The sequence below is a fragment of the Gossypium arboreum genome, chromosome 10 (assembly GCF_025698485.1).
Source record: "Gossypium arboreum isolate Shixiya-1 chromosome 10, ASM2569848v2, whole genome shotgun sequence".
NCBI classification, from domain to species: Eukaryota; Viridiplantae; Streptophyta; class Magnoliopsida; order Malvales; family Malvaceae; genus Gossypium; species Gossypium arboreum.
In genome coordinates this window covers 107932264-108076442 of record NC_069079.1, presented here as the reverse complement: position 1 = coordinate 108076442, position 144179 = coordinate 107932264, and the positions used below count along the sequence as shown (strand labels likewise).

At 34.2% G+C, this 144179-nt stretch overlaps 8 protein-coding genes across 11 annotated transcripts; 4 read left to right on the top strand and 4 right to left on the bottom strand.

Moving 5' to 3' along the window:
* Positions 1–68153: 68153 nt before the first annotated feature.
* LOC108488883 (major allergen Pru ar 1-like) lies at positions 68154–69075 on the bottom strand. The gene is made up of 2 exons (XM_017793161.2): positions 68759–69075; positions 68154–68672 (listed from the first exon to the last, which is right to left on the bottom strand). The coding sequence occupies exons 1-2, from the start codon at positions 68937–68939 to the stop codon at positions 68374–68376; spliced, it is 480 nt and encodes a 159-aa protein (XP_017648650.1). The 5' UTR covers positions 68940–69075; the 3' UTR covers positions 68154–68373.
* A 1239-nt stretch (positions 69076–70314) lies between these two features.
* On the bottom strand, positions 70315–72352 carry LOC108488877 (protein trichome birefringence-like 4). Its single transcript, XM_017793156.2, has 5 exons — positions 71738–72352; positions 71454–71646; positions 71152–71339; positions 70914–71072; positions 70315–70797 (listed from the first exon to the last, which is right to left on the bottom strand). Exons 1-5 carry the CDS (start codon positions 72316–72318, stop codon positions 70464–70466), a joined length of 1455 nt encoding a protein of 484 aa, XP_017648645.2. The 5' UTR covers positions 72319–72352; the 3' UTR covers positions 70315–70463.
* Positions 72353–72788: 436 nt separating this feature from the next.
* Positions 72789–74596, bottom strand: LOC108488981 (uncharacterized). Its single transcript, XM_017793228.2, has 3 exons — positions 74315–74596; positions 73149–73374; positions 72789–73061 (listed from the first exon to the last, which is right to left on the bottom strand). The coding sequence occupies exons 1-3, from the start codon at positions 74489–74491 to the stop codon at positions 72946–72948; spliced, it is 519 nt and encodes a 172-aa protein (XP_017648717.1). The 5' UTR covers positions 74492–74596; the 3' UTR covers positions 72789–72945.
* A 15339-nt stretch (positions 74597–89935) lies between these two features.
* Positions 89936–94688, top strand: LOC108487203 (uncharacterized). Its single transcript, XM_017791479.2, has 7 exons — positions 89936–90054; positions 90154–90198; positions 90833–90954; positions 92513–92649; positions 92928–93075; positions 93160–93316; positions 94230–94688. The coding sequence occupies exons 2-7, from the start codon at positions 90186–90188 to the stop codon at positions 94319–94321; spliced, it is 669 nt and encodes a 222-aa protein (XP_017646968.1). The 5' UTR covers positions 89936–90054; positions 90154–90185; the 3' UTR covers positions 94322–94688.
* Positions 94689–97413: 2725 nt separating this feature from the next.
* LOC108489467 (uncharacterized) lies at positions 97414–101664 on the top strand. Of its 2 annotated transcripts, none has more exons than XR_001871966.2 (3): positions 97414–98746; positions 98917–98994; positions 100419–101664. XR_001871966.2 is itself a non-coding variant. In XM_053020534.1 (3 exons), the coding sequence occupies exons 1-2, from the start codon at positions 98165–98167 to the stop codon at positions 98949–98951; spliced, it is 471 nt and encodes a 156-aa protein (XP_052876494.1). In that variant the 5' UTR covers positions 97414–98164; the 3' UTR covers positions 98952–98994; positions 100419–101664. The 2 variants fall into 2 exon arrangements, 1 of the variants encoding a protein (XP_052876494.1); XM_053020534.1 differs by having other exon boundaries at positions 97414–98600.
* Positions 101665–102017: 353 nt separating this feature from the next.
* LOC128279215 (major allergen Pru ar 1-like) lies at positions 102018–102858 on the top strand. Its single transcript, XM_017794029.2, has 2 exons — positions 102018–102257; positions 102344–102858. Exons 1-2 carry the CDS (start codon positions 102179–102181, stop codon positions 102640–102642), a joined length of 378 nt encoding a protein of 125 aa, XP_017649518.1. The 5' UTR covers positions 102018–102178; the 3' UTR covers positions 102643–102858.
* A 4600-nt stretch (positions 102859–107458) lies between these two features.
* Positions 107459–108724, top strand: LOC108488977 (heavy metal-associated isoprenylated plant protein 7-like). Its single transcript, XM_017793226.2, has 3 exons — positions 107459–107566; positions 107660–107744; positions 107843–108724. The coding sequence occupies exons 1-3, from the start codon at positions 107549–107551 to the stop codon at positions 108448–108450; spliced, it is 711 nt and encodes a 236-aa protein (XP_017648715.1). The 5' UTR covers positions 107459–107548; the 3' UTR covers positions 108451–108724.
* A 1186-nt stretch (positions 108725–109910) lies between these two features.
* Positions 109911–113650, bottom strand: LOC108487084 (probable polygalacturonase). Of its 3 annotated transcripts, none has more exons than XM_017791314.2 (6): positions 113448–113650; positions 111952–112269; positions 111747–111867; positions 111495–111669; positions 111329–111399; positions 109911–110978 (listed from the first exon to the last, which is right to left on the bottom strand). In XM_017791314.2, exons 1-6 carry the CDS (start codon positions 113520–113522, stop codon positions 110311–110313), a joined length of 1428 nt encoding a protein of 475 aa, XP_017646803.1. In that variant the 5' UTR covers positions 113523–113650; the 3' UTR covers positions 109911–110310. The 3 variants fall into 3 exon arrangements, with proteins under 3 accessions (XP_017646803.1, XP_017646804.1, XP_052876681.1); XM_017791315.2 differs by lacking the exon at positions 113448–113650 and adding an exon at positions 113103–113408; XM_053020721.1 differs by lacking the exon at positions 113448–113650 and adding an exon at positions 112974–113100.
* Positions 113651–144179: the final 30529 nt, after the last annotated feature.

The following is a 144179-nucleotide window of genomic DNA, read 5'->3' as shown; positions in this document are numbered from 1 at the left end:
CTATTTTTGAAAGATTTCAAGTCCAATGCGATGCAAAGCATGTGAAAAATCATTTGAGGATTGTAAAAAACCAGTGGCAGATTATATGTACAATTTGGGCTGAAAGTGGTTTTGGATGGGATGATAACATGAAAATGGTCACATGTGATAAAGCGACATATGATGCAGCAGTGTGGTAATATATGTATATATATGTTAAGTATTTTTCAATTGTTTTTTACTTGTTGTTCTAATTGTGTATAATATCCAACAAGCACATAAGAAGTATGAACCATTTTTGAATAAAAGCATTGATCATTATAATGAAATGGCTTTGATTGTTGGCAAAGATATGGCAACAGGGAGTTTTGCCAAAACATTTGCTGAAATAAATTTGGATGATGATAACCAAGATTCAATGCCTATAGACTGGGACAATGAAGAGATTGAGGAGGTAAGAACAAAAGTATCTTCATCTGGCACATCTAAACGTAAAAGAAAAATGCTCAAGAAAGTGTCATTGATAAACAAATTAAATTTGTGGGTGAACAACTTGACAAAATTGCTAATGCTTTGGAACAATTTGCTACGGATAAGACACCACATCTTTATGAAGAAGTGATGTCGATGGAGGTAGAATGATTTGATGATGACTTCCTTTGTAGTGTATTTGATTATTTTATGGGTCATGAATTCGAGGCCAAAGCTTTTTTAGTTAAAAGTAAAAAGCATAGAAAAATTCGGTTTAAATTTTTTTTTCAAGGTTGAAGATATTGATACTTTAATGTGGTGTAATATTAGTTATGCACTTGGACAATGTTGTTGTTATCATGTGGTATACTATTAATTATACATTTGGATAATATTATTAATTTCTAGTATTTATTGTGGTTTGGAAGCTAATTTAAAATTATTCAATCTTTTTTAATTTTTTAACACAATTAGAAATAATTTATTTGCTTTGGTTGTTTTCAATTTATGACGGTTAATATTCTAGCTTAATAATTGAGTATTATTATATATTTAACTTGATTTATTTATTTATAAATAAATCATCGCAATATATATATAAAAAATTTTAAAATATAAATTTATTAATATATATAATAAACTCAATTAAACAATGAAAAGATGATAAATTCTTAAATATATATTTGTTACATTTAAAACAGCTTTTATGAAATATTTTCGGAAATTTGCCAAACAATATAAAATAATTTACAGATTCATCCAAACACTAGAAAAGTAAATCATATCCAGAAAAATAAATCGTTTTCCAAAATTATTTTTCGGAAAATATTTTCTTGGCAAACACCTAAATATTTTCTATTTTCAATTCAATTTTTAAGTAATGTTATTTTTATTTCACTTAAAGAAAATCAAATTTTAGAATTTATTTTGTGAAACTTTATATATAAGATGTTTAAAAATCAAATAAATTGATTAAAATAAATTTAATTAGAAATAAAAATAAATCAATTATAAAAGTCAAATCACGCAATGCGAGGTAATATTCTTAATATATTATAAAATCAACTCCTAAAGGCACCCATTAGAAGAAAATAGGGATATTGTAGTAATTTGCAGTCATTAGGAATAAATTATCAACACTCTTTTATTATGAATAAGGGCGTTATGGGAATTTAGGGATTTTTACTATAATAATATTAAAAAAAAATCAAAATAGGCTGCCTTCAAAATTATATACGAAAATGGGCTATTCCAAGTGATGGAGGGTGGTGCATAGGCAATACCACCCTCAATTTTCTAACATGTACAGGTAAAAAAAAACAATAGGTCGAAAAAAATAATAAAATAAGGGTTGAGGGCATCCCATAGGCGGCACCAGTGGTTGGGCTGCCAGGGGCGGCACCCTGCACCGATGGGACACATCAATGCTCCCATGTTTTGTTTTCTTATGTCTTTAGGGACCTTATAATGGTCCCAAATTTGTTTCTGTGTGTCAGTAAAGGAGAAGAAAGGGGGAAGGAGAAGAGAAGAAGAAGAAGGAGAAGAAGGAGGAGGCGGCATCAGTGATGGAAGAAAAAAAAAGAGAAGGAGAAAAAGAGGGAGGGAAGGAAAAAAAAAGGTAATTTTTTTTAAGGAAATAATTTTTAGTTGTTAATTCAAGAAAATAAATTATTTATTTTAATGGGCAAATTACCAATAAAAGCCCCGTTTTTTTTAAATTTACCGAAATGGGCCAGGTCAAAAATTATTAACCGGAATGGGCCAGTTTTTACAAAACGCGTCCACGTCAGCGCGTTATCAGGGGAAAAAGCAGGAAAACGCTTCCTTAAGGAAGCACTTTGCATACGTGGACAGAAAATGCTTCCTTGAGGGCGCGCTTTCTGTCCACGTAGGCAAAGCGCTTCCTTGAGGAAGCGTTTTCCCCGTGTTTGAACAGTAGCAACGGCTACTTTTTTGACCGTTGGTAACCCCCCCAACGGTCCAAAAAAAACTATAAAACCCCCCACCCCTTTCATTTTTTTCACACTTAAATCCTTTTAATCTTCAATCTTTCAATATTCTCTCAATTTCCTCTCAAATCTCTCAAATTTCTCTTAAATTCCTCTCAAAACTCTCGTTAATTTTTTTCAAAAAGCTCTAATTTTATTTTTCTAGATTTATTTTTAAAATAAAAAAATTTGATCGTGTTAGCAATGGCGGGAGAATTAATTAACCGATGATAAACACATATCCGTTGAACAAATGCAAATGGTAAGTGTTAAATTTAATATTTAAATATTATTTAAGATTTCAGTCATTTATGCAAATTTAAACAATTTTTATTTTATTATTTCTTATAAAAGTCTATAGATCGGATATTGCAATGCTATATCCGTAACATGACCGATCCTCCATCACCGTTGATAGAGGATTACCTACGGAAGCGTGTTTTTGGCATGTGGCGATGATAGGTAGGGGTGAAAGTTGGACCCAAACTTATTAGTGCGTTGATAGAAAGGTGGAGACCGAGACGCACACATTTCATCTTCCATATGGAGAGTGCACTATCACTTTGGAAGATGTGCATTTGCAATTAGGATTGCTTGGTGGGCGGGGACGCAGATCCTTTGGGTCCGTTCATTCTGCTGATTGGGGAGCGGTATGCTACGAGCTTTTGGGTGCTATTCCGGACAATATTAACGAAGGTCGGATCGAGATGGGCTGGTTATGAGACACATTTCTGGAGCCGGATGATGATTCTACCGAACTAGAAAAAATTCGATATGCTCGAGCATACATTCTTCAAATAATTGGAGGTTATTTGATGCGAGACTTGTCACGAAACCTTCTACATCTGAGATGGTTGCTGAAACTCGTTGATTTTAGAGCACCGGTGAATTTAGTTGGGGTCTGCGTGTTGGCAACACTGCATCGGGAGATGTCTTGAGACTACGTGACCGAATAAAGTGAAAATCGAGGTTGCCTATCACTACCGCAATCATGGGCACGGTTTCGCTTTCCATTTTTACGTCCTCGAGTGGACCACCCTTATACATTCCCACTCATAACGAGGTAAATTTTATATTAGATTTTACAATTATTACGTAGATTTAAAATATAATCGTATGCTAAAAATTTATTTAATTTGGAATCATTCGGCAAGTTATGCTCGATTACCTACCTGTCTTGAAGATATACGACTTCTATTAGATCAACGATCGGAAGCACAAGTAAGTATTAAAAATATATATATACATACATAATAAAATAGTGGATTCGTATTTAGTATTTAGTATTTAGTAATTTTTATTTAACTAATATTTCCATCATTTTTATATAGTTTCAATGGACACCATACGAGGATCCGACAATTCGGGCAGTAATTCCTGATGAATACTTGCAAAATCCGAACGCTTGGCACGTGAAGGTCCCATTGGTCAACTTTGCTATTCTGGAGATGCACCAATCAGACAGAGTATTACGACAATTTGGATTCCGACAACCGATTCCTGTGACACCTGAGGTGTTGGATGATCATCACAAAATCGACTTACGGCAATTGCATACAGATTGGCCGAGATTCTGGTCACACTATATCCAAATGTGGAAAGATCGGTATGATTATATACCTACTCAGGAACCGATTATCGTTCCAGAGTTGGCGTACGTACCGGAATACATGCCATAGTTTAGGATCCATGGCAAGCCATATTTACTGTCAGAAGAGGAGAGGCAGCGGCAATTGCGTGTCCAAAGGGAACGACGTGGCCCTTTAAATCCTAGAAGAAGGGACGACGACGCAGGCCCATCAACAGCGCTCACACAATCACCCGACCCAGCAACAGGACTACACAGTCACCGGGCCCAACAGTTCAACCTTCGACACCCACAGCACAGCCTCTTCAGATGATGCCAGGTACGTATCCTAGCCCTTTTATGTATCCTAGCCCTTATATGTTTCCTTTTTCTAATCCTATGGCAGGTTAGAGTGCATGGTCCGGTTCATCTCCATTTCTGATCTATATCGAGTGGACCGCTGATCTATAGGCAGCTGTCGTACAAGGGATCGCAGGAGGGGCCGTCGGGGAGCTCTTCTTTTTACCAATCCCTATCACTTTATGGGTTTTAAACACCTCCGCCATTAATGATACAAACACCTCCACAGTCACTATTCTATTAAGGCGGGTCATCCTCCCAACACCCACAACCGAATCCTCATGAGCAAGCACAACCCCGCCAGAAATTTGGACAAAGGAGGAATCCAACGTGTAACCGTCGAGGACCTCCATGTGGCACTGAATCCGACCGGCACGGACATTGATTTTTTATTTTAATATATTTGTACAAACATTTTGAATCTTTTTATATTTTTCATGTAATTAGATAAAAGGTTGTTTTAAATAAAGTAATTGTAATTTACTTTTTATTTTTAATAAAATGGAAATTATTTTAAATAAGGCAACATTTTGAATATTTTTATATTATTTCATGTAATTAGATAAAAGACTGTTTTAAATAAAGTAATTGTAATTTACTTTTATATTGTTAATAAAATGGAAATTATTTTAAATAAGGCAACATTTTGAATATTTTTATATTATTTCATGTGATAATATAAAAGGTTGTTTTAAATAAAGTAATTATAATTTACTTTTATATTTTTAATAAAATGAAAATTATTTTAAATAAAGCAATATTTTGAATATTATTATTTCATGTAATAAAATATAAATAATACAATATATTGACAATTACAATAACTATCAACTATTGCGATTTGGACATGATCTACTTGTATGGCCTGGGTTCCTACACCATCCACATAACTTTTGTTGATTGGTTGTTTCTCAGATATCCATATTGTTGCGTATTCTAGTCAAGCAAGGTCGACCCTTTAGTTTACGCCGCAACTCTCTATCCGGTAACAGCTTAAACGGAGCAAACAATACAAAGGGCCACTTACGCTCATCTGGAACCGGTGGGAATATGTGTCTCCACACGTTGTACATGTATTCCAATTTGTACACATCGTCGACATAGCTCATGGGATCCAGACGAAGACTTTGACAAGCTGCAATTACATGAGCGCATGGATAACGAAGTGCGTCAAACCTCCCACAATTGCAAGTCTTATTTCTTAAGTGTACACGATATTGCCCGCCAGTAATACCTTGGTGCAGTTTGTCAAACTCTGTCACACGAAACCATAAGTTGTCTCGATCGTGACACACTGTGTGCATAGTGTTCGCCCGTGCCTTCGCCTTGTTAATTTCTTGCAATACCTTTGCGCACCATACATGGTCTCCCTGCATTTGGCCTGTATAACTCGCTGCTCGTTTCGGAAATAGTGCAGCTAAATGAAAATATGTCTCTCGCACAACTGATGTTATCGGTGAATGACGTGTTCCTTTCAGAATAGAATTTATACATTCGGCCAGGTTTGAGGTCATGTGACCATATCGTAAGCCGCCGTCGTATGCTTGTGTCTACTGTTCGAAAGGTATATTACATAGGTAGTCATGGCCCTCTTCGTTAACTAAATGGAAAACTGCCAACATTTCATGAAAACGGTCCTTACTTATCTCATAGCCTGCCAATATAAGTTGATAGCGAAAATTACATACCACTTTTTCATTTAAAATAAATTCAATATTCCAAACGAATTATATTAATAGAGATAAAGTTAAATACCCATGTTGGCCACTTGCTGTCGTTCACCTTTAGATGGATATTGCCTGTAGTAGTTGGAAGCAATGTGCCTTAGGCAGTACCGATGGTGTGTGCGATGTCATAGGCTTTCCTATCGCTCAATTGCAGCTAGTATCCCGGTGTCTCGATCCAATATAACGCATATATCAGGTTGGGGGAAAACATGCATCCTTAACCTAGAAAGAAAGAAATCCCAGTCATCAGCTGACTCCCCCGGTGTTATTGCAAACGCAATTGGAAGGATTCTTCCACTACCATCCTGTGCAACTGCTAGCAATAGCCGATGGGTATATCTACCGTACATAAAGGTATCGTCAATTTGTACCAATGGCTTACAATATGCAAATGCGTCTCGGCATTGCTTAAAGCTCCAGAAGAGACGCTTAAATACTTGGTATTCACGGAGCAATCGATCGTTGTAGTATGCAGGTTCTGTTTGAAGGTCTGTTATGCAACCTGGGATGTATCTCTCTAGCACTTGACACCACTGCCATATTTCATTATATGAAGCGTCCCACCCACTATGCATCTTCTCCAAAGCCTTCTGCTTAGCTATCCAAGCCTTGCGGTAAGAGGGCGTGTACCCCATTTGGTTACGAATATTGGCAATTAAGACTACCACTGAAGTTCTAGGATTTGCCTTCACCGTGGGTAGTATTAAGCTAGCTAACATAGATGAATCCATCTTGGGATGATCTTGTGAAATATCTGTCAACAAAGTACGTTAAATAATGTAACATTACATAATAACAGTATTATTCAAAAACCTTAAATACTGTACCTGCAGCACATGTATGTGGACCTTTATACTTTTTTATCTCCCATAACTCTGTCATTTTCCTCAACGAGGCATAGATTTTCCATGAACAACTTCCTTCTTGCACTGCACACTTCACCTCAAACTTATCGGATTTAGATTTAACCATGTGGTAGTAACACTGTTATTGATGCTATGTTGTTTCAATGCACCAAGAAAACTATCCTTATTGGAAAACTCCTTACCAACTTCAAATTCACTCAAATCCAATAACGAACTTGTATGATCACGGGTTCTGTGTGGTAGATCTGGAAACTCCAATGTATCATCTGCAGATAGATCAACATTATGCATGTGGGCTGGAGGCGAGTATGCCCTGAATCGTGGATCTTCTTCTTCATCTGAACCCCCTTCAACATCTTCAGGTTCAGTTGGAATAGGCTCCGGTTCAGAAAATAATCCAACTTCTGTACCATCGCGACCGGGCTCTCGAGGTGGATCCACATCGGACTCATCATCTAACTCACCATCATCTGTGACATATGAGGTCCCCTCACTAGTGGACGTCATGGGGAGTACGTCATCCCTTCTTCTAGGCATTTCATAACGTCCCCAATTGGATGTAGATTGCCAAGCACTATAAGTTGATGTCGTTCCCCAGTACGTATTTCCAGCATCAAACATCGACCCACCTAGGTGAATGTCCCATCCACTAACAGAGTGTCTTGCAGGGGTTGTGTATTCCATACCGCTACCAAAAACTGGCAGTTCCGTGTTATGTAACCCACTAACGGAGTGTCGGGCAGGGGTCATGTATTCCTCTCGAACAGCAGCCGTAAATGTATCATTTGTCGATGCAAATTGTACATATAACTCAATATATGGTGCTCCACTAGCAAGATGAGTCTGCACCATTGCCTCCAAGCTACGAGCACCTTTGATGTCGAACGAGTCATATGTTACTAGATCAATAGAAGCACAAAATCGATACCTAATAGACAACACTTTCATTGGCGTCGTTCCTACTATTTTATGCCTAATCCTTTTATGAAGTTCTGTCAAATCTATGTTCTGGTTAAAAACCAGTCGTATTGTATTCTCCGAAAAAAACAACACCGTTCTCGGTGTGACGAACCTCACCATCATAGTAAATAACAGCACTAATGCGTTCACTCATCTTTAATTTTTATCCTTCTTAGCCTCTCTATTTTTTTTTTTTGTAAGTTATGCAACCCGAGAACAAAATTTGGCTCATTTATAGCCCAAGTTATTTCGAAACCATCGTAGCAAAAGAGCGTCCCACGTGGGAGCTTCTTTCAAGACTTTTCTTGAAAATGCATCCTGCTTGAAGCGTTTTGACACTATTTATGCGAACCGTCTTCTCAAAATTATTTTTTCGAGACCATCAGTAGCAAAAGAGCATCCACGGGAGCTTCTTCTAGTAATTTTGCTGAAAATGTATCCTGCTTGAAACGTTTTTACCACTATTTGCACAGACACGTCTTCTCAAAATTATTTTTTCAGAGACTACTGTAGCAAAAGAGCGTCCATGTGGAAGCTTCTTTCAGTACTTTTGCTAACAATGCATCCTGCTTGAAGCGTTTTTTACACTATTTGCACAGACACTTTCTCAAAATTATTTTTTCAGATACTACTGTAGCAAAAGAACGTCCACGTGGGAGCTTCTTTCAGTACTTTTGCTGACAATGCATCCTGCTTGAAGCGTTTTTGACACTATTTGCGCAGACACGTCTTCTCAAATTTATTTTTTCAGAGACTACTGTAGCAAAAGAGCGTCCACGTAAAAGCTTTTTTAGATTAACAAATAATTTAATTAAGTTACCGTAAACCCCAAACCCTAATTTATTTGATTTTTTTCTTAAATACCCTAAAACCCTAAACCCTAAAGTCCTAATATAATTTTTTTTTAAATTTATAATTAATTTACTCAAGTAACCCTAAACCCTAATTTATTTGATTTTTCCTTAAAAACCATAAACACTAAACCATAATCTAATTTTTTAAAATTAGTAATTAATTTAATTAACAAACACTAAACCTTAATTTATTTAATTTTTTTCCTTAAAACCCTAAAATTTAAAAATCCAAAATTCTCAAAACCCTAACCCTAATTGCAGAAAACCCTAATAAAAACACGGGGAAAACGCTTCCTCAAGGAAGCGCTTTGCCTACATGGATAGAAAGCGCGCCCTCAAGGAAGCATTTGCTGTCCACGTAGGCAAAGCGCTTCCTTGAGGAAGCGTTTTCCTGCTTTTTCCCCTGACAACGCGTTGACGTGGACGCGTTTTCTAAAAACTGGCCCATTCCGATTAATAATTTCTGACCTGGCCCATTTCGGTAAATTTAAAAAAAAACAGGGCTTTTATTGGTAATTTGCCCTATTATAATTGTTATTATTGTTATTGTTGTTGAATGATTTTGATTTAATTTTTAAATTTATTTTTTGGCAAGGTATAATTTGGTTAGAAAGAGATATTAATGTATGTTTGTATTTCTTTTATTTTATATATATATATATATATATATATATATATATATATATATATATTCATAATTTATTTTTAATTTTATTGAAGTAAAAATCCTATCTATGTTATGTACAAAAATATTTTATTATTATTTTATTTAATTTATTTGTTAAGTGTGTTTTAGGTTAATTAGATATATTTTTATTAAATTTATTTGGCATGTTATATTTTTATTATATATTTTTTAATTTTTATGTGATGAGGTTTTTTACAAAAATAGTATAAAAATATTAAAAGAATATCTTAATGAAAAAATAAAATACGGAAAGAAATAAAACATGAAAATAATAACTTTTTTGGGAAAAGTGGTGTCAAGGATTTTTTACTTAAATAATATAAAAATAAAATACTTAAAATAGTTTATTTTAAAAATAAAATACTGAAAATAAAAAAATAAGAACAAAGGGCCAAAACCGAGTTTTTACTAAATTAATATAAAAACACTAAAATAATATATTTGAAACATTATATACTAAAATAATATAAAAATAAAATACGAAAATAGGATATTTTAAAAAATAAAATCCAAAAATAGAATAAATAATAAAAACAAAGGGCCAAAATCGAGTTTTTTACTAAATTAATATAAAAACACGAAAAATAATACATTTGAAACATTATGTACTAAAATATTATAAAAAAATAAAATACGAAAATAGTATAATTTAAAAATAAAATCTAAAAATAAAATAAAATAAAATAAAAACAACCAAAATCAGAGTTTTTACTAAATTAATATAAAAATACTAAAATAATACATTTGAAACATTATGTACTAAAATAATATAAAAAATAAAATACTGAAATAGCATATTTTAAAAATAAAATCCGAAAATAAAATAAATAATAAAAACAAAGGGCCAAAACTAGAGTTTTTACTAAATTAATATAAAAAAACACTAAAATAATACATTTGAAACATTATGTATTAAAATAATATTAAAAATAAAATACAAAAATAGTATATTTTAAAAATAAAATTCGAAAATAAAATAAAAAAAACAACGGCCAAAATTAGAGTTTTTTACTAAATTAACATTAAAAAAACTAAAATAATACATTTGAAACATTAGTACTAAAATAATATAAAAATAAAATACTAAAATAGTATATTTTAAAAATAAAATCTGAAAATAAAATAAATACCAAAATATATTGAACTACATGCTAGGTATATTATATATATTATAATTTAAACCAAAATATTTTATTTATTATCATTTTAAAATAATAATAATAATATTTGTATTTGAATTAGATATATTTATTATTTTAATGTAGTATGGCAAAAAATATGCTATCGGAAAAACGGTTTGGTATTTTTTTAAATAAAAGCAATATATAAAATTTAGTTATTTTGATAAATATTTAAAATCCATCAAACATTGAAATTAATAACTGAAATTTATTTTGAAATTGTAGGCATTGCAATGACTTTATTGATTAAGAAAGATTCTCACGTATCTGACACAGCTAATAATATGGTAATATATTATTATTTGTTACTCACGGGTTCCATTAAAAAAGATCTATGTAATTTACGGAAATAAATTATGTTATTATAACTATTTTCTGCAATTTAACATTGTCAGGGCTCGTACCGCGTATTAAGGGGCCGGGTGAATGGTTTAGGATATTCCTCAGATGCACGACTGATGCCCTACTTGGAGCTAGCTGGATTCGGGTCAGCAGCATTGATCTGTTTGATTTGCGATACGATTTAATATCTGCATTGGTCGTGTGAGGAGTGCACTGTCACTCTGGAGGATGTTGCACTGCAACTTGGGCTCCCAATTGACGGGAGTGCTGTAACGGGCGTAACTGCAATAGCTGAGCCGGCTGCACTTTGTTATAGCCTATTAGGAGCCTCGGCCAGCGATGATGAGTCCAATTTTTCGGGTTTGAAATTTACATGGCTGAAAACAAATTTTGTGCATTTATCAGTTAATGTCACTGAAGAAGAGTTGATGTGTGCAGCTCGAGCGTACATTATGCATATTATAAGGGGTGTATTGATGCCCGATGCGAAAAAAATAGGGTTTATCTGATGTATTTACCTCTATTAACTGATTTGCATAATCTTCGCTCGTATAGTTGGGGCTCCGTAGTTCTGGCTATGTTGTATCGTGAGTTTTATCGGACGACAAAGCCTCATGCTGTAAACATAGGTGGATGCGTTATATTGTTGCAGTCATGGGCTCTTTATCGGAAGCCATTCTTAGCATCGGTTAGTCACCAACCATACATATATCCACTAGTTAACAGGTGATAAAATTTAACTTGTTATTAATTGATAGTTTCTTTATAATGATACTATTCTAACGATACTATATTTATTTGAAATTTGTTTTCGTAGATAGAGTATTTATCCAGCTATCAAGAGGTCGTACACTGTCCCGATATATCGTTTGTTGATTGAACAACATGCCGGAGAAGGGGTAAGCTATTCCAATATTCGTGACATGTAATTACTTTATATATCTTACTCAAACCGTGTGAAATTTTAACCATGGTATTAATCGTGCAGTTTATTTGGATGTCATATCGTAGACCAGAAATTGCGGTTGTTATACCATCGTCTGCCTACATTTATTCTCAATTGTGGTGCGCTAATGCACCAATTATCAGTTTTAATGTAGTCGAGTGGTACCACGGGGATCGAGTACTACGACAGTTTGGTTGCATCCAGTATATCCCAGATCCGCCAATAGAGTTGGGGAAGGTTCACGGCATCAACAAGAGAGGGAAACATGGAATGCATTGGGGGGTTGTGCACAGGAGATATATCGCGGTGTGGGATAATCAGACGGGTCGAAGACCTCGGATGGATATGTCTTCCGATTTGCAACCATCGTCAGAGTACATGTAATGGTACTTTAGTATGGGGCAGCCATATTTACTTTGTGCCCAATCATCGTAGTCCCCCATGCGTCGCGAATGACTGGGAATACAAGCCAGTGGCCGATATAGAGCCCAATCCAGAGCCAGATCTCGAGCCCGAGCAAGAGGTGGAGCCCGAGGCACAGCCGGAGGTCGAGTCTGAGCATTCGTATTCACATTCGGCCTATACTTCTTATCATCCAGATTAGCCGGGCAATGACTATTTTTCGGGCTCGTCAGGGGGCGGATACCATTACGGGTTTGATATCTTTGGGTCGTATCTATCGCAGCACAGCACTTTTCTCAGCCAGTATCCATCGCAGTACAGAACTACCCCCGACCCATATCCACCACAATACTCCACTCTTCCTAGGTTGTATCCACTGCAGCATGGCACTCCTCCCGGCTCAAGTTCATCGATGCCATTCGAGCCATATGATTTTTCTTCCATGTATTAGACACCCTCACTTGCGACTGAAGAGGATGTTGGTTGTCGCGATCACCCACAATGTGAACGTCGACCTCCGAATATGTATACACCTAGGACCACACCATCGAACCATCAACTTTAGGGGTTTTTTGGGTTTTGATATTAAAAAGTTTGTATTTTTTTATTTAATTAGATTAATTGGAACTTTGAAAATTGTAATAAAATTTGACCATAACGTAAATTAGATTAATTTAGACATTTTGAACATTAAAACACTAAAACTTAACAAACTTGGTCTTGTAATATAAATTAAATACATTACAACATTAATCTAATTGGAACAAACTTTGCAATATAATTTTTTTATATAAATTAAATACATTACAAAATAGGCTCAATTCCTACTCGATCATGACGATGTCCAACATGATAGTTTTGTTGCGAGCATTTACTCCAATTATGACCAGCTAACCTGCATAATCCACAACGCTTACCATCGGATTTCTCCCTAATGTCCATCTCATTACGGATTCTGGATGATTGCGGACGACCTCTCGGATTCTTACGTAGCCCTCTGTTTGGGATAAGCTCGAAAGTCGTCGAAGGCACCTCCCACGTAGACAAGTTAGACAAGACGGGGAACTCATTTTCCCAGACACATAACGTGCATTCGAGTGTGTACACATCATCGACAAATTGTTCAACATTAAGGTTCACCTTAGCACAAGCTGCCACAACATGAGTACATGGATAATGAAGTGTTTGGAACCTCCTACAATCACATGGTCTGTTCCAGAGATCAACTCCATAGGACCTAGGTAGTATACCGGGTCGACGACCGGTGGTCTCCGTAACACGAAATGTTTCATGGCTTCGTGAATATATTTCTACATTCATCGACCTCGTCATCCGACAGTTTACAACTATTACATCCTTGACATCTTCGACAAACACGTATCTTGCCTCTATTTGGTTGACTTGTTCCTGACCCATTCTTGGCATCAAGGTAGTCAACCTGTAGAATGTAGCCGAAAAGACAGATGAAATCGGCAGATGTCGTGTTTTCAACAACATAGCGTTGACCCCCTCCACTAAGTTTGTGGTCATTTGACCATAACGAAAGCCCTCGTCAAAACTTTGAGCCCATTGCCACGGCTCTATAGTACCTAATCACTATTGGAAAGATGTGTTCATTTGACCCGCTATGTCACTCTCAAGTCGAGTTATTATTTGGCGAAAAATATGTGGCTCCAGCTCGTACGCTGTATATGTATTAAGGAAAGATAAGTTACAGTATTTCCCTAAAGCATTAAAACATATGTTGAAACGGTAAGGTAATCATTTACCCATTTTTACAACTTGTCTCTTCCAGTCTACATTCTTATAATCTCGATGAAAGTTAGCCATGATGTGCCAGATACAGTAAATATATCTCTATGGTACACCGGAACGCCTAATGGCAGCAATTGATCATTTCCCTCTATCAGAGATGATGCAAATATTATCGTTGCTAATAACATACCTCCACAGGTTGGTAAGGAAGAATTCCCACGATTCCATGTTCTCCTTATCTACGATGGCAAATGCTATCGAGAGCACGTTCCTGTTGCCGTCTTGAGCAACCGCAAGAAGTAAGATCTGTGTATATTTTCCATATAGCCAAGTCCCATCTACTTGCACAAATGGCTTGCAGTGGGGAAATTCGCGCACACATGGATCAAACGTCCAAAACATCCGATGGAAAATTCTTTTTCCTGGTTGTAATTGGTCATCCGGACCGTAATAAGGTCGTGTCTATAACTCAATGACAGTCCCCGGTACGTACTCCCACATAGTGGCTATCCGTCCCTGTAGCTCATTATATGAGGCATCGAAATCCCCATACAATTGCTTCATTGCCATCTGTTTAGCTATCCATGCCTTTCGATATGATACTCGATACTGAAACTGTGCCTGCATTTCAACAATCAGTACCAAAACTTTAATGGTCAGCATGTCCTTCACTATTGGCATGATAAACATATAGATAGTTTTGGAATCAAGTTTTCCATAGTCTTCAGTCATACGTGTTGATGTGCATGTGTGAGGCCCAAAAAATTTGTGTATCTCCCACATTTACGATTTTTGAATAAATGCAGCTCGTACCTGCCAATTGCAGCCTTCCGTCGACTTCTAACACTCTCCAATATATAATTTCGATTTAGACACTGCAACTTTGTAATCCATTGATATATTCATGGTATATCGCTTAATAGCAAATACGCACTCTACTTTACTTTCGAATCTCTGGCCTACCAATAACTCCTTATGCTCGAAATTTACGGCCAGCCGGCAACCAGGAAGTATTTCAGGGTACTTCGAGAACTCAGCTACATGCGCCGCGTCGGGGTCTATGAGCGACATGTGTGGCCCAGGATTATTGTGTATCACAATAGATCGCATCTACTTCCCCACTGAAGACGCGTTAATGTTTCTATCGTCATTCACGTCTTCACCGTCAATATCATCGGGGACATCGTCCACATCGGGATCACTATCACTATTGACCTCTTCATCATAGGGATCACTACTATCTTATCCATCATCACCAACCACATCAATATTGGGTGTAACTTTAAGATCGATATCGATTCCACGTATAGTCGATTCATTATCAACGTACGATATTGGAGCCACCACGTACGGTTCTTGAGCTGCATGTTCTTCACCATATGCTGTGAGATCTTCATTCTGCTCCATACTGGCTAACTCAGTAAATAAGTGAATCGGTGCATTTTTGTCACTCCCATTCCCACAGTAAAGAGCTATCATTGTCTCCACGTCTTCGTCGTCTACAAGTTCCATTTCAGTGAATTTGATAGGATCTGTCAAAACTAGAAACTTGTAGAAAAGTTTCGAGATCCTTCTCCCATAACGTTTAACAATTTTTGCGTTAATCCTTTCCTTCATATCATCCAACGAGACATTTCTATTAAATCTTATTGCTATTTGTTGTCGACATTCAAATATGCATCCAACGGTTGTTGTTAAGATGATTCCATCGAAATAAAGGCATACGAAAAACTGATTATCCATCTTCAATACTCAATCTGTTAAAAAAATAAACAAAATTTCTCAAAACAATTTCGAACAACAAATAAATTACTTAAATACAAAATTAATTAATCAATATGCAATTTTTTTTCATTCATAAGCCCATACTTTTTCAGTTCTCATTTTGTACATGAACAATATTTATCTTTACATTTAACCACTTAAATTTAGTTTTACATTTTCTTCCATCTCCGATCCCGTATATTCTTCTGGGAAATTCTCTACAATCCAATTTAGAAATTCTTGATTCTCTTCATATTCATCTTCTACAATCCAATTTGGAAATTCCTCGGGATCTTTTGGCTCTTCAATCTTTATAATGGGTATTGAATATACAAGTTCTCTTGGTAATTTCCTAACAACTACTTTATCCATCCATGGTTTGTCAAACACATTTTGCTTCCCAATTAACTTTCGTGAACCTATACTTTGTCTTGCAATTTTCCTTGCTCCATAAGAGATTATAAACTTTGCGAAGTTTATAACTAGATTCCAATAGGTTCGTGGTACCAATGTCTTCTAAAGTTCGTCTAAAATGATTTGATGCTCCTATTCTATTAATGTCCCTCTAAGGGTTAAGTATTGCACTTTATTGTTTCTAATCATTTCATGACCCTTCCACAATACTTTTTGCATCTTTCGATTTACGATAATAAGGTGTTGAACAATGTCTTCTTCTGGTTTCATTCTGTAATCTTGCATTTCTCTCATCATCTTATCAACTTTCTCCCTTTGTGCTATACTTATTATCTCATCAGGCAATACCAAATATGTTGCCATTTCTAACAATATGTATAACAAAAATATTTTTAGTTGTTATCACTAATTAACAATTACTTTATAATAGTTTTACTAACATAAAACTTTCAAATATATTTAAAAATTTAAAACATAATATTCACAATAAACACATAATTAATCTAAACACAAAACTTACTAACATATCACAATAAACAAAATAAATTTTAAAACAAAACATAAAAGTAACACTAAACAAACTATATAATATTAACAAAATAATTTTTTCTTATCATAATCTATTTTATTTAAAAATAACAATAAAAAATTACCTCTTCTTTTCTTTCTTCTCCTTTCTTTCTTTCTTCTCTTCTATTCTCGGGTTTTTTACTAAAATTTTATAAAAAATATATATACACCAAAATAGTATGTTTAAAACATTATGTACCAAAATGGTACATTTAGGGTGGTCACGCCTAGTGCATAGGCGGCACCACTCTACCATCTGACAAAATCTGTTAATAAAAAAAATAAATATTAGTTTTAAAAAACAAAAACTGTTAAAAAACAAAAACTGATGTGACACTGGTGGAGGGCACACCAGAGGCGGACTGGTGAAGCCTTTAGCAAAGGCGGCACCAGTGAAGCCTATGCAATGGGCAACACCACACCCCAAACCCTTCCTACTCTATTTAAATTTAGTAAAATTTAAAGAAATCATGAATATAAACAAAAACTTTTCAAATAATAAAAATATAACAAAAACATGATTATTTTTATAATTATTTTAAAATAATAATAAGTATATTATTTTTATAACATTTTTCTTAAATTTTTATTTATAATAAATTCTATAAAAAAAATTGGCCAAAGTTCAAAGCTTTGGACCAAAATCAAAATGTGACGACATTGAATTTTATTTTTACTAAATTCATAAATAATTTTAATTTTTACAATACCAAAATAAATATTTTATATTTAAAATAGTTTAAATTTTTATATTTAATTTTTACAATAAAAATAAATATTTTATAGTAGTTTCTATATTTGAAAAGTTTTTGTTTATATTCATGATTTCTTTAAATTTTTCTAAATTTAAATAGAGCAGGAGGGGGTTTGAGGGTGTAAGTGCCGCCTATGACATAGGCTTCACTGGTGCCGCCTCTGCCAGAGGCTTCACTAGTGCCGCCTTTGGCGTGCCCTCCACCAGTGTCACATCAGCTTTTGTTTTTTTAACAGTTTTTATTTTTAACTAATATTTATTTATTTTTATTAACAGATTCTATCAGATGGTAGGGTGGTGCCACCTGTGCACCAGGCGTGACCACCCTAAATGTACCATTTTGGTACATAATTTTTAAACATACTATTTTGGTATATATATATTTTATAATATTTTAGTAAAAAAAACCCTGGAAATTTAAATATAATAATATTTTAAATTATTATTAAATTTTCAATCAAAATACAATTATTTTATAAGGGAGAGATTCGCTTATACCGGTATAAAGCTTAAGTGGTTTTACTCTTTTCATAACCTTTTTATACGTTTAATATTTTAACAATCCAACCGTCATATTTCATACTTCAATCATGTAGATCATGCATGTCAAGTTTAAAATAAATTAAAATTTTTTAACTATTCGCTTTATGTAAAAAAATTTCAACTATTAAATATATATTAGTGTAGAAAATATTTTAGATCTACATGATAAAAATATTAGATTGATTCAAAAATTTACATGCATGACAAATATAAATAAATCAATTCAACGGTTTAATTTTTAAAATATTAAAAGTTTTGAGAAAGAAAAGGTGAATGAGTAGGGAATCGACATGGTTGAAGGGCAATGGCTCACCATGACCAAAGTTGAACCATTAAAATTGCTTAGCTTATAAAATTGTTTGGTATTTGTTAACTTCTTTATTTCAAGTTTACATTTTAGTTTTTTGTAATTCTTCATAAAAAAAATGTTAGCTATGATTTTTATTATCTTCTACTATAAGGGAACTTACATGGATAAAAGACTATACATCGATATTCCTTGAGTTGGTGATAAAGTTTAACAAGGAATAAAACTAAGATACGAAAGCTTGTGTTATCACGATTATGTTTCTTGATGTTATATTTTGATCTATTTATGTAATATGTTGCATAAATATATTATCAATAGGGTAATGAATAAAATAACATTTTTATCGCTTATATCTATCCATATCCTCTTTAGTTATTTGGAAGAAATAGGATGGTGTTTACTAGTTATGTTTTAATTTTTAATGGTTATATTTTACAATTTTAATAAACCAATTTAACTTTAGAAAGTTCTTTTTATAGCCAATTAGATGATTTTTAATTTATAACTAATTAGTTATTTTTAGTTTTTTACCAATTATTTTTGTTTTTAATTTTTTTTGTACGTTACAAATTTTCTTTATATATATTAATTTTTTATTTTTAATGCTACCATTGCAGAAGCTTTAGTTGTACAAGTTTTTAGAGGACAATTGTCGGCAAATAGTATAGTTAGTTGTTCAAGAGAATAGAAGATGACTTATTTGACCTTGAATATATATAGAGAAGATAAAAGTGAGACAAAATTGATAGTTTATGCATCATTTCTAATGAAAAATATTTTAAATACTAATTTCAAAATAAATATATAATTTAGGGCTAATTTGTAAATAAACCAAAATTGTATTACTAAAATCTATCTTAAACGATCAAAATTTTATTACTAAAATTTACTATAAAATATTAATTACTATAAACATTAAAGAATTATAAATTACATCAACTTATAATTTTTTTTACAAATAGACTAAATAGAATTGGTATATACAATTACAAAGAAAGATAAACTTTTTCATGTATTCTTCAAGATTTGCCATTCAAACTTTGATTGTGTCAGAAAAAGTTGATATTGAAATTTTGAGTGTTAAGTTTGAGTTTTGTTGCGTATAAATCATATATTAATTCTCCTCTGAATGTATTTTGGTTAGTTAATTTGAATTAAATTATTAAAATTTTTGTTATTTTCTTATAAGATGTTTCACTATATAATCAAACCAAATAAAACATGGTAATATTCCTAGTTTAATAAATTACTAGTTCTAATATCACATGCGTTGCATGTGATTTACGATTAATATTTAATCAAAATTTTAAATATTTTATTTAGAATTACAGAATTAACAAAAAGACATTTCTTATTTGAAATGTCGAATATAATTAAAATATATTAACTTATCAATTCATTTAGCTATGATGAGTAAAGATATCGTTCCCACGAGAACTAAAAGTACTAGTAATTATTGTCTTTCTATTATTTAACCAAATAATTAGAGCGATTGATTCATAACTAAAATTAACTAAATTAATTAACTACGAACGCAACAAAGAACAAATCAGGATAATAATCGAGTAAACAACCATGAAGCGAAATAATACCCAGGAAAGAATTCACCTAGATTTCATTGTAATTATCAATCTAAATTACGCAATTTCTTCACTTAGTATCTTGATCCGTATAAATCCCTAAATTATGCTAATATCTCTCTTCAAAAATAAGAGCAACTGACTCTAGGTTGATTAATTGAAATTTCTTTCTAATTAAAACCCCTATTATTACATTAACTTGATTTATGGACTCCCTTATTAGATTTGACTCTAATCCGGTAGATTTATATCGTCCTATTTCTAGGATTGCATGCAACTCCACTCAATTACGGTAGATCTACTCTTAAACAAGGTCTATTCCTCCTCTAATTTAAGCATATCAAACATGGATCAATAGTCTAGAAATATCAAACCAAGAATTAAGCACATATAATTGAGAATAATATCTAAGTATTTATTGCGTAAAATAGAAATCAAATGACAGAATTCATCATAGGGCTCATCTCCCTAGGTATGTAGAAAATTAGTTCACGCTAGCAAATAAAAGCATCTTGATACGGAATTGGAGTGGAGGAAGCAGAAGAAGGATCGAATTCAAGTTGTTCGACTCTAAAAGGAAAGATTTGGATCTGATCTGAAAAGAAGAAATAAAGAAATTTATTAATAAAGAAATCGAAAACAAAAAAGAAGAAATTTGAGAAAAATAAAAAATAAAAAGAAATATAAATTTAGAAAAAGTTGAAAATATTTAAAATAGTAACTAAATAGAGAAACGATAGATTAAAGTAAAGTGGAAGATGGAATAATAAATCGATAGATATGATGGATAGAAGGATAAATGTCTAATTGAACCCTTTAAGATATAAATTCCAACAAACTCAATTAATGGCTTTAATCAACCCTCCAAAAAATAATCCTTGGCAAATTGAAGGGTGAAGAATGAATTCCCACAACTCTTTGAAGAAAATCGAGAAGAAAACTACTTCTAAAAATTATAAAAAAAAAAAAAGAAATCTTACACAAAAAAACAAACTCCCAAAGTTGGAAATTTTATTAATGAAAATAATTTCTCTCCTTAATGAACAATGAAAAACCTTTATATAGGCTAGCAAAATAAATCTAAATAAAATATTAAGTATACTAGAACTCTAATTAACCTAAACAAGAAGTAGTTTTAAACTAAACTGTCTTATTGATATAAAACTCCTAAATAACTTAAAATACTTAATAATAATTAAAAATTCGGAATAATAAAATAATAAAATAATAAGAGCTTATAAATACAATTTTGGGCTCATATATAATAAAAATTAAGCTTAAAAACCAAACTCAATATGATTTAAACTCGAATTAAAAGTTCAAAACTCGTAATTCTCTTCATAATCTCGTCCAGAAATTCTACTTGTACAGTCTTCACTAAAACGGTCATAACTTGAACTCCCGAACTCAAAATTGAGTGATTCAAAGTGCATTTTGGAGCTAAGAGATAGATATCCTAACACTATGAAGACATCTAAACCTAAAAATGCTTGGATCCCATTCAAAGAGTCGTCACAGGTCTATTGATTTTTCAGACTTGAAAATTAGCAGCTTCAGTGAATTAAATTTATTAAATTTCACCCCATCCATGCTGTATCACATCCAAAATATAGTATAACCATAAGAAATAAAAAAAACTCATAATAATTTCCAAATAAATCAAAAGGGAGTCTTCAATCTTGAAGAAAATCTACTTTAGAATCGACTTCAATGGTGTTTTTCGAGTTGTTTTCTTGAGTATTCTATTACGACTCACTCTTATCTTCTCATTTTTTGTCATATATAGGTATCAGAATGCCCAAAAAAACCCTACAAATCGTGTTTTTCCGCTGTTTGGAGTGCAATTTGCGAAATCAACATGACCTACCATATAGCCATATGGCAGCCCTTGTGGCTCACACGGTCATGCGTCTAAGCCGTATGGAATGGTCCAGCCTATGTGGCTCTTGTAACTCACTCCAATTTTTGGGATTTTGCTCATTTTTGCTCATTTTACTCCCAAATGCTCTCTTAAGTATAAAAACATAAATTTAAAGGATTAAGAGTATAAAATTCACCATTAACATCAAATAATCACCCAAATGCATTAAGAATGAGATTAAAACATGTTACTTTTAGCACCTATCATAAGGCTTAAAACAAATTGCTTTCAAGTCGTTTAGTTTCCAATTGTCTTTGTTTCTATTAGAACCGCATCTTCTGCTGTTGCAAAAACTCCATTCTCCACTAAGCTCCAACATTCCTTTGATCGAAAAAGAAATTCTCCATGAGCATCTCCTAGTGGTCATAGTTGTAACACCCTAAACCCAACCTAGACATTATGGCCAAATTTGGAGTTGTTACTTAATATGATTTGCAATTTTGTCTTTTTTTTTTGGTAAAGGGGAAATCATCATAAACATTTAAAATCTCAATTTTATTAAATCATTTCTTACCGTTTTATTTACTAAAAATGTTTTGTTTATATTTTCTAAAACATAAAATTCACAGCAGAAAGCTACTTAAAAAGGGATATTTGCAAAACACAATTCATTGTTTGAAAACCATTTAATTTGGTAGTTGTAACACCCCTTACTGGTACTCGAGACCGAGACCAAATACGAGGCGTTACCAGGCATGTACTATAACATTTTCAGAAATACGAGTTGTAAAAGTTTGTTCCAATTTAAAACTAATTGAACGACATCTTAATGTCCCTATTATGGACCAACGAGACCCAAAACATACATCGAGAAAGGTTCGGGACTAAACTGAGGACCTGAGAAAGTTTTTGAAAAATTTTCTAAGTTAAGCCTCACACGCCCGTGTGGAGGCAATGCACACGCTCGTGTGCTTTGGGACACGCCCGTGTCCCCTACCCGTGTGGAATTAATTGAATTTATTTTCTATTTCGAACCTACAAGGGTTTTCACACGGCCAAGCACACGCCCGTGTCCCTAGCCTGTGTCCTTCAAATGGCCTAGACACGCCCGTGTGGTCGCCCATGTCCAAAAACTCAGGCATTCTGTTTATGACGTCAACATGCATTTAGGAGCACACGGCCAAGACATACGCTCGTGTGCTAAGCTGTGCTCTGTACACGATTGAGACACATGGCTGTGTCTCTACCCGTGTGTTTACTACCATGTATTTTGACTTAAAATTTTTAGGTGCAAGGGACATACGGCCATATCACACGCCCATGAGGCGGTTTGTGTGTCTACCCGTGTGGACCTTGTTAGGCTATTTTCCAAGCCTTTGGTCACCCTCTATCATCCCCATACTCTTATAGATTTCCATAATACATAACAAGGAATAATTATACATCCCAAATGACCTTGATATACCTCATTGCATGTAAACCTCATCTCATCGGTTTTATACATGCTAGGTTATTCCCTTTTGTATTAAGGATTTCTATATCTTATAATACAATTAAGATTGGCTCATTATCTTAACTCATTGCCAATTATAACCTAGCCATCCCTTGTGATTTGGTCAAATTACATATACTTAATTGTGATATGCCATATTTAATTATCACAAGAACATTTGGACATAAACATGCACAAATTTGTAGGTCATAACCTACATCAAAATGAGCCAATTTCCATGACCATATACAAGTGAACATGTATATATTTTTTTTATAAACCTTTATATGGGCTAGACAAATGACACATATAACAAAATAAAAAAAAGCCCTATACATGTCATTGAACAAAATAAAAGTATCTATATACCAAAGCTGAATAAGATGATAGTGTGTTGATTCTCCAACCGTCTTCGAACCTTTACGAGTCCTTGAGCTCTATAAGATAGGGAAAAGAGAGGATCAAGCATTCGCATGCTTAGTAAGCCCGAATAACTAGAAAGTAACTTACCGATTAATTAGCATGCATCCATATTAGGCAATAAAACCAACAAGTATAAAATAGTTCCCCTATCACATGCACTCAATCAACAGGTTAGTCCCATAACAATACACCATGTAATTTGTCTTAGATGAGCTCATCATCTAAAACTTTCATTTTTATATCTCATGTTAATCCTATTGAGTCTTTTGGAAATCTCGATGGACTATCCATTTACCGTCAAGTCGTAAGAGTGATCGTCTCAAGTACGCACTCTCGCGAACCTCAAATCTTACGGTAAGATTACCAGTTCAGGCTAAATCCTCCACAATGTAAACTCATAGGGTGATGTCGGGGATTACCAGTCTTATAGCGACAAACACCCTTAATGAGCTCGGATCTGAATTACCAGTCCAGGCTAAATTTTGACCCTAACCGGATTACCCGTCCGGGCTAAATTCACAATGCACACATATTCTTCGGGAGGCTCGATCACTCAAGGAACACCTATCCGAGCTAGATCCTTTTTATATTTGAGATCAACGGATTACTCGTCCAGGCTAAATCCTTTTCTGCAACACATGCTGGATCCCAAGTCATGTAAGCCATGGTTTATCCATCGAATCTCCCTTTTTTACCTCAATTGGGACATTTATTTTCATGTCATTATTATTAACACATTTCATGGATTTTCATGCCATCATTATAATTAGTTATCATGCATTCATAACACATGCAATTAAGCATAATAAGATTTTACTTTTAGTTATTCGAACTTACTTGGTATTCGTTTCGGTTTCGTGTTTCAATTATTCCGAAACCTTTAGTTTTCCTCGATCAACCTCCAGAATTTGTTCCTCAGGGTCTATAACAATAAAAAAATGAATCATTAATACCTCACATTATTATTTTCGAGTCTAAATTTTTCCCTCGGACAAAATTGACCGTTTTGCCCCTAACCTTTCACATTTTTATAATTTAGTCCCTAGACCCGTATAATGAAATGCATGAATTTTCTACATTATCCACGCCTAGTCGAATGTTTTTCCCTCTTATGGTAGCCCACATTTTCCATTATTTCACATTTCTACCATATATTTTACACCTTTTGCAAAAAGGTCCTTTTAGGGGTTTTTCATGAAAATCACCTAGAAAAAGATGTTTAACACACATCCAACTTTCATATTTCTCTATAAAACATCAAAGAATAAACATGTCACACATGGGTCACTTTGCAAACATGAACCCTAACTCCAAATATGGTTAGTAATGGAGAGAGTAAGCTACCGGGATTTTAAAAACACGAAGAACATTAAAAATGGGGATTGGGAGCACTTACTATTGAGTTTGAAAATGTTGAAAACCCTAGCTATGGAGGGCTTGAGAAATTTGACTGGATAAGGGAGAAGAATGGCTGATTTTTGCCTTCATTTTCCCATTTTATTTCATTCATTAGCCAAATGACCAAAATGCCCTTAAGCCCTTTCTTTCAAATTTTATCCATACATGCCCATTTTTGTCCAAAAACTTAAAAATTGGTAAAATTGCTCTTTAAGACCTTCTAATTAATAATCTAAAGCAATTTCATACAAATTTCTTCTAGAATCCAAGTTTTGCATTTTATTCAATTTGGTCTTTATTTTCCAATTGGATGCCCTGCTCATAGAATTTCTTCATGAAACTTTAACACATGCATATTTTCATATTCTAGACCTCATAATAATCATAAAATAAATATTTCAACATCAAATTTGTGGTCCCGAAACCACTGTTTCGGCTAGGCCCTATTTTGGGATGTTACATTTCTCCCCCCTTAGGGACTTTCATCCTCAAAAGTCTTACCAGTAAACAGGTTTGGATATTGGCTCCTCATGGTTTCTTCTGGCTCCCATGTAGCCTCTTCCACACCATGTCGATGCCATAAAACTTTTACCAACGCTATGTTCTTGTTCCTTAATTGTTTGACTTCTCGAGCCAAAATTTTGACCAGCTTTTCACCATAGGTCATGTCCGATCTAATTTCAATCCCTGTCGGTGAAATCATGTGAGAGAGGTCAGATTGATATCTCCTTAACATAGATACATGGAACACATCATGAATCTTTTCCAGTTTTGGTGGCAATGCCAAGCAATAGGCTAATGGTCCAACTCGTTCAATAACCTCATATAGTCCAATAAACCGCGGACTCAGTTTTCCTTTCTTGCCAAATCTCAAAATCTTTCTTCATGGAGATACTTTCAAGAATACTGTATCTCCGACTTGGAACTCAATCTCTTTTCTCTTTAGATCAGCATATGACTTTTGTCTATCCGATGCCACTTTTGTAACACCCCAAACCCGAGTCCGATCGCCAATTTGGGTTAAGGAGTATTACCAAACAAGCACAAAATTTCATTTGACTATATTCAAAAGAGTCATCTCAAGTTAATGGATACATTGATTCATTCTTAAGTTCAATTCACGTTAAAACATTTATAACATAAATGGAATATCAACCAAACATTTATGTTAACCAAGTGAAACACATATAGTAACTTAACAAGCCATTTTTGCATGGCTTACATATATACATCACCAAAAAGATACTTATTTAACATCAAAAGCCAATCCTATACATGCCATTATCAAAGTTCAGCTACAAGGGTACCGAATGGGTTTAGATAGTGTGGACGACTTCGACTTTGAGAATCCCAAGACCGATAGCTAACGAACGAGATCTATAAAACAGAGAATTTAAATGACAGAGTAAGCATTTCGATGCTTAGTAAGTTTTAAGTAATGAAATCATTTAAAACTTAAGCATAGCATTCATAAGGCTAAATAAATACATATATGTAAAATCTCATAATCATGTTACTTCACACTTCAACCAATATACTCACACGCTCAGAGTCAAACTTAACTAAATTTCACTTAAATCAAAATTCATGTATCCCGAATAAGCTATAGACTTCATACAACCCTAAGTAATGGCCGGGAGAGCACTATTCAATTGAATGATCACAATTTATACCGAATCAAATTTTCCAATGTATATACGATACATACCTGATCATCTTAGGGTTGTGAGCACATTAATTGGAATTATTATAGCAGGATCGCACATTTCCAAACACAAATGCCTTCGGGACTTAGCCCGGATATAACATCAGTACGAGTGCCTTTGGAATTTGGCTCGGATATAACAACCAGCACGAATGCCTTCAGGACTTAGCCTAAATATAACAACCAGCACGAATGCCTTCAGGACTTAACCCGGATATAACAACCAGCACGAATGCCTTCGGGACTTAAACCGGATATAACAACCAGCACGAAAGCCTTTGGGACTTAACCCGGATATAATCCTCAATTATCATGCACATAAATATAACATAACACAATAGCATTTCAATTACATTACTAGAACACAAGCACAACATGCTTATCAACCCTTCCACTTTCGGCTCAATAGTCACATACAATTAATACGATTTCATTTCGCTATTCTACATGATTTCTATAATTATTCGACTACAAGTCATATACAAAAATCATTATTTCAGTACGTAATTCAAATAGAACCATTAGATCACGATTTATTTATTATACTTATATATATCATAATTTTATCAAATCATAAGCTAAGCTCCAGTACTCAAAGACTTACCTCGGATGTTGTCGAACAATTTCAACGGCTATTCGATTACTTTCTCCTTTCCCCTATCCAACTTTGATCCTCTAAGCTCTTGAGCTAAATCAAACAAATTTACTCCTCAATCAAACACAGACATACGGCATCCATATACATTTCAAAACCAATTCATTTGAATCAATTGTCCACTTAAGTCTATCACCATTTCGTTTTCAAATTTGTGTACTTGGTAAGTCACATTTAACAATCATATATATATAACTTTAATACATATTTATATTTTATAAAATGTGCCATGACTTAATTTTATGCTTATTTATTCTCTACCTAATTCTCATGCACAACAAGGATTTATATAACTTTATGCTACCTTAAACATGAATTTAACTATATATCTAATATACACACACATAGATATATATATTCGAATGTCTCAATGACACAAGGTGTATACATAAGGCATTAACATACATATATATACCTATGTGTGATTATCATAATTTAGTCGATTACTCATGTTATGCACAAACACATATACACACACACACACACACATATATATATATAATGCATGCCTTGATATCGTATAAATCCCATTCGGCCCTAGCTAAACAAAATTCTGCTTCCATTTAAATTTCCATTTTATAACCAATGTAGCAATTATCATATTAGTTTCACCTATGCCAAACAATAACCGAATCACTCAATCGCATTTATAGCCGATTCTATTTTGTTCATATTAAGATCATAACTCACTTAAAATAACTTCTAGTCTTTCACACTCTCATATCCATTATTATAAGTATTGCCGAATACTTAACACAACTAAGCTAAGAATTTACCCAACATCATCTTACTTAATTTCTACTTATTCATCAAAATTTCAAATACGAAGTATTTAGCACCTATGCACTTAAATCGAATTAGCAAACACCTATAGACCTTGGCCGAATGCCATTAAACACAAGTCATCAAAATCTTATGATTCAAAAATCAAACTCTTAACAATAATGCACAATGCCGAACCTTTAGATGATCAAACATCTAATTTAATCAATTTAAAACACCTAAACGGCATTTGTTCAAGACATTAAGCAACTACATGTTCGGCTATTACACATATGAGCATTAACAATTCATACTATTAATAAGATCAACTTCTTGCAACAACAAATTCTTTATCAAAACTTAAAGGCTATAATCAAATTATTTCCTCATCAACCATAACAGAATGTGCAATCCATCCATCAAGATTCAAATTTTTTTTTTTGGCATGGGCTAAGTAAGAAACAAGATGATTAACCTAAAACAAGCTTAAATTTCAAAAAATCTAACACCATTCACTAACCTTTCTTATGTATCAAATGACCGAAAGTCTTCCCCCTTCTCTTCCTTTCAATTCGGCCAAGAAGAACAAGGATGGAGCTTTGTTTTCTTCACCCAAATTTTCACTTATTTCTTTATTCATTAATTTATTTTGTATATTAAAATGTTAATAAATAAAAAAAATGCATATAATATGTGTTAATCATTATCATGGCCGGCCACTATCTCTAAATGGCTAATTAGACATGCAAGTCCACCTTTTTAACAACATGCATAAATAGACCATCTTAAAATTTACCCATCACATTTCACAATTGTCTCACTTAAGTCCTATTTAAAATTTTCACATACAAATGACAAAAATCAAAGCATGAGACTTTCACAAATGCATTTACACATATAATAGGCATAGAATTTAACAGTTAATTATTTTTAAGACTCAATTTTGTGGTCCCGAAACCACTTTCCGACTAGGGTCAAATTAGGGCTGTCACAACTCTCCCCCATATGAGGAATTTTTGTCCCCGAAAATCTTACCAGTAAATAAGTTAGGATATCGTTCTTTCATAGAGTTCTCTGGTTCCCAAGTAGCTTCTTTGATCCCGTGCTTGAGCCATAATACTTTTACTAACGGAACCTTTTTGTTTCGCAACTCTTTCACCTCGCGAGCTAGAATACGAATCGGTTCTTCTTCATAACTCAAATCAGATTGAATTTCAACCTCTGATGGATTAATTATGTGCGATAGATCGGATCTATAACGTCGAAGCATCGAGACATGAAAAACGTTGTGAATCTTTTCAAGTTCAGGGGGCAAAATCAATCTATATGCGACTGGCCCAATTCGTTCGGATATTTCATACAACCCGATGAACCTCGAACTCAATTTGCCTTTACGACCAAATCTGAGCACCTTTTTCCAAGGTGAAACTTTAAGAAACACTTTGTCTCCGACCTGATATTCAATGTCTTTTCGTTTTAAATCCGCATATGACTTCTGACGATCTGAAGTTGCTTTCAGACTTTCACAGATTACTTTTACTTTCTGCTCAGCATCTATAATCAAATCAACCCCGAAAATTTTACCTTCACTAAGCCCGGTCCAAAACAATGGTGTACGACATTTATGACCGTACAAAGCCTCGTAAGGTGCCATCTTAATGCTTGATTGAAAACTATTGTTGTAAGCGAATTTAATTAAAGGCAAATACCGTTCCCATGAACCACTAAACTCAAGGATGTAACATCTCAAAATATCCTCGAGTATCTGAATGATCCGCTCGGATTGACCATCAGTCTGGGGATGAAAAGCAGTGCTAAAAGGTAACTTGGTACCCAATGCTTCTTGCAACTTCTTCCAGAATTGATATGTGAATCTCGGATCTCTGTCTGACACAATAGAAATAGGTACCCCGTGTAACCTCACAATCTGAGAAACATACAACTCGGCTAGCTTGTCAAGTGAATAATCCATACGTACGGAAATAAAATGAGCCGACTTTGTCAGTCTATCAACAACAACCCAAATCGCATCTTTCTTACTTGACGACAATGGCAACCCAGATACAAAATCCATAGTAATTCGATCCCATTTCCATTCGGGTATCATGATCGGCTGAAGTAATCCTGAAGGCACTTGATGTTCCGGTTTCACTTGTTGACATACCAAACACTTCAAAACAAAGTCAGAAATGTCGCGTTTCATACCAGGCCACCAAAATTGACGTTTCAGATCGATGTACATTTTCGTGCTACCAGGATGGATCGACATTCGGCTATTATGAGCTTCGTTCAAAATTATCGAAATAAGTTCTGAATTTCTTGGAACACATAATCGAGTTCTGAACCTCAAACAATCATTGTCGTCAATTTGAACCTCTGAATCCATATTCGAAACACATTCAGCTCGTTTAGCCACCAATTCATCATCAACTTTCTGAGTTTCACATATTTGATGAATCAATAACGGTTTGGCTTTTAATTCTTCTATCAACACATTATCGAACGAAACTGACAAGTGAACATTCATCGCCCACAAAGCAAACAGTGATTTACGACTCAAAGCATCGGCAACCACGTTAGCCTTTCCAGGGTGATAGTCAATAACAAGATCATAATCTTTCAACAATTCAAGCCAATGTCTTTGTCGCAGATTCAAATCTTTTTTAGTCATTAAATATTTGAGGCTTTTATGATCCGAATATACATGACATCTCTCTCCGAACAAGTAATGTCGCCATATTTTCAAAGCAAATACTATGGCAGCTAATTCGAGATCATGAGTCGGATAGTTTTTCTCATGTGGCTTCAATTGCCTCGATGCGTAAGCTACAACTCGACCCTCTTGCATCAATACACAACCCAGTCCATGTAGGGACGCATCACTGTAAATGACAAACTCTTTACCAGATTCGGGCTGCACTAACACTGGGGCTTCCGTCAAAAGCGTTTTTAGTTGGTTGAAACTTTTTTGGCACTTTTCTGACCACTCGAACTTAATATCTTTCTAAAGTAGCTTCGTCATTGGTGTGGCTATCATCGAGAAACCTTTTACAAACCATCTGTAGTAACCAGCAAGTCCCAAAAAGCTCCGAACTTTAGTAATATTTCTCGGGGGCTTCCAATCAAGTATGGCTGAAATTTTGCTCGGATCAACTCGAATACCCGATGCGGATACTACATATCCCAAAAAGCTAACTTCTCTCAACCAGAACTCACATTTACTGAACTTAGCATATAACTGCTTATCCCGTAAAATCTGCAACACTAATCTCAGGTGCTCGGCATGTTCGGTTTTATCTCGCGAATAGACCAAAATGTCATCGATAAACACAACTACAAACCGGTCCAAATACGGTCTGAAGATCCGATTCATCAAGTCCATAAATACTGTAGGGGCATTAGTGAGCCCAAACGGCATCACTAAAAACTCATAGTGACCGTATCTCGTTCTAAAAGCAGTTTTAGGTATATCTGAGTCTTGAACTCGCAACTGATAATAACTCGATTTCAAATCTATCTTTGAAAACACTGAAGCTCCCTTCAGCTGATCAAACAAATTATCAATACGTGGTAACAGATATTTATTCTTTATTGTCACTTTATTCAATTGACGATAGTCGATGCACATTCTCATGGTTCCATCTTTCTTTTTCACAAACAATACTGGTGCACCCCAAGGTGAAAAACTCAGTCGAGCGAAACCTCTATCCGTCAATTCTTGCAACTGAGTTTTCAATTTTTTTAATTCCATTGGTGCCATACGGTACGGAGCTATCGAAATTGGTGTAGTCCCAAGTACAAGTTTGATGCCGTATTCTACCTCTCGAACAGGTGGTAATCCCAGTAACTCCTCAGGAAAAACATCTGAATACTTACAAACCACTGGCACTAATTCAAGTCTCCTTTCTGACTCTTTGCTATCAAACATGTACGCAAGATATGCTTCACATCCCTTTTTCACATATTTCTGATCCAACATCGAGGATATCATTGCTGGCAATCTGTTCAAGTCAATAGACTCAACTCGGATTATCTCATCATTTGCAGATCTCAACTCAATGGTCTTCTTTTTGCAATTTACAACTGCATCATGTACGGTCAACCAATCCATACCGAGAATAATATCAAATTCATCAAACGGTAAAAGCATCAAGTCGGCCGAAAAACAGAAACCTCAGATTATTAGGGGGCATTTCTTACACACCTTGTCAACAAGCACATATCGACCCAAGGGATCCGACACTCGAATTATGAACTCAGTAGACTCAACAGGTAAAGTCTTACTGGATGCTAAAGTCTCACATACATATGAATGAGTAGAACCAGGATCAATCAAAGCAATCACATCAGTACCAAAGAGAGTGAAAGTACCGGTAATAACATCAGGCGAAGAAGCATCCTCGCGTGCGCGTATAGCATAAGCTCTAACAGGAGCACGAGTCTCAAATCTGGTTGTAGCATCTCTAGACCCTCTCTGACCGCCGCTAGCATTTCCCATATTCCTAGGTGGTCTACCTCATGCTGTATTAGTACTCGAATCCCACTTTGGTTTACATTTTGCTCGGATAATCTCGAGCAGCCTTTGATAAAATGCTCGGCTAATCCGCATCTATAACAGGAACGGTCATGAAATCTACAACTCCCCAAATGCCATTTTTCGCAATACTTGCACTCGGTCCTATCCCGTCGATCATTTCCAACACTGGCAACTGAAATGGCTCGTGTACTCACAGGGGGTTGATCGCGATCTCGTCTGGAAAAACTCAAAGTGTTCTTTGATCGGCCTGAATCATCTAAAAATTTCTTCGATGATTGCTGAAAAGACTTTCCTGAAGATCTTTTACGAAATTTTGCAGCTCCGACATCAGCTTTTCTTTTCTCTTTACTAAGTTCTTGGGCTTTGCAAGCTCGCTCGACAAGTACTACGAACTCTCATATTTCAAGAATGCCAACAAACATTTTTATATCTTCATTCAGCCCATATCGACCCAGATTATTAGGGGGCATTTCTTACACACCTTGTCAACAAGCACATATCGACCCAAGGGATCCGACACTCGAATTATGAACTCAGTAGACTCAACAGGTAAAGTCTTACTGGATGCTAAAGTCTCACATACATATGAATGAGTAGAACCAGGATCAATCAAAGCAATCACATCAGTACCAAAGAGAGTGAAAGTACCGGTAATAACATCAGGCGAAGAAGCATCCTCGCGTGCGCGTATAGCATAAGCTCTAACAGAGCACGAGTCTCAAATCTGGTTGTAGCATCTCTAGACCCTCTCGACCGCCGCTAGCATTTCCCATATTCCTAGGTGGTCTACCTCATGTCAGTATTAGTACTCGAATCCCACTTTGGTTTACATTTTGCTCGGATAATCTCGAGCAGCCTTTGATAAAATGCTCGGCTAATCCGCATCTATAACAGGAACGGTCATGAAATCTACAACTCCCCAAATGCCATTTTTCGCAATACTTGCACTCGGTCCTATCCCGTCGATCATTTCCAACACTGGCAACTGAAATGGCTCGTGTACTCACAGGGGGTTGATCGCGATCTCGTCTGGAAAAACTCAAAGTGTTCTTTGATCGGCCTGAATCATCTAAAAATTTCTTCGATGATTGCTGAAAAGACTTTCCTGAAGATCTTTTACGAAATTTTGCAGCTCCGACATCAGCTTTTCTTTTCTCTTTACTAAGTTCTTGGGCTTTGCAAGCTCGCTCGACAAGTACTACGAACTCTCATATTTCAAGAATGCCAACAAACATTTTTATATCTTCATTCAGCCCATCTTCAAAACGTTTACACATAATAGCCTCAGACGATACACATTCTCGAGCATATCTACTAAGTCTGACAAACTTCCGTTCATAATCAGTAACAGACATAGAACCCTGTTTAAGCTCAAGAAATTCTTTTCGTTTCTGATTGATGAACCTCTAACTGATATACTTTTTTTGGAACTCAGTTTGGAAGAACTCCCACGTTACCCACTCTCTGGGTACAACAGAAACCAATGTATTCTACAAATAATAGGCAAAATCACGTAGCAAAGATATAGCACATTTCATGCATTCATCGGCTGTGCAAGATAGTTCATCAAGTACCCGAATAGTGTTGTCCAACCAAAATTCAGCTTGTTCGGCATCATCACTATCTGTAGCTTTAAATTCAGTAGCCCCGTGCTTTCGAATTCTGTCAACCGGGGGTTTATTCAACCTCATATGATCAATTATCGGAGGCATTGTGGGTGCAAGGGGCGTATTATTCGGATGTGGGGGTTATGGAACAACCGCATTAGTTCGAATGTATTGGTTGAACCAATCATTTATCACACTATAAAAAGCCTGTCTAGCCTCATCGTCCTGATTGCTTGCGATAGGTTGAGAGTCCATCGGCGCTGTCCCATGCGTGGGAGCAGGCGCTACACTCTCAACATCATCAGCTACCACTCGATTGGGATCGGGATCCATTACTATATGAAAACACATTTTTAACTGTGAAAAATCGTCACACTATCGTTTAACAGTATATGGCATGTATAGCTAGACTCATACACGCTACTTTAGTCCTAAAATCGACTAAACCGTAGCTCTGATACCAATAAAATGTAACACCCCAAACTCGAGTCCGATCGCCGATTTGGGTTAAAGAGTATTACCAAACAAGCACAAAATTTCATTTGACTATATTCAAAAGAGTCATCTCAAGTTAATGGATACATTGATTCATTCTTAAGTTCAATTCACGTTAAAACATTTAAAACATAAATGGAATATCAACCAAACATTTATGTTAACCAAGTGAAATACATATAGTAACTTAACAAGCCATTTTCGCATGGCTATATATATATACATCACCAAAAAGATACTTATTTAACATCAAAAGCCAATCCTATACATGCCATTATCAAAGTTCAGCTACAAGGGTACCGAATGGGTTTAGATAGTGTGGACGACTTCGACTTTGAGAATCCCAAGACCGATAGCTAACGAACGAGATCTATAAAATAGAGAATTTAAATGACAGAGTAAGCATTTCGATGCTTAGTAAGTTTTAAGTAATGAAATCATTTAAAACTTAAGCATAGCATTCATAAGGCTAAATAAATACATATACGCAAAATCCCATAATCATGTTACTTCACACTTCAACCAATATACTCACATGCTCAGAGTTAAACTTAACTAAATTTCACTTAAATCAAAATTCATGTATCCCGAATAAGCTATAGACTTCATACAACCTTAAGTAATGGCCGGAAGAACACTATTCAATTGAATGATCACAATTTATACCGAATCAAATTTTTCAATGTATATACGATACATACCTGATCATCTTAGGGTTGTGAGCACATTAATTGGAATTATTACAGCAGGATCGCACATGTCCAAACACAAATGCCTTCGGGACTTAGCCCGGATATAACACCAGTACGAGTGCCTTCGGAACTTGGCCCGGATATAATAACCAGCACGAATGCCTTCAGGACTTAGCCCAGATATAACAACCAGCACGAATGCCTTCAGGACTTAACCCGGATATAACAACCAGCACGAAAGCCTTCGGGACTTAACCCGGATATAATCCTCAATTATCATGCACATAAATATATCATAACACATTAGCATTTCAATTACATTACTAGAACACAAGCACAACATGCTTATCAACCCTTCCACTTTCGGCTCAATAGTCACATACAATTAACACGATTTCATTTCGCTATTCTACATGATTTCTATAATTATTCGGCTACAAGTCATATACAAAAATCATTATTTCAGTACGTAATTCAAATAGAACCATTAGATCACGATTTATTTATTATACTTATATATATCATAATTTTATCAAATCATAAGCTAAGCTCCAGTACTCAAAGACTTACCTCGGATGTTGTCGAACGATTTCAACGGCTATTCGATTACTTTCTCCTTTCCCCTATCCAACTTTGATCCTCTAAGCTCTTGAGCTAAATCTAACAAATTTACTCCTCAATCAAACACAGACATACGACATCCATATACATTTCAAAACCAATTCATTTGAATCAATTGTCCAATTAAGTCTATAACCATTTCGTTTTCAAATTTGTGTACTTGGTAAGTCACATTTAACAATCATATATATATAACTTTAATACATATTTATATTTTATAAAATGTGTCATGACTCAATTTTATGCTTATTTATTCTCTACCTAATTCTCATGCACAACAAAGATTTATATAACTTTATGCTACCTTAAACATGAATTTAACTATATATCTAATATACACACATAGATATATATATTCGAATGTCTCAATGACACAAGGTGTATACATAAGGCATTAACATACATATATATACCTATGTGTGATTATCATAATTTAGTCGATTACTCATGTTATGCACAAACACGTATACACACACACACACACACATATATATATAATGCATGCCTTGATATCGTATAAATCCCATTCGGCCCTAGCCAAACAAAATTTTGCTTACATTTAAATTTCCATTTCATGACCAATGTAGCAATTATCATATTAGTTTCACCTATGCCAAACAATGACCAAATCACTCAATCGCATTTATAGCCGATTCTATCTTGTTCATATTAAGATCATAACTCACTTAAAATAACTTCTAGTCTTTCACACTCTCATATCCATTATTATAAGTATTGTCGAATACTTAACACAACTAAGCTAAGAATTTACCCAACATCATCTTACTTAATTTCTACTTATTCATCAAAATTTCAAATACGAAGTATTTAGCACCTATGCACTTAAATCGAATTAGCAAACACCTATAGACCTTGGCCGAATGCCATTAAACACAAGTTATCAAAATCTTATGATTCAAAAATCAAACTCTTAACAATAATGCACAATGTCGAACCTTTAGATGATCAAACATCTAATTTAATCAATTTAAAACACCTAAACGGCATTTGTTCAAGACATTAAGCAACTACATGTTCGGCTATTACACATATGAGCATTAACAATTCATACTATTAATAAGCTCAACTTCTTGCAACAACAAATTCTTTATCAAAACTTAAAGGCTATAATCAAATTATTTCCTCATCAACCATAACCGAATGTGCAATCCATCCATCAAGATTCAAATTTTTTTTTTTTTGGTATGGGCTAAGTAAGAAACAAGATGATTAACCTAAAACAAGCTTAAATTTCAAAAAATCTAACACCATTCACTAACATTTCTTATGTTTCAAATGACCGAAAGTCTTCCCCTTCTCTTCCTTTCAATTCGGCCAAGAAGAACAAGGATGAAGATTTGTTTTCTTCACCCAAATTTTCACTTATTTCTTTATTCATTAATTCATTTTGTATATTAAAATGTTAATAAACAAAAAAAATGCTTATAATATGTGTTAATCATTATCATGGCCGGCCACTATCTCTAAATGGCTAATTAGACATGCAAGTCCACCTTTTTAACAACATGCATAAATAGACCACCTTAAAATTTACCCATCACATTTCACAATTGTCTCACTTAAGTCCGATTTAAAATTTTCACATACAAATGACAAAAATCAAAGCATGAGACTTTCACAAATGCATTTACACATATAATAGGCATAGAATTTAACAGTTAATTATTTTTAAGACTCGGTTTTGTGGTCCCAAAACCACTTTTCGACTAGGGTCAAATTAGGGCTGTCACAGCTTTTAAGCAATCACGTATCACTTTAACCTTTTCTTCGGTTTCCTTGATTAGATTAACTCCGTGAATCTGACTCTCCTTGAGTTCTGTCCAATACAATGGAGTTCGTCACTTTCTTCCGTACAAGGCTTCGTAAGGCACCATCTTTAAACTCGTTCAAAAACTGTTGTTGTAGGCGAACTCTACCAATGAAAAGTATTTTTCCTAGCTACCCTGAAATTCAAGGATGCAACATCACAACATACCTTCAAGAATCTAAACCATACACTAAGACTGACCATCAGTCTGTGGGTGAAAAGTTGTACTAAAGCTCAACCTAGTACCTAAGGCTTCTTGTAACTTCTTCCACAATCTCGAAGTGAATCTCGGATCTCTGTTGGAAATAATCGATAATGGTACCCCGTGTAGTCTCACAATCTCAGATATATACAAGTCAGTCAACTTGTCAAGTGAATAATCTGTCCTTACCGGAATAAAATGAGCCAAATTTGTCAACTTATCAATCACAAGCCATATAACATCTTTCTTTTTCGGGGTCAATAGTAATCCTGTCACGAAATCCATAGTGATTCTATTCCACTTCAATTCGGGAACCATCACAGGCTGTAGTAAACCTGAAGGTACTTGATGTTCAGCCTTGACTTGCTGACATATCAAGCATTTTGATACAAACTCGGAGATGTCTCTCTTCATGTCGTTCCACCAGTATATTTTCTTCAAATCATTATACATCTTGATACTTCCTGGATGAATAGACAAACGGCTATCATGTGCCTCTTGCAAGATTTTCCAAATAATTTCATCGTTTCTCAGTACGCAAACTCTGTCTCTGAACATCAAACATCTATCAAAATCGATCTAAAAATCTGATTCGATGCCCGACTCACATTAAGCTCTTTTAACTTGTAGGACACCATCATTAGTATGAAGATCATAGATTTCCTGAACAAATGTCGGCCTAGCCCTTATCTCTGCCAAAACTGAACCATCATCAAACAACACCAATCAAGTGTTCATGGCCATCAATGCAAACAAAGATTTTCTGCTTAACGCACCGACGACTACATTCGCCTTTCCCGGGTGATAATCGATGATCAGCTCGTAATCTTTAATTAACCTAACCGTCTCCGCTGTCTCAGATTCAATTCTTTTTTAGTCATAAAATACTTCAAACTCTTGTGGTCTGTGAATATACAACAAGTCTCACCATATAAGTAATGCCTCCAGATTTTCAAGGCAAAAACAATGGCGGCAAGCTCTAAGTCGTACGTCGGATAATTCTTCTCGTGTGGCTTTAACTACCGTGATGCATAGGCTATCACCTTGCCATCTTGCATAAGTACACAACCTAGTCCATTTAAGGACGCATCACTGTAAACCACAAACTCTTTTTCTGACTCGGGCAATACTAGAACAGGAGCTTCAGTTAGCAATGTCTTCAACTTCTCGAAACTCTGCTGACACTTTTCTGTCCATTCAAACTTCACGTCTTTTTGTAGTAACCTCGTCATGGGAGTTGCTATCATAGAGAATCCTTTCACAAATCTTCGGTAGTAACCTGCTAAGCCTAAAAATCTTCTAATCTCGGTTACATTTTTAGGTAGTTTCCATTCAACGATAGCAGAAATCTTACTTGGATCAACTCGGATGCCTTCATCCGAAACAATATGACCCAAAAACCCTACTTCTTGGAGCCAAAACTCACTCTTTCTAAACTTACCAGTTTTTTCGTAAAGTCTGCAACACAGTTCTCAGATGCTTCGCATGCCCTATCTCATCATTAGAATAAATCAAAATGTCGTCAATGAACACAACGACGAACTTGTCCAAGTATGGCTGAAATATCCTATTCATTAAGTTCATAAATACGGCCGGTGCATTCGTTAACCCAAATAGCATGACAAGAAATTCATAGTGGCCATATATTGTCCTGAAAGCTATCTTAGGCACGTCCGATTCCTTAACTCGCAACTGATAGTAGTCGGATCTCAGGTCTATCTTAGAGAACACAGTGGCTCCCCTCAACTGGTCGAACAAATTATCGATCCTTGGAAAATGATACTTGTTTTTAATAGTTACCTTGTTCAGTTGCCTATAATCTATGCATAGCCTCACCGAACCATCTTTCTTCTTTACAAACAATACGGGAGCACCCCAAAGTGAAAAGCTTGGCCTTGCAAAACCTTTATCGGTCAGTTCTTGTAACTGTGCTTTCAACTCTTTCAACTCGGTTGGTGTCATCCTGTACGGAGCAATAGAAATAGGAGTTGTCCCTGGCACCAATTCAATGCCAAACTCTATCTCTCTACCAGGAGGTAACCCGGGTAGTTCATTCGGAAACACATCTGAATATTCACACACTATTGGTATGGACTCAATCTTTAACTTTGTTTCCTTAGTGTTCAGTATAAAAGCAAGGTAGGCTTCGTACCCTTTTCTCATATATCTCTGAGTAACCATTACTGTGATTACAACCAACGGTGTATCCAATTCTCTTGAATCAACTCGTAGAGTTTCACCATCTAGGCACTTCAGTTCAATATACTTACTACCACAGTTTACAATTACATCATGCAGGACGAACCAATCCATAACAAGTATTACATCAAACTCATCAAATGACAATAACATAAGGTTAACTAGAAAGCAATGACCCTGAATCGTCAAAGGACAATTCTTACGGACTTTATCAACCAGGACTGACTTGCCTAATGGGTTCGACACTCTGATTATAAAATCCGTAGGTTCAATGGATATATTTATACTAGACACTAATATCATGCAAATGTATAAATACGTCAATCCCGGATCAATTAAGGCAACAACACAAGTATTAAAAAGAGAAAAGGTACCCATGATGACGTCAGGAGCAGAGGCTTCCTCTCGAGCACGTATTGCATACGTTATTGCCGAGGATCGAGCCTCTAATTTCGTAGCGTCTTTGGCCACAACCCGACTGCCACTAGAAATTCTAGGATATCTCAAAAGTCTACCTCGTGAAATAGGAGCACTTGACTTCGGGGCTACTTCCATTTTTTTATCGGTTCGCTCTGGACAGTCTCTGAGGAAGTGGTCAAGAGAACCATATCTATAACACGCACCGTTCTTCATTCGGCACTCTCTAAAGTGAAATTTATTGTAGCTTTTACACTTCGGGTTTTGGTCATCAACACTTTCCACACTAGTCATCATCAGGGAAGAAGACTTTTGCTTACATCATTTGAATCTTCTCGGTCTGTCCGAATACCCTACCAATGAAGTGGAGTGTTTATATTGGCTTCTTAATTTCTTTGTGGGAATTGAGAGCGTCTTACCACTGAATCTCTTGCTCGAAACTCGAGCTTCTTTCTTAGCTTGATTCCTTTCATTATTTAGCTCCTCGGCCTTCTTGTCCCGATTAGCTAATGCAGCAAACTCTTGTATCTCTAGGATCCCAATTAACAACTTGATTTCCTCATTCAGACCTTTCTCGAAGCGTTTACACATTTCTGACTCTGTTTGAACCCATTCAGTCGCATACTGACTTAGTCTTACAAACTCTCTTTCATATTCCAATACAGTCTTATTTCCTTGTTTGAGTTCCAAGAACTTCTTTTGCTTCGAATCCAAGAACCTTTGACTGCTGTATTTTTTCTTAAACTCCGCTTGGAAAAATTCCCAAGTAATGTTTCCCTTCGGTACCACTGAAGATACAATCTTCCACCAGTGGTATGCAATATCCTTCAGAAGAGATACATCACACTTTAAACACTCATCAAGTCTGCACGATAATTCCTCTAACACTCGTATAGTGTTCTTGAGCCAGAACTCAGCTCGTTTAGCATCATCATCAATCTTAGCTCTAAATTCCTCAGTCCCGTACTTTCTAAGTTTGTCTATAAGGGCTTTACCAATTCTCACAAGACCATGCCTCGTGGCACTTCCTTATCAGGTCAGTTAGGGGGGCGGGGAGGTCGTGGTATGTTGGGGCGATTTCTCAAATAATCCTCAAACCACTCATCCATCATGTCAAAGAAGGCGGCTCTAGCCTCTTCCCAGCCTTCAAATATAAGCTTTCTACTACTACTAGAAACAGCTCGTTGTACGGAAGCTAGAGCATGGCTCTCGACTCCCTCGGACTCATCTTGTGCATGATCGGAAGACATTTACTATATTCAAAGATAATTAAGCAGTTAGGAGATGTCATACTATCAACGTTCATATAATGGCATGTATAGCGAAACTCAATACTCTCTACAGTAGTCCTAAAACTGACTAAACCGTAGCTCTGGTACCACTAAATGTAACACCCCTTACCCGTACCCAAGACCGGGACCAGGTACGAGGCGTTACCAGACATGTACTCTAATATTTTTCGGAAATATGAGTTGTAAAATTTTGTTCCAATTTAAAACTAATTGAACGACATCTTAATGTCGCTATTATGGACCAACGAAACCCAAATCATACATTGAGAAAGGTCCGAGACAAAATCGAGGACTTGAGAAAGTACTTGAAAAATTTTCTAAGTTAACCCAAATCATAACCGTGTCCCCCTACCCGTGTGGAATTAATTAAATTTATTTTTTATTTCGAGCCTACAAGGGTTTTCACACGGCCAAGCACATGCCCGTGTCCCTGGCTCGTGTCATTCACACGGCCTAGACACACCCGTGTGGTTGCCCGTGTCCAAAAGCTAAGGCATTCTGTTTATAACGTCAGCATGCATTTAGGAGCACACGGCCAAGACACACGTCCGTGTGCTATTCTGTGCCCTCCACACGGTTGAGACACACTGTCGTGTCTCTACCCGTGTGTTTACTACCATGCATTCTAACTTAAAATTTTTAGGTGCAGGGGACACACAGCCATATCACACGCCCATGAGGCGGTCCGTGTGCCACACGGCCTAGACACATGCCCGTGTGTCTACCCATGTGGACCTTGTTAGGCTATTTTCCAAGCTTTTGGTCACCCTCTATCATCCCCATACTCTTATAGATTTCCATAATACATAACAATGCCTAATTATACATCCCAAATGACCTTGATATACCTTATTGCATGTAAACCTCATCTCATCGGTTTTATACATGCTAAGTTATTCCCTTTTATATTAAGGATATCTATGTCTTATGACACAATTAAGATTGGCTCATTATCTTAACTCATTTCCAATTATAACCTAGCCATCCTTTGTGATTTGGTCACATTACATATACTTAATTGTGATATGCCATATTTAATTATCACAAGAACATTTGGACATAAACATGCACAAATTTGTAGGTCATAACCTACATCAAAATGAGTCAATTTCCATGACCATACATAAGTGAACATGTATAATTTTTTTTTTATAAGCCTTCATATGGGCTAGTCAAATGACACATATAACAAAATAAACAAAAGCCCTATACATGCCATTGAACAAAATAAAAGTATCTATATACCAAAGCTGAATAAGATGATAGTGTGTTGATTCTCCAACCATCTTCCAACCTTTACAAGTCCTCGAGCTCTATAAGATAGGGAAAATAGAGGAGTAAGCATTTGCATGCTTAGTAAGCCCGAATAACTAGAAAGTAACTTACCAATTAATTAGCATATACCGATTAATTAGCATACATCCATATTAGGTAATAAAACCAACAAGTATGAAATAGTTTCCCTATCACATGCACTCAATCAACAGGTTAGTCCCATAACAATACACCATGTAATTTGTCTTAGATGAGCTCATTATCCAACATTTTCATTTTCATATCTCATGTTAATCCCGTTGAGTCTCTTAGAAATCTCGATGGATTATCCATTTACCGTTAAGTCGTAAGAATGATCGTCTCAAGTACTTACTCCCACGAACCTCACATCTTACGGCAGGATTATCAGTCCAAGCTAAATCCCCCGCAATGTAAACTCATAGGGTGATGTCGGGATTACCAATCCAGGCCAAATCCCTTATAGCGACAAACACCCTTAATGAGCTCGGATCTGAATTACCAGTCCAGGCTAAATTCAGACCCTAATCGGATTACCCGTTCGGACTAAATCCACAATGCACATATATTCTTCGGGAGGCTCGATCACTCAAGGAACACCCGTCTGGGCTAGATCCTTTCTATATTTAAGATCAACAGATTACCCATTTGGACTAAATCCTCTTCTTCAACACATGCAGGATCCCAAGTCATGCAAGCCATTGTTTATCCATCGAATCTCCCTTTTTGACCTCAACCGGGACATTTATTTTCATGTCATTGTTATTAACACATTTCATGGATTTTCATGCCATCATTATAATCAGTTATCATGCACTCATAACGCATGAAATTAAGCATAATAAGAGTTTACTTTTAGTTATTCGAACTTACTTAACATTCGTTTCGATTTCGTATTTCGATTATTCTGAAACATTTTGTTTTCCTCCATCGACCTCCGAAATTTGTTGCTCGAGGTCTATAACAATAAAAAAATGAATCATTAATACCTCACAATATTCTTTTCGAGTCTAAATTTCATCCCCAGACAAAATTGATCGTTTTGCCCTAACCTTTCACATTTTTGCAATTTAGTCCCTAGATTCATATAATGAAATGCATGAATTTTCTACATTATCCAAGCCTAGCTGAATGTTTTTCCCTCTTATGGCAGCCTACATGTTCTATTATTTCACATTTCTACCACATATTTTACACATTTTGCAAAAAAGTCTTTTCAGGGGTTTTTCATGAAAATCACCTAGAAAAAGATGTTTAACACACATCCAACTTTCATATTCCTCTATAAAACATCAAAGAATAAATATGTCACACATGGGTCACTTTGCAAACATGAACCCTAACTCAAAATATGGATAGCAATGGAGAGAGTAAGCTACCAAAATTTTAAAATTACGAAGAACATTAAAAACGGGGATTGAGAAATTCAGCTGGATGAGGGAGAAGAATGGCTGATTTTTGCCTTCATTTTCCAATTTTATTTCATTAATTAGCCAAATGACCAAAATGCCCTTAAGCCCTTTCTTTCAAATTTTCTCCATACATACCCATTTTTGTCCAAAAACTTAAAAATTGGATAAATTGCTCTTTAAGACCTTCTAATTAATAATCTAAAGCAATTTCATACAAATTTCTTCTAGAATCCAAGTTTTGCACTTTATTCAATTTGGTCCTTATTTTCCCATTGGATACCTTGCTCATAGAATTCCTTCATGAAACTTTAACACATGTGTATTTTCATATTCTAGACCTCATAATAATCATAAAATAAACATTTTAATGTCGAATTTGTGGTCATGAAACCACTGTTCCGACTAGGCCCTATTTTGGGATGTTACAGTAGCAATGTGTATTTTGTCGACTAAAACATTTGAGTAGTATTAAGCAAAATACGGGAATAAGTTTAAAAATTTAAACAATCCAATAAGTCCAGAGAGTCCAAAAATTTACAAAACCAAAATACCAAAATTTAAATAAACCAATTTAAATAAATTATGACATTAACCGAGCTTCTATTAGCACCGGTCCACATAAGACTGAGGATTACTTGAAAATATTAGTTAAACGGGAAGTGAGTTTTGAAACTCAGTGTATAACGAATAACATAAAGCAGCTAAATGCATATCAGACAGATTTATCAGAAACAAATTTATAACAAAACAGAATATATACAACATGTAATCCTACCCCCAACCATTACATACCATCCTCGGCCATCCCAACACACCACATGGGTATAAAACACTCATCTATCCCTACAAACCACATAGTGTCCATAAGACACTTTAAAGAATAATCGCAGCTGAGCTACTAGATCAATAGGTAATTTATCGCCCTGTTTACAAAATCACTTCCTCAACAAGACATTTACAACCCAACCCAGATGCAGATATAGAATACAATAAATATCATACAAATTCAGAGTAGAAATTATACATGCCATTGTTTTACAAGCACGACATATCAGATAAAAACCACATGCTTATCATAAATATTCAAATTTATTAATCATTCGTCATCTTAATTACTCTTACAGATAGCAGAAACTATACTAACAGATGTCCTGATTTCATGTTTTATCATACATAAACTCACATACCGCCCTTATGGAAAGCCTCCGGTTGATCGAGAGTTCATGTACGACCCTAGGGAAAATTCCAAAATTTTATGCCCACACGGCCCAAAATAACCCAGACCGTGTGTCACATATGGTCCAGCACATAGCCGTGTGTCACACACAGCCTAGCATACAGCCATGTGGCATTGACATTGTTGTTTTTTGGCTTTCGTAGTTCACTGATTTTTGGGTTTCTTATTACGCACCTGATTTGATTTCAACATAACTCCAAGAATCGAGTAGTCCAACACCTAATTTGACAGAAACACAAGTCAATTAACAAGTTCTCTTACAAATCTAATCATAAAATGGCAAAATCATGCCAACAAAAATTCCCAAAATAATGTTTGACGACTTACCCCCAAACGAAATAACTGAACACCACAGAGCTTAACTTACTGAAGGATCAAATGCATCATGAGTTTTCCCTAAAAGAACTCCACGATTAGCACAACATACAACCCCTAATTATATAGATAAAAAAAGAATAAAGAAAAACAAAAAGAACCACACCACCACTCAAGAACAGATTCGATCACATACACATCTCCTCCCAACCAAAATTGAATACTACACAACACCAATCAAAATAACTAAAGAAAGGCTAGAGTTGCTAAAGAAAGAAAGAAAAAAAGCTAGAAAATCACTTATTGAAATTGAGGGAAGCAACTTAGTAACAAGCCTAATGAATGAAAAATGAAAACAAATAAAAAATGAAAACCAACAAACAAAAGGGAACATGTAAAAAATGTAGAGGAAATTTAAAGAATTTGTTGGGATTTATTTTAAAAGAAAAAAATTGAATATTAGGAAATTAAAACCGAAACCAACCCAACTACCCAACTTTATCAAATTACCCAAAGGCCAATTTCAAATTAATCCAACTATTATAAAGTTAGCTTGACAAAAATAGCAAAAACCTTACCACTCTGCTCCTACCTAGATTTGAACACCCGACTTTAAACATACCCAAAGCACTTAACCACTGATGCAAACACTTACTAATGTCAGATTTTAACAAATAGAAATCCATATATATATGTATATATATATTTTGGGACGTTACAACTTTACCCCCTAAAAGAAATTTTAACCTCGAAATTTACCTGATTAAAACAGATGAGGATATTGCTTCTAAATTGAGTCATCATGTTCCCATGTGGCTTTCTCAGTGCCATTATTCCACCATAGAACCTTCACTAATGGAATAAACTTCCTCCTTAAAACTTTAACATCTTTATCCAGAATCTAAACCGTCTTTTCCTCAATGGTCAAATCTGGTCTTACTTCAATTTTCTCAATAGATACAATGTGAGATGGTCAGACCGATACTGCTTCAACATAGAAACGTGGAACACATCATGAAAACTATCCAACTCTAGAGGTAGCTCTAACTGATAAGTGACCGATCCCACACGTTTCAATATCCAATATAGCCAAATGAACCTATGGCTCAACTTGCCCTTACGTCCAAACCATAGAACTTTCTTACATGGAGATACCTTAAAAAAAACATAGTCACCCACAAAGAACTCAATATCCCTCCTTTTCAGATCTATATATGACTTCTGTCTATCAGAAGCCGCCTTAATACGATCCTGAATCAGTCTAACTTTATCCTTAGTCTTAAAATCTGACTTTGGACCTAAAACCTGTCTCTCACTCAACTTAGTCCAACATAACCAGTACGACACTTACAACCATACAAAGCCTTGAAAGGAGTCATCTAAATACTGGACTGGAAATTGTAATTGTAAGCGAACTCGGTTAACGACAGAAAATCCTCCCAACTACCTCAAAAATCGACAACTCTGAATCATATCCTCCAGTCTCTGAATTAACCTATCAGATTGACCATCTATCTAATGATGGAACGTAGTACTAAAGTCTAACCTTAAACCTAGAGCCTCATGAAGTTTCCTCCAAAATCAAGAAGTGAAACGAGGATCTCTATCAGAAATAATCGAAACCGAAACCTCATGAAGTCTCACGATCTCTGAAACATATAACTTGGCCAACTTCTGAAGGGAGTAGTCTGTCCTAACAGAAATAAAATGAGGCTTAGTCAAACGATCCACTATGACCCACTTAGAATCCCTCTTAGTAGGTGTTAGAGGCAACCCACTAACAAAGTCCATAGTCATACATTTCTATTTCTATAAGGGAATCTTCATGGGTTGAAGTAAACCCAAAGACAACTGGTATTCAGCCTTAACTTGCTGGCACATCAAACATTGGGAAACAAAATTGGTTACCTCTCGTTTCAAACCAGGCCACTAATATAACTAACGGAGATCTTATTCCTACCAGGATGCATAGCATAAGGCTACTATGCTCTTCTCACAAATGGACTGCCTCAAATAAAAATCATTATGCACACAAACTCATCCTCAAAAACACAGAACCCCATCATTGTTTAGCTCAAAATCAGACGCACTACCATCCTCCACCTGGCAGAATCGCAGAACCAAATAACCATCCCCCAACTGTTTAACCCAAATCCGCTCATTCTAAGTTAGCTTAACTTGCAACTCAGCTAACAAACTCTCATCATCAAACAAACTTAGGCGAGCAAACATCGCTTCAAATCAGACATTACTCTATGAATAAGAGCATCAACCACCACATTGGCTTTACCGGGATGATACTCAATAGTGTAGTCGTAATCCTTAAGCAACTCAATCCATCTACGTTGCCTAAGGTTTAACTCCTTATAAGTAAGGAGATACTTGAGGCCTTTGTGATCGGTGTAAATGTTACACTTCTCACTATACAAATAATACTTCCAAATCTTTAAGGCGAAGACAATTGCAGCAAACTCAAGATTGTGTGTACGATAGATGCCTTCGTGTGACTTAAACTGCTTGGACGTATAAGCCAAAACCTTACCATCTTACATCAAAACACAACCCAAACTGACGTGCTACGCATCACTGTAAACCACGAATTCTTTCTCAGATTCAAGCTGTATCAAAACAAGAGCCTGAGTCAAAACGGATTTGAGCTTCTCAAAGCTCGATTGCTATTCCTTAGTCCAGACAAATGGGGCATTCTTACGCAATAATATAGTCAGATGAGCTGCAATAAGTGAGATCTAATTAACCTTCAATAATAACCTGCCAGACTAAGAAAGCTACGGATCTCAAAAACATTCCTAGGATGTTTCCATTCAAGCACAGCCTCAATTTTCTTAGGATCAACTCAGATCCCCTCAGCAGAAACCACATGACCTAAAAAAGCTACCTCTCTCAACTAGAATTCGTATTTACTCAACTTAGTGTAAAGTTGTTTCTCTTGGAGTATTTAAGAAACTACTCTAAGATGCTTATCATGATCATCTTCGGCCTTAGAGTATATTAGAATGTCATCAATAAAGATCACGACAAACTGAACCAAGTACGACTAGAAAACTCGGTTTATAATATCCATGAATGTAGTTAGAGCATTCGTCAAACCAAAGGGTATGACTAGGAACTTATAGTGCCCATAGCGTGTTCTAAAAGTAGTCTTATAAACATCGATTTCCTTAACTTTAAGTTGATGGTACCCAGAACGAATATCTATCTTGGAAAATACGAAAACCCCACGAAATTGGTCAAACAAATCATCGATCATCAAAAGTGGGTACTTATTCTTTACCATTAACTTATTCAACTCACGATAATCAATACACATCCTAATGGTACCATCTTTTTTCTTCACGAACAGAACTGATGCCCCTATGGAGACACACTAGGATGAATGAACCTTCGATCGAAGAGTTCCTGAAGCTAAGCCTTTAGTTCTATAAGCTTCTACGGTTCCATGCGGTAGGGAGCAATGGACACCAAAATTGTTCCTGGTAAAACCTCAATACCAAACATGACCTTCCTATTTGGAGGGAAACCCGAAACTCATTGGGGAAAACATCTAAAAACTCCTTAACTGTTTGAATATTCCCAATGGATGAACCCATGAAGCAGAATTACACACGTAGGATGGAAATGCCTCACACCCTTTACAAACTAACTTTTTGGCCACAATAGTAGAGATTACATTAGATAAGTAATCCTGATGCTCACCGAACACAATCATCTCCATATTATTCTTTGATCTCAGAACTATCCTCTTAGTAGCATAATCCAAACTGACCCAATGCTTCACGAGCCAGTCCATTCCCAAAATCAGATTGAATTCCCCAAATGGTAGCTCCATCAAATTAGCCAGAAACATAACCCCTTGTATCTCAGATGGTACATTCTTATACAGTCTATTAACTTGAATTGATTGACCTAATGGACTAATCATAGTAATCTCTCCAGAAGTGCTCTCAACAAAAATTCTCAAATTTACAGAAAGAGAACTATCTACAAAGGAATATATTGATCCTATATCTATCAGGGAAAAATAAGGTACAGTATGAATAAAAGAACATACCGAAAATAAAATCTGTGATGTCTCTGTCCTTACAACGTCTAGCAGTATAAACCAAAGCAGACTACCTCACCTTAGTCTAATTAGCACCTCTACCTGATGCTCTCTAACCTCTGCCCATACCATTACCACCCTTGGTCGGACCACAACCTCTAGGTAACTGCTGAACTGTCCGTTAAGGCTGAACAAACCCTGGAGCTAGAGTTTGCATCTGATTAGAACATTGTGAACAATCCCTGGTATGGTTCTCCATCGACCCACATCACAGACACGCTCTTAACTTCCTCCAATAGTTATCCAGATACCGTCTACCATAATCCTTACATGGTTGTGCCACAGTAGTGCAACCGAAACTTCAACCCTCGAAGGCTCATTAGGTCTGGCTTGTTTCTTAAGCCTTTGAGCAGAACTGCAGGACTTCAAATCTCTTTTATTTTTACCTTTCTCATGCTCCCTATTTTCGCGCTCAATGTGCTTATCATCCTCAGCAATCCTCGCATTATCCATCAAGACAGCAAAAACCCGCTCCCTCTACGAAGCTATCAGAACCCTCAGATTATCCCTCAATCATTCCTCAAAATGGATGCACTTTTCATATTTAGTTGACACCATCCAACGAACATAACGACTCAGTTTTAAAAATTCAGCCTCATACTCGACCACAGTCCTACCCCCTAGGTAAGGCTCAAAAACTTGCATCTACGAGTATCCACGTAACTCGCCCTCACATATTTACTTTAAAAGATGCTCTTGAAGTGTTCCCAAGTAATCTGATTCGGTTGAGTACCTTCCTCAACCGTTAACCACCACTTGTATGCCTCGTCGCAAAGCAGAAATACTGCATCCTTCAATTTCTACTTAGGGGTGCAGTCAATGTCATTCATAATCCTCTCTATAGCCTCCAATCAATACTCGGCCACAGTCGAGGTGACTCCAGTGATACCCCTAAACAACTCAACACCATTGGACTAAAGTCGTTTAGTTACTGACCCACGACTCCCAAAACTAGAATAAAGCCTAGTAACCTTCTCCAAAACTCTAAGCGTGGCTTGGGATCATAGTCGTCCCCAGCTGAGTGACTTTGAGACCCAGTCTTAGCAATAGGTGTACTCGGTGTCTCACTTGTATTTAGATTAAGCATACTACCTATTGAGGACGACTCAGCTTGAGCCCCTCTACGACGCCCGCTACGCCCACAGGTACCGCGTCCATGTGAACCACGAGTACTCATCGTATTTGTAAATTATCTACATTATGAATTTTTATGTATCAATTCCAGTATTTATTAATAGAAATTTTATGCTTCAAATAGTTACCAAAAGAAATTTCAGAAATGTTTCAATCACTATCTATCTTAATACAACTTTAATCGTTTCATTGTTTTTTAACCTAAAATATTTCTAAGTCAGAAGTACTTACAGGATCGGTGCCGGGGACCCAGTATTTTATAAAATTATTTTTCAGATTCATGCAGAAAAAAACTATACTCGAACAAATGGTTTTCTCGAAAATAATTTTGAACTCAAAATTTCACAGTCCGAATTTTACAAATTAGTTCTGATACCACTAAATGTAATACCCCAAACTCTATCTAGACATTATGGTTGAATTTGAAGTTGTTACTTAATATGATTTGCAAAAATTTTTTGGGTAAAGGGGAAATCGTCATAAACTTTTAAAATATCAGTTTTATTCAAAATCATTTCTTAGCATTTTATTTATTGAAAATATACAATTCACTGCAGAAGACTATTTAAAAAGGGATATTTCCAAACCACAGTTCATTGTTTGAAAAACCTTTAATTTGGTAGCGATGCGTATTTTGTTGACTAAAACATTTGAGCAGTACTAAACAAAATACAAGAATAAGTTTAAAAATAACAATCCAAAAAGTCCAGAGAGTCCAAAATTTACAAAACAAAAATACCAAAACTTAAACAAACCATTTTAAATAAATTATGACATTAACCAAACCTACGGTTTGATCATCTTTCCCAAGGCGCTAGGACACATAGATGAAGCGGTCTCAAATCTAATCGATCGGCTTGATAAAGGTACTACACCTGTCCCAGCAATACTAGCAGAAACTTTCAGATCCTTGAATGCATGCCGGAGAGCGGGCGAGGGAAGATTTATTGGTTGTGCTCAGCTTCTTTTGGCTTGGTTCCATAGCCATTTCTGGAGGGTGGAGAAGGTCTCTTATCGGGTTTTCTCTAAGGATTATTCCCCATTAAGGGAATTCATGGCCATACCGAGGCGGGACGACATCTCAGAAGAGAAATGGATAACTATTCTCCAGAATTTGCGGGCCAAAGACGTTGAATGGAGAGCTCCGTGGTTGATTCCTAACGAGATCTTATATAGGTGCGGTGATTTTGACTGGGTCCCTCTGGCCGGAATATGGGGAGCCGTTAGATACGCTCCACTGATAGTGTTAAGGCAATATCGATCAAGGCAATTTATACCAGTGACACAGGGTTTGGCACAATGTGAGTTCTCCTATAAAGACAACAATTATAAGAAGAGGGTTGGCGAGGTGTCAGATGCATAGAACCAATCGAAGAATGAAAGGATTTACCACAGGCCCGATGACCACCCCCGGGTATGAATGGTGGTGGGGTAGGAGAGTCAACGACAACATCCCTAGGCCGAATCAAGGGAATACTCAACCGATAGAGGAGCATTTACGGGTTATCCCATCCGAGTTAGAGATCATTAAACAAGACTTTGAGAAAAAGAACTCAGAGTTGGGGAAGAAGATAGAAAAGCTAGAAGAAGAGAAAATGAAATTGGGATTAGACGTCGATGTCCACAAGCTAGAGGCTGAGAATTTAAGGAAAGGAAAGAACAAGGCCGAGGAAGGTTTGGATAGTTTGAAAACCGATTACAAGAAGCTGCGTATGTCAATAAGAACTGTCGGTTTAGGTAAAACGTCGGAGCAATGGCGTCAAGAGATCAAAGTGGAAAAGACTAGAGCTGACCATTGGGAGAAAAGGTTTCAAGATGCCCGAATACGAGAGGACACTCTGAAAAAGAGTTTGTTAGAAAGCCAAAACGAAAAGGAGAAGTTACATGCTCGGGTGGTTGAATTAGAAAAATCACTTCATCAACATTGTAGCTGTAATTCGGTAGTTGAGCTGAAAGCTAGTCTGAGCAGGATCGAAGAGTTGAAAGGGAAAGTAGAAGAACTCGAGACTGCACTACGAGATAGTAAAATTCCAGTGGAACTGCTTGAGGCAAACAACGACCATTGCAGGGAACAGCTTCACCACTCTCAAAACCAGATTAGAGATAGAGATTATGTCATGGGCGAAGCCGTGGCTCAGGTTCGAGAGGTAGCCGATCACTTGCAAACCTTGGCAGTCCAAGCTGATGTATTAAGCTTAAAGTACAAGTCAGAATCAGATCGAGGTCGAAAACTAGCTTGGCTCCTTAGAAAAATTAAGGCTTTGGGCATTAGGGCAAAGTCGTATATGTAACCATCCGTTCTATGTAAAGAAATTTTTCTTCTAGTGAAGTTCTTCTAATGAAATTGAATTGGAATCAACGCCTCTTTTTTTTGTATTCATTCATTTGCATTACATTTCATCATGTGTATTAAATTTCGCGAAAAGACCCTGATTAAACAAAATTATTTTAGTTAATCTGGAAACCAACGAGAATCAACCAACCGAACACAGCTACTATACCTGCCGTAAAACCAAAGCAATGGATCAAAGATTAGAGAGAATAGAACAAATGCAAAGGGAAATGCAAGAGCAATTACAAGCACAGATGCAAGAGCAACTAGCTAAGATACAACAAGATATGAAGGAAAAAATGGAAGAATCCTAAAATAATCTGATAGGCTAGTTGGCGCAGTTGCTGGCTAGAGAACGCGAGAAAGGGAAGAGCACCATGGGGAACAATAATGAAGACCCTATCTATCCTCCAGGCTTTGCTCCGATAAACACCCAACCACAATCGGAGGTGCATCCACGAACGGTATCCGTCACTATTAAGCCCCAGCAATACCAGGCCAATACCTCGACACTAATAAACATTCCTATAGGATCAGGCTCTAATCCCAGGGATAATCCAGCTAATCCATTTGTCCCGGACCTTGATGACATGGCAGAAATAAAGAAAGGAAAAGTAGATATGGCAAAACAACTTGATAATTGGTGAAAATGGCTTGAGGAAAAATTCAAAGCAATAGAAGCTGCTGATTACTGTGGCAGGATCGATGCTAAGGACTTAAGCTTGGTCCCAGATCTGGTGCTCCCACCAAAATTTAAAACCCCGGAGTTCGAAAAATATAACGGGACGAGCTGCCCTGAAACTCATATTTCGATGTTCTGTCGAAGGATGACAGGGTATGTTAACAATGATCAGCTGTTGATCCACTTGTTTTGATACGATCGATTAGATCTGCGGCCAAGTGGTATAACCAGCTCAGCCGTGCCCAAATTGGTTCGTGGAAGGACTTGGCTCAAGCTTTCATGCAACAATACGGTCACGTGATGGGCATAGCACCTGACAGAATTACCTTACAAAACATGGAAAAGAAGCCGAGTGAAACCTTCAAACAAGATGCACAACGGTGGAGGAAATAGCGATGCAAGTCCAACCACCCCTCTTGGAGAAGGAAGCGACCATGCTATTTATCAACACTCTAAAGGCCCCATTCATTAACCACATGTTAGGAAGTGCTACTAAAGCTTCTGGACATAGTAATGTCCGGGAGATGATAGAAAATGCGATAAGATGTGGGAAGATTGAAGCGGGGGAAAATGCCAAGAGAACGGCTCCAAGAAGGAAAGAAAACGAGGTGAACAATATGAGCGCATATCATAAGGGTTATTCCAAGCGGTCACGATAAAAACCAAGCGAGGCGGTGACTACTAGCCATCAGGGCTCCGCGAGTCAAGATTCTAACCCAAGGCCTAACACGGAAAGAGTCCAGTTCACGCCAATCCCAATGACGTATAGGGAGCTTTACCAGAACCTGTTCGATGCGCATGTAGTGTCTCCCTTTTACCTAAAACCCATGCAACCTCCATTCCCAAAGTGGTATGATGCAAACGCGCAATGCGAATACCATGTAGGAATTGCGGGGCACACAATTGAGAACTGCACGGCCTTAAAAAAATTAGTCGAAAGGTTCATAAAGATGGGCATTGTGAAGTTCGATGATCCCACAAAACCAAATATGGTGGGAAACCCGTTACCCAGTCATTCAGACAATGGGGTAAACGCGATAAGCGAAAGTGGAGGAAGGAGAACTAAGATGGACGTATCGGAGGTAAAGACCCTGTTGAGATGGGTTTGGAAGAAAATGGTGGAAGAAGGTTTACTTATACAAGGTTTAGAGGAGAAGCCTGAATGAGGGAAGTACTATAGTGAATTCCACGACGAGGAAGGGCATGAGATCCAAAAGTGCAATGAATTCAAGGCTCTGGTACAGAGATTGATGGAAAATAAAGAGATCGAATTCTTTGAGTACACCGAGGGCCCGAAGGGAGAAGATGTGTGCACGTCAGAGCAAGGGGCGACCAACAATGTCCGAGGGGTCAATCATCCGGTCATAATTATATCCCGACTAAGAGTCAATGAAGTCGGAGTACCAATTGCGCCAAAGGTCATAATTCAAAAGCCTGTTACTTTCCCTTATAAGGATAGCAAAAGGGTTCCTTGGAATTATGACTGCAACGTAACGATCCTGGGAGGGGAGAATCCAGTTGGCATTTCGAAGAAAGGTCAAGACGAGGGTTTCTATACACGCAGCGGAAGGCGTTATACTCCGAACACAAAGGCAGAGTCAGCTAAAGGAAAATCTATGGTCATTGAACAAGAAAAGGAAAAGATGACCAGACCTGAATCACCCGTCAATGAGCCTGTAACTGAAAAAGAGGCTAAAGAATTCTTAAAATTCTTAAAACACAATGAGTCTGACGTTGTGGAGCAATTGCACAAACAGCCAGCTCGCATATCCGTACTAGCCTTGCTCTTGAGTTCAGAAACTCACCGAAGTGCATTGATGAAGGTTTTAAATAAAACATATGTTACGGATGACATCTCTGTCAACAAACTCGATCGTTGGTCAATAACATCAGTGCGGATAATTTTATTTTCTTTAATGATGATGAAATACCACCGGAAGGCATGGGATCTACAAAGGCCCTACACATTACCACTCGCTGCAAAGGATACACATTGCCAGGGGTATTGATTGATAATGGATCGGCATTGAATGTCATGCCCTTGTCCACGTTAAATTGGTTGCTAGTGGATAACTCTCACATGAAGACATGTCAAAACGTCGTGAGAGCATTCGACGGTACGGAAAAAAAAGTGATGGGAAGGATCGAGATACCTCTCTTGATTGGCCCAAATACATACGAGGTGGACTTCTTGGTAATGGACATCAAGCCATCATACAATTGCCTGTTGGGGAGACCGTGGATTCACTCGGCGGGGGCAGTACCGTCATCCCTACACCAAAAGTTAAAGTTGGTAATCGAGGCGGGTTGGTAACGATAAGCGGAGGAAGATATTATTGCATCCGTCACCAATGACGCACCGTACGTAGGTGCGGACGATGGGGCAATAGAATGTTCCTTTCGATCGCTAGAATTCGTCAATGCTACATTCATTGTCGAAGGAAACAAGATCCCAATGCCCAAAATATCCAAAGCTACGAGGATGGGCCTGCAATTGACGGTCGGTAAAGGAGCCCTGCCGGGAAGAAGACTTGGAAGGTGCCTCCAAGAAAGGAGCGAGATACCAATGCTAAAAGAAAAACGAGATCGCTTTGGCTTAGGATTCAAGCCAGACGCGAAGCAAAAGAAGAAGGAGCTGGAAAAAAGGCAAGAGATGAGAAGAGCACGTCTGTGCAGTGAGGAGGTCAAATAGGAACCAATGACCTTCCCTCATTTATCCCGAACGTTCGTGTCCAGAGGAACTATCCATCCAAAACAAGAGATGACAATGCAGAAAGTGGCAGAAGAGATGTTGGGAAGTTGGAGCATTAACGCCATATCTGAAGAAAAAGCTGAAGAATGCGATTTATCTGGAATTTGCCCTTACATTCCTGGAAGTGTTTTGAACAATTGGACCGTGGAGGAGATCTCTGTAACTTTTAGAATTAATTTAGAGTAACATTCAAAACAAACTTATTGCTCTATGCCTAGGGGTAATAAGAACCTTTTTATGAAATAGGCATATGTCCAAATATCGTCATTTCAATAAAAATGCATTCTTGCGTATCATATTGAGCAAATATTCTTTTATTTTTTCTACTTCATTCATAATCATACCACAAATCAAATATTCTTAGTTTCTTTTGTTCTTTGGATTTCTTTCTTCATCCATAACAGGTCTCTAGATATCAATGATGTGAGCAACGTTGCCAATGACCCAGAGATTCCTTTCGAGCAAGATTTGTGTATGGAGGACACTGAGAATTTTGAAGATGACCGAAATTGCAGCCTATCTCCTGATTTGTTAAGGATGGTAGATCAAGAGGAGAAACAAATCCTACCTCATAAGGAGTCAGTGGAAATTTTTAGCTTAGGAGAAGGAAAAGAGGTGAAAATTGGAGCTAGTATCGCTGCAGAAACAAAGCAAAACCTCATCGAGTTACTCAAGAATTCAAGGATGTCTTCGCATGGTCATATCAAGACATGCGGATTGAATCTTGATATCGTGGTACATCGACTCCCATAAAGGAAGAATGCGAGGCCAAGACAATGAAACTCCGAAGGATGAGACCTGATGTTTTGTTAAAGATAAAGGAAGAGGTCAAAAAGCAATTCGACGCCGGTTTCTTACAAGTGGTCAAGTACTCAGAATGGGTAGCCAACATAGTCCCAGTTCCTAAGAAAGATGGGAAGGTACGGATGTGCGTGGACTATCAGAACCTGAATAAAGCTAGCCCCAAAGATAATTTTCCATTGCCTCGCATTGATACACTAGTGGACAACACGGAAGGTTACTCACTTTTCTCCTTCATGGACGGCTTCTCGGGATATAACCAGATAAAAATGCATCCTGAAGACATAGAAAAGACAACATTTGTAACCATGTGGGGAACGTTTTGTTATAAAGTGATGCCATTCGGATTAAAGAACGCAGGAGCAACATATCAGAGAGCCATGGTAACTTTGTTCCATGACATGATGCACAAGGAGATCGAAGTTTACGTTGACGACATGATTGCAAAATCCAAAACCAAGAAGGAGCATGTGCAAGTCCTGAGAAAACTATTCTTGAGATTAAAAAAGTTCCAACTAAAGCTCAATCCCGCAAAGTGCACCTTCGGGGCTAGGTCAGGAAAATTGTTGGGGTTTGTAGTCAGTGAGAGGGGAATCGAGATTGACCTAGATAAAGTCAAGGCTATACAAGAATTACCCCGCCACGCACTCAAAAAAAAGTTCGAGGTTTCCTAGGAAGATTAAATTACATCGCCCGTTTCATCTCACAACTAACGGAGAAATGTGACCCTATATTTCGTCTCCTTAGGAAGCATAATCCAAGTGTTTGGGATAAGGAGTGCGAGAAAACTTTCGATATAATCAAACATTATTTGTCCAGTGCCCGATCTCGATGCCACCTTGCGGATAAACCATCGACATCAGACTTGGCGGTGTTTGAAAACTCCATGGGATACGTGTTGGGCTAACATGACGAGTCAGGAAGAAAAGAGAAAGCGATATACTATCTCAGCAAGAAATTCACCGAATGTGAGACAAGATATTCGTCGATCGAGAAGTTGTGTTGTACTTTAATTTGGACAACCCGAAGACTGAGACAATACATGTTGTACCACACAACTTGGCTTATCTCGAAACTAGATCCTTTGAAGTATGTGATGGAGTCAAATGCTTTGAACGGAAGAATGGCTCATTGGCAAATTCTGCTTTCTGAGTTTGACATAGTCTACGTGAACCAAAAGGCTGTAAAAAGGAGTGCAATAGCAGATTTTCTGGCCAGTAGAGCTTTAGAAGATTATGAACCATTGAGCTTTAACTTCCCGAATGAAGACCTAATGTACGTTGCAACCACAGAAGAAGACTCTCAAGAAGGTCACCTATGGAAATTGAATTTTGACGGAGCTTCAAATGCTGTGGGTAACGGAATCGGGACAGTCTTGGTATCCCCAAACGGAGATCATTATCCTTTCACCAGTAAACTGGATTTTGATTACACAAACAATATGGCCGAATATGAAGCATGTATCATGGGAATTCGTGCACAATAGAACGTAAGATTAAAGTGCTAGAGGTATATGGGGATTCTACATTAGTGATCTATCAGCTTAAAGGGGAATGGGAGACAAGAGACCCTAAGCTGATCAATTATCGAAGGCTGGTTCTTGAGTTAATCGAGGAGTTTGACAATATCACTTTCTGTTACCTTCCACGAGACGAAAACCAGATGGCTGATGCTTTGGCAACCTTAGCTTCTATGATCAAAGTGAATAAACAAGAGGATATGAAGCCTATCCAAATGAGTATTTATAAGGCTCGGCTCATTCTTTGCAACATTGAAGAGGAAGAAGAGAAGATGATCATCCTTGGTACCGGGTATTTTACGATATATGAAGAGTCGTGAATACCCAAACCAAGCGACTGAGAATGATAAAAGGACACTAAGAAGGCTGGTTAGTGACTATGTCTTGGATGGAGAGATCCTATACAAGAGAAGGAAGGATCAGGTACTCTTAAGATGTGTAGACGCTGTCGAGGCTAAGCAAATCCTGGAAGAGGTTCATGAGGGTGTCTGCGGAACACACGCTAATGGTTTCACCATGGCCAGACAGATTATGAGATTCAGATATTATTGGTCCACCATGGAAGGAGATTGCATCAACTATGCCAAGAAATGCCATAAATGCCAAATTTATGGAAATAAAATGCATGTACCTCCTTCACCCCTTCATGTCATGACTTCTCCATGGCCTTTCTCCATGTGGGGCATGGATGTCATTGGGCCGATCTCACCAAAGGCATCTAATGGACACCGATTCATCTTTGTGGTCATAGATTACTTCACCAAGTGGGTAGAGGTTCTTACGCCAACGTCACAAAGTCGGCAGTTAGTAAGTTCTTAAAGAAAGAGATTATATGTCGATATGGGATGCCTGAAAGAATCATATCCGATAATGCATTAAACTTGAACAACAGCACGATAGCGGAAGTCTGTAGCTATTTCAAGATCAAACATCATAACTCGTCACCGTATCGCCCAAAGATGAATGGTGCAGTCGAAGCAGCCAATAAGAACATCAAGAAGATCAGCCAATAAGAACATCAAGAAGATCATAGGAAAAATGACTGAGACCTATAAAGATTGGCACGAGAAATTACCATTTGCCCTATCGCCTCTGGACGTCGATCGAGAACCTCTACCGGCGACACCTTTTCTTTAGTTTATGGAATGGAAGCGGTTCTGCCTATTGAGATCGAGATTCCCTCTCTACGCGTACTTTCAGAACTAAAATTAGATGAAGCAGAATGGATCCAGTCTCGATACGACCAGTTGAACTTGATTAAAGAAAAGAGGCTAAAGGCTATCCGTCATGGTCAAATGTATCAAAAGAGAATGATGCGGGCTTATAATAAGAAGGTTCGCCCTAGAGAATTCCATGAAGGAGACCTTGTATTGAAAAAGATCCTCCCCATACAAAAGGACTTTAGAGGGAAATGGATGCCGAATTAGGAAGGACCTTATGTGGTAAAGAAGGCTTTCTCTGGAGGGGCTCTGATTTTGACCGAGATGGATGGTAAGAGCCTGCCTAATCCTGTTAATTCGTATTCGGTCAAGAGGTATTTACCTAAAATAAAAAAAAAGGGGAGAGGCCAAGGTGAAAACCCGTGAAAGGGCGCTTTGAGACCAAAGGGGTTTGAATTGAAAACCCAGGAATGGGCAATTCAAATTTTGATCGAACATGGGGCATGCGGCAGTTTTGCCTTCTCTGAATTAACAGGAGGGAGGGATGCTACATATTGGGGCATCAACAAAGCACTCTTGGTCCTCCAAACACATACCGAGTTCAAAAGCCCTCGAGAAGTTTGTGCAACGAAGCTCATACTGCGATATCTGGGGCACCTATTCTTATCTTATTCATTCTGTTTAGCAGAATGCGCCATCGTAATTAATTCGTAGGTTCACATTTTGTACCTTAGCAAATGTGCTATCTTAATTACCTTACTTATCTTGAGCTTCACTCACAATAAAATTTCATCTTGCCTATTGCGATAATCTTTTTCAAGCGTCTTTCATTAAGTTGATGATTAATGGACTAATAATATTCAAAAAGAGTTCTGCATATTACTCTGAAATACTTCTAAATGATACGAGGATCCGAAACGAGGCTAATTAGTTTGAATCACCCTACGTTCAAAGGTTGGAAATATTGGGGAAAGAATGGCCCAAATTTTGATTATTTCTTCAAATTTTCTGCCGAAGATATCAGTTGAAGAAAAGATAGAGTAGAACATTTACGATAAAACCTCGATGAACAACGAGTAATATCAAAATAAGCATTAAAAAATGACATTTTTGCATTCATACAAGCATCATTCATACACATTTAATTAGGAGCACTTGATTCATTTTGATCATAGCATCCTAATTATTTGACGTAAGCATAGATACATAAAACTGATTCTACAGATCATGTCCCTGGAGGATGGTGTAGCAACATCGGTAATTTTACAGATCATGTCTCCCTGAAGTTACAGTGGAACAGATCGAAAATGGTAAATTTTTTCTCTCTGAAGTTGCAGTAGAGCAGATTTAAGCCACCATCCTGTCCACCTAAGCAGTAGGGTAATAGGCTGAATTTCCAGATCTTAACCCCCTAAGCAGTAGGGAAACAGATTGAAGACGAAGGGTCTTAAACCCTAAGAGGTAGGGTAACAGACCAAATTGCAAATTTTGCCTCCCTGAAGTTGTAGTGGAGCAGATCAAAGACGAAGGGCCTTAAACCCCTAAACAGTAGGGTAACAGGCTGAAAATTTATAGATCTTATCACCCTAAGCAGTAGGGAAATAGATCGAAGACGACGAGCCTTAACCCCTTAAGCAGTAAGGTAACAGGCTAGAAATTGTAGACCCTATCTCCCTAAGCAGTAGTGGAGTAGGCTGAAGAGTGTACATCTTGTTTCCCTGAAGTTGCAGTGGAACAGTTGGAAGTCACAAACCTCATCTCCCTGAAGATGCAGTGGAGCAGGTTAAAATTACCAAATTTTATCCCTTTGAAGTACCAGCAGAGTAGATTGAAGCTACAAATCTCTTCTCTCTAAAATTGCATTTGAGCGAATCGTAGTACTGGTTCCTATATCCCTGAGGATGCAGTGAGATGAAATGAGGCTACTCGAAGAAAAGAAGCTCCAAAGAAGTTAAGATTCAGTAAGACTAGGCAAAATTGGCTCTTCTAAGATCTTTGCTCTATTCTCGTTACACGACAATGAGCAAAGAGGGGCAGCTGTTATAGCCAATTTTGGCCTGGCCAACAAGAAATAAAAACCAAAATTAATTCCAAAATATAAAAGTCCCAAAACAAAGTCCATTTTACAAAAAAAAAAAGAAGAAAAGAAAAAACAGCAGGCCCAATTTCCTTCAGCCACCAACCTTCTCACGCGCGCCACCACTGCTTGGGGCGCCAATCACCGGCCTTCCACGCCTCTGACACTCCCATGACCTGCAAACATTTGGAAAAGAGGAAAATGGCAGCAAGAAGCACAAACAGTAGCAGAGAATAAAATAATAATATGTTAATATGGGAATCGGCTATAAAGCGAAATGAAACCGATTATAAGGGGAAGAATCGAATGTAAAGGGGACTTTTGAAAGAGAAAAAATCAAAAGAAAGGGTTATGAACACGAGATTAATCAAAGCGTTTTCAAAAGGTTTCATTTTTTCACTTCCTATCTTTATCATTTATTTTATGTATTTATTTGAATCTATATACAAATATATAAAAGGAAGATTTTTACCCGTATTTGGCGTTGGTACCACAGGCATACGCTTCTCTAGTCCGAAGTGAGATCTCTAGAGATCCGGTTAAAACTTGACGGAGGAAGCCAAAGGTTGAAGAATCTTTGTGGTTTTAAGAAGTTTGGGGTTTATTTTTGGTTTTCAAGTCCTAAATCTTGTCTACGTGAAAAGGGGTTCAACGGGGAAGTTTTGAACTCTCCGACCACCACGTCTGATGGCGCCGTCATGGGTGGTCGTGATCGACATAATGACCGTAACTTTGAGCCCATGGCCGGACATGGGGCTGAAAGAGAAGGGAAGGGTGATTTTTATTTTTTTTGGAAGAAGGAGTTTTGTAAACTAAATGATGAACCTACAAATTAAAAAGGAAGGAAATTTTTTGTTTTAAATCATTCCAAATGACGTCGTTTGGGAGGGTGGGGTCTGTGCACTTTCCCTAAAAGGGAAATTTATGCGTTTAGTCCTCCTCTTTCGCAACCTCATTCAATTAACCCCTATTTTCTATCTTCTTTTATTTTTTTTTAAATTTGGCCCTCAGATCTTGTTTGGTTTTCGTTTTGATCCCTAATTAACTATCCAATATTTATACTTTTATACCCCGAATTGTAATTTGTTTTTGGAAATATCCTAAATCTATTTAATTCATTTATTAACCCTTTTAATGTTTCATTTATATGTTATGTCAAACATTTTATATGTTGTTTATTTACATCTATTCTAACTTATTTTAATGTACTATTTATTCAAATTCTTATTATTTATTTTAACTAACTTTATGTATATATGTCACTTTAATCTATTTTATATGTATTATTTATTTCTTTATTCCTTACCTATTATATATATGTATACATATAGTTTATTTCAGGCTTTTTATATATTTATAATTCTTTAAAATTGTTATATATTTATTTCAAATTATTTTATATTTTAAGTTATTGTATATTATGTATTTGAATAACTCTCTTTATATTACCTTTGAACTATTAACATTATAAAATATATTTATGTTGTCTATTTTAATTCTTTTACGTATTATATATTTTAAACTTCTTATTTATTACTTTTAAATTAAATTGTATATTATTTATTTTAAAATTATTTTATATACCTTATTTTAGACCCATTCTACTTATTCCATATTTTACACTTTTATTTGTATATATATTATCTATTTTAAAATTATTCATATGAATTTTTTTATTTGCTTTGTATAATATAGATTTTAAAATTCTTCTACATTATTTATTTTAAACTCGCTTTATGTATTATTCATTTGAAATTGTTTATTTATTTACTTTAAAATTTATATATATATATATATTATCAAAATTTAAATTATTATATCCATTTTTCATATATATATACATACTAGTTATTTCTTTGATGTCTCGTATATTAACTATTTTAAAATCTCTTTTACACATACTCTATTTTTTAATTTATTTTGTACATTGTTTATAGTAAATTTCTTTTTCACGCTATTCATTTTAAATTCGTTTGTCATTATTAAGTAAATTTGTTTACATTTTATGCATTTAAGTTTGCCTTATATCTTTTTCCATTTAACCCATTGGCTTTTTAGTTATCGACGCTATTATTTGAATGTTGCATGATTATTGCTATTGCATGTATGTAAATTTACTTACTTACGTTCATATTATTGCCATGCGCTTGTGGAATATTTTGTGCGAGGATCATTGTTCTATGTCGTACCATATTTTATTTCATATCTTTGCCTCGCGAATTAAACCTCAATGTATTTATCCAATAAATCACCTTATTTTAACCTAAATAAATAACACATGTTGCTTGAATATTGCATTCGCTACTATTTAAAAGCAAAATTTTCCAAATAAGGCAATGTCATGCATTTTGAAATATCGAGGAATTGTGCCCTAACTTACGGGGTTTCGATTTTCTCGTTGTTTCTAAATAGCAAAATATCATTTTCAAGTTTTAAAACACATGAAATTCTCATTCAAATTAGGGGACAACTTTGTGCTCGGGAATTCATGGTATTGTGTCCTAACTTACGGGATGTGATACTCTGATATCTCGAGACAAGGAAATCTCTAAACAATCGATTCAAGCTAACTCAAGCATTTTTAAAATCGAAATCAATAAAAAGGATTGTATTTTAAAATCCATTCCCGATTTTCAACTTTCGACATTAAGACATTAACTAATCAATTCGGTACCAATTTTTGGGCGTGTCGAGGGTGCTAATCCTTCCTCGCACGTAACCGACTCCCGAACCCATTCTCTCAAGTTTCGTAGACCAAAGGCACTATTTTAGTAAACTAAAATTGATTTATTAAAACAAAGGTGATCCGATCACACCTAATAAAGATCGGTGGCGACTCCCGTTTTAATTTTTGCTTTCAAACCAAGTCGATTCCCGTTTTCAAAAAATGATTTCGACACTAATTTGACAGAAACACAATTCAATTAACACGTTCTCTTACCAAATCTAATCACAAAATGGCAAAATCATGACAACAAAAATTCCCAAAACAGCGTTTGACGACTTACCCCCAAACGAAACAACCAAACACCACAGAGCTTAACTTGCCAAAGGATCAAATGCCTCGTGAGTTTCCCCTAAAAGAACTCTACGATTAGCACAGCATACAACCCCAAATTATATAGATAAAAAAATAAAGAAAAACAAAAAGAATCACACCACCACTCAAGAATAGATTCGATCACACACATACATGCCCTTCAACCAAAATTGAATGCTACACAACGCCAATCAAAATAACTAAAGAAAGGCTGGAGTTGCTAAAGAAAGAAAGAACAAAAGCAAGAAAATCACTTACTGGAACCGCGAGAAGCAACTTAGTAACAAGCCAAATGAATGAAAAATGAAAAGAAAAAAAAAAAAAAAGAAAAACAACAAACAAAAGGGAACGTGCAAAAACTATAGAGGAAATTTAAGAAATTTGTTGGGATTTATTTTAAAAGAAAAACAATTGAATATTAGGAAATTAAAACCAAAACCAACCCAACTACCCAACTTTTATCAGATTACCCAAAGGACGATTTCAAATTAATCCAACTACTATAAAGTCAACTTGAAAAAAATAGCAAAAACCTTACCATTCTGCTCCCACCTAGATTCAAACACCTGACTTCAAACATAATTGAAGTTGACACTTACTAATGTCAGATTTTAACAAATAGAAATTCATATATATTTTTTTGGAAGGTTACAATAGTGCCCCTTAAATTTCGGTATTGTCGATTGCACAAAATAACTCTCTGTTGTCATCTTTGGGTTGCAAAACACTCAGAAAAACTTTGCTCAGATACCAAATGTTGTAAACTGGAGAAGAATTTATGAGATAAAAAGAATTGATGGAGAAAATTTGATGCATTAAATTGAAACAACATTGGCTTTATATAGAGCCTTACATAATAACCCAAGCTAAAATTAAATAACATGTTCAATTTTGATAATAGGGCGTTTCATAAATCGCCTTCTTTAAGGGATCATCTTGTTAAGCATGATCAATGGCTTCTTGAAGTTCTGTTATTTCTTTCATATGATCTATAAATTTTCTATTTCTTCATTCCATATGAGCATCTTTTTTCATTCATAACTTGGTCTAAAAATTTCTACTTGTGTTCAACTTCATATGATTACTCCAAACTTGAGTAGTGGTATAATTTCTCTCTTCTTTAAGTAATCATTTTGCCCCAAAACGAAATACTAATTTCCTTTTCCTCTAATATTTGAAAAATGAATTGGTTTGTCATTAGATTCAATGGCTAGTTTTGCAAAACCATGGCCTCGAGGGAATTGTCTGTTCAATCCATGTTAATGAAGGCTCTATCAAGCTTTTCTTTGGTAGTTTGATATTCCATTTTTAGGTCGGACTGAATAAATTCATCTCTCATCATATCAATATCGAATAAATAACTTTTGTCAATCCATTCATTAAATTGCATAACCAACACTTCATCAATGTCACAACCTCCACGTTTTTCCCACTAAGACAAGTGGATAAATGTTGAGGGTTAGATTTTTTAAGATTAAAACTAAATTGATACAATGTATAAATTTTGAAGGTTAAAATTGTTATTATGTCAATTTTAAAAGCTACCACCGTTAACTAACAGGTGACCAAAAAAGGCAAAATTGAATAGTTGGATGACTATTTTATGACTTTTCATAGTTGGGTGATCAAAGAAAAAATTTACTGATAGTTGGGTGATCATTTTGTAACTTTCATAATAGGATGATCAAGAAAAAAATTTACTAATAGAAGACTGACTACTAGTGTAGTTTACCCTTAAATAATTCATGTAAAATTAAAGATAAAAATATTAAAATAGATAAAGTTTATATATTTATCTCCTATTGATATTAAGATTTGAAATTTCTAGTTACGTTTGGTTTATAATTTATATTTAAATTTAAAATTTTATATTAATATAACATAATATAATATAAATTATTTTGATTATGTTGCAATAAAATTATTGAATTAAATTTCTATGTTATATTTTGATAAAGTCACGTGTGTTGCAAGTAATATTTATATACATTTTTTTGCCTAAGTTTATATGGATTTGATTGCAATAGTTTCTCCAACATATAGCACTAGTTCCTTCCTATTTGTTTTAAGACTTGTCTTCAAATTCCAAACTGTGATTTCCAAGTTGTAGCTTCAAATAAAGGCAAGTCATCCTTGACTCCCTTGTACATTAAAGGAAGAGAAAACATTACAAGTAGACCCACATTAACAGTTGGATGAATTCCAATCCTTATTAAGGCAATTATACCCACACCCAAATTAAACACACCGAAACATCCAAGATGTCCAACTACTCTCACCTCCATCCATCAATTAAGCATAAGCATCAGGATTCTGAAGTAGATAGGCTTCCACTACTTTGTACATAGCCAAGGCCTTCTCTTTGCCTGCCTTGATTTCCTCTTCGGTTAGCACAAAATCACCCTTTGTGTAATAAGTGCTCGTCATCTTGTTTATGCTTCCACCATCTGCCGTGCTTTCAAATTTAACTTCATATGAAATCTTTTCAAGCTTGTACATCATTCCATCACCTTCAATCAAACTGTATTTGAACGAAAAATTCTTTTCATCAAGCTCATCCACCCGGTTCTTGATGAACTTAACTTGGCTACCTGCATCGTATTATCCTTAATCAGTGTTAGTTAATCAAACCCAAAGTGATATTACTATGGACAGCAAGTTCAGTAGCTTATTCCACCTTCAGCAAAGTTGATCTGCCTGATGGTGCCAGCTCCTCCATCGCCACTAATTTCAATGCTTTGAATAGCCAATGGCATGAGTTTTGGGATGAGATTGTGAGAGTCAAGAATCAAGGCTTTGAAGAGCCTGGCTGGAGGGATTGTGGAACTGTACTCATCGCTGTAACTGCTCACACCCATTGTAGGTTTGTATATATCAGAGAAATGGAGATTTGATGTAAATTTGTGGAGGTGATTGCCACTTGTGCAAGAAGGGGTTGTATATATAGGTTGAAGTACTAGGGATGCCTTAGCCTTTAAATTTGTTTGCTTTGATTGTCATTTATTTTAAGGTTGAGTTTCCAATGACATGAGGATTGTAAGTCAAGTAGAGCATCATATAGTTGTGTTATTACAAACGCAAAGAACAAATACATACATATTTTTATATATAATGGCACAAATCAACCTCTTAAGACACGGAGTTTCCGCTTGTCTTTATTGGAATGACTGATTATATATGCATTGTTACAAATGCCATTTGGTAAATTGTAAAGCATTTTAGAGGCAAAAAAAATGAAAACAGAAATCTCGGTAAATTTCTCAAACTCAAAAGGGATGAGTAACACTTAATATTTCTATGGAGATTATTTTATCTATCTGTGTTTATGCTAAGATTACAGCACAAGGAAGAACATGCCATGTCATGGAGATTATTTTATCTATGTTTATGCTAAGATTACACCACAAGAAAGAGCATACCAGAGTGTGAGAATATTTGTAATGGAAGTTTTTTAAAAGAAGATTAAGCATACTAAAATCAATACCTAATATTTAAAATTGGAAAAACATAAAAAGAATGGCAGTAAATATCAATTTTCTTAAATACTAATTGGTGAAAAAATCCATAATGTTTTATATTTAAGAGTATATGCCAATTCTATGGTTAGATTCCTTATTATTTTGTTTATTATATTTAGACAATACTTTGTCCGCTTTGTTCGACCACATCTAGGGAAATTCATTTCCCATCCTTTCAACAACTTATTAAATGGCATTTGTGTCTAGCCTTTTTCATTCAGTTTTTGTATACCATTTTTAAGTCAAAGCCTCGTTAAACATCATTAACTCACCGTAATAATTAAGGTTGAGAAAAAAATCGATTTACTATTTATGAAATTTAAGTTTAAAAGTTGCGATTATTTGAAATTTAATTATATTTTATATTTTATTTAATATATAATTAATTTTAATTTTTATAATATAAAAATAATCAAATTATGATTTTAATTTTTTAGTGCAAATTAAATAATCAAACAACCGTTCCAACTGATGGTAGATACCAACTTAGCCTGGTTTTTTCGATGGTAGGATTAATCCATTTCGTAAGGATAAATCAAAAACCACAACCAAACCTGACAACAACGATCCAGTTTTCAGTGATTGATTAACCATCGATATAAAAGACAATCATATTCAATGGCTAAGTAAACTTTTGAGTGCATCGTCATGAAAATTGATCCATGAAATGCCAAAATGGTGGACTGTTGGTAATATAAATGAGGATAAACTCAAATTCTTTCAATGCAATTTCATTACAAAACATTTACTTCAATGGTTTTGACACTGGTTTTTATCAGACATTTGATATACACACAGAAAAGGGGGGGGGGAGGGGAGGGAACTAACATTAGAACTTGAGACAGAACTAAAAAGGAAATGATGTTAATCATTATTTGGTAAGTCATGGCCCGATATTAGCAAGGCGGCATAGAGAAGTTCATTCCAGAAGTCTGGAACACCTGGGAGGCACCAATGGCTGCAATCCTGGAACATGCCGGGGGTCCTCGGGATCTCTAATGGTCGATAAATCGATGGATGCCCATCTTTTCTGTAAGCTGTCATCTTGGTGATGTTAAGATAAAATACTGGTGTTTTCATTTCTGATATTACTGATTCCAGGATGCTCATCATCCATGGATATGGGGCTAAGCTGGTCTCATTTGATATAGGCTCTGTTTCACCATGACAGTTCCCACCTGTATCCCACTGCCCTTTCCTGAAACGCCATTGTTAGCGAGATATGACCGTCCAAATACATGAATAAACATATCAAAAACATAACCGAGATCGGTGTCCGAGTAACATAGATTAAAACCTTTTTTTTTTTTTTACCTGAAATGAGAAGAAGAGTATCCTGCAAAGAAGACCCTGGTGTGCTTTCTATCAATGTTGGAATCAACCCATTGTGCCCATGTTTTCAATGCCTTTGTGAATGCTTCTTTTACTTCCATTCTGTCATAGACATGGCTGCCTTCCTGGAAGTAATTTTTGCTGCGATTTTAACACCAAATGCTTATCAGAAACTTATGGCAATTCTAGAAATTGATGGAAGACAAAGAAAATGGTATACCCTTTGCCAGTTTTTTGGTGAGTCCACCAATGGCCAGTGTTGAAGACAATTATATCGGCATTACTGTACTTAGAACCCTGAATCATGTCAAGCCTCAGTGTCTCCCTCCTAATCTCACTTTTATCAGAGATTTTCCATTCTTGGACTAGGAATGGTGATTTGATGAAGTCTATTGTGCACTGGTAATCCTATAATCATTTCAGCAAAAAAAAAACCCAAATTCTAGAGAAACAAACCAAAAAAAGAAAAACAGTTTTCACTGACTAAAATTGCAAATTGAAGAATGCTTTTTGTTGACTCACTTGGAATCTGAGAGAAAAGAAACCTTGAGTCCTGTACTCATTCCTGCTGGAAACTTCAAAGAGACGTCTCTTATCTTTCAATGATTCTCTCAATGAACACACCAGTGATTCCCACATGTTCCTATTCAAAGAGTCTCCCACGAAAACCAGCCTCTTCCCTCTCAACATTTCCAGCATTTTCCTCCCATTAAACCTACACGAATTCAACAATTATTAGAAACAAAGTGGTCGAGGATTGTAAAGTGCTTGATAAAAATCTTGAACAAAATTCTCAAGTTATAGACCTTGGAATTTGACAATCAAAAGGCTTCCATCGGTATCTAACGTAACTGAAATCGACCCGGCCGTTCTTGAAGCAGTTGAAAGAATCATCAACGTAGGGGCAAGACCCTGGTATGTAAGCAGGGCGAGAATCATCCAAGACCCAGTTGCCATTAAAAATGTCGCAAGAACTAAGGTCTTTAATCACATCGTTCCCGTCTTCGAGAGAATTCCCAGGAGTTCTTTCAACTGCGGTGACAGAAGAAAGAGTGCAGTTGCTCCGAACGTCGGAGACAATGCAGGTGTTGGAAGAAGAAACGGAGGTGAAGGAGGCGATGTAGTCGGCGGCAAATCGAAGACGAGTTGCTAATGCCAAGGCTAACGCGTTCGGGGAACGCTGGTTGAAAGACGTTGAAAGGAAGAAGAGGGAAAGAAGGAGCAAGAACATGTAAAAAATATGGGTTCTTGATCGCCATAGAAGACATGGGGCGGTTATTGAGAATTGCATCAAAATGGAGATCATGGTCTTGAAAGATGCCATTAATGGGGGAAACGGTAGGTTTTTTTTTTTTTTACAAGAAAAATAGAGGATGTTTTGGCACATTGTGGAGGGAATAGTAGTTTTTTTTCTTCTTTTTTACTTTAAAAAAAGTTTTAACTCCATAACATTAATACTTTTTTTTTTTTTAATCTTAGAATCTCAAGCATCAAAATTTTCTGGTTGATTTCAGAATCTTACAGGTTTTCTTGTCATTAGTTTCCAGGTTTATAGTTGCATGGTTCACACCAAAGGTTTTATAGTTGCATGGTTCACACCAAGGGCCAAAAGCCAATCTTTATAATTTGGTCTGATTTAATCTCTTTACCATGCATATTATTATTATTGGGTCTGAAATGATGACAAGATTTAACAACGAGTTGACGTATAAATTTATTATCAATTAAACATGATTGACAGACTTCTATTTAATCTTAATTGTGTTATGGAATGATTATAAAAAATCTCTAGAATCACTTTTAGATTATAGAAGAGATATTAATAAGATCTCTTGGTCCCATCTTTGAGTTAATAAAGCATTGGAACGGATGTATCAGACAACCTTATTTTTTAGTGAAAGCAGTAAATAAATTACATATATATATATATATATATATATGACTTTGAAACAGAGTAATTGAAAGCAGAGAAAGGAAATCTTTGACCTCTGTAGATTATAGATAATTAAACATGTCAAAGGAATGGGGTGAGCCCTATAATAATGGACCCAACCCCAAAGAAAATGCTAGTGGTTGCCTTGTTTGAACCGCTTTCCTCAGCTTCAAGGTGCTCTTCAACGTCGAAATTACCTGCATTAAACACATACAAGATTATAGATTATTATTATTTATGGCATCTGCGATTGAAAAATGTTTTCAACACCAAAAAAGAGCTACCTCTTTCAGGACCATAGCTACATCCAGCCTTAATTGTGTCTCTGATATCGTGAATGGTTGCCTTGTTGTAGAACACAAAGTTTTTCATGATGTTCTCTATACAGTTGAGAACAAGGTGGGTCTCTGAGAGGCAAGGTCCACTGCAATATTCGTCGGTGTATTCAGGTGGGACGTCTAGATTTCCACTTGCACTCAATCTGCTAGATTCTTCACAGCTGCTATAAATCTGAAAGAAAGGGGAAAAAAATCAAAATATGAACAAACAAAACAATTCCGTCTAATTATGATTTTAGTCCAACTACTATGTTAAAATTTGGATTTAATTCTTTTACTTTATTTTTTTTTTATCTTAACCTCATTTGATCCCTTAATTTTTATATTTTTCTAGTAAATTCGAATTGATAACATTATTAGTTGGTGCTATTAAATTGACCGCGGAGAAATTTAATGGAAGCCATGGGACCTTGGTCCCCAAAAATTTTAGAAAATTATCATTACGGCTTTGAAAAGTTTTAAAAATTTTAATTATACCTTTAGTTTTTTTTTTTAATTTTCATTATTAATTAGACCTTAATTTTTTTTGAAATTTTAGTAAAGCTACTAAAATTTGATGTGACACTCTCCGACTATAAAATGATGACATTTTTCTATTTTAAAAAATTGTCGTTAATGTTTAAGTAACATGTAATTTTATTATTAGTTGCACATGATCAACTAGATTTTCATGTGGCCCTGATTAAGAATGAATCAAAGATATTTGTGCTTAGGGGCCTAAATAAAATTAAAAAATCTTTAGGGGCAAAAGAGAACTTTTATATTAAAAAACCTAAATTAATATATAAATTTTAAAGAAAGGCTAAAAATCAATTTATCCATTTCAACCAAGGGGAGAGGCGAGGTCCTTCCAACCCCCTTTGATTCATCCTTGGTTTTGACTATATGGTCGAATAACTGTAAATACTAAAAATAGCACCATCACTTTAATGGCAAGAACTAACAATGTTATCAATTTGTACTTATAGACAATTTTGTAAAATTAGACATAGAAAATTATTCCACACTGAAGTGGAAAGATCAAATTTTAAATTTCAGCATAATTGAGGGACTAAAATCAAATTGGACCAAACAATTCCATTAATAGATATTTAAGAACATGAAAATCTTACATATTTATCATTGAAACATAGCAATGCCTTGGCGACAATTTGAGCTGGATCATCACCAAAACTGCCTGTTTCAGGCAAATCTTCATCGGCCTTACACAAGTGGAACCAGAAAATAGACATGCATACTATGGTTACTGCTAAAACCCACGATTTCCCGACTGTATGCAAGGACGCCATTGTTGAAGCTTTAAAGACACTTTGAAGTAAATATAAGAGAAGGAAAGATGCATTTGAGCTTACTTATATATATATATAGTGATTAACTATCATGCAGCAGCCTAGCACGTAACATAAAACTGGTTTCTGTATATAAACATTGGCAAAAACGGTGTCGTTTTAATGTACTCGAAGTTCCACCTTTGACGAGTTTGGTAAATTTGATAGGAAAAAGAAAGGAAGCGTTTACGTTGGAGGAAGGCTAAAGAGGTCAATAGGAATTGGAGCAGATGAGTGGAAGCCACCAACTTTTACTGATTCCAGATATCAAACCTAAAATCATAAAACGTTTATAACTTTTAGTGCAAGTCAAGGTTTCTTTTTATTTTAGAAAAAATTAATGGGTAATTAGTCTATATCCTAGACAAAGTCAAAGATTTTTCAATGTCATTTTAAATTATTTTATACAATATGAAAACAAAAAGAATATACTCATATCAAATATATATATATAAACATATCTAACAATCACACAACATCGTGAAATACGAATACCATAACATACAAGGGCGAAGCTAAAACAATTTTTTAGGTAAGGCTAAATGAAATTTTAATTTTTTATAGTCTATATCTTTATAATTTTTAAAGGATTAAACCGAATTTTTATAATTTTAGGGGGGGCAAAGTAAAATTTTGCGTTTACTAATTTAAAATTTTAAAAAAAAACTTAGAGGGCCTATGTAACAGCCTAATTTTCAGTGGTGTCGGAACAGTGATTCGAGATCACTAAATCCGACAAATGAGTAGGAAATATTATTAATTTAGTGAGTATAAATTAAATGTGAAGTTAGGAAAAAAAATTGAAAATAGTGAATAGTGTACTAAAAATAAATATTAAAATAATTAGAATCGAGAACGAGGTATTGAGACCTCGATAATTTTAAATCGAGCCATAAATATTTTTATAAATATTTATGGAGTGTTAATATGTTAGTATTAAAGTTTCTTCAAGAAATTTTAAAGTTCTGATAGTTAATTGAACAAAAAGGACTAAATTGTATCAAATGCAAAATTATGGGAAATGATCAAATAGCTTAATTGATAAAAGAAAGAGGGTTTAAAAGGAAAATAGACCCAAGATCTATTTGGGCTGGACGGAAAGGGCATGAAATCAGCAAGAAAATAAGGAGAATTAAGGGTAGAATTGGAAAATTGCAAAATTTACTTAATAAAGCTAGGACTAAAGTGGAATTATCTAGATTTCTCTTTATTTTTCTGCATTCTCATCAGAAAAACGCCATGGAGGAGTTCTATTAAGCTGGTTTTTCATATTTTTACTCCAAGTAAGTTCAATTCTTGATTATTTCTTGAACTTTTTGTGTTTTTGTGACTTTTACAACTAGGTCCACTTGTTGAATTCATTAGTTTTTTATTCTATGAAAGAAATTGAAAGTTTATATACATATGTGCTGGAATTATATGATGATTTGGCATGGAATTAGAGTTTTAAATTGTTTATATGTTGATTTTATTGTAAGAATTGAATAGAAAGTGAATGTTTGGGACCTAATTGTAAAAGAGTTTGAATTTAGAGTTTTATGTGGAAATTCTGAATTTAAATAGTTTTGAAATAACTTATAATGTTTAAGAAAAGTATTAATTGAGAAAATTATCTTAATTGAGGGGTTAATTGAGCAAGGACTGAATTGTATGAATTGTGAAATTTGGGGCAAAATGGAAATCAACATTTTGCACTAAAACTGTTTTGGACAGCAGCAGTAGTCTAACTTTGAAAAATCACCAAAAATTGTAGAAATGGAATTAGAGGATGAATAAAATATGAAATTAAAGCTTATTGAGTCTAGTTTCTTATAAAAGAAATTATGTAAGCAATGGAATCATGAGATACAATAACTTTTGTGAGACAAGATCAGAATGATTTTGGGTTTCCCTGTTTTGAATTTGGAAAATCATCAAAAATTGGATAAAAATAATTAGAGGCTTAAATGTATATGTTTAGAATTCTGAATGAGTCTATTTTCAAGAGAAACAAACGAGGACATCATTCGAATCTTGTACGAGAAGATAATTAATTTTTAGTGAAGAAGGGTCGGAACTGTCAAACAGCAGAACAGGGGAGACTTCAATGAATAAACTGTATTAATTGGCCCAACCAAAAATTATGAAAATTTTATGGTAAGAATATATGTGAATCTAGTTTCTGGGAAAATTCATGGGTCTTAATTTGGAGTTCTTTCGCTCAAGATAAAAATACTTTAGTGACTATGACACAGATGGACAGCTTGAATATTCACATAAATAGATAGTGAAAATTATAGATAATGTTACCTATAAGTGTGTTGTTTATACTAAGGATGTGAATGGAGAGGAGGAGGAAAAATATACAAAAATATATGAATGAATCGTGTATAAATTGATTACATGCCCGATTATAATCGATAAGTGTTGAATTAGAAACGATATAATGTTTTATTTGGAATATTTATTATGAAATTATGATTATCGCTATAATACAAAAATCGAACTTGTGAGTTTATATAACTAAATTTAGTAATCATTTGTTAATATTATTAAATTTCAATATTATTTTATGAATGGTGATTAATATTTATGTATGTTAATTGTTGAAAATAAGTAAATTATGTACAAAAGTTATGAAATTAAACCGAGAATTTGGAGGAACGAACGCAGGAAATGAGTACAATCTTTCAAAGAAAAAGATGAATTGATGGTAAATTACCCAAGTAAACCGAGATTCAGCATTTGTTGCAAATTCTCGTGTTTGCTTTCCGTTTAGCTCGTCTGAGCTTGAATTAACTCATATGAGTTTGATTAACCCTTTTGGGGTTTCGATTCACTCTAATGAGCTTGATTAGCCTCAAGCTTCGTTTAGCACTTATGTGCTTCAGTTAGCCTTCGGGCTGACGTTTAGCACTTATGTGCTTTAGCTAGATTTCGGGCTTCAGATCACGATGTACTCAAATCTATAAGCTGTTCATTGGATGGACAAGTTGGTAAGTCGTAAATGTAACATGTGGAAAAAGAAATGTAAGTAATGTTATCATTATTATTATTGAGCTCAATTATGTGATTTTAGCTTTCAGAGATTGTGTTTGATAAGATATGTTAGTAAATTATGAGTATGTGAATCAAAGTGACAAAATTTGAACACCTAATGAGGTTAAGCTGATTCACACGAATTTGTCATTTGAAATTGTGATTGACAGGAAGAAACAGTGAATTACATGCTTATCAATGGTTACACATAATTATCTGAAAAACAAGAAAAATGACGGTTATTAATATATGGAAATGTAAGACATTGATCTATGAATGTGGAATATGTTTGATAAATGTGTTCATTCTTAACTATGGAATTATGTACCTCATGTGTGCTATTTGCATAAAGATGATATTTCAAATACTTTGGTGAGTAAAGCTTAAATATGAAATAGTATGAAATCGAGACAAGTTGTTATGAAAATATATTTAAATTATCTGTAAGTGTTTTTGTACTCCTCGGTAATGCCTCGTACTCTATTCCGGCGACGGATACGGGTAGGGGGTGTTACAGCCTAAATGGTATCAGAGCTATGGTTTAGTCGGTTCTCGGATTAACCTAGCGTATGTGAGTTTAGCTATACATGCTATATTACTACTCGTGATAGTGTGATATCTTCCGGCTCTAACGAAATTGTTTTGTTAAGACCGAGGTGATTTCTAATCAAGCTAATCTTGACAGTGCGAAAATTTGATGTTGAGACATTGAAAATGTGTTTGTGTTAAGTTGAAACTTGACAAGGTATGAATAGAAGTTCATGATATGTATGTGATAATGTACGAAATGAGATAACCATAAGTTGAAATATAAAAAGGTGAAATGAAATGAAAGTTTATATTATGATAAGGCTATCCGTGTCTGTTTGACATGTCTATGATGTTATGTGCTCAACATGTTTGATTAAGTAAATTTTATTCAAAATTGAATAAGTGTCTATTTATGTACACTTGGTTGAATAAGTATGATTAGTAAGTTCATATGGCTAAATTTTAGTGATTATTTGTTAATTTTATGAATTTCATGATGTGTTATTTCATATATATTGATGATAAAATCGTGAATAATGTAAAAGCATGAAAATTGAATAAATGATCAAATTGAGCATTTCAGTTCAGTGACAAGATGAATTGAAGGAAAAGACCATGGTTGGACCATGGCAACAAGTGATAAGTGATAGCTTCACTACACTTATCGATCAAGAAAAGTGAAAGTGATAAGTGATAGCTTGGCTACACTTATCGATCAATGACAAATGACAAGTGAAAAGTGGTAGCTTGACTACGATCAATGAAAAGTGGTAGCTCGGCTACGATCGATGAAAAGTGGTAGCTCGGCTACACCGATCGATGAAAAATGGTAGCTCCACTACGATCGATGAATAGTGGTAGCTTGGCTACAAGTGACAAGTGACAAGTGATTTCCGTATAAGACCATAGCTGGGCTATGGTATCAGAGGTATGTGATCAGTGTGATATGTGATCCGTGTAAGACCATGGCTGGGCTATGGCTTTGGTGTGTGATATGTGACTTTGTGCAAGACCATAGTTTTACTATGGCATGGTGAAAACGAAGTACTCAATTCTGAAATTGTTCCCTAAATTGATTAAGAAAGGTAAGTGATAAATGGACTTAAGAGATTGAAATTGATTAATTGTTGATATTGAGCTAAACTAAGTGAATTCATCGTTTGAAATTGTATATGGCAGAAAATATTGATAGACTATATAAGTGTATTAATTTTGCTTGCAGTGAATTATGTGAAAACAATAATGTTATGTATGAATGTCAAGTCATATGTGTGTAGTTATGAGAGTTGAGTTAGAGGTTTACGACCTCACCCCCTTACCAGAGTTGTAATTATGACAAAATTTCATGAGAATTATGTTAATAAATTCACACCTGTAGAATTGGAGAGTATAGTGTTGAAGTGATTAGTAAGGCATATAGAAACGAGAATAGTTTGAAAAGTAAATACAGTTCTGGAAAAAGGAATTAGAATGTTTTAAAGATCATTCGAGATATGCAATGTCATGATTAGAGAAGAAGCTAATTTCAGTAAATTGACTTATTCAGATATGATGTCTAAATAGTGTACTTACCGGAAAATTCTTTTGAATTGATTTTTTTTAATGAATGAAATATTATGGGATTAGGGATGACAGAATTAGTCAGAGGAATATGTGGCTGTTCGTTTTCTGATGAAATTCTTATTGTATGAGAATGCTAGCTAGCTAAAATATTTGATGAGAGCATCGTTGGTCTGATTAAATTATGATTGGGACTTCTTCATTTTTCTTTGTTATACTATTCTGTTACGTTGAAGATAAGAGTAAATGGTGAGATTCATGTAAAGCTATTATTCTGTTTATACGGGTTGTTACTCTACATTATATACGTATTGGAAAATCTTGATTATTTTGTAAATGTTGACTACATGATTGGCTTTATTTGATGATGATTTGATTTCAACCAAGTTAAATGCTAAAGTGGGGTTTTCTTTGTGAAACTGAGAAGTTAGTAAAAGTGTTTCATGAGTGTTGACAGCAATTTCTTCTGATAAGATTTTCGGGGACGAAAATCCCTTAAGGGGAGGAGAGTTGTAACAGCCTAATTTTCAGTGGTGTCAGAACAGTGATTCGAGATCACTAAATTCGACAAATGAGTAGGAAATATTTTTAATTTAGTGAGTATAAATTAAATGTGAAGTTAGGAAAAAAATTTAAAAATAGTGAATAGTGTACTAAAAATAAATATTAAAATAATTAGAATCGAAAACGAGGTATTGAGACCTCAATAATTTTAAATTGAGCCATAAATATTTTTATAAATATTTATGGAGTGTTAATATGTTAGTATTAAAGTTTCGTCAAGAAATTTTAAAGTTCTGATAGTTAATTGAACAAAAAGGACTAAATTGTATCAAATACAAAATTATGGGAAACGATTAAATAGCTTCATTGATAAAAGAAAGAGGGTTTAAAAGGAAAATAGACCCAAGGTCTATTTGGGCTGGACGGCAAGGGCATGAAATCAGCAAGAAAATAAGGAGAATTAAGGGTAAAATTGGAAAATTGCAAAATTTACTTAATAAAGCTAGGACTAAAGTGGAATTATTTAGATTTCTCTTTATTTTTCTGCATTCTCATCAGAAAAATGCCATGGAGGAGTTCTATTAAGCTGGTTTTTCATATTTTTACTCCAAGCAAGTTCAATTCTTGATTATTTCTTGAACTTTTTTTGTTTTTGTGACTTTTAGAACTAGGTCCACTTGTTGAATTCATTAGTTTTTGATTCTATGAAAGAAATTGAAAGTTTATATACATATGTGCTGGAAGTATATGATGATTTGGCATGGAATTAGAGTTTTAAATTGTTTATATGTTGATTTTATTGTAAGAATTGAATAGAAAGTGAATGTTTGGGACCTAATTGTAAAAGAGTTTGAAGTTAGAGTTTTATGTGGAAATTCTGAATTTAAATAGTTGTGAAATAACTTATAATGTTTAAGAAAAGTATTAATTGAGAAAATTATCTTAATTGAGGGGTTAATTGAGTAAGGACTGAGTTGTATGAATTGTGAAATTTGGGGCAAAATGGAAATCAACATTTTGCACTAAAACTGTTTTGGACAGCAGCAGTAGTCTAACTTTGAAAAATCACCAAAAATTGTAGAAATGGAATTAGAGGATGAATAAAATATGATATTAAAGCTTATTGAGTCTAGTTTCTTATAAAAGAAATTATGTAAGCAATGGAATCATGAGATACAATAACTTTTGTGAGACAAGATCAGAATGATTTTGGGTTTCCCTGTTTTGAATTTGGAAAATCATCAAAAATTGGATAAAAATAATTAGAGGCTTAAATGTATATTTTTAGAATTCTGAATGAGTCTATTTTCAAGAGAAACAAACGAGGACATCATTCGAATCTTGTACGATAAGATAATTAATTTTTAGTGAAGAAGGGTCGGAACTGTCAGATAGCAGAACAGGGGAGACTTCAATGAATAAACTGTATTAATTGGCCAAACCAAAAATTATGAAAATTTTATGGTAAGAATATATGTGAATCTAGTTTCTGGGAAAATTCATGGGTCTTAATTTGGAGTTCTTTAGCTCAAGATAAAAATAATTTAGTGACTATGACACAGATGGACAGCTTGAATATTCACATAAATAGATAGTGAAAATTATAGATAATGTTACCTACAAGTGTGTTGTTTATACTAAGGATGTGGATGGAGAGGAGGAGGAGGAAAAATATACAAAAATATATGAATGAATCGTGTATAAATTGATTACATGCCCGATTATAATCGTAAGTGTTGAATTAGAAACGATATAATGTTTTATTTGGAATATTTATTATGAAATTATGATTATCGCTATAATACAAAAATCGAACTTGTGAGTTTATATAACTAAATTTAGTAATCATTTGTTAATATTATTAAATTTCAATATTATTTTATGAATGGTGATTAATATTTATGTATGTTAATTGTTGAAAATAAGTAAATTATGTACAAAAGTTATGAAATTAAACTGAGAATTTCGGAGGAATGGAACGCAGGAAATGAGTACAATCTTTCAGTGAAAAAGATGAATTGATAGTAAATTACCTAAGTAAACCGAGATTCAGCATTTGTTACGAATTCTTATGCTTGCTTTCTGTTTAGCTCTTACGAGCTTCCGTTAACTCATATGAGTTTCAGTTAACCCTTTTGGGGTTTTATTTCAGCTCTGATGAGCTTCAGTTAGCCTCCGGGCTTCCGTTTAGCACTTATGTGCTTCAGTTAGCCTCCGGGCTTCCGTTTAGCACTTATGTGCTTCAGTTAGCCTTCGGGCTGCAGTTTAGCACTTATGTGCTTTAGTTAGATTTCGGGCTTCAGATCACGATATGCTCAAATCCGTAAGCTGTTCTTTGGATGGACAAGTTGGTAAGTCGTAAATGTAACATGTGGAAAAAGAAATGTAAGTAATGTTATCATTATTATTATTGAGCTCAATTATGTGATTTTAGCATTCAGAGATTGTGTTTGACAAGATATGTTAGTAAATTATGAGTATGTGAATCAAAGTGACAAAATTTAAACACCTAATGAGGTTGAGCTGATTCACACGAATTTGTCATTTGAAATTGTGATTGACAGGAAGAAACAGTGAATTACATGCTTATCAATAGTTACACATAATTATCTAAAAAATAAGAAAAATGACGGTTATTGATATATAGAAATGTAAGACATTGATATATGAATGTAGAATATGTTTGATAAATGTGTTCATTCTTAACTATGGAATTATGTACCTCATGTGTGCTATTTGCATAAAGATGATATTTCAAATACTTTGGTGAGTAAAGCTTAAATATGAAATAGTATGAAATCGAGACAAGTTGTTATGAAAATATATTTAAATTATCTGTAAGTGTTTTTGTACTCCTCGGTAATGCCTCGTACTCTATTCCGATGACGGATACGAGTAAGGGGTGTTACAACCTAAATGGAAAATTTTTATTTTAGGGGGTCGAGGCCCATGCCAACCCCCCCTAGAATCGCCTCTAAGAACATAATAGCATTAGCAGGGGTATAACTTGAGGAGGCTAACTCATAAAATGAAAAGTTGTTCTTTTTAGTCATTTTAAAAAACAAATTAAGTTTGTTATTATAAATTTAAAACAAATTAAGTTTGTTATTATAAATTTACATTTTACCATCAAATATTAGGTGCAATGATAAGAAACATTGTAATTCCAAGAAAGCACGTAGGCTCATACCTTGGAGATGACATTATTGGGAGGGATAACCATGAACCTTAAACATGGAATGTAGAATGGATATGAAAGATACCCAAAAAATAATAAAATTACACTTTGGTTCCTTAAAATTTAGTCCCTCCAAAAGTAGAATGTTTGTAATTTAATCTCTTGAAAAAAATATAAAATTTTACATTAATACAATGATAAAATTACATTTTGCACATCATACCCAACCTGCATATGATGCACCACTGATTCATTCAGCAACTCCCTAAAATCATCTTTCAATTTTGTGATGTCAACCTCCAATTCAAAAACTTGAAGCTTAAGCTGACAAGCCCTCTCCAAATAGGCATATTTGTTAGCTTTAATTTGAACCACCTTGCCAAATCATTTCCTCTAATTAACAACTCTCTTTTTCTCATTATTTAATCCTTTAGGGAGCTTGAAATGGATTGCTTCAGCTATATATTCTCCACCAATAATTTTTCATAAGAAAGCTTCGAGGCTTGGCCTGAAGATGGTTTTCCCTTATTCGAACGATAGCTCAAAGTTCCTCTTTTTTTTTTCTTCTTAAAGATAACATGTAACACCCATAACCTGTTTCTGTCACTGGATTAGAGTTCAGAGTATTACCGTGCATTTCAAAACATTTAACAACAAGTAACATCGAGTTTATCAATTATTTAACAACATTCATAAATAATTCAGATTGAAGTCAAACATACACTTATGGACTTTAAATTGAGCCTACGAAGCCAAAAAAATAGTTTAGAAACAATCAAGGACCAATTTGAAACAATTCAGAAAGTTTGGGAAAAACTAAAAATTTTCAAAACAAGGGTCACATGGCTATGTGATAGAGCCCAGACCATATGGCTATTGCACACGCCTGTGTATGTAGACCATGTAACTCACTGTGCCCATGTAATATAAGGTCACACAGCCGTGTGGTTAGGTCGTATAACTCTCTATGACTGTGTAGCTCAAGGTTACACGACCATATTTCCAAACCATGTAACTCTATGTGCTCATGTGGACCAACCTGCACCTAACACGCTAAGGATACACACCCGTGTAGGTTTGCTCGTGTGTGACACACAACCGTGTGGCAACCCATGCCCCAAGTTGTGTGTGCGTAAAAATGACCCAAAACATGCCCATTTCACATCCAAAAACTTAGGTATCTAAACATAATTTTACACATTTTTACAAAAAAAAATGCATTTTAAAACACTCAAATCAAGTTAAACAGCCAACCTATGTACCTAGCCAATGTGTCATTATTGACACCACATTTCAATCACATAACAAGCCACAATTCAAGCTAAACTTTCAAGTCAGAAGTATATACCACAACTCATAACAAAACTTACCATTTCATGCTCAATTAGCATCAACCACTCATGCCTTAACTAGAACTAAGCATGCATACTTCAAATGTCTACTTAACACAACAACATTGCAAGCACATTAAACTTTATCACATATGTGTTTAAGACTATTACAAAACATTCACCAATTTTCCTATTACATGTCATATAAGCCAAGGTTTGTTTACAAAATCTACCAAGGACCCTTGGATATTGTGATTCTTCAAGTTGATCCGATCGCCTGACTATCCACAAAATGTAATCTATAAGGAAGCAAAACAAGAATACAAGTAAGCTTTTATAAAACTTGGTAAGTTCGATAGTTAAAACAATAAACCTTATCGAATAACATAATAAATCAAATAATAAGATTACTAAATAGAGGTCTTGTCAACCACAGTTCACAACATGTGAGTAATACTCGAACTATAAATAAATCAACTTTCGACATTTCAATAACATTTAAATATCACTAACACAGTCGATGAACGATAAACGAATATGAGTACACGGTTAACCTTAATGAAGCACACTAACCACTCAAACGAGCTGATCCAATCGAGAACACACCTCGGCACTAAGTGTTTAGCCTGTAGGCTAACGTCCGTGTGATATCCCGAATTAGGGCCTAATCGGAATAGTGGTTTCGGGACCACAAATACGAGATAAAAATAATTATTTTATAATTATTTTGAGGTCTATGATATGATTGCATGATTGTGTGAAAATTTCGTGAAGAAATTCTATGCATAAAGTGCCTAATTTGAAGTTAGGGACTAAATTGAATAAGTTACAAAATTTGCATTCTAGAAGTTTCTAGTATGAAATTGCTTTGAAATATTAATTAGGAGGTCTTAAATAGAAATTTGACCAATATCTAAGTTTATGGACAAAAATCGAACATGGATGGAATTTTTGAAAGTTTAATAAGGAAGGGCATTTTGGTCATTTTGATATTAAATGAAATAAAATGGGAAAAATAACACAAAAATGATCATCTTCTCCATAAGTTGCTGCCAAATTTTTCTCTCCACCATAACTAGGGTTTCAACACTTTTAAGCCTTGATTGTAAGTGATTTCTATGCCCGTTTTTAATGTTCTTTACATTTTTGAAATCCTCGTAGCTCGGTTTACCTGTTTCTACCAATATTTTGAGCTAGGGTTTATATTTAAAAATTTACCCATGAATGATATGCATGAATTTTGATGTTTTATGGTAGAATATGAAGCTTGAGATTATGTTAAACAACTTTTGCTAAGTGATTTTACGCAAAAACGACTAAAATGACGTAATCGGTAAAAATACCTACTGTTCATAAGTACATGTTAGAGTGAGAATTGGATGTTGCTGTAGAAGGGAAAAATGATCAGCATATCATAAAACATAGGAAAATAGGATGCAGTTTAATTTACGAGATTTGGGGCAAAAGTGTAAATATGTGAAAGTTTAGGGGCAAAATTGTAATTTTTCCAAAATATGATTTTGGGTTGATTTGAATAATATGAGTCCTAATTAGGCTATATTTGAAATGATAGAGCAAGGAAAATCGAAATTCGGGCTAAAATCGGCAAAATACCAAGTTGTGGATAAAATGGTAAAAATGACCATTTTCGCATACGAGGTAAGTTCATATGTAAATATTGTAATATAATCGTTATTTTAAATCATTTAATGCTATTTATACGATATTATGATTGTTATCATGCAATTCTATGCTTTGTGGTCATTGTTGGACAACATGCAAAAATTTTATGAATTATTTGAAAAATGTGAAAGACTACCGAAGTATCGTCATGGGTATTCCAAGGAGAATGGTAAAGGAGTACGAACAAGGAAAGTCCCGTTGAACCTTAGGAATAGATTCGGATATTTGGGCATCCGAACTCGTTGAGTTGAGTCCAAGTTCACTTATGGATGCGGACGTCTGAACTCGTTGAGTTAAGTCCGAGTTCGTGAGATGTTACTAGGCATACGAGCTCGTTGAGTTGAGTCCGAGCTCACTTATGGATACGAACGTCCGAACTCGTTGAGCTGGGTCTGAGTTCGTGAGATGTAACTAGGCATCCGAGCTCGTTGAGTTGAGTCCGAGTTCACTTATGGATGCGAACGCCCGAGCTCGTTGAGTTGAGTCCGAGTTCGCTTATGGGCGGGTTACATGGTAGTTTGGCTACATATGTGGCACTTATGTGCAAACTTTCCATGTATCCGAGTTATATTCCGATGTGTTCAACGGGTAAATTCTAGTGAAATGGAAGAATACTCAAGATGCAAGTGACGTATTGGTAAGTGTTGTGGAATGGGCAGTTTGGACAGGTATGTACTTAACCCTCGCGTTGAGACTTGATATGACAATAATAATGTAGTAAGACGATGAATGATGAATAGAAATGTGATATATGTTTTGGTGATATTATGCTAATGTTGGTTGGTATAATTGCTTTGTTAAGTTATTTGTTATTTGCATGTGAACTTACTAAGTATTTATGCTTACTCCTTCCCTTCTATTCCTTGTAGTTTTGACAAGCCGGTTCAGAGATCAGGACGGTCGGAGGCACGCTCACACTATCAACGGACTATCTCGGTATGGTGGCTTGCATATTTTGGGAATATGGCATGTATAGCATTATAATCCTTTTCTGTATATAATCTTATGATATAGCTCATGAATGGCATGGAAATTTTTGAGAATGATTAGCTATTGGAGTGGCTAATCGAGATTATATTTGATAACACGTATGCTTTATGTGCTAACTAATCTATGGAAATCCATAAAATGGTGAAATTGGCTATAAAACAGAATCACACAGCAACAGTAATGTGAGTTTGAAAAATCACTAAAAATAGTAGAGATAGAATTAGATGATGAATAAAATATGGAATTGAAGGTTAATGAATATATTTTCATGTGGAAGAAACTAAATAGGTAAAAGAGTTGTATTTTATGAGATATTTATGTTTTGGTGAAATAGGGTCAGAGCAATTTCTAGATTCCATGTTCTGATTTTAGAAATTCACCATAATTTGTGTAAAAATAATTAGGACTCACAATTTATATTTATGGATTCCTTATTTAGTTTATTTTTAAGTGAAACAAACGGTATAGTCATTGGATTTTTGTACAGAAATAAATTTGATTCGTAGTGCACAGGGGTCAGAGTAGCCGAACCCTGAAATAGGGGAGAATTTAACTAATAAACTGTACTAATTGGCCCAACCAAAAATTCTAGAAAAAAAATTAATAGATAGATATATGAGTCTAGTTTCAGGAAAAATTTACGGATCTTAATTTCGAGTTTTGGAACTCGAGATATGAATTTTTATGCGACTGTGACGCAGTTAGCCAGCTTGTCTGAAAATTTTAAAAATAAATTGTTTGAGCTATTTAATTAATGAATTAAGTCCGTTAACACCTCATGCTCGACTCTGGCGATGGTCTCGGGTACGGGGGCGTTGCAGTCCGCCTCCAGTAACACACCGGAAAACACTATAATATAACACGATAGTCCATAACGAATGCAGGGGCTCGGTATATTGAGTGAACAAGAGATATACATGAATCATCATCACCCCTCAAATTGATCTCGTACCGCACGTAAAAAACCTATTGGCATGCCAATCATACTCTATCTTACGTTCATTTGGCTCAGGAGATATCAAAAGTAATCAGTACGTTAACAATTTATTAATTCAATTCTCTTTATATGATATCAATACATTAACCAGCAATCAACAAAATAAGTTTAATCATATATATATAATGTATTAGAATTAACTGAAAAAACTTACCAAACTAAACTACAGCAATAACAAAAGTACAAGGGCTATTCTGCAACTTTCTCTTTTTCTCGATTTTCAACTCGTTCTTGATCTAGAATAATAATTACACTCAATTAATCAATACCAATAGAAAAATTAACTCATTTTATGCTAATAAGTCCTTTTATACATTTTTACAAAATTACCCCCAATATTTTACCTTTTATGCAATTTAGTCCCTAGGTCCAAAACTTATAATTTAACCATTTCTAACAAACTAAGTTCAGACGAATTGTTTAATACTTCCCTACAGCCCATATTTGATGTTATCTCACATTAAGTCCTTGTAATTTTATTACTTTAACATTTTAGTCCCTGGGTTAGCTAAATTAAGCTAATATGAGCTCAAAAATATGAAAATTACTAAAAAGGGGCAAGGTTTACCTACCAAATCAAAGAACCCTAGCTTGGCCGAAAATGTTCTCTCCCTTGTTATGGTGTTTCTGCTAAAGATGGTAAGTTGGAGGAGATGATACCTTTTAATTTTTTTATATTTTATTTTACTTAATTGATTTGTCAATTTATTAAATTAACCTTTAATTTCTAATGAAATTTCAACTTCAACTTCAACTCACCTAAACCGTCCACTATCTTAACTAATGGTATAATTACCATTTAAGGAAGGTTTAATTTCACAATTGGTCCTTCAATTATTTTAAATTTTTAGCAAAACAAAATTAATTCTAATTTAACCCTAAACTAATTAGGACTTAATAAGGAAATAGCCCAAAAGCTATTGGATTAATCATTCCACCATCGCTTGGACTTTTTGACCATGGTTTAATCACCATTTTGGTCCCTTTACTATTTTAAAACTATAGCGATTAATTTTACCTCTTTTACTATTTAATCCTATTTAATTAATTAACTATATGAACAATAAAACTTTTTAACCAAAATCTAATAAAACCCTAATGACCTCATAAATATTAAATAATTAATATTTATGGATTGATACGTCATAGTTATGATCCCAAAACTATTGTTTTTGACACCACTAAAAAACGGGATGTTAAAGAACAAGTAAGTAATATCCTAGACTTTGCCTTAGAGAAGTAATTTTAAGAGGAGGCTGTGTAAGGACTAAAGCACGAAAAGCATCGATATGAAACTTTGTGTAGTAAATTTATTGTGTAGGCGTAAAATATAAATGTACTCAATCAATTAAAGATATGAAACTTTTTTTAGGTTTTAACTAACACTAAGATATTATTATATTAAATCTTATTTGGAATATTGGTTAGAAATCACTCATCCCCCTTTCATTGGAATGAACATCTTAATCTTAAATTTATAGATAAGATATCTATAAACAGGGTTTCACGGTAATCCCGATTTAACCCGAATGGGCCAATTAGTGGGCCGATAATCTTAGTGGGCTTTAAAAGCCGTCAATTTAAAAAATAATATTTTAAAAGGAAAATATAAAAGCCCTAAAAATATTAATCTTCGTTAAGTCGGTATTTTGGCGTCTTAACTCTTAACTGAGAGAAAAAAAAAACAAAGCCAGCCAGATTAAAGCATCTCTTCTACTATAATTATATCAAGGCAAGTAATTTCCTCATGGATTTATTGTCAACTTTTCTCTTTTTTTCAAAACTTTTTTTGTCTGAAGTTTTTTTTTTTTGTTCAATTTCTGGTATTCAGGATTGTTATTCGATTCGATAAGTTAAGAGTAAATGGAGGACTGGGGTAAATATTTTTTCTCAATTTCGATAACTTGTTTATTCTTTTAGTAAGAATTTGATTGATAACTAATGTCCGAATTTCCTTTTGTATGTTTTATTGTGTACGAACTTGCATGCGGAGGCTTTATTTTGACTAGTTTGATTACTGTATGCTTTTTCTTTCGTTTTTTTATGGGGTTGAGGTTTCTCAAAGCTGACTGCCTTGAGTAAGGGTTTATTAGGGAATCGGTTGTGGTTTTGCATGGTGGAAAGGATTAGATTACAGAGAAAACTGAGTGGGTTTTCTTTTTTCAAGCGGAAGCTTAGCGATTCCAGCAACATGTTGGGAAGCTAGACCGAGCTTTAATTTTAGTGATTCACAAGTGCTTGTTCTCAAATTGAGCTCAAGCCATTGGCTGACGGTTGGCCCATTCTTACCTAGGAGGTTTAAAGTGCAAAGAGTTCCACACTACTTTAAAGCAGCTTCAGTTCAATATACCTTTCATCTGCAAGTTGTTAATTAGTACTAGAACTATGATATATTTTAGTAATTCCAGATCCTTAACTGAAGAACCTGTCATACAATGTCCTTTTTATTTTGATCTGCTGCTTGTCCTCTTTTTCATTTTTTTTCCCACTTTTGAATGTTATTGTTGTAGAGGATGAGATTCCACCTATCCCTGCAAAGAAGCTGCCTAAAAGCAAATGGGATGATGAAGATGTTGATGATACTGATGTTAAGGAATCATGGGAGGATGAGGATGAAGATGAACCTCCTCAGGTATGATGACTTCCTTATTACTAGGTATTAGTCAGTTTAATAGTATTTACTGCTGGAGCTTTTTTCTGAATATCATTAGTTCTGTTGTCTTAAAATCTATATGATGCAAAATATCAAGTTTCTACCACCTAACCATAGGCCAGAAGATCTGGTTACAAGTGTCTATTGTTAGTGTATTGGTCTGCTAATGTAATTTTGAAAGTTATAAGCTCTTTTTAATGACAAGTTATATTCTAAATTTGGTTTTCATGAATGTATCTCAGGGATAGTTGGATGGATACATATTAGGATAACTGTAGTAGGATCTGGTCTTAAGTTACCAACCAAAATTGAATTTTGGATTTGATGTTGTAAATTTTGTTAAGATGAACATCAATCATTTCTTGATCTTGTAAGAATTCCTTCTCGTGGCTCATTATTTTCCTGTCTGCATCAGTCAAGTAATCTGATTGATGATGTAGAGTGATAGGATTTGTCACATTGTGGAACTTGAATCCTTGAATTGCTTGATGACGGTCAGTTTCATTCCATCAAAGATCCTTGATATCATGTTGCTTTGTGTTTCGTTTCTTCTAGCTAGCCTAGCTGGACTGATATATAGATTGAAAGAATTACATAAGTAAAGTTGAAAATTTTCACATAAAGGAACCACCCAGGTCTTGATCTATGTATAGAAGATTTCCTGGGGTGATGGAGTGACTGTAACGTGAATGAATAGCTCCTTATCCTATAAAGAGGGCACATTAAGGCTTACAGTTATCATCTCTCTTCCCTTTGTCAGTGAACTGTCGATTATATCATGAAGAAGTCTCAAAATCAGTTAGTCTATCAATCTGTAGTTGAATATTCAAAGTATTGTGCGAGTAGTGTGTGTTTTGGTGGGCACTGGGCATACAACAGGCTTGGCGCACATGATCAGTCTAGGAAGATCTTAAGACTAACTAGAGAAACAAGGCAATCAGTTCTATTGAAAGAGAGGGTGCAATGGCCGATGGGCATCAAATATTCGATTCTATTTCTTGCCTGTTGCAATGTGTGATAACAAAATTCTTTTGTTGTTTGGATTTGATAAGACAGGAATGGTATTTTCTTGATCACCTGAAAATATTGAAATAAAAAAGAACGAACTTGAACAAAAGGATATTGCCTTCAATGCTTACCATTTGGAGCTAGAACAAAGTAGATGAGAGTGTTTCCTAGGATGTTAGTCTGCTAAACATATATGCTTCTGAGTACTTTCATATCAATTTCTTGGAGGCTAATTTGAGTGTCACCTTCAACATGGTTGATTACTTTCCCTTTGAATAAACTAAGGGAGAAAGAGTACGAACTACATTAACGTGAACATAGACAGTACTGTAGTGTTTTTGTGGAAGACATTTGTTTTGCTCTCGTTAGCAAAAAATTCTTGTTACACATCTAAGTTGTTACATAGCTGTTTTCTATGGTCATTCAATGCAAAAAATGTTACTATAGACTAGTTATTTGTGTTGAATACCTGATGATAGAGCAAAACTATTTGCTTATGCTCATGTGTTGTGTTCTTAATTGTTACCAGCAACCTGTAGCAAAAGCTCCTGAAGAGAAGGCCCCTAAGAAGCCTGCATCAAAAGCTACTGAAAAGAAAGGGAAATCTATTGAAGTAGCTAAACAAGAGCCCCTTGATCCTGTGGCTGAGAAACTTCGCCAACAAAGGTAGAATTTAGTATTTAGCACTTTTAGCTTCTGGAGTGATGACGCTGAGAAACTTCCTCAGTCAATTACAGTGGATGTTACTGCATTTAAGCTTTGCTAGAACTAAGCTTTAAGAGATAATGCTTTTTGGCTCCTTTAAGCATTCAATGTTGATTTTCTCCGCTGATATGCATACTGGGGTCTCAAAATTTGAGGCACTCATTTTACTCTGTATATGTCTCGAAAGTTGATGTTTTTCTTATATTTGATTATTTACTCTGGCATTTGCTATATCACAGGCTTGTGGAGGAAGCTGATTACAAGTCCACTGCAGAACTTTTTGCCAAGAAAGGCGATGAAAAGACTCTTGATAATTTTATTCCCAAATCTGAAAGTGACTTTTTAGAATATGCCGAACTTATTTCTCATAAGCTTTGCCCATATGAGGTGAGTTTAATTATCTTTCTTTTCCTGTTTTGGTTATGTAGTGATGAAGTTCTTAAGTTGCCCAAATACATCCTTTTGATGCAGAAAAGTTTCCATTATATTGCACTCCTCAAGGCAGTGATTAGATTATCAGTGACTTCTTTGAAAGCAGCTGATACGAAAGATATAGCATCTTCAATCACAGCAATTGCAAATGAAAAGCTAAAGGCGGAGAAAGAAACCACAAGTAAAAAGAAGACAGGTAACACATATGTAGCTCCTTTTCCCATTTTTGTGTTTCGCATTGTATACTTGGTCAAAATAGAAACTAAAAATACATGGTGGTTCACTATTTCACCTAATTAAAAATACATGGTGATTCACTATTTCACTTAATTGATGATTTTAAATCAATCGTGGGTAGAAAATGGCATTGAGTAGAATTAGTTACATGTGTAATTGCTCATTATACTTAGGTTAAAATATGCTCCAAGTCCTTGTACTTCTAGTGCATTTGGAATTTAGTCTATCTACTTTTATTTTCAAGAATTTAGTTCCTCTACTTTTCAAATTTCAAAGTTTAGGTCCATCAGATAACATCATTAAAATTCTTCTATTAAATTCACCAGTGTGACATTTTGAAATAACCAAGTACTCACTTGGTACCCATGTAACAAGAAAAATGATGCTGTAATGAATTTGAATCTAAAAAAAGAATTTTAACTGTATTAACAATTGGATCTACAAAAAGTATAGGGATTAAGTTCCTTGAAATAGTAGGGGAACTAAATTTGAAATATATGAAAGTACAGGGACCTAAATCATATTTCAACCTTATACTTGTAGTGAGCATCATATTTACATATATTTAAAGTAGCAAATTTATTATATTGTTCAAGTTCCTCTCCATGATGACAAATCACTCCAGTTCAGCAGAAAGGATGTTCTAGAAATTTATAGGGGCTAAGTCTGTAAATCTCTATTCCTTGGAATCCTTAGCCTAGGGCAGTTAGGCGCTTAGGCTTGACCTCTGATGGTTCCTCTTATAACCTTGGATTTCTATGGGAGAGCATATAGATCTTTATTTTCTTATATGTAGTTTCCACTTTGTTTCAGAATACAACTTACTGGAACCTTTGTAATACTCTATCTGCTTATTTGACAAATTCTTTTAGGTGGCAAGAAAAAGCAGCTCCATGTTGATAAACCAGATGATGATTTGGTTGTTAATGCATATGATGATATAGACGAGTATGACTTTATGTGATTCATTTTGGGGCATATACCACCTTGTTCTAGTGTTTGCATAGGGGTCCTGTGTTTATTGCAGCAGCGATGTAGAGGCAGTTCCGACGGCTCTTTTTTTTTTGTCTTCCAATTCATGGGGAAATTTAGTTGTCTGGTGAAAACATCCATAATATGGAGGATATTATTGTTACATGAACCATGCAAAAGTCTTCTAGATGGTTTTGGGCAGTTTTGGTGTTTTTTACCTAAAAAATATTCATATGATGTTTTGGCAAAAGGTTAAGAAGTGTTTTCATTGTAAGAGTATACAATTAACCCTATTTGTTTGTGCATTATAAGAACCAGTTGTTTCACATGATTTTAATAAGATTGTTTCTAGTATACAAGCATGGAAAAACTTATAATACTGGGGGTCAAATTCTGCTATTATGCTATTAGACCCTATACTTTGTGTAAATTATGGATTTAGTACTTGTATTTTATCAATTTTAGTTCTTGTACTTTTAAAATTTTAATTTTGATCCAATAGTAACAGTTTAACTATATGGTTAAATTATGTCATTAATCTTGTATTATACAAAAGTTATAGATTTAGTTTCTGTTCACAATTGAATCATTTTTAGTGATTATATATTCTAAATTTTAAATTTTGTTTTAATGCAAATGATAATAAAGTTTATCAATCAGTTTTATGTGAATAATATGTGAAAATAATAAATATATATAGTATTATATGTCATAATATAATTGATACGTTAAAATTTAAAATTATAAATTTAATTATTATTATTATTATTATTATTATTATACTTAATGCTATTTTGGGTTCAATTTTGGTGCATAAATCTTTGTGTTGGTAAAAAGATTAGCCCGTCTGGTTAAATGGTATTTTTTGGGCGGTCCAATAAACGGTGTTGTTACAAAAATGTGATGGTAAGTAGTGGATACATGGAATAGATTCTCAACATTATGACATGAAATAATTTAAAAACTAAAATAAGAATTTTAAGAACATATTTTATAATATATAAATTTTAAGTTTTAAAATATAACAAACAAACAAGACTTATCTTTTAGGTTAGTATTTAGTACACTGACATCATAGTTTTTGCTACCATACCAAATATTTTTCCTATATTTATAACATTTAATTTTAAGGAAATATTTATCCATCTCTAGAAAGTTCTATAACTGAAAATTCTAAGAAGTATTTATCATATTGCTTTTTACAAATGCAAAGTTACGTAATATTATTTAAAATTCAAAACCAAAATTTTTTAAAAATTTTAAAAGAACAAAAATGTACTTTTAAATTTCTGAAAATTTTATTAACTCTTCATATTATCTTCTATAATTTAAAAATGATATAAAACTAAAAACTAACATAATAATTATTTAAATTCCAAAAATATTTAAAATTACAAAATATCTTTTGAATTTTCTAAATTTTAATAATTTTCATTATTTTCATATTTTTAGAATTTTATATTATTTAAAATTTTAATTAGATTTTCACTTTCAAAATTTTTTGCTATTCCACTTTAAAATTATATGAAAATGTGTTTTTATACTGATTAGACATTATTTTATCTCGTTATCATTAACTAACGATATTAAATAAATAAATCAATGTTAAAACTAAATGTTGATAATGACAATATAGAACGATCACAAATTAATAGAAAAGAAAAATAAAATACATAGATTTTACGTGAAAACCATTTCTGAAAAAAATCATTGGCAGAGGAAAAAAATTCACTAATGTTGAAAGCTGCATGATACAAGAGAAGATTCGACTATATCTATTTAAATGTTGAAAAACCTTATTCTAATTAATATCAAATAGAAGAAATATAGCTCTAAACGGATTCTACTTGTGCAACCTCGTTCGTATAAATAGAATCCGTGTAGACATATGACTTTCAACACTTGGCCTTAAACCCTACACAAATCCCTTTATTTTGTAACTATATTTTCCTTAACAAAAATTCGAGTCACACAACTTTGAGAATCGAAAGTGAAAACCTTCTTAACTCCTCAATAAAAATATGGCCTGTTGATAAACTTTTACTTCAAATGACTGAGTTTCTCCCACTGCCAAATGAAAAATGACATTGGAAAGGCTGTTTATCGCCGTCTATTATCATATTTAACATTTTTTTCAAATTTTTTTATACAATACAAATTTAAACTTACTCCTACACTATATTTTTATATAGGCAAATTTAATGATTAAAATTTAATTTCGAAAATGAATAAACTTACTTGATCATTAGACTCATTTGTCATTCTCCTATTGGAAAGGGATAGATCCCTTCTCTTGAGGATTAGGTTTGAAAACCAAAATTTGATATTTCATTTATTTTAATTAAATTTTAAATATTTTTTAATGTACTTTTACATTCAAATTTTAATTCATTAATATAATGTAAATTTCATCTGTTGCTAAAATGTTCCCACAATGACATGTTAAATTAGGGATGAGATACAAACTCACATGACGTACTTGTCTCATAGAATCATTTCTCATTATATTATTTATAATGATTGTGAATTTAAAAAATCAATTAATTTTTAAAGCAATAAATATTATTTTAAAAGTGCTTATGTTTTTTTAATATTTTGATAAATCTAAAAATATATGTATACATATGATGAAACTTGAACCTAAAATACAAGAATATTTACTCTCTCTAATAGAAGTTTAGATATTGTTATACAATGTGCTTTCTCTTCAATGAATGAGAAAGGCTAATCGATTATTTTTCAATACATCTCGTATATATTTTAACTCTTCATAATGGAATATAACAATATTTTTATAAAATAAAAAAAAGTAAAAATCTAAATAACATGGTATGCTCTTTCTTTTGGTGTAATCTTAGCATAATAGATAATATTAATCTCCATAACATGGCATGTTCTTTCTTGTGGTGTAATCTTAGCATTAGATAAAATAATCTCCATAGAAATATTAAGTGTTACTAATTGTAGAAAGAGTTGTAGGCTGTTGAAACAGTTAGAATAGTTAGTTTTTTTGTTATGAATCAGTTGTACATTAGAATAGTTAGTTTTTTGTTATGAATCAGTTGTACATGAGTTGTATAAATACATTAATAATTTTAATTTTATGGGATATACAGATGAATTTTTTAACATGGTATCATATGAGCCATTTTTTTAGGTAGTTTAGGCCTCGTTTTTTTCTCTTTTATTGGGCTAGTACCCGTTTTGATTAACCGTGCTTCGTCTAGGGCACACACCTTCTTTTTTCCCAATTTTTTCCCAAATTTCTTCCTGTTCTCGTGCTTTTTACTAGCATTTTCATGGACGATATTGATTTTTATCACCCTTTGTTCCTTCATCCTTCTGATACACCAGGAACGGTTCTTATTTCTCATCATTTGATCGGTGTTGAAAATTACACTGTCTGGAGTCGCTCGTTTCGAATTGCTTTACTCGCGAAGAATAAGCTCGACTTCGTTGATGGTGTTTGCCTCTGTTCGGCTTATCCTGAATCTCTACGTGCTCAATGGGATTGGTGTAATGCTTTTGTGCTTTCCTGGATTCTCAACACTATCAGTCTGGATTTGTCTGCGGGAATCGTCTTTTCTTCTGATTCTGCTGTAGTTTGGAAAGATCTCAAGGATCAATTTAACAAAGTAGACGGTTCTCGTATTTTTTTCTCCATCGGTCTATTGTGCATCTCACTTAAGGTGATGCTTTTGTTTCTTCTTATTTCACGCAGTTAAAGTTGCTTTGGGATGAATACACTACTCTTGTTTCTTTTTTCGATTGTACATGCGAGGTTGCCGAGCAAAATTCGAATCACATTCATCAGAAGAAATTATTCCAGTTTCTGATGGGTCTCAATGAGACCTATGCTGCAGTTCGAAGTCAAATCCTCTTGATGCAGCCTTTACCTTTGGTAAATCGAGCATACTCTAAGATTGTCCAAGAAGAAGCTCAGAGGAGTTTTTCCTCTGTTCTGTCTCCTGTTCCCGGTCCTGTGGCTTTCTCTTCTACTGCATCTGGAAGCCGTAAGAAGTTCACTGGCACCTGTGACTTTTGTAAATTGAAAGGCCATAAAAAAGAGTCCTGTTACCTGTTGATTGGATTCCAACCTGATTTTAAGTTCAATCGTAAGAAAGCTCTTCCGATTTCTCTTGCTGTTTCCTCTGATGACTCTTTACTTACTCCTCAGAGTGCCCCTACCTTCACTCCTCAACAATATTCACAGATCTTAGAATTGCTGAATAAGAGTCAAGCTCCTGTTGCACCTGTTATGAATTGTGCAAGTATACCTTCTATGTCATTTTCAGTTGACCGTAATTTTCCTGGATTTTGGACACTGATGCAACTAATCATATATATTTTGTTTATAAGAGTTTGACTTTGCTTATTGCTTACCCTCTTAACTCCCGTTTTGTTCAGCTTCCCAATGGTAAACGTTCTTCTATCACTCATTCTGGTTCTTTTGCTTTATCTCCTCATATTACCCTTATTGATATTCTTTGTGTTCCCACCTTTCATTATAATCTTATTTCTATTTCCAAATTGGCTCACGATTTGCATTGTGCAGTCGTTTTTTACCCTGATTTCTGCCTTTTGCAGGATCTCTCCAATGGCAGGATGAAGGAGATTGGTAGACACTTGTATGACCTTTACTTGTTTGAGTCTTCTTATTCCCTGGTTAGGTCATCTGACTCTCTTTTGTCTTTATCCACCTCATTTTTTTTACCTGCTTCTGTTTCTTGTATGACCTCTACTGCACTTAAAATTCCATTATGGCATGCAAGATTAGGGCATGTACCCATGCACAAGTTACATCATTTGTCTTTCTTTAATACTTTGGCATTTAATAAAGACTTCACTTGTTCTATATGTCCCATGGCTAGACTATCTAAACTGTCTTTTCCTATTAGTACTTCTAGGGCAGAGTCTCCATTTAGTTTGATACATCTTGATGTTTGGGGACCTTATAAGGTGTCTACTCATAGTGGTTATCGTTTTTCTTAACCATTGTTGATGATCACACTAGAATGACCTGGGTGTACTTACTGAAGCTTAAATCTGATGTTGTTTTAGCTCTTAAACAGTTTTTTTATGGTCAAAACACAATTTTCTGCTGTTATTAAAATCGTTAGGAGTGATAATGGTTCTGAGTTTTTTAACTCCTCTTGTTCGTCTCATTTAAGTCCTTAGGTATAATCTATCAAAGTTCCTATGTTGATACCCCTCAACAAAATGGCATTGTTGAGCATAAGCATAAGCATCTCTTAGAAATTGCTTGTGCTTTATGTTTTCAGTCGAATGTTCCAACCAAATTTTGGGGTAACTGTATTTTGGCTGCTTGTTACATCATCAATCGGCTTCCTTCCTCTATTTTAGCTTGGCAAACGCTATTTGAACTGCTCTATAAAAAACCTCCAGATTTTTCTCACTTTCATGTTTTTGGATGCCTATGTTTTGCAGTAAAACCCTATTATTTTGATAAGTTTTCTTCCAAATCACTTCCTTCGGTTTTTACAGGCTATTCTTCTTCTCAAAAGGGTTATATTTTGTTTTGTTTGGAGTCTAAAAAGTTTTTTGTCAGCCGAAATGTCAAATTTGTTGAAGATGTCTTTCTTTTTCAGTCTACTTCTAATGAATTTCCTGTTTTGTTTCCCCTATTCCTGAAATATCAGATTTTGATTTTCTAATTATTCCTCCTCTCACTTCTGTTCATTCATCTCCAATCAATCCTTCTTTAAGTACCCCATCCGCTATGCCAAATTCAGTTTCAGCTTCGGTAAGTACATCTCACCCTTCAAACTCTCCTACTCTGCCCATTGTTGAACCTAGGTGATCTAGACGAACCATTAGGCCTCCTTCTTGATTAAGAGGTTACGTTCATCCCTACCAATCTACTTTATCCGCAGGTTTTTTTTCTTCCACTTATACTTCTTCGAGTTTCCCTTTACATACTCATGCTTTTGTTTCTTCTCTTGTAAACATTACTGAGCCTCTTTCCTATTCTAAGGCTCGAAAGTCTCCCCACTGGATTCAAGCCATGCAAGAGGAAATTCAGGCCTTAGAATCTAATCATACATGGACTATTGTCTCTTTGCCTCCAGGAAAAGTTCCTATCGGATGTAAATGGATGTTCAAGGTTAAACTTCGAGCTTTTGGTGAAATTGAAAGATATAAAGTTCGTTTGGTTGCAAAAGGGTACAATCAAAAAGTGGAGATTGATTACTTGGAAACTTTTTCTCCTGTTGCTAAAATGGTCACTGTTCGAACCATTTTAGATCTTGCTGCTTCTTTCAACTGGTCATTTTATCAAATGGATGTCTCTAATGCCTTTCTTCAAGGTGATCTTTATGAGGAGGTCTATATGACTTTACCTGAGGGTTTCCGCAGCCAGGGGAGCATATGGTGTGTCGGCTGCAGAAAGGGGAGCATAAGGTTACTTTTACGCCACTTGAGCATAATAAAAAACTAACAACAGCAGAATTTGATGAAGTCACTCAGCAGCATCAAGAAGATAAGTTGTTAGAAGATAAAACAGTTTATCAGAGGCTCATTGGAAGATTGATCTATTTAACCCATACAAGACCAGACATCACCTTTGCTGTTACTCATCTTAGTTAGTTCATTCAAAATCCAAAACAGTCACATATGGAAGAAGCATTGAGAGTAGTGAGATATATAAAAAGGGATCTATGGCTTGGAATTTTTTTTTAAGGTTATCAATAAACACCAGTTGGTGGCATATTGTGATTCAGATTGGGCCTCTTGTCCAATGTCAAGATGATCAGTTTCAGGTTTTTGTGTGCAGTTAGGAGGCTCACTTATCTCCTGGAAATCGAAGAAACAATGTACTATATCTAAATCTTTTGCTGAAGCAGAATACCGAAGTATGGCTGTTGTAACATCAGAACTGGTTTGGATTTCAGGTTTATTTAGAGAACTGGATATAGGTGTAATTGAACCAGTGAGACTGTTTTGTGACAACAAAGCAGCCCTTCAAATAGCAGCAAACCTTGTGTATCATGAGAGGACTAACCACATAGAGATTGATTGTCATTTTGTAAGAGAAAAAAATACAAGAAGGGCTTATAGCTACTGAATATGTGTCAACAGCAGGCAGATGTTATGACGAAAGCCTTGGGGTCACAACAGCATAGTCATTTGATTTCCAAGTTGGGGTTAAAAAGTATTTTTATACCTCCAACTTGAGGGGGAGTGTAAAAAGAGTTGTAGGCTGTTGAAGCATTTAGAATAGTTAGTTTTTTGTTATGAATCAGTTGTACATGAGTTGTATAAATACATTAATAGTTGTAATTTTATGAGATATACAGATGAATTTTTTAACACTAATCCCTTTTGAGTTTGAGAAATTTACCCAGATTTCTATTTTCATTTTGTTGCCTCTAAAATGCTGTACAATTTAGCAAATGGCATTTGTAACAATGAATATATAATCAGTCATTCCACTAAAGACAGAGGGAAATTCTGGGTCTCAAGAGGTTGATTTGTGCCATTATATATATATGTATGTATTTGTTCTTTGCGTTTGTAATAACACAACAATATGATGCTCTACTTTACTTACAATCCTCATGTCATTGGAAACTCAACCTTAAAATAAATGACAATCAAAGCAAACAAATTTAAAGGCTAAGGTATTCCTAGTACTTCAACCTATATATACAACCCTTTCTTGCAAAAGTGGCAATCACCTCCACAAATTTACCCAAAATCTCCATTTCTCTGATATATACAAACCTACAATAGGTGTGACCAGTTACAGTGGTGAGTATAAACTACAATCCCTCCAGCCAGACTTTTTAAAGCCTTGATTCTTGACTCTCACAATCTCATCCCAAAACTCATGGCATTGGCAATTCAAAGCACTGAAATTAGTGGTGATGGAGGAGCTGGCACCATAAGTCAGATCAACTTTGCTGAAGGTGGAATAAGCTACTGAACTTGCTGTCCATAGTAGTATCACTTTGGGTTTGATTAACTAACACTGATTAAGGATAATATGATGCAGGTAGCCAAGTTAAGTTCATCAAGAACCGAGTGGACGAGCTTGATGAAAAGAATTTTTGGTTCAAATACAGTTTGATTGAAGGTGATGGAATGATGGGCAAGCTTGAAAATATTACATATGAAGTTAAACTTGAGAGCACTGCAGATGGTGGAAGCATAAACAAGATGACAAGCACTTATTACACAAAGGGTGATTTTGTGCTAACCGAAGAGGAAATTAGGGCAGGCAAAGAGAAGGTCTTGGCTATGTACAAAGTAGGGGAAGCCTATCTTCTTCAGAATCCTGATGCTTATGCTTAATTGATGGATGGAGGTGAGAGTATATGGAGATCTTGAATGTTTCGGTGTGTTAATTAAAAGACTCTTAATTAGCTTTAAGCATGAGTGTGGGTATAATTGCCTTAATAAGGATTGAAATCCATCCATCTATTAATGCGGGTCTACTTGAAATGTTTTCTCTTCCTTTAATGTACAATAGAATTATATATATTACAATCAAAATTTAAGGGGTCAGAATATTGATTTTATGAAAACATATAACAGATATAGGTAAATTACACCCTTATTCACTGAACTATAAGTAAGTTTTCGTTTTGGTTACTGAACTATTCAAAAATTTTCATGGCTTTCTTTGTTTGCATTGCCTGTACCAATCGAAAGCTTTCTCTCTTCTACAATTCAGTTTCTTTTTTCATGAAATAGCTTTAGATGTCATGAATCTGCGAACAAAAATTCAAACAACTTTTTTCTCCAATCACTGACATTGACTGCTAGATCGACTTGGATCTAAGGCATATTCTTCTATTTGTCGATGGGTATTGATTCACCATGTCGATTGTCATATCATCTTTTGGAACTCGTTGACAAAACCTTTTTATTTTTAAATAAAAACTTAATAACTCAATGATTTAAATAAAAATTGTTGAATATTTTAATAATTTAAATAAAAATTATAAATAATTTAATAATCAAATTATAACTCTTTTTAATTAATTGAATAAAATAAAAATTTATTTATAATTTAATGACTAATGATATAATTTATTAAGATACCATAAACGTTTTATCCCCTTAGTGGCAGGCCATTTCAAGGGTTGGAAACATGGTGATATGTGAACTCTACCATACTCCAAAGCTGTGGGTCGATTATAAAAATAGATTGCATATTTTGGAGATTTTCATATATAAATTACCCCTTTGCTAGTTGAACAACTGGTGGCATCCACTTTAATCTGACATGTTATTAGCTTGATCTGATTGAATAATACAGTAGACAAACCATGCCCACACTTCTTTGACTAAAACTAATGAAAGGGCCAAAAAATCAATTACCTTTGCAGTACCATTCATCAACTGCCTTCCTTTATTGTCACTAGAGGTGATCAGTATTCGGGTTTCGCCCAGTACTCAATAGAATTTTAGGTTTAATTTTTAGGTTGTAGTTTAATTCAGCCTCAAAAATAAGTTTAAATTTTATTTAAATTTTAAATTCTACCTAAATAAAAATATTAAAATTTAAGTCGACCTGTTCAGTATTAATTTTTACATATTATTTTTATATAAAAATAAATTTTAAAATATAATACATCAAATACACTAAAATATTAAATTAAATATTTCCCAACAAATTGAAAATATATTAAAAATTATTAATGCTTAAATAATACTAAGATAGGTGCAACTTAACAAGTAAATATCTCTAAACTAGTAGCTAAATTAACAATAAAATAAGAGTTATTTAATATCCAAACAATAAAAATAAAATAAAATCAATATAATAGCTAAACAACACCAAAATAATGACAAAGCAATAGTGAAAAGCAGTTTTTTTTTGCAAATTCGGCCTGAGCTTGGGCCAAAAAAAAGCTTACTCGAGGCTCGACTCATTTAGAAAATAGGTTTCGTTTTTCTGCCTAAGCTCATTTTTCGAATTTATATTTTTGCTCAAACTCTCACTTTTCAAGAATATATCCGATCCGACCCATGATCAAGTCTAATTTTCACCGCATTAAATAGTATATATACTATAACAAGACTTTTACCCAAAAAAAAAAAATCAGTTATATGATTGAACTTTAAAGACAATAAATGTCATCACCTACGTGTACCTCTTAATTCTTGAAAGAATTAAAATAATTACATTTTGACCAAATTGTTTTCAAGCCAAATAATTATGGATTAATTGCTCAATTTTGGGCTGTAATATTGCTCGACCACTTAAATCTAAATTTCAAGAAAATTTGTTTAATATGTCACAACTCAACATGTTTATTATGACCAAATGGTTAATTTTCATTTTCAGACTTCAAACCAGTCCAAAAATATAAGCTAATTCGTCCATTATTTTTTTAAGCAATCCTATAAAGGATTACAAATTTTTATTTTCATTTCCATTTTGGAAACCTACATTTATTTCTAAATGATTTCATTTCACTATTTCGGAGAAAACAATAATCATTCCTGAATGTTTCTCATTTCTCTTTTTCTATTCAATCCGTTCATTTTTATCCAAACACGCAATTTATTTTTAGTTTCAATGAGCTAACGGAGGGATCGATTGGACATATGTAGTTAAGGCTCAAATGATTTATAATTAAGTTTCGGCTTTTTGCCTATTAATTATAGACTCATTTAATCATGAAGCCATTCCACTATAGTATTGTGACTGAGCTCTCCTCAACGACATACCATTATGAAAGCAAATACTTAGTGCTCGTCCAATAACCTTGTCATAAGTGTGTTATCCTCATATGATATCCTTGATCTCTTTGGGATAATATTCGTTTTCCCAATATGATCTTACTTTATCTTTATGGTAACCATTACATCTTCCTTCATGAAAAGTCAATCATTATCAAATAATGATCAAGTCCTCCATCACAAAGACAAACAATCCATGACCATGTTTACTTTTCATCAACCATAAATCTGATGGTTAAATCACTATTTGAGGCATGAATAATATAAAGAATAGTTAAATCACTATTTAAGGCCTGACCTTGGCAACTTTTCTCACATTGGGGCCTAAACTTTTTTTTTGTCCAAGTTAGATCCTGAACTTGGCAATTGTCCCTACATTGAGGCCTATGTTGGGTCCGATGCCCTAGGTGTAGTATTTTTGTCTATACTCACTTACATTTTTCGAACAAATTTGTTTAATAATATATGTTAATTGCATTAATACCCTTAGTATATTTTCATATAAGTTTTTGCACACAAAGCAAAATGAAAGCAAATATTGGTTCATTGGTTATCTAATATTTAAACTAATACTAAGCGGTATTACGTAGTTAGATCGTAATACAAAAATACAACTTATATTATTGGATTAACCTAAACATGTCCTTAGTTTAATTAGAAATGAAGAGGTCGATTGAAAGACTAATATGTTCTCTATCAAGTCCAATTAGGAAGATGCTTTGTTTTTAGCATCGAAGCGGATGATTCCCAGAAGATAGAGATATAGATGTAACTGACTGGACTAATAGAACATCGGATAGGAACCAAGTAGAATAAATCATAAATCAGTTTATGGATTTATTCTCTTGTGCTGTTCATAGTGTGGCATACCTTAATCTTAGTGGATGATAGACTATGTATGTATGATTCGTATACTTTGGTATAAGTATAAGTCTAAGTTCAAATAAATAAGGAACCAAAAGCTGAGTCATTGAGTATACGACTTCTGCAGTATGTAGCATCATTCACAATAGTGGAATACATAGCCCAACTAATGAGTGAATGATATCCTCTGATCGACATTATATGATAAATGAAAAGTAAACGTAACGACTGGTCATTTATCTTTGTGATAAACAACTTAATTACTATTTGATAGTGATTGACTTTTCATAAAGGAAGATGTAATGGTTACCATGAGATAGAATAGGATCATATTGGGAGAACGGATTTATATCTAAGAGATTAAGGATATCCTATGAGGATAACACAATTATAACAAGGTGATTGGATAAGCACTAATTGAGTAGCTTTCGTAATGATATATAATTAGGGAGAACTCAGTCATGATATTATAGTAGAATAACTTCATGACTAAATAAATATATAATTAATATACGAAAAGCTAGAACTTCATTATAAATTTTTTGAGCCCTAATTACATGGAAAAGTCCAACCAGTTCCTTCGTAACTCGTTGAAATCATAAATGAATTGCATCTAGAACCAAATAAATATAAATGAATGGAAATGATGAAATTAAAGAAATGACTTGAAAAAATTAATTTAAGGTTTTGAATTATTATTTAATTAAAAATTGAAGTTCGAAAATAAAATAAAATAAATTAGTTATTGTGAATCCATTGAATATGAAAATTAAATATATTTTCTCATAAATTATGTTAATGTAAAGTTGTCATAACTTTAACGAAATTAGAATTAGATTGGAAAATTATTTAATTGAAAAATTAATTTATCTAATTAAATTAATTAAATAAATAATATTTATTTTGTGAAATAGAAAACATATATTAGGTTGGATTAAATTATAAATTGTTGAGTTAAAAGTCCATGAAGCACATATAATTTGACTTAATATAGTAGAGGCCTGAAGCCCTCATCATCTATTCTACTTAGAATAAAATATTATTTTCTATTAAATAAATATTATTTGTATTTTACTAATTCAATCGAAATTTTTCTTATCTTTCCCTATCAATAGATGACACTAGTAGATTTATTTACACAACTTTTGATATATTGTTATGTTATTCTACTAGAAACTAGTGATTATTTATTTTCTAAGAATAAATTCTTTTTGTGGGAATTATAATCTTACCAGTTTCTATTGAGAGATAATTACTTTCCTACTGAAATTAATAAGTTGTTTTTGGTTTTGTATTTGGTTCGTAATTATTCGAGTCGATACTCGAAGCAATTAAATATCTGAGAATATCAATAAAATTAAAAAATGTCAATTTTTTCTTCCATCTTAAGTTGATTTGATAAAAAAAATATAAAATTAATGACTAAAAAAAAGTAAAAAATTGAAAAATTAAATGAAGAATTAAATTTGTTTTTATAAAGTATGAGGATAGATTATTGATTCTTTTATGACTCGTCCCTAAATAAAATCCAAGTATAGAATCTTCTTCGTTCATTCACTCCAGCATCTCCATTATCTCATTCAAAAAGCGTATATAATCTCCTCCAAGTTTCTTCATTTCCCCGCTCCTCCTCCTCGGCCTCATGGTGCCCAAGTTCGAGGTACGTGTCTATTGCATATCAATCAAACATCGTCTACATTGCAACAATCTCAACTAATCGATCCCTTTCTTTTATTCTCAATTACTATTGCAGAGACCTCCAGTCACCCAAATCAATGTCCGAATGGACTGCAATGGATGTGTTCACAAGATCAAGAAGGCGCTACATGGCATTCATGGTGATTCTAAACATTTAATAAGGCTTAACTTCCATGCATTTTGTTTCTTCTAGTTTCCAGAGACATTGCTTGAAGCATTCATTCATGTCTTTCCTCAGGTATATACCATGTTCATCCTGATATTGCTCAACAGAAGTTGATTGTAATAGGAATGGCGGATCCAGAAATAATAGTTAAGGCAATTAGGAAAACTAGGAAGACGGCAACTATCTGTTCTCATTTAGAGCCAACAGAACCACCGCCTGAAGTTGGTTCAGCAGCTCTGGAGGGAGAAAATCCGCCACCACCTGAAGAAAAACCAAAAGATGAACCGCCACCGGAGAATCCACAATCGGAGCTGGCGGAAACTGATGCCCATGCCAACCAGAAACCACCACCGCAACCTTCTCCGCCGAAAGATGTCGATCTTAGCTATGGAGGGCCCTGGAGCAGACACCACAATAGCCAAAATTTCCAGCATGAATTACCACCTCAACCTGCTGCCTTTGTAACTCACTGCTACAACACATACATGCCATCACCATATGTGACAGAATACCAATATGTTCATTCACCACCACGGTACGTGCAATATAGTAGGGTTGGTCACTGCAATGAGGACTATCACAATTATTACATCAATGGCAGCAACATCGATAACAATGGCAATGGAAGTATTGCATCACTGTTTAGTGATGACAACCCCAACGCTTGTACAATAATGTAGATACATAGTTTATATAAGATTCTATGCTTCCAAGTGTTGGAAGAATGGATTCTGCAATTCAATTGTGGGAAAGGTATTATGTGCAATGAGGGCCATTTCTTGTAAAACAAGAATGTTCTGAAGATATTGCTATATTTTAATTCAACAAATCAAACTTTTCTGGCAGCCAACCATCCAGTTTGCCAGGGCATTGACACATTGTCTATATCAACAAACAGCACATGATGTTGAATGGTTTTGAGGAAATTAAGATTCGAGACTTGACCAGAGATAAGCATATTATACACTATTATAAACTATATCAAGTGTGTATTTGTGCGGAAAATGTATATTTAAGAACATAAATAATATACAATAAATAATAAAAAATTAAAGTACACTTGAATAATATACTACGAAAAGATATTTTATAATTTTTTATTCGAGTTAGTTTTATAGACACGTGATATTAATTTAATTAAGGACTTAAACAATAGTATAAATATACAGTTGATGACGGTAATAAAGTGTGCCTAATAAAATTAAAATATATAAAAAGTTTAAAATAAAGCTTTAGTTGATTTTTTTTTTTTTAGCAATTTCATTATAGGATTTGATCTCTTTTTGACATAATGCTTAGAACTATCCATAACTCTTCCTCAACTCATAAATAGGAAAATATTACGCTTTAGTATACTTGAACTCGCGTCTTTTTATATTAACAATAATATTTATGCCAATCGAATTAAAATTTAATCAATATGAAAACAGGTAATTATACTTAGTGCACATTGTTAGAGAAATCTTTCATTTATTTAAGCTATTAATGTCACATTTTTATTCGCTATAAAAAATTAGTCTAAATTCTAACCACGATTTTAACCTATCAATTTTAAAATGTGTTATTGAAATTTAATATTGACAATTTCTCAACAACATTACATGTATTTTGCATATATGATTTTCTTCAAAATACTTTTACTTTTAGTTAAAATGAAAAAATCCATTTCCTAATAAAATGTTTAATTTTAATGAATTTTTTAAAAAAATGAAATAGTTAATAACAAACATAAACCCTAATAAATTTTATTTTCTTTCTTTTTGATGACGTAAACAATTTTAAAAATTTGAGGTTATGAGTCTAATAATTGAACATTCAAGGCATGACATAGTGTGACTGTTAATCAAAGATATAAAAATAATTAATAAAAGGACAAAGTAGATTTTATTTAGAATGAGACAAAAACAATAAAGATGGTCCTTTATACGATAAGGATTGACGATGCAGAAAAATAATTTGAGAATGCAAATTAAACAATAAAGTGACTTCTAAGATTAAACTTCTAGACCAACAAATACTGTACATAAGATGGGTTTTTTCAAGTTATGTCCTCGTTTGTCTGCTGCTGTATCATATTTCAAATACACGAGTGTATATGGTGACAGGGAAAAGCTATCTCCAGTCGAATGTCTAAAACCAATTTATTCAAATAAAATTACCTTTTTGAGTATCTCTTTTATCTACCAATTCAAACCAAATGATAATAAAGATTTTACAATGAGAATGTACTTGGAACAAGACTATGAACATGAGAAGAAAAGAATTCAATAAACAGCAATACTAAAAATACCCAACAACCTTTTTTTTCTTTTTTTTTTCTTTTGTACCAGCACTACCAAAAATTTGCTTACACAAGAATGAAGAAATGGAGCTGTACAAACAATCTGCAGGCTTGCAACATGCCCAAAATGTCAACATGAACGGGTGAAGAAACAGGTATTCTAGGCATGAGTTTTATTCCAAAGAATCTGATCTATTCTCAAGACGGTAGAGTAGAAATTTCGGAAATTGTTTTTTTTTTCTAGTAGGAAAAGATTGCATCATAAGACAGCAGCTCTTCCATTAGGCTTCAGGAGGGAAAAGCATGATGAAGAAGCATCTGGATTGTTTAGTTCAGAACATGGTTCAGGGAAGACAGACTCTGAAAAGCCTGAAACATATGAACATTGCCAAGGGCTAGATGAGGCAGAGTTGATTGATAAGGAAACGTTAGATAGACAAATAGAGGTGAAGGGAGATTCTTCAATTCCTGTGAAGTTTCCAGCCATACTGATGTTTGTTCCAATAATATTCTGGATGGTGATTTTCGCTACTAGTGGAAGAGCATCAGGATCAAACTTGTCATCCGGATGGGATCCAAAATGCCCATTGGCACAAAATGCCGTTTTAATGTTCAGCATGTCAACATCTGATATAGCAATCTCTTTAATATAACCACCCCTACCCTTTGTTGTTCTAAACTCAATACCAGTTAATGAGTCATAGAGGTGGAGCTGCTGCACTTGAACGTCCGAAATGCCACCGGACATTTGACTACCGAAGGCAAGAGAAGAGCCTGAGAATGACTGAAGCTGGACCCTCCTGATATGGACATTTGCGGTAGGTCTGCCATAAGCAATGCCATATTCATCCCAGCCACTTTTGAGGGCAATTGCATCATGACCCATACTAATGCTACAGTCCTCAATGCAAATGTTATCCGAAGAATCTGAAATCAGAATGATAAGAAAAGACAAAGATTGCACAAACATCAGATGTATATAAAGCAAAGAACTCGACTTTAAAAAGGTTATTACATATATGAAGTATCAACAGATATATTATATCTCTGTTGTACGACTCCCCAACTACTACCAAGTACTAATTTCAAGGTCGCTAGTAACAGCAAACATGCCATTTCCTGATACATTTGACTGAAAAGCGAAATTAAACATATCTTTTAGTTACCATTTTTTTTCAAGAGAGATAATGTAATAGAAATATGATTTTGAAAAGAGGCATATCTTAAAACAACTTAATTCTCAATATGAAAAAATATATATATCAATGATCACGAACCTGGGACTATACCAACAGTATATGGTGATCCTGGCGAAGCATAGACCGTTATGTGATGAATGTGCACATGGCTGCATAACATCCGAGTAGATAAATTTTAACTTTCTTGAATGGGCAACGGATCAAATAGAAGTTCTAAAGCAATCAGAAAGGTATTCAAACTAACCTGCAATAGACTGGATGAATGTTATATGCAGGTGCGTTAAGGAAAGTAATGTTCGAAACAAGTATAGATTCAGAAGACATAAATTCCACAAGGTGAGGGCAGCTGTAGTTTAAAGAATGAGACGTGAACCATTCCCACCAAACTGAGCCCTGTCCATCTATAGTTCCATTATCACCTAGTGCAACAAGCAAGTGTGAGTTCATCTGCGACTCAACCAAGATTCTAATGAACACAGTTAAGAGAAAATCGTACCGGTTATTACGACATCACGCAACATATACCCATTTACCAAACTCCGATATCTCTTTCCAGGAAGTTCAGTTCCTGGGCCATAAGATGGTAAAGGTTCAACAATGTCCCAATGAGATGGATCCTTCAGGGCCAAAAATGGTTCTTAGAAATAAGTTGGTTTCTATTGGAGAATCATACCTTAAAATAAGATGGAAAACAAAAATACCTGAGATCCAAGAATCACTGCACCTTTTTCCAAGAAGAGAGTGAGATGGCTTGTAAGATTGAAACTTCCGGTAAGCCATCTTCCCGGCGGCACATAAAGTTGTGCACCACCTTTGTCAGCAAAAGACTTAAGATAGAAAATGGCATTTTGGAAGGCAATGGTATTCAAGGTTTTGCCATCTCCAACAGCACCAAATTCCAATATGGATACACTATGTGGTCTTGAGCGCAATGTTAGATTAACATCACACAGCCCATTGCTTTCTTCTCCATGGATTTTGATTGCATTGCACAATGCCAGCAGCAACAGCAATGCCACCTGAGGCACAATGTTAAAATTCAGACACTAATGGAGATAACTGATTTAGAAAGAAGAGAGGAATATGCAGTTAAAAAGGGGGAATTTTCACATCAAGGATACAAGACAAGAACAAAGAGAACAAAACCCTTAATAGCTTAAAAAAGCTCGAGTACATAACAAAATTTATGAGTAGCAAACAGTATCAAAACTAAGTATAAACATGTCAAAAAGGATACAAATGGTAGCAACAAAAGGTAGCTATGCCTTGTAATGCTGTAAGGCCAAAAAGAGGAAACATCTAGTCAGTTTGTCTAAACAAAGAAAAATGCAAACTTTGGACATATTATATCAAATATGATGAATTAAGGATGGGTGATTGTCCAAATCAAATCTAGTTTATTGAGGAGTCAAATGACTAGGAAACTGAAATAAAGGAATTACAAAGAGGCATTAAAGCAAACACATAAATTGCAGCAAAAAAAAAAAAAAACTATTGAACCGTTTCAATGTTAAAAGAATGATCTTATAACTCCAAAACCAAGGAAGATGGAGAAGTTAAAAAGTTTCAGATTCCAATCAAACCAAAAGTCTGGTAACAAAAGGGTTGTAATATCAACTAAAATTCCACAAATTCAACAACAGAACACAAAACAACAAGTAAAATGAAAGCTTCACTATCATCAGAAAACTATTGAATATGTTTAAGTTGTATTATCATTTACCACCATATCCACTTAGGAAAAATCCCAGAAAAGTTGTCAGTTTTATTAATCTTCAACAAATCTTCAAATCTTTCAGATTTTCAATCCAAAGAAAAGAAAACAAATCTCAGTAAAAAGAAACGTACTTACTGGCATCTTCATATGTCAACGGACTCAGTTAAACTGAGCTGAGAGATACAAAGCAGTGAAGAAGAAGAAAAGCTGATACGGTTCAAACAAACGGTAGAAATAAAACAAAAATAGAAGAAAAAGAAGCACCGCAAAAACAGGCAGCTTTCTGTAAGCATGTGAATTATTATGAGCATTAATCATATATAAAAGACACCAAAATTTTAGTATTTTTCTTTTATTTGGACTCAGAAAACGGTTTCAAGTAATATATATATGACAGCTTTGGTTTTTTTTTTTTTTTCAATTTCCATGCATTTGAGCAGTGTAACCAAGAGAATAATTGTAATAAATTAGCATAAATACCACTAAAAATATGATTAATAACGTCTCTCGCCGACAATTTTGTTTGATATGACCCCTCTCACTCCAGTGAACCATACAGTAACACAGGTGTTGTGCTGTGATTTCTTACATTTGTTAAGAATAGTATTAGGAGGAAAACATAACAAAAGTGGGAAGTGATTGGGTAGATTTTGAGATTTATTTCGAGACATAAGTTAAAGTTAAGAGGTGGGTTTTGTCAGTATGTTGGGGGAGATAATGACCCAGATCGACACGTCAGAGGGGTAGGATGGAAAATGTGTGCAACATAAGGTGAGAGAATACATGGGGCATTGAGACCGCATGTGGGTTGACAGGGTAGAGAGGGGTAAAGTAGGTCCCATGTTCAATCATGGCGAAAATGCTAGCCTGGACTCAATCACTTGACAGAACATACCACACCACAACACAACCCATTAAAGAAAAAAAAAAAATTTCTAAAAACTCAAAAAACCTCCCATTTTTTGAGCGTCAGTCATGCTGTGATTTCGGGTCCAGTTTTTGCCAATTAGAGTAACACTGACAATGTGGCAGCTTTCATTTATACCAAACGAAAAGAAAAAGATGATTTTATTTTTTAAAATAATAGTTCAGGTTTTTAGTTTGGGAAAGTGGTGAAGAATAATTGGGAAAATGGAATCTTTTAGGTGGTATTGAAGTTTTCTTTGAAATTTTAATGAAATTCTGGAAATTAGTATATGGCTTTTAGTCTACTTAATAAATAATAATGAATAAAAATTAGCCCACCAAAGAAAGAAAAAGGCAAAATATATGGTCAGTTTGCTATATTATATTCAACTTCTGCTCTGTCAATATGAGAATTGGTGATTAAGAAAAATGGCATATATGTTCCTTCTATGAATAAGAAACCATGTTTTATATTTCTATTTGACTGTATAAAATATACCTGGGGAATGACTAAAATGATTAATGGTTGGGTAATATCTCTTAAATGATATTCTAAGAAGGTGACAAAGTGGGAACATGATATAGGAAGGTGTAGATACATCTTTCATAAGCAGGAATGGGATTTTTCTGGTTTAGGGCACATAGAGAAGTATCAAAATTTATGAGAGTGTAAGTTCGTGAAGCTCATTAAATGTAGGATTTGTTTGGGTGATTGGTGGAAGGATGGATAAGGAGGAGAGTCTAACTACCCACCGTGATTGGGACATCTCTTCAACATCATCACACGTATTCCCAATGGTTTTTTTTTTCAATTAATAAAAGGCATAATGAGCTATTCCACGTTCAATTTTATAAAAAATTATTTTATTTATTATTATTAAAAATTAATAAAACAATAATAATAAATAAAAGTTGATGAAAAATACGAGAGAATTTTTATTGTTTAATTTTCATTTACAATGTGTTATTTATAAGCCCTCTACATTCAATTAGTAAATATATTACATTCAATAAATTAAGTCTTCTTAATTACTCCATTTAATGATCTCCGATTATAGATAAAGTAAAGAGTTTTATCTCATTACTTTAATATGTTTAAAGGGGTTATAGACATCGATTTAATGTATTTACAACACTTCCCTTAGAATGTCTTTTAAATAAGAATGTGCCTCATTAAAACTTTTATTACGAAAACTCATTGGAACAAAACATTGGTTAAAGGAAAAGAGTACAACGTGTCTTAGACTCCCCCTAATGGCAACATCACATTATATCTTTGAGTCGACGCATTCTAATCTTGTTTCGTAGTCTTTCAAATGTTGAAGTTGGCAATGCATTGGTAAAAAAATCTGCTAAATTATCACTAGAACAAATTTGTTGAACTTCTATGTCACTTTTCTTCTCAAGATCATGAGTGAAGAATAATTTTGGTGAAATATGTTTCATTCTATCACCTTTGATGTAACCACCCTTTAATTAAGCTATACATGCTGCATTATCTTCGTATAAGATAGTTGACATATTTTCCTGTAAAGGAAAATTACATGTATTCTGGATACGTTGGGTTAATAACCTTAGCCAAACATACTTTCGGCTTGCCTTATGCATTGCAATTATTTCATCATGATTTGAAGAGGCAGCAGCTAATGTTTGCTTTGTCGAATGCCATGATATGTCAGTACCTCTACATGTAAATAAATATCCAGTTTAAGATCTACCTTTATGTGGATCCGATAAATACCCAGCATCAACATAATCAACTAATAGGGATTTTGAATCATTTGAATAAAATAACCCCATATTAATGGTCTTTCTGAGATATCTAAATACATGTTTAATTCCATTCCAATGTCTACGTGTTGGAGAAGAACTAAATCTTGCTAACAAATTTACAACAAAGCTATATCAGGTCTTGTGTTGTTTACAAGATACATCAATGCTCCTTTGACACTTAGATATGGTAGTTCAGGACCAAGAAACTCTTCATCATTCTCGTAAGGACAAAATTGATATTTATTCACATCTAACGATTGTACAACCATCGGGGTACTCAATGGATGTGCTTTATCCATATAAAATTTCTTTAAGATTTTTTTCGTATAAGTTGACTGATGGACATGAATTCTATTTTTTTAAATGCTCGATCTGCAGGCCAGGATAAAACTTTGTTTTTTTTAAGATCTTTCATCTCAAATTCTTTCTTTAAATAATTTACTGCATTTTGAAGCTCTTCAAGAGTTCTAATAATATTTAGATCAACATAAATAGCAATTATCACAAAGTTTGATTCAAACCTTTTTATAAAAACACATAGGCAGATTGGATCGTTTTTATAACCTTCTTTTAACAAATATTCACTAATACGATTGTACCATATACGTTCAGATTGTTTTAATCCATATAAACTTTGCTTTAATCTGATTGAGCAATTTTCCCGGAAAACTCTATATCCTTCAAGGATTTTAAATCCTTCTGGGATTTTCATATAAATTTTACTGTCAAGTGTACCATACAAATAAGCTGTAACAACATCCATTAGACGCATGTCAAGTTTTTCATGTACTGCCAAACTAATAAGGTATCTAAACGTGATTGCATCCACCATAGGAGAATATGCCTCTTCATAACCAATGCTGGGCCTTTGTGAAAATCCTTGTGCTATAAGTCGTGTTTTATATGTTCCGACTTTATTTTTCTCATTTCGTTTTCGCACAAATATCCATTTATATCCTATCGGCTTTACATATTTAGTTGTTTGGACTATAGGTCCAAAAACCTCACATTTAAAAAGTGAATTTAATTATGCTTGAATTGTGTTTTTCCATTTTGGCCAATCTTTTCTATTTTTACATTCTTCAATAGATTTAGGCTCAGGATCCTTATTTTCTTTTGCTATTTCAATAGCAACATTATAAGCAAAATTGTTGTCGACAACTGTATTTTTTTATTCCATATTTTTCCTAAAGTAACATAACTTATTTAGATTTCTTCGTTATCACCATTTTTAGGTACTTGAACCTCTTCTGGGGTTTTTTGATTAGTTATATCTTTGGCCTCTTCTTGGGAACTTGCCTCTACAATATTATCATCTTGAATAATTGCTCCTTTCCTTTTACGAGGATTTTTATCTTTGGAACTGATTGCCCTTCCACGCTTCAGGCATGGATTACTTTCTTTTGCACTAACAATTTGCTCCATTGGGATATCAATTCGTATTGGAGCATTTTCAGCTGGTATGTGAGATTTTGTAATTCTCTTTAAGCCATTAAATAAATCTAGTAGTTGATTGACAATGTTTTGCAAATGTATGATCCTTTGAACTTCTTATTCACATGGACTTGTACAAGGATTTAATTGAGATAATGATGATCTATTCCATATAATTTCTTTTACTAGTTGTATTTTCTCTCCCTCTAATGTTGGGAATATTGTTTCATCAAAATGACAATCAATAAATTGTGTAGTAAATAAATCTTCAGTTAATGGTTTAACATATTTAATTATAGAAGGAGATTCATAACCAACATATATTCCCAACCTCCTTTGAAGACCCATCTTTGTACATTAAGGTGGAGCAATTGGAACATATACTGCGCATCCAAAAATTCTAAGATGGAAAATATTTGGCTCCTGACCAAAAGGCAATTGTAATGGGAAGTACTTATTATAACTTGTTGGCCTTAAGCGCACAAGTGCTGCTGCATGCAAAATAGCATATCCTCAAGCTGTAACAAGGTGTTTTGTTCTCATAAGCAATGGCCGAGCTATTAGTTAGAGGTGTTTGATAAACGATTCAGCTAAACCGTTTTGTGTGTGAACATGAGCTACAGGATGTTCAACTTTTATCCCAATTGACATACAATAATCATTAAAAACTTGGAATGTAAACTCACTAGCATTATCAAGATGAATCATTTAGATTGCATAATCTGAAAATTGTGTTCTTAATCGAATTATTTGAGCAAGCAGTCTCACCATTGCCAGGTTTTAAGTCGATAATAAATACACATGTGACCACCTACTAGATGCATCTATTAATACCATAAAATATTTGAATGGTCCACATGGTGGATGAATTGACCCACATATATCACCTTAAATACGTTCCAGAAATGTGGGAGATTCAATCCCAATTTTAGCTGGTGATGGTCTAATAATCAATTTTCCTTGAGAACAAGCGACACAAGATAAATCCTTGAATTCAATTATCTTTTGGTTCTTTAATGGGTGTCCAATTAAATTCTCGATGATTCTTCGCATCATAATAGATCCGGGATGGCCTAACCGGTCATGCCAAATAGTAAAAGTATGTGGTTTTACAAACTTCTGGTTTGTAGTAACATGTGACTCAATTGCACTAATATGTGTATAATATAAACCTGATGAAAAAGCAAGTAGTCTTTCCAAAACATATTTCTTTGCATATTCAACATTTGTAATATCTGGATATTCAATAATTTTCTCATTCATAATCTCAATATGATATCCATTAAGACGAATATCTTTAAAACTCAATAAATTTCTTTGAGACTTAGTGGAATATAAAGCATCATCAATGATAAATTTTGTACCTTTAGGTAATAATATAATAGCTCTTCTAGAGCCTTCAATAAGTTTTGAACTACCCGATCTTGTATTAACATGGGCATTATTCATTGTCAAATGAGAAAAATATTTTTTTATCTTTAAGTATCTTATGTGTTGTAGCACTATCTGCAAGACACATGTCTCCATTGATTTTGGGTCCATCGAAATTTTGTTGAATATTTATATTCTTCATAAAAACAAATAAAATATAATATGAGAAACATTACAAATATTTATTAAATATATAAAATATTCTTTATGCAAGAAAATAAAACATACTTAAAACAACATAATGATTCTAAAAAAAATCTGCCACATCTAGGTGAGTTATATTATTCAGGTCATTAAATTTATCACCCTCGTAAGCATGGTCAGTTTTAGTATTATAGTGAATATCTTCATCTTTTGTCTCCATTTCATCATTTTAAGATATAAAATTTGTCTTCATATGCTTTCCCTTCTTTTTAATGGATACTTGATAAAGTTTCACTAAATGCTCAAACGTACGATAGGTACGTGACCAATACCCCTTCATACCACATCGGTAGCATATATTCTTAACAATCTTTGAAGGATTATTTTGACCATTTCTTTCTTATCTTTCGTTGTTATTTTTTTTATGGTTAGAAGTATCATTGTTATGACCACCATGATAATGATTACTAATACGTCCTCGACCACATCCCTCACTACGTCCACAACCAAGGCCGCGACCTTTATATTTTCTATTTTTATAATTATCGTTTACTGCTACATTCACTTTAGGGAATGGTATAGAACCAGTGGGACGAATTTTATGATTTTTCATCAACAACTCATTATTTTGTTCAGCCACCAAAAGTCATGAAATCAATCCAAAATACATTTTAAAACCTTTTTCACGGTATTGCTGCTGCAGGAACACATTAGTAGCATGAAAGGTTGAAAATGTTTTCTCTAAAAGTCCTCATCAGTTACGTTTTCTCCACATAATTTTAGTTGAGAACTAATTTTGAAAAGTTCTGAATTGTATTCACTTATAGTCTTAAAATCTTGTAACCGTAAGTGCATCCAATCATAATGAGCTTTAGGGAGTATCACCATTTTTTGATGGTCAAATCGTTCTTTCAAATTTTTCCACAACTCAAGAGAGTCTTTCACAGTGAGATATTCCACTTTTAATCTTTCATGTAGATGATGACTGATGAAAATCATTACTTTTGCCTTGTCTTGATTAGATGCTTCTTTATCTACTAATACAGTTTTTCCTAAACATTTAGCATCTAGGTGAATTTCAGCATCTAACACCCATAGCAAATAATTCTTGCTTGAGATGTCTAAGGCATGAATTCAAGTTTGGCAAAATTTGACATTATAATCACTTGAATCAAAATAAAAAATTAGTAAAATAAGAATCATTCTCAATCGTAAAATAATTTAATTATATATACCAAATTTGCTAAATAATAATATGTATGTCAAATATTGGCATAGAGAGGAATAGTCATAATAATAACTTAACACAAATTACATTAATTGAAATTTCTTTTAATAAAAAAACATGTATATATAATTATCATTATTAGATTTTAGTTGTAAAAATAAATGTGCAAATGTTACCAAAAGTAAATATTTCATCTAGAAAATAAAATAAAATAATTATGAAAATATGTATATCGTATATAGTTTAACGGGAGTTATAAGGGAAAATCATATAAAGTCGAAATGACATGAACTTCACTATGAACTCGTAGAAGCTTGTGTTGATAACGTGTTATAGAAAAATTAATAAAAAATAATAATAAGTAAAAAGTGGATGAAAAATACGAGAGAATTTTCATTGTTTAATTTTTACTTACAAGGTGCTATTTATAAGCTCCTTTACATTCAATTAGTAAATGTATTACATTCAATGAATTAAGTTTTCTTAATTACTCCATTTAATGATCTCCGATTATAAATGAAGTAAAGAGTTTTATCTCATTACTTTAATATATTTAAAGTAGACATTCGCTTTAATGCATTTACAACATTATTTATTTTTCGTCTCTTATAATTTTTAAACTTATATTATTTATCAAATTATTTGTTAACTTTAATGACTTGACGACATCTACGAATATACTACATATATATCACATTAGTAATTAATTAAATTTTTAATTTTTATATTTTTATAATTTTATACTTTTAAATAATATTAATATTTTTTTGAATTTTTAGATATTAAAATTTTAATTAATGACACGAGATCCATTTGCATGTCACATCAACAAAGTTAACAGACGTTAATTTTTCTATCCATTTTCGTTTGATTTGACAAACAATGTAAGTTCAATGACAACAAAAAATAAAAAATTAAATGAAAAACTAAAATGACTTCTTTTATAAAGTTAAAAGGCGAAATAAGTCATTATATCATTAACAAACACATCTTCCAATCACATAACTTTGAGCACTGAGCCAATGTTAGAAGAAGTTTTCTTTTTTTAAGGTGTTAAACTTAAATTAACTTATCACCAAAGTGTACATGTGGAAATAACAAATATGTGTTTAAAAATAACATACAAAAACATAATGAAACTTAGAGTTTGAAACTAATTAATCATAATAATACATGAAATAAGTACAATGTTAAAATAAAAAATAGATTAAAATTGTTTATCATGGTGTTGTCATCAATCTTGAGTCGATGTCAAGTTAACTTGTGACACCAATTCAATCAAATATATTAATATATATACAATTGATAGAGGTAATAAATGTGCATAGTAAAAATTGAAATGTACAAAAATATCCAAATAAAGTTTTAGTTAAGTGATAAATTAAAAGTTTTGTTAACCAAATTATAATTTGGGTTCAAATCCCACCATATACATTTTTATTGTTTTTAAATAGAAAGAATAAACTACCCTTGAATAATCTAAAATTTTTAAATTATGAAAAGGCATTTATATAATTTTCCTAATTGAGTTTATAATCCGGTTGAGGGTAAGACCGACTCAAGAAAACACTTAATAAATAGTAAGTATATATATGATTGATGAAGATAATAAAGTGTGCATAACAAAAATTGAAATGTTTAAAAATATTAAAATAAAACCTTAGTTGAGTGGTAAATTAAAAAAAATTTCTAACCCGATTAGCAAAGGTTCAAATCCCATCGTATACATTTTATTGGTTTTTAATTAAAAGACTAAATTACCCTAGAATAATATAAATTAATTTTAATTACGGAAGGTCATTTTTATAATTTGCCTAACTGAGTTAGTGACTTGATTGAGGGTGACATCAACTCAATAAAACACTTCAAATAGTATAGTTATACAGCTATTTGAGATAATAAATTGTGCATATTCAAATAAAAATATGTAAAATTTATTAAAATGAATCTTTAGTTGAGTGGTAAATTAAATGTTTTATTACTTCAATTGGTGTTGGTTTCAAATCCTACCAAATGTATATTTTATTGTTTTTTAAATGAAAAACTAAAATATCCTCGATTAGTATAATTTAATTTAATTATGAAAATATTTCCATAATTTTCCTAACTCGAGTTGATGACCGAGTTGAGGGTGATACTAACTCAAGAAAACACTTAATAAATAATACATATATACAATTGATGGAATAATAAATTGTGCATATTAAAATAAAAATTACAAAATTAATTAGAATGAAGATCTGGTTGAGTGGTAAATTTAAGAATTTACTAATCCAATCATTGCGGTTTCAATTCTCAACAAATGCATATTTTTATTGGTTGCTAAAATAATCTCAAATAGTATAACTTACTTTAATTATAGAAATGTGTTTCCATAATTTTTCTAAATGAATTGGTGGCTCGATTGAGGTGACACCTACTCAATAAAATAATTAATATATAGTATAGGTATAATTGATGGAAGTAATAAAACTTGCATAATAAAAAATTAAATGTATAAAAAATTAAAATAAAACTTTAGTTGAATGGTAAATTAATGGTTCTTTCTAACCCAATTAGCCTAGATTCAAATCCTACCATATGAATTTTTTATTAGTTTTTTAAATAAAAAGATTAAATTAGCTTTGAATAATACAAATGATTTTAATTACGGAAGAGCATTTAAGTAATTTTCCTAATTGAATTGGTGGTGACTCAGTTGAGAATGACAATGACACCAACTATATAAACACTTAATAAATAGTATAGATTATAAATTTTTGAGTTAAATTTATATTAATTCATAGTTTTAGGATTTTGAAGAAATTTGATTATAATTTTATCATTTCTAGATAATTTTTATAATTAAGTCAGCACATCATTAAGTTAGATGTATTAAAACAATTTTAATCTAGATACAAATAGTGAATTATTAGTAATATCATTTGGGATAGAGAACACCTCAGTTGCTTTCATGAATTTGATGGATAGAACTTTTTAGTCGTATTTGGTGTTGTATTTATTGATGGCAATTTGATTTATTCGAGAAATTAAACAGAATGCGATTAGCATTGAAAACAACATTACAAATCATAAGAGAGAAATAGATGTATGCGAAGTTCAACAAATGTGAAATTCTAACTTTGGGAAGTAGAATTTTTGGGGCACATAATTTTTAGTTATAGGTATTTGTATTAAAATATATATAATTTCAGCAATTGAGAACTGGAAACCTCTGAAGAATGTTATAGAGATGCGCAATTTTCTAAAACTAGTTGGATATTACAGACGATTTGATAAAGGCTTTTTAATGATAATTTTTATGATAACAAAATTGTTGCAGAAAGATGTCAGTATTGATGATTAAATATATGTCAACATAGTTTCAAACAATTGAACATGATTAGACTTCTGAGGTCAGTATTGATGATAAAGGGAATTTCATGTTTTTGAAAATGTTTACGTGTGTTGAAAGATCCAAATCTGAAACGAGACATCTTGTACGAGGTCCACAGCAATAAATATTTAAATAATTCAAGTAGTGATAAAATGTATCGACATCTGAAACACTTGTCCTAGTGTCTGAATAGGAAAAGACATATATCAAAATTCATAGCTAAATGTCATCCTCAGTCTATTGAGTAACTAGAAGGAGTGATTCGGAAGTCAGATGTAAATACAGAAATTCGTTAGATTGGTCAAAGTTAAACGAAAGAAAATTTGACAGAGATCAATTTGATACAAGAATCAGAAGAAAAAGTCAAAGTTGTATAAGATTACATTGGAAGCAGAGAAAGTTATAATATCAAAGTGCCCAAAACTTCTTATTCGGCAAAATTTCGATGATGAATTTTCCTAAGGGGGAGAGTTGTAACAGCTTGATTTTTAGTGGAGTTAGAAACGGTGGTTTTGGAACCCTGTTCTCCGATGATCGAGTCTGTAAATATTAGTAATTAATATTTATGAGTTAATTATGTATTATATTGAATTTTGGTCTGATGAATTTGTTAATTAAATAGTTGGTTAAGGTACAAGTGTTTCGACCCTAAAGTTAATGGTGTTGGAAAATAAGGTATTGGGACCTTATTTTCGTAAATTGAGCCTGTAATTATTTTTATTAAATATTTATGGAGCTTTTGTATAGGTGAATTGAATTTTGGATAAGAAATTTTGTCGAATTAGTGGTTAATTAAGGTATAAAGACTAAATTGTAATAGTGATAAAAGCTAATAGTTATGGAATTTTAATAAATTAGAGCACCATTTGAGCAATTGACCCATTTTAATTATGTCAAATAGTGGTGGGGATAAGGAATCACCCACCAAATTGACTAATTGAGGTTATTGTTGGTTAATTATTAATTAATTAAGTTTATTATAAATCATTAGTAAATAATTAGAATATATAAACAAAAATTAAAGAAATGGTTTGACCATCTTCATCTTATTCCCCAAAAGTTAGAAAGGAAATAGAGTTTTAGGAAGCTTTGACATTCGGCCTTTGGTAATTCTTTGCATTGAAGTATGTTTCTTGTAATTTTTATGTTTTTATGGTCTTAAGAGCTTGATTTAGCTAACTTGTGTACTAATTTGCAAAACTGTTAAAATTTCTAAAGTTGTCATTGTTGAATCTTAAGGCTTTTGGTGCTAAATTGTTAGATTTTAAGTTTAGATATGGAAAAAATGACTAATTTGTAAATTGAAATTGTTAGTTTTGAACATAGGGACTAAAATATAAATATTTCTAAATTGATGTTAAATTTCTATAAATATAGATAATAGAGGGATATAGAAGGATGTAATTGAAATCGATTTCGAAATCAAAGCTCAAATTTGAAAGATATGATAATTTTAGTTTTAAGGACTAAATTGAATAGAATGGAAAACTTCAGAGGATGTCCAAAAATTGAAATTGAATTGATGCATTCTTATAATAGGTTGTTATAAGATGATTAGAATTGATAAATTGAAATGAATTATTATAGATCAATTGAGAAAAAAGAAAAAAGGGAGTGTAGATCAATCCCTAACACCTTATCTATTGTTGTTTTTGTCAGGTAAGTCCATTAGGGACTTATATAATTCATGATAAGTTTGTATTATATTGTTTTATATATTAGTTTGAATTGTTATGTGATCTTGGTGATTTTGGCATCTAAAGGACTAAATCGTAAAGAATGAATGATATGGTTATAAAAAATATATATGATGTATTGAATGCAATTTAAATGTATATATGGATGGATGATATGGATATGATGGCATTACAAGGATTGAAATGAATTGGATATTGTAATTGAGCCTGTGTGAACTTAGTAAACGATTAGAATACGAATAGCATGCCATTAGGGTCCAAACTGAAAAAAGCAAATGGTTTAAACGAAAAGAATGAAAACAGGTTTTGTGTTCGAGGATTAATACGATGGCTTGAAATCCAACATATGTTGTGGATTCTCTGAAGCTAGTGTTAGCAGCAATGTACTAAGCTAGTGTTAGCAACCCTAATCTCAAGCTAGTGTTAGCAGCCCAAATATGTCAGCTTGTATAAACAAATGTGTGCTGTGATTGGGGATTAATTAGATAGCTTGAAATCTAACATGTGTTACGGATTCTCTGAAACTAGTGTTAACAACATCAAACTAAGCTAGTGTTAGCAACCTTGATTCGAAGATAGTGTTAGCAGCCCGATAATGTCAGCATATGTAATCAATTCAGTCCCGTGTCTCTAATTTTAATTTACTAAGGTTCTCTGAGCGAAAACAAAAATGAAGACATATATAAATGGAATATTACATCTTTAAAGTTTTGAATATAAAGTAGTTTATATATGTTATTTGATGGAAATTATGCATCTATATGATCGGACCATTATACTAAAAACGGCCCATTTCCTACTTTATTTATGAAAATGGGCCACTTTAAATTTTATTTATCGAAATGGGCCAAAAAACCCAAAACGCATCTACGTGGAAGCGTTTTAAGGGGAAATTTCATAAAAGTGTGCTGACAGGGACGCATTTTACCCCGTGTCAGCAAAAATGCACTAACGTAGACATACTTTTGCCTGTTCTCAAACTAAATTTTCAAAAAAATATTAGTTTTTTTTTAAATATTATAAAAATAGACTAATTTTTTGAAAATTTACTAGAATAAGCCTTTATAAAAATCCAAATGACAACACATTTTTTTTTATTTTAAAGTGTCACCAGTTAATATGGAAATAAAACTTACAAAATAGATCTTTATATAGACCCAAAATCTCATTTCGCTTGTTTTCTTAAGCAATATGAGATGTGAGATATGTGTATATATAGAGCTATTAATAGGTTTGCAACTTGTTTCTAGACAATGTGGGATTCCTTCCTCTTCTAACTAACAACATAAGATTAAATGCTACACTATATTTTATAATTTTTTTACAAAACAATTTTTTTATATTTTGTTAACATTTTCTCATATTATAAAACTATCTTTTGAGACATTTAATCTTATTGTATTTTAGAATTGTTAGCTTATACAAAAGGGCAATTAAAAAAAGAATAAATTGCACATATGAAACTTGTACATGCAATAATCTTCTATTCAATTTTAAATGTTTGAAGTTAATATCCATGTAATTTTAATTTTTAAAATAATTTTCCATTATTTAAATTTAAAAATTATACTTTTAATTTTTTATTATTTATTTTATTTTATATTATGAATGTTTGATTAATAAATAAATGATGAGTATTTGGTACTCAAATAGTATTTTTTTGTAATTTAAAAAATTCATATATATTTTTAAATATTTTTATTTTTAATATTTTACTATACTTATTAATTTTTAATACCAATTTTAATTTAATTTTCATCACCTAATGAATGCTGATAAATTTATTTTAGATGTATTTTGACTAGATAGATAATCTATTTAAACATAGTATATAATTATGTTAAATAAGTTTTTTATAGAAAATATATAATATACATAAAATATAATAATTATTTTCATATTTTTATATCTAGATTAAATTACATTAGCATTAACTTAACTATGATTTTTGGCTTTCAATTATAAAACTTACAAAATGATAACTCAACTATTAGTAATTTTAAAATATTTATTTTTAATATTTTACCATACTCATTTTATATTTTATAATTTTTTACTTATAAAGTTTAAAAGATTTATTTATAATGTAACCAATGTTAACTTTTGAAAAAAAATTAAATTCTATAAGTAAAAAAATATAAAATACAATGTAGCCTTTAATATTATGTTATTAGTTAAAAGAGGAAGGAATCTCACATTATTGAGAAACAAGCTGCAAACCTATTCATGAGTCTATATATACACATATTTCATATCCCACATTACTTAAGAAAACAAGGGAAATGAGACTTTGGGTCTATATAAAGATCTGCTTTGTAAGTTGTATTGCCATATTAATTGATGACACCTTAAAATAAAAAAAAAATGGTGTTGCCAATTTGGTTCTTTATAAAGGCTTATTCTCGTAAATTATTAAAAAATTTGGTCTATTTTTATAATATTTTAAAAAATGACTTTTTTTAAAAATTTAATTCGAGAACGGACAAAAGTGCGTCCATGTCAGTGCGTTTTTGCTTACACGAGGTAAAGTGCGTCCCGTCAACGCGCTTTTTTGAAATTTCCTCTTAAAATGCCTCCACGTAGGCACGTTTTGGGTTTTTTGACCAATTTTGGTAAATAAAGTTTAAAGTGACCTATTTTTGTAAATAATAGGAAATGGACCTATTTTTTAAAGTTTATTAAATTGCATATAGAGGAATGTGATGATAAAGGAATTTTAAGCTTAATTTCAATGTAGAACATTTACCTAATTATTGAAATATCTTTTGTCACAAAATGGAATATCCCTTGTCGCAACGTCGGTTAGTTTGCGGCGCTGCAACATTGTGTGGTCGTGACATGACAAATTGTTTGGTGACATCATGTTGTGGAGATAATGATGTCACGATGTCGAACCCAAACTTTTAAAACCTTACAATTTGGTCTTAATTAGTGCTCAAGCATTAAAAGAGCTTTCGTAAGCTTGATTAAGGTTCGAATTTGATTGTGTATTATAATATCTAGGTGTTTATGACAAGATTTGTAACACCAAAACCCGACCTAGACGTTATGGCCGAATCTGGCGATGTCACATGAGAGTGTATTTAAAACCGCATTTACCCTAAACCGTTCCTTATTATCTTTTACTTAGCTTAGAAAACGTGCATTGATTAGTTTGCTTAAAACATTTCTTTATACACGGAAGCTCAAAAAAACAATTAAAGTTATCATGATACATTGTAGTTTCAAAATCCTTAAACAGAGGTTCAAAATTCTGAATTTAAACCAAGCCGTCTAAGTCCAAAAATTACACAAATACTCCCAATCATAGCAGTTAAATAATAAAAGCATTAAAACCATAAAACCAGAGTGTATTAGGCCGTGGTTACCGTCGAGCCCTCCGCTGCACTGATCCACGTACTGCTGGGGATTACCTGACAGAAAAATAAAATAAGGGGTGAGTTTTCACAAACTCAGTGTGTACATCCCCATAGTAAAGCATGCATGTAAAAGGTTAGCAGTCAAACAGTCATAACTGAGCCTGAGCTCTTAACAGATTCAATTTAGGCCTTAGCCCACTCAGAACAGTATCAGATACATTCGTGCCTTAGCCCATACAGAATACATGCATATCAATTAGAACAGTAATGCCCACCAACCCTGCACACCATCTTCGTCCAACTCAACACACCATGTGGGGATAAAATCAACCCACCCAGCCCTACACACCAAGAATGGGGATGAAATCAACCCTTCCAACCCTACACACCAAGTGGTACCGTATACGGCACGTATCAGATATATGTAGCATAGCTTCCAGATGGCAGGCTAATAGTTTTTCAGTCTTCATTCTCTTCAACAACAAACCCAACCCAATGCAATGCAACAAAAATAATATGGCATGCTCATATGCAGATATCAGATCATAACATTCTCATCAAATCAGAATAGATACACATGTTTTAATTATCATGCTTTTACATACATCTTAGTATCAGATTAGAGTATAGGAGTCTAAGTAATGCTTACCGACCCAACAATCAGGTCATAGTCGACTCGGGCGACCCGTGCAACCTTGTAGAACATTTCAAGCAAATCGGGCTCACATACTCGTGTGCCTTACCCGTGTGGGTCACATGGCCCAAATTGGCCTTGCATGTATGGATCACACGGCCTGGCCCAGATTCTCACACGCCCGTGTGGGCCCACACGCTCGTGAGGCCCACACTGGCCATTTGCCTGAGCTTGTGCCTCGCACACGGCCTACAAGCCATCACACGCCCGTGTCCGTCGTGCCAATGTAGCACCCGCACGACCTGGCTCGTTGATCACACGGCCATGTGTCGCTACACTGCTTGTGTGTCATCGAAAGTAACATTTTCAGCTTTTACCGAAACGTGATTTCAGATCGACTGGAGTACACACCTGGTTTCGATTGAAGCCTAACACAATCCGGAACACTTCAGAACCTATTAATGTCAATCGTAAGCCAAATTTTCAGTCTCTTAATTCGATTAGCTCAGAATAAACAAATCCCGACGAGAGATCTACTTACCTTCAACGAAAAACGACTATTACTCGTTGTTTAGAACCTCGATTAGTGATCTACAGAACCTTGATTGTCCCCTAGATAGCAAAATAAATCCCTCTTAAATGATCTCCAAAAGAAACCCCACAATTTAACAAAACCATACTTATTGAGCCGACGGTACCACTAATAGTATGCTAAAACTAATCGAAAGAAAGAAAAACGGAGGAGAGGGGGTAAAAGAAATAAAATTTCGGCAGCAAGGAGTTTTGGGAAAAAAAGAAAACAGAAAAGAGAGCCAAAAAGAAAAAGGAAAACAGTTTAGGAAAACATCTGATAAACCTTACCCCATTTAGTGTTTTAGTCCAACTCAAACTTTCTCACGGCTTAGCAGTAAAATAATGCCACACCCACGACTCGAACTTAGGATCTCAGGCATAATCTCTTGCCACTTAACCACTAAACCAGCAGGCCCATTCTGTTAAATTCCTACCAATAAGTTCTTATAAGCCCGTTAACCAAAAGTCAGGCTTAATTCAAATAAAAACCAAAACTTAGCCTAAGTTAAGGCTCGAACTTGGAACCTCCCAAACACACCCCAGAGCACATAACCTCTTAAACCACATATATTTTAGGCCAAAATGATTCAAAACAAAGGTATTGAAATTACAGAAATTTAGGGCGTTACAACTCTACTCCTCTGAAAAAAATTTGTCATCGAATTTTACCTGATCAGAAAAGGTGAGGATACTGCTGTCGCATTGAATCCTCCGGCTCCCAAATAGCCTCCTTAGTGCTATGATTCTGCCACAAAACCTTCACTAAAGGAATGGATTTTCTATGCAGAACCTGAACATTACGGTCTAGAATCTGAACTGGCTCATCATCGAACGTCAGATCTGGTCTAACCTCAATCTCTTTCACAGGCACAATGTGCATGGAATTAGAGCGGTAACGTCTCAACATCGAGGCATGAAATACTTCATGTATGCGATCTAACTCTGGTAGCAGCTCTAACTGATACACAACTAGCCCAACTAGCCTTAAAACCCGATACGACCCAATAAACCGAGGGCTCAGCTTACCCTTGCGTCCGAACCTCAGAACCTTCTTCTATGGCGAGACCTTAAGAAAGACTAAGTCCCCCACAGAATACTTAATGTTCTTCATCTTCAAATCAGTATAAGACTTCTGTCTATCAGAACCCGCTTTTAGATGCTCTCGAATCAACCAGACATTATCCTTAGTCTCTGAAATCAACTCTGGACCCAGAACACGTCGCTCACCCAACTCAGTCCAGCACAAAGGAGTGCGACACTTATGACCATAAAGTGCCTCATACGGTGCCATCTGAATACTAGACTGATAGTTGTTATTGTAAGCAAACTCTGCCAAAGGCAGGTACTCCTCCCAACTGCTTCGGAAATCTATAACACATCCCCTCAACATATCCTCCAGTACCTGAATCACCCTTTTTGATTGACTATTTTTCTGAGGATGAAAAGCAGTACTAAAATCCAGACGAGAACTCAAAGCCTCATGAAGTTTCTACCAAAATTGAGAAGTAAACTGAGGATCCTTATCGGAGATAATCGACACTGGAACCCCATGCAATCTTACTATCTCTGGGATGTAAAGTTTATCCAACTTCTGTAAAGAGAAATCTGTCATAACAGGAATAAAGTATGCAGACTTGGTCAATCGATCCACGACGACCCAAACAGAATCCTTCTTAGTAGGTGTTAGAGGCAACCCACTAATGAAGTCCACCGTTACGCGCACCCATTTCCACATCGGTATCTTTACTGGCTGTAGCAAACCCAAAGGTAACTGATGCTCAGCCTTAACCTGCTGACAAGTCAAACAACGAGCAACATAGTCTGTCACCTCACGTTTCAACCATGGCCACCAGTACAACTCTCGAAGATTTTTATACATCTTGTTTACCAAAGTGCATAGCGTAAGGAATACTATATGCTTCCCTCAGAATCGACAGTCTCAAATCCTCATCATTAGGTACAGATCCTACCTCGAAAACACAGTACCTCAGCATTGTCAATTCTAAAATCAGTAGTAGTTTCAGCCTCAATCTGACGAAATCGCAACTCAAGAGACTTGTCTCCTAACAGCTTATCCTTAATTTGATCCAACCATGTCGGTCTAACCTATAACTCAGCCAGGAGACTCCTATAGTCATAAAGGCTCAATCGAGTGAACATCACTCTTAGATTGTCAAAGCCTTACGGCTTAACGCATCAGCCACCATATTGGCCTTACCAGGGTGATACTCAATACTACAGTCGTAATCCTTAAGCAGCTCAACCCATCGACGCTGCCTAAGATTTAACTCTTTCTGAGTAAAGAGATACTTGAGGCTCTTGTGATCAATGTAGATAGTACACTTCTCACCGTACAGATAATGCCTCCAGATTTTTAATGCAAAGACAATTGCAGCCAACTACAAATCATGCGTCGGATAATTAGCCTCGTGAGTCTCAAGCTGTCAAGACGCATAGGCAACTACCTTACTGTCTTGCATCAAGATGCAACCCAAACTCACATGTGACGCATCACTGTAAACCATAAAGTCTCTACCAGGCTCAGGCTGTATTAGAACTGGAGCCTGTCAAAACTGCCTTAAGCTTCTCAAAGCTCTCCTACTGTGCGTCAGTCTAAACAAAAAGAACTCCTTTAAGCAGTAACTTAGTCAACGGTGCTACGATCAACGAGAATCCTTCTACGAAACGTCGGTAATATCCTGCTAGTCCCAGAAAACTGTGGATCTTTGACATATTCTTCTGCTATTTTCAATCTAACACAGCCTCAATCCTACGAGGATCAACACAAATCCCCTCAACAGACACCACGTGTCCCAAAAAAGTTACTTTCTTAGGCCAAAACTCACACTTAGAGAACTTCGCATAAAGTTGTTTCTCACGAAGGATTTGTAAAATAACCCTGAGATGCTCATCGTGCTCGTCCTCCTACTTAGAGTATACCAAGATGTCGTCGATAAACACTACCACAGACTGGTCTAAGTAGGGCTGAAACACAAGGTTCATCAAGTCCATAAATGCCGCTAGTGCATTAGTCAACCTAAAGGGCATAAATAGGAACTCGTAATGCCCATAACGAGTCCTAAATATCGTCTTATGCACATCGACCTCCTTTACCCTCAACTGATGATAGCCTGACAGCAGATTGATTTTAGAAAACACTGAAGCCCCTCTGAACTAATCGAATAAGTAGTCTATCCTCGGAAGTGGGTACTTATTCTTAATCGTCAACTTGTTCAATTGACGGTAGTCGATACATATCCTCATCGTATCGTCATTCTTCTTTACTAACAGAACAGGTACTCCCCACAGAGACACACTGGGATGAATAAACCCACGATCCAACAGCTCATGAATCTGAGCCTTAAGCTCCATCAACTCATTCAGTGCTATTCAATAAGGGGCGATAGACACCGGAGCTGTATCATGAATCAACTCAATCCCAAATTCTACCTCACGACTCAGAGGCAATCCTGGTAGTTCCTTTGGAAAAATGTCTGGAAAGTCTTTCATAGTGCAGATGTCCTTAATCGAAGAGTCAACCGAATTAAAAACACTGATGTAGGCCAAGTATGCCTCACATCCCTTTCTCACAAGCTTCTCTGCTACCAACGTAGATATCACATTACTCAGATAATTCTGTCGTTCTCCAATACGACTACCTCATTATCCTCCTCGGTCCTCAGAACAACCATCTTTTCAGCACAATCCAGACTTATACAATGCTTCACCTACCAGTCCATGCTCAGAATTAAGTCGAACTCCCCAAAAACGAAAGTTTCATCAGATCAGCCAAGAATACCGTTCCTTGAACTTCTAACGAAACATATCTAAATAGCTTAATGACCCTAATAGACTGCCCAAATGGACTCACCACTGAAATCTCATTAGAAGTGCTCTCATGCAGGATTCCCAAAGTCTCAGACACAGAACATGCAACATAGGAATATGTAGAGCCTGTGTCTATCAGTGCAACATAAGGTATATTAAGAATTAAAAACGTACCCATGATGATGTCTGGAGCATCTCCGTCCTCACGACGACGTGTAGCATAAACAAGTGCAGGCTGCCTCGTCTCAGCCGACCCAGCACCTCTGCCTGGTGCTCTTTAACCTCGACCCATACCGTTACCACCCTTAGCCTGTCCTCGGCCCCTAGGTGGCTACTGTACTACCCTCGGTAGCTGTACAGTCTCTGTTGTCAGAGCTTACATCTGATTAGTCTTCAATGGACAGTCCTTAACACGATGCTCAAAAGGCTCACATCTAAGACAAGCTCCAATAGACCTCCAACACTCGTTCGGATGGTGTCTATTACAAAGCAGACAAATCGCCACCCCAACAGGTGTAATAGCAAGCCTAAATCTCATGGGCCCATCAGATTTGACTTTCTTCTTAGGCCTCATCCCTACACTTGTAGGCTCAGAATCCCTCTTAGCCTTTTGTTTGTCATGGTTCTGGCGCTTAGCGCGCTTAACCTCCTCTGCAATCTTGGTCTTCTATACCAACACGGCAAACTCATGCTCACTCTGCAGAGCTATCAGGACCCTCAAGTTATTTCTAAGACCATCCTCAAAACGGACACAGCGCTCATACTCTGTCGCCACCATGCCCCTCGTATAATAGCTCAGTCTCAGAAATTCGGTCTCGTACTCAGCTACTGAACGATCATCCTAGGTGAGGTTCAGGAACTCACGTCGCTTAGCATTAGTGTTGCTGGCTCCCACGTACTTACTCTGATAAGTGGTCTTAAACAGATCCCAAGTCAGTTAGTCGGGCTGAGTGCCTTCCTTAATGGTCAGCCACCACTGATACGCCTCATCTCGCAGCAATGACACAGTCCCCTTAAGTTTCTGCTCATCAGAAAAGTCCAGATCCCATGATATGCTCCGTGGCCTCTATCCAGTGCTCGGCCACACTCGGGGCAACTCCAGTGATGCCCTTGAATATCTTAGCTCCATTCAACCGGAGTCGTTCCGTAACCGACCCATGGTCTCCAAATCCAATATTAGCCCCAACGACTCTCTCCAGAATTTATAGCATGGCCTGGGACAGTGCGTGGTCCCTAGCTGCACGGTCCTGAGACTCAGTATCAGTCTCAGTAATAGGTGACACCGGAGTCTCGCTAGTGTCCAGATTAGGAATCATATCAGATGCAAAGGACTCAGCATGAATCCCTCTACAGCCTCTACCTCGGCCTCTAGTACCCCGTCTATGAGTACCACTTGTGCTCATCGTAACTAACAAATTAATCTGTATTAAGAGTTTTATGTAGATCAATTTACAGTTTCGGTAATTATTAGCAAATGTTTTATGCAATATAGTAATAGAGTTTCAAAGTCAGTTATCGCGGGAAGCAGCCTCACTACAGTTTCAGTCCACACTACCTATAGTGTTTCAGTAAAGTACCACCTACAGTAGTCTCATAATACACACAGTATTTCAGATAGATTTAGACAACATTTCAGAATAAACATGCTTTCAGACAGTACATATCAAAATTTTAGAGAACTTACAAGATCAGTTCCGGAGGCTCGGTGTACCACATAATTGTTATAAAAAATATTCAAGTCACTTTACAAATCATTTCTTAAAACTAAATTTTTTTAAACCCAAATCTACAGCCGAATTTTGCAACCTGTCTCTGATACCATTAAATGTAACACCCCAAACTCGGCCTAGACATTATAGTCGAATCTAGCGATGTCACATGAGAGTGTATTTAAAATCGCATTTACCCTAAACCGTTCCTTATTATCTTTTACTTAGCTTAGAAAGCGTGCATTGATTGGTTTGCTTAAAACATTTCTTTACACGCAGAAGCTCAAAAAAAATAAAGTTATCGTAATATGTTACAGTTTTAAAATCCTTAAACAGAGGTTTAAAATTCCAAATTTAAACCAAGCTGTCTGAGTCCAAAAATTACACAAATACTCCAAATCATAGCATTTAAATAATAAAAGCATTAAAACCATAAAACCAGAGTGTATAAGGCCGTGGTTACCGTCAGCCCTCCGCTGCACCGATCCATCTACTGCTGGGGATTACCTGACAGACAAATAAAATAAGGGGTGAGTTTTCGCAAACTCAGTGTGTACATCCCTACAGTAAAACATGCATGTAAACGGTTAACAGTCAAACAGTCATAATCGAGCCTGAGCTCTTAACATATTTAGTATAGGCCTTAGCCCACTCAGAACAGTATCAGATAAATTCAGGTTTTAGCCCATACAGACATACATGCATATCAATCAGAACAGTAATGCCCATTAACCCTGCACACCATCTCCGTCTAACTCAGCACACCATGTGGGGATAAAATCAACCCACCCAGCCCTACACACCAAGTATGGGGATGAAATCAACCCCTCCAACCCTACACACCAAGTGGTACCATATACGGTACGTATCAGATATATGCAGCATAGTTGCTAGATGGCAGGCTAATAGTCTTTCAGTCTTCTTTCTCTTCAACAACAAACCCAACCCAATGCAATGTAACAAAAATAATATAGCATGCTCATATACAGATATCAGATCATAACATTCTCATCAAATCAGAACAGATACACAAGCTTTAATTATCATGCTTTTACATACATCTTAGTATCAGATCAGAGTATAGAAGTCTAAATAACGCTTACCGACCCTACAATCAAGTCACAGTCGACTCGGGTGACCCTGGCAACCTTGCAAAACATTTCAAGCAAATCGGGCTCACACGCTCGTGTGCCCTGTCCGTGTGGGTCACACGGCCCAAATTGGCCTTCCAGATTCCCACACTCCCATGTGGGCCCACACACTCGTGCCTCTCAGACGGCCTACAAGCTATCACACGCCCGTGTCCGTCGTGCCCGTGTGGCACGCAACGACCTGGCTTGTTGATCACACGGCCTAACTTGTTGATCACACGGCCATTTGTCGCCACACGGCCTCCACACGGATAATCCACATGCCCGTATGGCCTCGACAGTAACTCTTTCGGCTTTCATAGAAACGGGATTTCAGATTGATTAGAGTACACACCTGGTTTCGATTGAGCCTAACACAATCGAAAACACTCTAGAACCTATTAATATCAATTGTAAGCCAAATTTTCAGTCTCTTGATTCGATTAGTTCAAAATAGACAAATCCCAACGAGAGATCTACTTACCTTCAACGAATAATGACGATTACTCGCTGTTTAGAACCCCGATTAGTGATCCACAGAACCTTGATTTTCCCCTAGATAGCAAAATAAATCCCTTTTAAACGATCTCCAAAAGAAACCCCACAATTTAACAAAACCATACTTACCGAGCCGACGGAACCACTAGCAGTACGCCAAAACTAATCGAAAGAAAAAAATGGAGGAGAGGGGGTAAAAGAAATAAAATTTCGGCAGTAAGGAGTTTTGTGAAAAGAAGAAAACGGCAGAGAGAGCCAAAAAGAAAAAGGAAAACAGGTTAGACAAACATCTGATAAACCCTACCCTCCTTTAGTGTTTTAGTCCAACTCAAAATTTCGCACGGCTTAGCAGTAAAATAATGCCACACCCACGACTCGAACTCAGGATCTCAGGCATAATCCCTTGCCACTTAACCACTAGACCAGCAAGCCCATTCTATTAAGTTCCTACCAATAAGTTCTTATAAGCCCGTTAACCAAAAGTCAGGCTTAATTCAAATAAAAACCAAAACTTAGCCTAAGCTAAGGCTCGAACTTGAAACCTCCCAAACACACCCCAGAGCACATAACCTCTTAAACTACATATATTTTAGGCCAAAATGATTCAAAATAAAGGTTCCAAAATTACAAAAATTTGAGGCGTTACAAGATTGGATATTTGAAAGTTTTATTTATGATGAACTTGTTCTGAGAATTTTAAAAATGTTACAAAAAATGTCCCTATTTGATCTCCGGTTGAATTTAAAGCATTCGTATAAGACCCGGGAAAGAATGTTCATGTTTTATGATTGATTATGTTGAATGATTATTTTACTATGAATTTGTCAGTAGTTGCTTTGGTAATAAATGTTGCATCCTATTGTTTGGACCCGACAATCGGGTCAAGTAAGAGGTGTTACCATATAATATATTTAATATAAGCTTATAATATAAAATTTCTGTTCATGTAATGATACGGAGGTTTTTTTCCCTTTGTATTCTCTATATTCATTTTATGAGTTATGTTTAGGGTTAATAACTTTTTCACAATAATTTTGTCTTCAAAATTTAAATTTATGTCTCCTCTTAAAGGTGTAATGTGTCTTAACACTGTACCCAACAGTAATTAACTAATATGAAAGTTTAATTAAGGACAAAATATATACAAATTTCTTGTACTTTGTGGCTTTTAAGCATTTAATCCTCTTACTATAATTTAATTTATTATTTTAAATGTGTATTTTTAATCTTGTGCTCAACATTTTCATTAATTGCATCAACAATTTTTCTAGCATAATTACGTGAAATGATTTAAAGTGATTTTTTTAAAAATCTTATATGTTGCATTTGATAAGTGTTTTATTTTTTACACATGTTTTAATATATAAGTTAGTAATAAATTAATTCAATTAATAATATTTTCCATTCTTCAAATTTTATACCCTTTTAATTTTCTATCTTTTCATTTTTCTTTTCACTCTATTAAGTAAAACCTTTATATCTAACTATTGCAATACATAACTAATAAATAAGCTTTTTATGAAGTGAGACAATAAAATTGTACTATATTCACCTTAATTTTTTTAACAATTAGATAAGATAAATATTATACATATTATTTTTTAATGTGAACAAAATATTTAAATATAAAAGAAATCAAAGTTATTATTTGACGAAAAAAACGTGAACTAAAAACAATACATACATAGAAGGGAGACATTCCATAGAATTAAAGCTTGAATTAACACTTTTGCCACAATCATTGTTTAGCAATGTGTGATGGAGTTGTCGGTTGATGGTTCATTCATTGGATACTTGTGGGCATTGGGCCCACTTCTCTCTCAGGCTGTGATGTGGACTGCATGAATGCATGAATGTATCTTCACTATTCAGTAAAATTACGACCTTTTTAACTCTCTGTCAGTTTGTCACCTAAAGTTTCATCTTAACTCATTATTACTGAATAATAAATTAGCACATCACTTTTCTTACTTCTCATTTTATATAAATTTAATTTTGTTTATTTATAGAAGCAAAATCTCTCCCTGTTGGTGGTGATCACTCAAAAGGCAAAGACGCATGTGAAAATTAGCTATATAAGTCACTTGGGGCTTGGAGATACCTTTGAAAGCAGCATTCTCTAGAGTCAAGGATAAGGAAATTTGGACACCAAATCATACCTAAGATATCCACACTACTCATTTATTTTAACTTTAATTCAATCATTTATCCCATTTCTTTTATATCTTAAAATTTCAAAATATTAATATTATATCAATTAAGTTATTTTATCCATTTAATTGTTAATTTAAGTGTTAAATAACAATTCAAAATTAGCAATATATATATATATATATATATATATATAGATTTGAGTATTAAATTTAATTTACACTGTTCATTTCTTTTACACATCAAATTCAGATTGTTCATGTAATAAGCACATATATTTTTATAATAAATTCAGTGAATTAAATATGTTAGCGTTTAACACCCAAGTTGACAATTAGGTTAATAAAAAATCTTACTAATTTAATATCGATATTTTAAAGATACAGTTAAAATATTTTAAAATTTAAAATTAATTTAAAATTTGGGTGATAATTTAAGGATATTTAATAACATTAGTCGATTTCTAAATATCTATATTTTATGTGATCTAGAATTTCTTTTGGATTTATTTGTGTCATATACTCGTTAAAACATATGATAATGACCTGTTACTTAACATGAGGGCATCATTATCTACTCCAATAGTATCCCAAGGCTTATTCAGGACAAGTATAAAGGAAATGACATAAACTGATGAATGCTGAGGCATTCAAAGTTCAATTTTCTAAAACGCTTACATCATACTGATATTATCAAATCATAATATATCAAACTTATTAATAATCGTTACAAAAATATAATTAAAACAATTTGTTATCATATTACTTTTATTTTAAATTTAAATTTAAATTTAATTAAAAATATAAATAAATATAATATAATAAAGGCATAATACTAATAAAAATAAATATGTAATTTTTCTCTACTCTAATTTTCTTATAATATTAAAAAATTTTACGTGCCTCATTTCTTTTATATATTTATTTTTAATATTTTGTTATATTTTATTGGACATTTATCATTACCCTATGCCTGCTTGTAAAGTTACTTACAGCATATCAAATAAATTACAATTTTTAATGTAAATATATGTTGATCCATAAAGCAATACTTAGATTAAAAGAGTTCAAACAGAGGTACGGTACATAATAGTGCAACTGGCATCAACCAGCAAAATAGAATAGAGTTCAACCGAAGCTTCATTACTGATAAAGAAAAAGTTCACCAAGGAAGTCGAAGGCTGAAAATTGCTTCCTTTACGTGCACTATAGTTTGCTCCCCTAAATATATTCTTCAAGGTCCACTGCTGGAATGGTGTAGGAGAGTCCGCAATCATTTATCAATGTTTGCAACAAGTGATTATTCTGCAAAGGAAGAACTAGGCTTAATATAGCAGATGCATCAATCTCTATTTCGACTTTGTATAAATAAATGTCTGTTAAGGGTGATGTAACATCCCGTTTTTCAATAATGCCAAAAATTATGGTTTTGGAATTCTGTTGTCCGATGATCGAGTCAGTAAATATTATTAGTTAATATTTACGAGTCTATTTTAGTATTATATTAAATTATGGTCTAGGAATTTTATTGAATTGATAATTGATTTTGGTATAAAGACTAAATCGTAAAAGTAATAAAAGTTAATCACTATTGATATTTGTTTAAAGACTAATTTATTAATTAAATTAAGGTCTAATGTGGTAAATTAACCAATTTTAAATGTGGTAACCGGTTGGTAAATTTTATCATGTATATAAGGTTATAATTTATAATTAAAATTGTAAAAAGATTAAAAATTAGTAATTAAAACTTATAGTGAATGGAAAGAGAAAGATCGCCTTCTCAATTCTTTCCATCACCGAAACCTCATAAGCTCAATGGAGGGAGAGAAGAGTTTTAGGGTTTCAACATTTAATCTGGTAAGAAATTTTAAATCATTTTTTTATAATTTTTATATTTTTGAGATCTTAAGAGCTTGATTTAACTAGTCTAAGGATTAATTTGTGAAACTTTTGAAGTTTCCAAAAGTTTTCATTGTTTAATCTTGAAGATTTTTGTACTAAATTGTTAGATTTTGTGCTTAGAAATGAAAAGGACTAGTTTGTAAAGTGAAAGTTATTAATTTTGAGCATAGGGACTAATGTGCAAGACATTAAATTTCTTTAATTATTGATATTAGAGGGTTGTATAAGGATGAAATTGAGATCGGTTTTGAAATCGAGGCTCAAATTTGGAAGTTATAACTATTTCAATATTAGGGACTAAATTGAATAAAATGTAAAACTTGAGGGAATATTTGATAGATTAAATTTAAATTATACATAACTATAGTAGGTTGTCAATTGATGTTTGGAATTGATAATTTAATTGAAGTATGATATAGATCAAGATTTAAACCAATCGGAGGATATTCGCGGAAGAGGAAAAATTATGATTAGTCCTTGACTCCTTATTGGTTGTTTTTGCCAAGTAAGTTCATATGGCGTAATTATGCTTTGATTTTTATGTATCTTATATTGTGAGAATGTATATCAGTTTTAGTGAACTTTGAATTGTTTACAATTTAGTATTAAAAGGTGAGAACGGATTAAATTGAAATGGAATAAACATGAACTCACATGATGGGAATTACCTCGATGAAACTTTGTAAATTTATCGTACACATGGTTACAAGTTTTTTTTCGATGATTTTGAGATCCAACATATGTTGGGGACTCGAAGGTAAATGTGACATAGGTTTAGCTAGGACTAGTAACCAAATGTCGTTTTAAAAGTTTAGCCTAGACCGATAACCTTACATGTATATACAGCCTTATCCAGGCTATTTGATGTAACGATAAAAGGTTTAGCCCGGACTGGTAACCTAACCCAAATGGATATAACTAGCTCGGAAGAGCAGTAAATGTGATTAGTACCAGTATATTTGAGTTCTTTTACGATGTTTCATCAGGTAATTTACAAGATTTGAAATGTGAAATTGAATAACATGATATGTGCTTAATGATCAAAGGTAGTAAAATGGAAGACTTAATAACAAGTTTAAGTATACTTATGTGATTGAAATGTAGATGAGTTGGATTTCAAAGATATAAAATGTTATACTTAGCTCTTGATATGTTATATGATTGAATATGAATCAGGCTCACCTGGTTGTGGTTGTGTTTTAATATGTTAGGTAAATTTGATTATTCACATTAGTTTAACATATGTACTTGTTATATAAGGTAAGTTGATTGTTTATATACATATAAGCTTACTAAGCATTAGTAATCCTTATCTCGTTGCTTTCTTTCCTTTTTCTGTGGATTTTTTACTTGCGAAACGTGTTGATCGAATTTATGAGGAGTTCACACTATCCATCTCCTGATTCAGTAGACTTTTGATCATTTGAACTTGGTTATATGTGGCATGTACTTAGAAGTGTCAAGTTGTTTGTAATGTTAAGCATGTTTTGAGACATAGTTGATTATGAACACTTATGGTAATTCCAAATTGCTCATGTTCATAAGTTGGATGCTATTTTACTTACATATATGGATTGGAAATCAAAATAAGTAAAGTATGCATGAACTAATTTATTCTATGAATGGTATGAATGGTATAAATAGGTTGTATAGTTTGTAAGGATGCATATGACATATGACTTGGTTGGTTTGTAAATGTTTAATTGTAACTTTGATTGATAGGTGAAGTTATCATGTATAGAAATATGGTATAATATACTTTGTTATGTTTTACTTAGGTAAAGGTATAATAGTTGATGATTTTATAGGTTGTTAAGCTTTAGCAAAGTGTTTAATTGATGTGTAATGATTTGAATGATCTTGTGAAAGGTTAAATGGATGCTTTGATACATATTTTGATTGATCTTATATAGGTTTTGGTGTGCAATTATACACTAAGTGAGTAAAATATTTGGTTTAGCATGAAATTGGTATCTAATGGCCAAAATTTACCAAAAACAAGTTCCTTATCCCGACGTTGGTCTTCCTTCGTTAGAACGTCGACCAATAGTTTGTGACATCCCAATGACAAGTGGTTCGATGTCGTAATTATGCACTATAAAAAGGCTTTGCCTCAGAGTCTATTACGTTGTAATTATGTAGTTTCTTTAGGGTCCGAAACTGAGACAGTGAACTTTTAGGATCAAAATTAGTGTCTCTGTTGTAAAGATTTTTCTTTAAATAAATTGGTAATACAATCTGATTTTAAAATAAGGAGATCAAAGCTTGTACTAACTTGGTTCAATTATGATGCCCTATACCCGAATTCGACGAACAGGTCGGATAAGGGGTGTTACAAATTTAGTGGTATTAGAGCACGATTTAATTGGTCTTCTAGACCTAGGAATTTGAAAATGTACCCCTTAGGTGCATGATGTTCGATCTGGCTAAGTCTTTCGAGTCCTTGTTTTATTCAGTTGTTATGCATTGAGTGTGTAAATATAATGGCCAAAATTGACAAGCAGAAATGAGAATAAAAGCAGATGAATAGGGAAAAATACATTAAGTAAGAATGGGTGGATACATTGATTGAAAAGTACAAGTGCTAAAGAAAAGAACATTTTATTAAAGAAGAGATACGATAAAGGTAAAATATCATTATCTACCTAGGGAGTTGTCGCCTTAAGGGAGTCTTTGCCTCTTTTCGCCTAAGTCTTTTGAAAAGAATAGAGACAATCATGCTTGATTTTCAAAAATGAGGAAGTCGTCAGATTTCTTCCATCATTCTCCTTTTCGGAGCTGGAAGAGGAGTCGAACTCGAGGACAACATTAGTAAGCCTCTAAATAGAATTGTGGGATTCACATCAAAAGAACCCATAATAACGGGAAACTTAGCCACAAAATCAAAACTAGGCGAGGTAGACCCTTGTGTTAGTTTTGGATGGAGATTAGATGAAAAGGATGAGAAAGGTACACTTGGGCACCAAACTTGGTATTCGTTGTATACTCCTCAAGGTTGAGGAAACTTCCCATCTTGCAAGTGCACTTTTTCACTAAGGAATAGCTCCTACCAACCCATTTTCTTTTGTAAACCCACATAGGGTTTGAGTTTAAGCCTCTAAACGTGGATGGCATAAGTTGGCCCCAACCTTAGTGGACAAACTTGTATGAATCTAGGGAGTTGTACGTGTTGTTTTCTGCCATAATAGGTGCATTTTTTAGTGTAACCCGTTTAGCTTTGCTTTCACTTTAAAGGGCAATCAAGGATTTTTTTCCCATCCTGTCGATAATGGAAAGAAGTCACCATGATTGTTAAAAAAGGGAGATGAATCCCTGACAGGAAAGAGATAGGAAGATGGGTAATGCTGGTGTGGTCTTCCCATAATGTTACAAAAGAAGCCACAATAAGCGGGGTCCAAGTGAAGAATAGAGAGGTTGAGGTAATGAACTTCCCTTAC

What these genes read in the sequence shown, in the direction of transcription:
- LOC108488883 (XM_017793161.2), bottom strand. Translation starts at nt 68,939, where the DNA reads ATGGGTGTGAGCAGTTACAGCGATGAGTACAGTTCCACAATCCCTCCA. An exon ending in GCAGATCAACTTTGCTGAAG is followed by an intron (nt 68,673 to 68,758) that starts GTGGAATAAGCT and finishes AATACGATGCAG; the next exon opens with GTAGCCAAGTTAAGTTCATC.
- LOC108488877 (XM_017793156.2), bottom strand. Translation starts at nt 72,318, where the DNA reads ATGTGCCAAAACATCCTCTATTTTTCTTGTAAAAAAAAAAAAAACCTA. An exon ending in TTTGATTGTCAAATTCCAAG is followed by an intron (nt 71,647 to 71,737) that starts GTCTATAACTTG and finishes GAATTCGTGTAG; the next exon opens with GTTTAATGGGAGGAAAATGC. An exon ending in CACCAAAAAACTGGCAAAGG is followed by an intron (nt 71,073 to 71,151) that starts GTATACCATTTT and finishes TTAAAATCGCAG; the next exon opens with CAAAAATTACTTCCAGGAAG.
- LOC108488981 (XM_017793228.2), bottom strand. Translation starts at nt 74,491, where the DNA reads ATGGCGTCCTTGCATACAGTCGGGAAATCGTGGGTTTTAGCAGTAACC. An exon ending in TATGTTTCAATGATAAATAT is followed by an intron (nt 73,375 to 74,314) that starts GTAAGATTTTCA and finishes CCTTTCTTTCAG; the next exon opens with ATTTATAGCAGCTGTGAAGA. An exon ending in TAGCTATGGTCCTGAAAGAG is followed by an intron (nt 73,062 to 73,148) that starts GTAGCTCTTTTT and finishes TGTTTAATGCAG; the next exon opens with GTAATTTCGACGTTGAAGAG.
- LOC108487203 (XM_017791479.2), top strand. An exon ending in GAGAAACTTCGCCAACAAAG is followed by an intron (nt 92,650 to 92,927) that starts GTAGAATTTAGT and finishes GCTATATCACAG; the next exon opens with GCTTGTGGAGGAAGCTGATT. An exon ending in ATAAGCTTTGCCCATATGAG is followed by an intron (nt 93,076 to 93,159) that starts GTGAGTTTAATT and finishes CTTTTGATGCAG; the next exon opens with AAAAGTTTCCATTATATTGC.
- LOC108489467 (XM_053020534.1), top strand. Translation starts at nt 98,165, where the DNA reads ATGGGTCTCAATGAGACCTATGCTGCAGTTCGAAGTCAAATCCTCTTG. An exon ending in ACCTGTTATGAATTGTGCAA is followed by an intron (nt 98,601 to 98,916) that starts GTATACCTTCTA and finishes TGCCTTTTGCAG; the next exon opens with GATCTCTCCAATGGCAGGAT.
- LOC128279215 (XM_017794029.2), top strand. Translation starts at nt 102,179, where the DNA reads ATGGCATTGGCAATTCAAAGCACTGAAATTAGTGGTGATGGAGGAGCT. An exon ending in TCAGATCAACTTTGCTGAAG is followed by an intron (nt 102,258 to 102,343) that starts GTGGAATAAGCT and finishes AATATGATGCAG; the next exon opens with GTAGCCAAGTTAAGTTCATC.
- LOC108488977 (XM_017793226.2), top strand. An exon ending in GGCGCTACATGGCATTCATG is followed by an intron (nt 107,745 to 107,842) that starts GTGATTCTAAAC and finishes GTCTTTCCTCAG; the next exon opens with GTATATACCATGTTCATCCT.
- LOC108487084 (XM_017791314.2), bottom strand. Translation starts at nt 113,522, where the DNA reads ATGGTTCACTGGAGTGAGAGGGGTCATATCAAACAAAATTGTCGGCGA. An exon ending in CAGTGATTCTTGGATCTCAG is followed by an intron (nt 111,868 to 111,951) that starts GTATTTTTGTTT and finishes TTGGCCCTGAAG; the next exon opens with GATCCATCTCATTGGGACAT. An exon ending in GCGTGATGTCGTAATAACCG is followed by an intron (nt 111,670 to 111,746) that starts GTACGATTTTCT and finishes TTGTTGCACTAG; the next exon opens with GTGATAATGGAACTATAGAT.